Source organism: Mesocricetus auratus, unplaced genomic scaffold, assembly GCF_017639785.1.
Source record: "Mesocricetus auratus isolate SY011 unplaced genomic scaffold, BCM_Maur_2.0 Super-Scaffold_100043, whole genome shotgun sequence".
NCBI classification, from domain to species: Eukaryota; Metazoa; Chordata; class Mammalia; order Rodentia; family Cricetidae; genus Mesocricetus; species Mesocricetus auratus.
Genome location: NW_024429220.1, coordinates 5,380,958 through 5,510,102, shown reverse-complemented (window position 1 = coordinate 5,510,102; position 129,145 = coordinate 5,380,958). Strand labels below are relative to the sequence as shown.

Genomic DNA, 129,145 nt, shown 5'->3' with positions numbered 1-129,145 from the left:
TAAGAGATGTGTATACTGATTTTTGAAGAGCACGGAAGTAGAAGGAAGTAGTCTTGCATTTCAGGCATTTATCTTTCTAGCTCATCCCGAACGTCACACTCAGCTAAAGAATGTGAATGTGCTGAGAGAAATATAAATTAAAAGCGAAAGGTTTCAGTTTCTTCTCAGAATACTACAGCTTTATTTTAGGTGTATGGTCTTGGCCTGCCTGTGTTATCTATGCCATTCTGTGTGCAGTGACCATGGAGGCCAGAAGAGGGCTTTGCATTCCCTGGAAGAGTGGTTCTCAATCTTCCTAAGTGCTGTATGGCCCATTAATTCCTCATGTTGTGGTGACTCCATCCATAAAACTATTTTCATTGCTACTTGGTAAGTATTATTTTGCTACTGTTGTGAATCATAATATAAAATCTGTGTTTTCTGATGGTCTTAGATGACCCCTGTGAAAGGGTCATCTGATCCCCCCAAAGGAGTTTCAACCCACAAACCTAGGACTAGGGTTACAGCCAGTTGTATACTGTCATGTAGTTGCTGGGACTTGAACCCAGGTCCTCTGGAAGAGCAACCATTCCTCTTAAACACTGAGCCATCTCTGCAGCCCACTTGTGTGTTTCTTCACTGTGATTTGCCTGACATTATTATGAAAATACAAGAACTGTAATTCCAAAATTAATTTGGACAGTTTTGTCCATCCTCACAGATAATTTTTTTTTTTGAGACAGGGTTTCTCTGTGGCTTTGGAGGCTGTCCTGGAACTAGCTCTTGTAGACCAGGCTGGTCTCGAACTTGCAGAGATCTGCCTGCCTCTGCCTCTTGAGTGCCACATCTTATGAGAAACATCTTTGGTATCTTCAGAAACATCCTTTTTTTTTGAGTTAGGCTTTTGTTAATTCTTGGTCTCTTCAGTGAAATTCTTGGAAATCTGTGTCTTCATTTCCTCATTTCATTGTACATTTTTCTTTAATCTTCATTCTTAATCCCTCAGCAGGAATGGTGTTTCCAAAGGTTGCCATTTACTGCCAGATCCACTCATCCATGAGATTCTCGAGACTTTTGTTTAATCCTGCAGCACCTAGCTCTTCCTTCCTTCCTTCCTTCCTTCCTTCCTTCCTTCCTTCCTTCCTTCCTTCCTTCCTTCCTTCCTTCCTTCTTTTGGCCCTTTTAGGCGGAGTCTTGTTATGGATCCCAGGCTGACCTCAAACTCATCCTCCTCCTACATTTGTCCTCTAAGTGCCAGGATACAGGCATACAGGAGCCATGCCAAGCTTTAGGAGATGCAATTTTTTCCCCTCCAGACAGGGTTTCTCTGTGTAGTTTTGGAGCCTGTCCTGGAACTCACTCAGTAGACCAGGCTGGCCTTGAACTCAGAGATCCGCCTGCCTCTGCCTCCCGAGTGCTGGGATTACAGGCATGCGCCACCTCCACCTGTCTCTCTCTCTCTCTCTCTCTCTCTCTCTCTCTCTCTCTCTCTCTCTCTCTCTCTCTCTCCTCCCTCCCTCCCTCCCTCCCTCCCTCCCTCCCTCCCTCCCTCCCTCCCTCCCTCCCTCCCTCCCTCCCTCCCTCTCTCTCTCTCTCTCTCTCTCTCTCTCTCTCTCTCTCTCTCTCCTTTGTTGTGGTAGTGGTGATGGGTTTTCGGTGTTTGGAACGGTTCCTTTGCTTCCCTGCCTCTTTAAATAAGGTAGTCACCATGGTCTTTCCTTTAGTCTCCAAGCTCGATTCTTCAAGTTACCTTTCTGACTGCAGAATTTTCAGTTAGCCTGGTTTTTCACTAGTTTCCTTGTTATCCTCAAGCATTAGCTGCCCCTTGTTTGGTCATTGACATCTCTATCTGCATTGTCACCTCTCAGGAAATCAATTTTTCTTTTTCCCTGTGCTAATGAGATGCCTGCAGAAATGTTGTCAGTTCATACAGCGTGATAGTCATAGTGGATGTACACTTCACCTGGACTCTTCAAATAGTCGAAAGCGTTCCAGGGTGCCCAGTCCTCTTCATTTCTGCTTTGCCCCAGATTAACCTGAGATAGGATTTTTATTCTGTTTAGAAACATCCCATGGTGGTTCCTTTTCTAAAGGTAAAGACTGTACATTTAGCAAGAGCCTTTATGATACAGCTGTTTCTACCTAGCAGCATATATTACAGTATTTTCCATCTGATGTGGTCAGCTTTTGGCCTCACCAAATAAATGATGGTGTCCAGTCATCTCAAGCTACCCCTACGTGATTGGTTTTTAGACTGGTTTTCATACCCAGATCTTCAGATGTTATGTTATCCTATATAAATACTTGTATATAACTTGTGTATATAATTTATAAACAACTTCTAGGTTATAATAAATAGCTAATATAAATGCCATGTAAAATAGTTTTCAGGGATAATGTCTATATACATGTTTAGTGCAGACGAAGTATCTTTCCCATTTTTTTTTCAGTCAATAGTTGGTTGGACCTGTGGGCAAGGAACTCTTGTGGCTATGGAGAGCTAACCATGTCCTTTATGTTACACATTTTGCTGGGGAAGTGCTGGAACATAATAACATAGTGACATTTGTATTTCTGATGTCAGAGGCTTGGGTAAAGCTCACTGGTGCCCCTTTGATAGTGCAGGTTTGACATACTTAGTGATGGTTGTGTTGGACTCTTGCTGAACCACAAACAAAAAGTCATTAAGTTTCTTTGTCTTCTCAAACTTGCCACCTCAATAAATGTTTGAGGAAACAGAAGAATAAATGAAGGCTCCTGTAATTTAAAACCTCAGTTCCTGCATATAATATAATTGCAGGACGTCAACAGAAGAGTGGAGAGTTAGATAAGCAAGTGCTGTGGAGACACCAAGTTTGTGCTCTGTGCTGTTGTCTTGTGTAACGTTGAAACTAGCTGTGTAGGGCCCCAGTTGGAAGAGAGGAGTTAATGTGTTAGACGAACTTGTGAAAGTCATTTCCCCACTTTTAGCTAGTTTTTCTGAAGATACGAAAGTTCTTACGAATTGCAGCAACCCCCCCCCACACACACACACACAGGGTCTCATTATGTAGCCCTGGCTATCCTGGAATTCGCTTTGCTATGTGACCAGGTTGTCTTGAAAGCCAGAGTGTGGGAACACCAGACCTTGAGCAGAGACCCACTTCCCCTTCTGCCTGGGAGTAGGCAGCTGTAAGACAATGTTTACTAAAAACAATACAATGCCCGGGGCAATAAGTTCCTGGAAAAGGCCTGCCCACAGAGCCACCCTGACCTCGACCTTGTCCAAAGACTAACCACCTCTTCTGCCACGCCCAGATCAGTTTCTGGGGTCAGGGCTGAACCAGCCAGGGGAGAGGAGAGAGCAGAAGCTTCTCTGGTGGGAGCCTTTCTTAGGAAGTTTTCTTGAACCTTTTTGGGGCCTGCTTAAAGTTTTCTTTACACCGTTGAACAAGTCTCTGTGTTGTCAATCCCCGACACCCTCCGCACGTTCTCGGACACAGGCCGCACAGCAGACGCGACACCAGAGTTCCTTCTGCCTCTTCTTCCTAGATGCTGGGATTAGATCTGCTCATCACCCCAGGACAGACTTTCTCCGTGTAGCCCTGGCTGGTCTGGAACTCGCTCTGTAGACCAAGCTGGCCTTGAACTCGAGATCCATCTGCCTCTGCCTCCTGAGTGCTGGGATTAAAGGCGTGTGCCACCATGTGGCAGCATTAGATTCTTAACTGCCTCACATGATTAAAATGGCAGTCATATTAGCAGCATTTAAATATAATTGAGGCAGAATTAAACTAGCTTTAAGTCTTAATCATTCTGCTTATACTTTTGTAATTTTTCCTACTGATAGTTTTAGCAACAGAAAAATCGGTAATACGGAATCATGACAACTGCAGTTTTTCTTTCTTGCTGGTATCCATTCTGTTTTAGGAGTGGAGCAAGATTAAAAGTGAACATTTTCAGTCAGTCCTGTAAAGCTACCTTGTGGAGATATTAGTAACACACGTGTAGAACTATAGCTGTGGTTTGATACAGGTGTGTTAAAAGAACAGGTGTGTATAGCTTCGAGGAAATGGCTTCCCTTAAGTTTGTACTCTTACTGCACATGAGAGGTAACCCCTGTTATGTGGATTGGTGAAAGGCGAAACAGACCATGACAAATCTTAGCACACTGTCTGCCTTGTTTTAGTCGCATTGTTAGTGTTCTGGGCCACGCTAACCCTTTCACACTGTTTCCGTTACGTTTGCTTCTAGTTTGAGGCAGAGGGGAAGGCGGCAGTGAGTAAACATTTAGAACGTCATGTCACACATTACCCACTGACAACGGACATGATTACATATAGATGGTAGGCAGTGGCAGAAGACTGCCTACAGAGAGAAGGTATGTCTAACAAACTCAGGGCAAGCAAAACAGTAAACAGGGTAAGGCTCAGGAGAACATGTGCTCTTTGATGGAGAACGCTTTTCTATCCGTTTGTAATTCTTACCTTCTACACTGTTCCTGAGAACACAGCCAATGTTTACCTCACTGTTAGTTTTACCATCATGAGTCAGTGTTCCTCTCTGTCCTGTCCTCGCAGACACTGTAGTTTTGTGCTTATTCTGTGAACAGGAAATCGTTAAATTCCTTTGGGAGTTTGTAAATGCTACAAAGATTGACCATTTCATACTTTTCTGTGACTCAGGAGCTTGGGGATGTGCCTGCCCTTCTCTGGATGAAGGTGATTATGTCCTGTCCTTTCTCAGATGTTCACTAGTTAACTTTACGTCTACTTATTTGCTGAATTGTAAAAAATAGTGGAAAACAGGACCAAATTTGTAAGGCTAGTAAACTTAAAAGAACAGTAAACTTTTTCATGGTATCAACCTTCTGACCCCCTGACCTCGTCACCTATGTGTTAGGATATGTTCATAGCTGTCTTGGGACACGTGTGTGCTGCAGGTTGGACAGATCTCTCCTGGGTATTTGAGAACTCTCCATTGGTGAGCTCTTCTTGCTTCACAGAGCTAGCTGGGGGAAACATGTTCATAGATCATGACTTACATTCATGGAGATGTTTGCTCACAAATTGTTTTTACACAGAAATTATACCTTTTGCTCAGACTAAAATAGTGCCATCCCTAAGTTAGGCATCTATCATAACTTAGAAGATAATGGCCTCAGGAAGAACTTCTAATGTTTGGTACTTGAGGCAGTGTTTATGCATCTTATAAAAAGGAACCTAGAAAGACTTTTTTTCTGTAATATTATTTATTTTTCCCTTCTACAAGCATCCTTTTTTCTTTTTGGTTTTGGTTTTTCGAGACAAGGTTTCTCTGTATAACAGACCTGGCTGTCCTGAATTCTCTCTGTAGACCATGCTGGCCTCAAACTCCCAGAGATCTGCTTGCCTCTGCCTCCTGAGTGTTACGATTAAGAGCGTGTGCCACGGCTGCCCAGCTGCACTTTTTTAGTTTCTCATGACTTAACGTTGAGATGTACGGTTTGTCATTCGGGTACACACTCATTTACTGTGCCGTGTTAGGTGGCTGTGCAGGGAGAGCCTGTCCATTGAGAAGCTGCTGAAGTTTTAGCCTCGTGTGTAGTAGGTTGGTTATTGCATTACCTTCTGCAGATAATTCTTACTCATGTCTTTTCCTTCCTTGTTTAAGTTATTCTGGGAAGAAAGGCCATTACACATTTTCCCTAAGAGCTTATAGTTAAGACAGTTGCCCGAAGCCGGGTGGGGGTGGAGAGGAAGAGGCAGGCAGATCTCTGAGTTCAAGGCCAGCCTGGCCTACACAGTGAGCGCCAGTATACCCAGGGCTACATAAGTGAAACCCTGTCTAGAAAAGAGAAAGAGAAAAAGCAATTGCTCCAACAGTTTTATCTGACCCACGTGATCCTCTAGCTTGTTTATTACAATGAGAACTTCATTTGAGTTAATGATATATTCCAGAGACCAGTTTAGATTTGTTTGATCAAGCCTGGAATCTTCCCTTCCAAATACTGTTTTTATGCCTCCTATTTTTAGATTCTCAAAAGTAACACTATATGGCCAGTTAAACAAGAGGAAGATATTTGCAACTGGATTTTTTTTTAAAACTTGGTTAGCTCTTCAGTCTCAAAAGCCTAATGTAATTTAAGCTGTCTTTTTAGTATGTGGCTACTTTGTTATCTTTATTTACAAGGAAAAAAATGTATTAAAATAATCTTCAGGCATCTTGGAAGATGGCTCAGTGGAGTAAATGCTTGCTGCTGAAGTGTGAGCACCCAAGTTTGGAGACAAGTAGGTTCTGGAGCAGGAGACTTACTGCCAGTCTAGCCAACAGGCAATCTCCAAGTTTGGTGAAAGACCCTTCCTCAGAAACTGTGGTGGACAGCATTTCAGGAGGCAGCAGATGTTGACCTCTGACTTCCGTAAACATGCATGGATGCTTGCACATACCATCCACCCGCACAAAAACTCTGTATCAGCACTGAGAAAGTAAGGGTCTGTGCTTAAGACTTGAGACAGGGCCTCTGTAGCCAGGCTGGCCTCCCACTCAAGATTCTGCTCCTGCACCCAGTGTTGGGATTATAGGATGTACGCACCTTCGCACTGAGCCTAAGGTACATCAAAAATGGCCACTTTAGATTCATGACAGAGCTAAAAGTCAAAGCTACATAGGACAAATCAATCTCTTGAGGGCTGGGGAGAAGGCTCAGTGGCTGGCTCACACTGCTCTTGCAGAGGACAGAGTTGGACCTCAGTGCTCAAGTCAAGCATCTGTCACTGCAGCTCCAGACAGTTTTGACATCCCTGGCTTCTGCAAGCGCCTGCGCTTACCCGTACACACATGCACACAATTAAAACTTAACCCTAAAAGATCTTTAAAAGTACTTGGACGGTCAGCAATTCTGAGCACTAACAGAGAGGATCAGGTTTGATCCCTAGAACTGGGATGGCCTTAAGACCATCTGCAACTCCAGTTCTGGGGGACCTTGCGCTCGTTCTTTGGTCTCCCTGGGCTGCTGCATACACAAGGGCACATGGACTTATGCAAGCATTCACAGAGAGTAACACGAGTTTTATCTTCAGAGTTGAAATGCCTCACTTCTAAACTCTCCAGAAGTACTGCTACCTGGATTTCACTGGCATTGGTTAAGTATGCTGTTATGGTAGCCACACAGTTTCTCAAACCTGAACGCTTTCAGAGTGAGTAGGAAATATCATACTCATAGAGCACTATGTCTGAGACTCCAGGACAAATAGGCACTACTGGACCCTGACAGACCGGAAAGTAGACTCCCCTAACTTCAAGTGACAGGCAGCTCACTCATCCTAAGCCGTAGGAAGGGCTCACAGTGATCCTACCCCATTTAAAAATGCCACACTAGGATTCCTTCTCAGTCAGACATGAGGTTGCAGCCCTAAAATATTTTCATAACCAAGCTTTTTTCTTTGTAGCTTAGAGGATACATATTTACTTTGTGTATTCATAGCCACTGTCCACTGTCTATAACTCAGGGCTTTGCATGTACCTCAAGTCCTGACCACACACAGGGTAAGAGGCAAATGGAAAAATAAGGTCAGAAACAAGCTTTATTACACAGGGATAACAAAAGATATCAAGAACTCAAATATGGAATAATCCAGCTTTGGGTTGGCCACAAGTTCATGCCTCACCAGTCCTGCTTTACAGTGGTTTAAGACTACACTTGGACTGTCAGTCACATCTCTGGTGTTCTTGAACTTGCAAAGATCCAGAACACTGTATGAACACCGTTGAGCAGCAGCAGGAAAGACATGCACGCAGAGTCAGTCTCTCACAAAGAAGACGTTATATCCGAGCTCTGTTAAAGCTCCAGCCAGTAAGGCCCATAAAGGAATGAAGACATAGGACAGATGCATGGTAGTGAACTGCTCCAGCTTAGCACACAGTGCAAGGCAGAAGGCTAACTTAAGTAACATCGCAACGAGGTACCAGGCCTTCTTTTTAATGTTATGTGATCCATGTCGGGGGTCAAAGCTAGACTTACACCGTCCAGCCATTTTCACAATCAGCATGACGAGGAGGATAGTGTCAAATATCCAGACTGGAATAAATATGAGGAACCAGTTCCAAGGTGCCTTCTCGTCCAGTTTCAACACCAGCATGACCAGGAAGAGCAATGTGAAAAGCCAGGTGAGGAGTACTCTCTGGGCCAAGGACATTCTCATTTAAACAGTTTCAAGAGGCCGCTTCGGGGCTGAAATAAGGGAGACACACCCTAGAAAAGAAATATGGTCAGGACCTGGTAGCAGAAACCACTTCGATTCCTAATAAAGCTGGCGGCTTCCCACTTCTCAGACTTTCTAATTTAGAAAACATTCTAGCATTCAAAACCTCTTGTAGCAATCCCAACAACCATTTCTTTACACAAGCAAGTGTGAATATATGCATACTATTCTATTGTGAACTACATGTGTATAAAATCTATTTTGAATTGTGTGTGTGTGTGTGTGTCTGTGTGTCTGTGTGTGTGTACATGCAAGTGTGAGTGTCCTCGGGCTGGAGGTAGCGGGCTCACGCCACTGGAGCTGCAGTCCCATGCAGGGGAGAGCCTCCTGCAGCCGCAGTGTGTGCCGGGAATGGCCTCCAGACCTCCGTGGGGCCAGTCTGTGTTCTTAGCTGTGGGGCCATCTTCCCAGCCACTGCCGCCATTCCTTACAGCCCATCACCAGAGCACTAAGATTTTAGCAAGGACACCGAGTATGAACTTCATTCTACAGCAACGGTTTCCTTCTCAGTGCTGTCACTCAACCCAAGTCGTGACATTTACCTGCACTTCCCCGATGTCTTACCCTCTGTGCACACTATAGGTTTTCATTTAATCAAGAGATGCTAAAACAAAGCACCCGAGACCAAAGCAGTGAAAAAGGAACGGAGGTTCGTAAGGACAGAAGGGCTAATGTAAACGGTGACAACACCAAGACTGCAAAGCCGCCGCTGGCTAAGTAACACAAAGGCTCTGATAACCACATGTCCATATAATCCTTGTCTCTTACACTTTGCAGTATTTCATTGCTAACGCGGTCCACTTAAAAAACTAGGTATTTTGTCATCAATGTTTAATCAATCTATGACAAGGGGCTTTTATATCTCCATTCTCTCCAAATCTATTCTAAAATACTCACTTTAGAAACTTGCATGTGTGTGTTTGTCTGCACTGTGCAAGGGCCCACGAAGCAGAGAAAACTGTCAACTCTAAGATCCCTTCTGAATGTGAACATAAGCTGCCATCCCTGGCCACAGTCCACTGCTGCCAGTTACAGGTCTCCTGAGCCACCTGCTGGGAACTGAACTTTCCTCCTCTGGAAGAGCAGCGAGCATTTGAAATTACTGAGCCATCTCTCCATTCTCCACTTTGGTTCACAATGTAAGACTTACTGTTACGCTAGTATGTATCCTTAAATCTGGAAGGCCTAGTGCCCACTCACTGCCAGAATATTTTCAACCTCTCTTCATTTTCTCCAATGCTAACATCATTAAACAAATTCTTAAAAACTTCCATTTTCAGCCGGGACTGCATTAACTTATATCTTAGTCTAAGGTATAAATAACGCATTATATCTAAATTTCATACATGCATTTACAGACCCTTAAGACTAAGGGTAGATACAAGGGGAAATCAGAGGCTAAACTACATCCAGCCGAGTAAGGGTTAGTGGAAAGGAGGAAAAGGAAACAGCTGAGAAACACTTCCTGCAGCTATGTGGAGAAGAGAATGAAACACAAGACATGAGATTGTAGTTCTCTCCTTCCACTTACAGGTCCTGGAGATTGAACTTGGTCACCAGCCTTGGTGGCAAATACATTTACCTGCTTGCCAGCCCAAGAAGAAATATTTAGGAAAGCAGACTTCATGATAAAGTCCAGGGGAAAATGACACTTTGAAGATGAACACAGACTAGCTGTAGACGCAAACATAAGGAATGGCGCTAGAGAGGATGCAGGGGGAAACAGGAGCTGAGACCTGGAGAGATGGGGCCTGGCCCAGCCTGCTAGAGAGGATGCAGGGGGAAACAGGAGGAGCTGAGACCTGGAGAGATGGGGCCTGGCCCAGCCTGCTACCCGCACACCTCTAGGCAGCACTCTTGGGAAAGTGCACACCAGGAGTAGTTCAGTAGTTACACAGGGATGTCCTAGTGACTTTCTTCTCAGACCCATCGACTTGCAAGTGTTTAGTTTGCGATTGCTTTGGACTGCAGTATTTTGGCTCTCAGGGAGGCTTTCTTTTTTGAGACAGAATCTCAGTAGGTAACTTTGGCTTGGCTAGAACTTTGCTGATACAGACCAGGCTGGCCTTGAACTAAAAGAGCTACCCAACTTTGACTCTGCTAGAATTAACAGCACGGGGTATAAAGAACCACTCAGTCCTGGAAAGCAATTTTCTTTACTCATCTTTCCATGATGGGAGCCTTATATAGTGGAATGAGATTATTTGAAGCCGAGGTTGAGATGTGTTCAGGCTGCTTAATTAACTATATATGTTTTTAATGTTTGCTCAGTCCCAACCTCGATTTGGTCCATTTTAAGAACCTTTATGAAGACTTGTGATTGTAAGTCCCTTAAACATAACTTTTCTCTATGCCACAGGGTATGAACTTCATTTTTTTTCTCCTCCTTCAGAACAAGTACCAAGTTGTCTGCAATGATCACAGGCATTTTAGACAGGAGGTGACAGGATGCGAGAGCCTAAGTTTAGTGAGATCATACATTTCTAATTGTGGATCGAAACAAAACTCCATTGCAGGAAAATACCCCCAACAAGGGAACAGCCTAACTGATATCTGACTGACACTTAAAGGGCTGAACTACGATGGCGATACAAGATTCCAATGTTACGAAAACATCTTAATCGGGTAATAGGATTTATTTGGTTTTTACCATCGCTTTCTAAGGGGATGGTCAACGGCGCACTCCAAGGCTACCATTTGCTCAACAGATGTTTCCCACCTAAGGTGGTTATTTCTAGTACAAGGGTAGGTGAGGTTTTTGTGGTTGTTGTTCATATGCTTCCGGATCCACTGTCGAGCCTTCAGAGTTGTTTTCCTACACGGGAATCCACAGGCCTCTTACCCTGCCATCTGCAGCTAGTGGTCAGCCGTGTGCCGGGGGATTCGTCCAAGGCTCTCCCCACCCCACTCCGCGTCCCTCCTCCCGCTCCTGTCAATGGACTCTGCGCACCCAACAGGCTCACAATTCCCGCTACAAAAGCCAGGGGCCTCTCCGCTCGCAGGCTGGCCCAGGCTCGTCTGCCCTGGCACCCAAGGTGCTGCTCCACTACCCCGGGCTCGGCGTGCAGGTGCCCACGGTGTCCCGCCGGGCGAGGGTCGCCCGAGCACTGAGAGGGAGCGCCGGTGCCGGGTGGGCAAGGCCGCGCTCCTCACTCACCTGGCAGCGCGGCTGGCGGGGGACCGAGAGGACAGCGAAGGCGGGGGCTCCGCCAGCTTGGATCCTGGTTCTCGTGCACCCTCTGCCCCCCATGAAATTCGCAGCCCCTCACATGGTAATTGAGGAGAGGACGCAGTTCCGCCTCTCCAAGCCGCCGAGCAGGAGGCCTTGTCCCCCAGCTAGGGCCCCGCCCACATCCGGGTTGTTGCCGCCGCCCTCGGCCTATCCCGCAGAACGGAGCGGACGCCGGCCCGCGGGCTTAGGCCCCCTTCCCCGCGACTATTGGTCCCTGTGGCCGCCAGTAACTGACGACCTTCCCACTGCGCCCGCCTCTTACTCCCATAGGCCGGGAGAAGAGTCAGTCTAGGCTCAAGCCCGGCGTCGGCCCGCCCCCGCATCGCCTGGAGCCCCGCCCCGCTCGCTCGGCCCCCGCGACCTTCGGGCCGCGGCGCAGACTCCGTGGCGAGCCGAGGGGCGGGGCGGGGCGGCCGGGGGGGCGGTGCGCGGGCGGGGCGCGGGGGGCGGGGCGGGCGGGCAGCGCGAGGGCGGAGGCAGCGCGCCGCCGGCGGCAGGGCTGTCGCTCTTCGGGCTCCGGCGGCGGCGCTGGCCTCGGAGTCTCCGCGCGTCTCCTGGCCGCTTCCTTAGCGGCGCGGGCGGCTATGGTAAGCGCCAGGGCTCCACTCTCGGCGCCGTGCGGAGGGCGCCACGCGCCGACACCATCCCGGGGCCGTGCGGAGCGGGCGGCGGGCGGGCGGGCGGGACGGGGCGCGGGCTCCGGGGTCGGCGCGGTGCCCCCCGCCACGGGCACCCGCGCGGCGCGGCTGGATCGCGGCCCCCCCTCCCGCCGCCGGGGCGCGGAGGCTGCGGGCCGAAGCTCGGCGCGGTGTGGGCGCCCGCGCCTCCGCGCTCCGCCGGCCTGGGGTCGCGCTGTCCCCCGAGGCCGTGTGGGGGCGGCGGGTGGCCTGTCCGGGCCCACGCGAGGTCCGCTAGCGGCCGGAGGCGCGGGCTCGCGGAGCGGTCGCCCTGCGTGCTGCCGGCGCTGCCCGCGCGGAAGGGCGGCCGCCGCTCCCGCAGCCCCAGCACGCAGGAGTTGCGGGTCCCACGGCGACGGCGGAGGGGCGGCTGCCCGAGTGCTGGGCGCGGGCCTGCAGGCTTCAGGTCTGCACACACACAATGCTGTGATCTTAGGCGTGCTCACCTGGTTTCTGCCTGCCTCGCGCTGACAGCCGCCGTTCTGGTATTGTTCTGGTGTTGCGCTAACTCACCACTGTCCTGGCTAACTTCGGGGGTCATTTTGCTAAGCGTTTTATTTTTAATCCTGACAAAACCGAAGAACTGCATTAACACGTGCGACCGGGAAAGTAGAATCAGGAACAATTAATTGATCCCCCTGTGGGTTTTCCATACTTAGGTACTGCTGGATTTAGGTCTGCAATTCAGTTGTTTTGTCAGCCGTAGATGATGCTTGCTTTGATGTTTATGTGTAATACTTTTGTGATGTTTTAGTGCTTTCATCAAACATTTCTAAGGGTTCTTGCCCCTTTCCCCTTCTTCTGAGCCTTTGATTATAAACTCAGACTTGACTTTGCTAGGTAGTTTTGTAAATTCTTTTTTTCAAAACTGGACCTCCACAATCACTTTAGTTCAAGACCTAACTCCAGTTTGGCATACAGGCTGTAGATGAAAGAGAAAGAAACATGTATTCCTATGAGTTTTATGGCTCAGACTCCAGGGGAAAGGAATCCGGGAGGTCTAGGTAGACTGAGCCATGCCTGTGACCAGAAAACAAGGTGGCTCCAATACATTGTTTTCCCTTTGGAAGTGGTCAGCCTGCGGCACAGGGAAGCTGTCGAGGGCATTAATTAGTGCCAGTCTCTAGGTGTTAGGTGGGAAGGTTCTCATTTTTACCGTATTGTAGAGCATGAACATGTAAGCATTTCAGGAGCAGCTATTAATGTGGGCACTCCTGCATAGTCAGCCTGTAAATACTGTAAAGGCCAAGTTATCACCAGACAGTTTAAAAATAAAGATGACTTGAACAATTTTTTTTTTTTTTTTTTTTTTTTGGTTTTTCGAGACAGGGTTTCTCTGTATTGTTTTGGAGGCTGTCCTGGAACTCGCTCTGTAGACCAGGCTGGCCTCGAACTCACAGAGATCCTCCTGCCTCTGCCTCCCGAATGTGGGATTAAAGGCATGCGCCACCAATGCCCGGCATGCGCCACCAATGCCCGGCTTGACTTGAACAATTTTTAAGTGGAAACCTTTTGGCCAATCCATTTTATGTATAATTGTAAGTAATTTGTAATGCAAATAGCATCATTAAGAGAATTTGTGTTAATATGTTAAAAGACGAAGCTCAGAAAGTAGTTGGATTATTTATGTATTATCTCATTTAATGCAGTGACTAATTACTATTCTCCAAATCTTACAGATAAAATTTAGTTAACTAATGGCTTAAGATTTCAGTGGGTTAATTAGTTAATGGGTTCTCTTACAACCAATTTGATTACAAGGACTACATTTCAAGCCATTATGCTTAACCACTACAGTAAAGCTGGCTTAGACTTGGTATAAAGAGAGGACAGTGTTCCAAAGCGATAAACTGACTCCAAGTTCTCATTGTTGTAACGATTGCAGATCACTGTGTAATAGGCATTGTTTAATGTTGCCGAGGTCGGAGTTAGTCACTGTCACTCTTCTTAAGAGCTGGTCAAGAGGAGAGAGATTCAAACAAACGCTAACACCTCATTCTGTTGTGGGAGAATGTGTGGGATCCGGCTGACTTTATAGAGAGTTTAAAGGATAGACACCAGGGCCAGGTGTGGTAGCACATGCCTTTTTAATCCTGTTTAGCATTTGAGAGGCAGAGGCTGGGGGAAATGTCTGAATTCTAGGACAGCCAAGTCTATATAGTGACACTTTTTCTCAAACAACAACAATAAAAAATAAATAAAGTAAGGTCACCAGAGGTTGAATACCTGTTTACCGTGAATGTCAGTTTCCTTACTCGGTTAGTGGAGAGGATAGTACTTCCAAGTGGAATTAAGAGGATGGGTGGGAAGTCCTGGGAGGAGCTCTCTAAGAGCCTTAGTAACTGAAAAGTAGTTTTCGTTGTAGGTGGAGGTTTATTTTCCACCTGGTCCTGCAGTCGGTTAGCTCAAATAAACACACAAAGACTTATATTAATTAGAAACTGTTTGGCCGATGGCTCAGGCTTCTTATTGGCTAGCTCTTAATTATTGACCCATTTCTATTAAATTATGTATTGCCATGAGGATGTGGCTTACCTGTGTTGCTCTAGCATGTTACTCTTTCATGGGCTGCATGGCGTCTCCCCGTGGCTTCTCTCCCTCCTCTCCCCAGAGTTCTCCAAATCTGGAGCTCCACCTATACTGCCTGGCTACTGGCTGATCAGTGTTTTATTCATCAACCAGTAAGAGAAACATACATGTATACAGAAGAACATTCTCCATCATCTTGTCTTTTCTGTCTAAATAAAAAGAGGGGTTTTAACTTTAACATAGTAAAATTATATATAACAGTTATCAAAACAAGAACTATAGTTCACAATATTTAGTCTGTTAACATTTGACAACATTTAAAGAAAATATTTTGTCATCTGTCCTATTTTTGTGAGTCTAAAGTTTTGTGTAACTTATCTTTTATAACTAAGGAAAACCATAACTGTAACTATCTGTCTTCAACTGCATTGAAGATCTCAGAAGGATAATATATAAACTATAGATTTACAGAGACATCTCCCTGCCTGGGCAGTCACCCAAAGTTCTTCTGTATCGTTGGAGCATCCATCTTCAGCCCATAGGCCACAGTGTGTCTGGCAGACTTCTTATCGAAGCAGGAAATTTGAAACTGTCCACCTGTATTGAGAGTTTGCCAGTCATGTTTCTCTGCGTCCTGCAGAATGTCTGGCAGACTCCTCCATGAAGCAGGAGCCCTGCAGGACTCTCCCATCTTGTTTTGGCAAGTTCAGCAGTCACTTTTCTGTGGGTTCTTCAGTATACTGTCAAACAGTCCAGGCAAGAGCAGTTTCTTGCCCAAATGGCTATTTCTGTCATGTTTCTTCAATGCCCATCTTCCTCCCTGACATAATTGGTTTTGCCAGGAGCAGTTGTGTTTCCTTGTCATGAAAAACCCTAATAAACCGTTTTAAATACCATATTCTGTAGGTCTTTGAAAGGTTTGAAGAATATCTATCCAATTGAAATATGTCTCTGTATATCTAGAAAACCTAAGTTTTTACTATTATAGGTGACTATAATCTATATTTAATTATACATTACATTTTTTAAAAGAGCTGTATAAAAACAATATCTAAACAAGAATAGAAATATATATATAACAAAATTGACCTTAAATTTGTATCAATAAATCAAAATCCATACTAATACGAAGTATGCATTTCTATGTCATATTCCCCTTTTTTTCTTTAGAAGATTGACTGATCATTAACCATTTATAATCATTCTGTTTAAATGAAAATCAAACATTTATAAACAATATTTGGGAGTGCAGTTTGGGGGCACTGTGAATACCATGGGGATCCCTAGAAAACCCAGAACCCTGGGCAAGTTCTGGCTGTAGTGGTCTGAGGCTGCATGGTCTCAGCTGTCTTGGATGTTGGATCACCTGGGCCACGGCTTCAGGGGGTCTTGCTTGACCCAACCATATTAGTCTGGAAAGAATCCACAGCTTTACATTTTCTGTGGAAACAAAAGCAAAACCTCTTTTCCAAAGTAGCATGTTCTTAGACTTAAATTTTGAAGTCAAGACATTTTCAGAAAAATATATGTTGGATCAATCTAGAAGCATTTATGATCAAATGTCTTTTAGCCGCTGTTGTCTCTTCCTCAGCAGTCAAACAATTCAAAGAAAACCCAATTACACAGTATTCAAGACTCTTTGTGTATTGTCCATCTTTATGTGGCTTTTTTTTTCTTTAATTACTCTATTTTTTGTTTTTTTTGGGACAGGGTTTTTCTGTGCAACTTTGGCTGTTCTGGAATTCATTCTGTAAACCAGGATGGTCTTGAAATCACAGAGATCCACCTGCCTCTGCCTCCCAAGTGCTGGGACTAAAGGTGTGCACCACTACACTCTATTTCTTTCTTTTTTTAAAGGACTTTTCTTTATCCTTTTTCCTTTTCTCTCTCAAGCCTACACATATTTTTAAACACACTATATACCGTTTAGAGGCTTTGTTTCTCTGAATCCTTTTTTTTTTTTTTTTGGCTTTCCGAGACAGGGTTTCTCTGTATTGTTTTGGACTCTGTCCTGGAACTCGCTTGATAGACCAGGCTGTCCCCAAAATCACAGATATCCGCCTGCCTCTGCCTCCCGAGTGCTGGGATTAAAGGCGTGCGCCACCAATGCCGGCCTTTGAATCCATTTTTACTGTATATCTCTTTTTCTGATCACATGAGTCTTATCTGCTAAACAGCTTGGCTAAAATTAAAGCAGCAGCTGGCTTTGCCGTATTTTTTGGCTTTCTGAGAGTAGCTTTATGGCAGAGTACTGGTGGGAGCCATGATTATTGTCACAACTCTGTGAATTTTCTAGGTACATGTCACCACCAAGAAGCATGCTGCTGGCTGCTTGTAAACACCATTTAATTGTTTGGTAGCAGGGTCTCTTAAAAGAGCCTTGTGGCTTTTGCTGCTAACACTGAGTCAGGAAACTTCTCTTAAAGGAACTGGGAGCCTCTGCTTATCTCTTGTAAATAGAGCCCACCCGAGAAGATGCTGCTACCAAGAAGCCAGGCTTGCTCTGTTCTTTGTTTTTAGCATCCCTTTTTAAGTTTGGTCAGGTTTTCCGTGGAAATTCTTGCCCCATGTTGGGTGCCAAAATGTAAATAGAGTTCTTAATTGGCCTAGATAATAAAAAGCTGGAGTCGGATATAGAGGGAAATGCTGAGATCAGAGAGAAGAAGCAGGACACAGCACATTTTACCTCCTCAGCATCTCAGCAGACCAGAGAGCGATATGCTGTTTCTGCCCAGACCTCCAGACATCTGTGGTTAACTAGTGGCCAGCTCCATTCTCTGACCCCCAGACAGTCTTTATTTGTACAAGTACCACATATCATAAATAGGGAATGAAGGCATTCCATATGGGAGAAGGTAGTCTCAGAACACGAATATAGGTTGAGAGCATGGGAATTGTAGTTTATAGAGAAGTGCTTGTGAATATGAACGATAAATGCTAATTTGCATAGGGTGTGTCTGGGCAGTGTGAATATATCCGATTTTGATGGTTGGAAATCGAAAACTTAAATTCTAAACCGTCTTTGTTGCTTTTTTGTTGCTGACAGAACACCATTACCAAGGCAGCGTATCAGAGAATTTGGGTTTGTGGTTTTTATAGAGTCTCTGCATCTGGCAGACTGGCAGGCAGGAAGGCAGGCAGAGCCCCGTAAAAAGCTGAGAACTTACAGGGTTTTCTGTGTAGCCCTGACTGTCCTGGAATTCACTCTGTGGATCATGCTAATCTTGAACTCAGAGATGCTCCTGCCTCTGCCTCCTGAGCTCTGGGATTTACTACCACCATCACTACCAACACCAACACCCCCTCCCCCTCCCCCTCCTCCTTTCCCTCCCCCCTTCCCCCCTCCTCCCCCTCCTCCCCTTGCTCCTCCCCTCCTCCCCTTGCTCCTCCCCCTCCTCCCCTTGCTCCTCCCCCTCCATCACCACCTCCATCTCCGCAGCAGGCTGGGAACATAAATCTTGATCCACAAGCATGAAGCAGAAAGAGACAGACACAGAGAGAAACTGGAAATGGCTGGGCTTTTGAAACTCCAAACCACCCACGAAGTGACACAAGCCCTTCAACAAGGCCACAGTTCCTAGCTGGGGCTACACATTCAAATACATGAACCTATAGAGACCATTCCCACTGAAACCAGCACATACACTAATAGAAACAATTTGTCTGTTGTTACACTTATTTCCCAGTACCTATGCAATATACTTTTAAATGTGTCTGGTTACTCAGGCATTTCATCATTTCATTGGGATTTTCCATTCTAAGCAAAGAGTACACTCCTAGAGGTGTTTACGCTTACTTTATGGACTGTGTTTTGTCATTCTTTATACAGGAATTGTAATGTGACTTTTGTTCTCCCCTGGCTCTTTATGTGGAAACTCCTTTATTGGTAGACTCTCTTTCCTTTTTTTTTTTCCTTTGAAACAGGGTCTCCTTATGTAGCCTTGGCTGGCCTGGAATCCCCTACATAGACCAGGCTGAACTCAGGTTCTGCTTCCTCTGCCTGGAATTAAAGTGTGTGCCAGCAACTCCAGCCTACTGTCTTAGAGCTACTTGAGACAGGATAGTGGGGCAGGGAGTTTTGAATTGGGACTGCACTTGAAACTGAGAAAAAGGTTCTGTGCTTGCATTTCTCTGGTGAGTGTGGAACTACACATACATCGGGATTATAAAAGTGAACCTCCATTTGATTACCAGATGCATATGACTAAGATTAAAATATGTGCGACATTTAGGACAGCTGCTTTTTCAGTTCAGGTTGTTAGTGTCATGCACACGGATAAAATGTTTTTAAAAAACCACCACCAACAAAAACCTAGAGGCAGAAAAAAGAATCCAGAGGTTAGTTTGCAAATGGAAATGCTGACTGCCTCCTAGGACAGGTAGTTTTCATGAGCACTGGGTAGGGAAGAGTATGCTGCTTTCATTCTGAATCATGAACGTGAAGTCGGACAGGAAATGGCTGTGGCTGAGCTCCCTGATCGTCATAGCATGGTTGAATGTGACATTTAATGACAGGAAGTAGAAGGACAAGGGCTTGCCGGCTGTAGGAGCAGTAGAAGACTTAGTGAACCTGTAGGGATCTTGAAAGGAAGTGTCAGGTGCTGCTACCTGGTAAAACATGGGATCTGAAAAAAAGGAGAGAGCAAAAGTCTATGAAACATACTTGCAGCTTATGTACACAAGTTTCAGTGTTCTGTAGACTGAGGCTTGGGTCTGAATTCTGCCATTCTCCAATTTGGCAACTCTGGGTTCATGATTTAACCTTTTTGTAGTTTGGTTTTATTCATAAAATAGAGATGTCTGTGTTGTTTAACTTTAAAAAATGTGGGTGAGCTATTAGATGCCTTGAACATTGCTTCACCTCTAAGTCTTACTCAAAAGTTGACTGTTGTCATTATCTGACTATATATATTGAATTCTAGAAACCAAACAGCTAGATGTGATAGCCTATACTTTTAATCCCAGCACTCGGGAGGCAGAGGCTGACAGATCTCTCTTTAGTGAGTTTCAGGCCAGCCAGGGCCAGCCAGGGCTACATAGTGAGGCAACCCTGTTTAAAAAAAGTAAAACAAACAAATAGAAAACTTCATATAAAGATAGCAAAACCAAAAATGGCAAGCAAGAAAATAACTCAAGAAGAAGCAATACTTTGCTGAGTCATTTGTAGGCAGAGTCGAGTAAAGAGTTGCTACAGCAGCATGAGATCCATATATCTCTATCTACATCTACATCTATATCTGATCTTTCTACCTGTATATATGGAGTGAGTTTCATAGTTCAGTTTTTTCCTGAAGGAAGTTCTTCAGACTCATTTGAGTAGAGAGTAGATAGGATTTCTTACTCTTACTGTCAAAAACACAGAATCGTTGAAATCAGATCTCAGTGTGAATAATGTGTATAGATAAAGGCACTTGTTTTTCCTCTTATCCATTTTATTCCTAAACTACTTTTTCCTGTGTTTGTGTGTGGTGTGTATGTATGCATGTGGCGCATTTGTGTGAGGATAGCCAGGAGTTGCCACTGGGTGTTTTCCTTGTCGCTGTCTTATTGTTAGAGATGGTGTCAGTGGACTTGGAGCTCACTGGTTTTGCTAGCCCCAGGGCCCTCCTGTCTGCCACCCTCGCAATGTGACGGGACTACAGGTGCGCTGCACTGAGCTTTATTACTTGGGTCTGGGGACGGATCCTCACGCTTGCAGGGAAAGTAGCAATTGGGCCATCTCCTAGCTAGCCCTTGTTCCTGAATCTTCAGTAGATACAAGCCAGTCATTGTTTGGTTTTTAAAATGTTCATTGTGTGTCCGTATATGATGCATGAGCGTGGGTATGTCGCAACATGTGTATGCAGGTCTGAGGACACCTCTCCTTCCACCTTTCTATGGTTTCCAGGGATCAAACAGAAATTCAGGCTTGTGTGGCAAGTGCTTTACCTGGGAGCTATCTAGTTGGGCCTTTGCCTCACCTACTTTTCTGCTGCTGTGAAGGAAGAGTATTGGGGGCTTACAATTTCAGAGAGGGAGTCCGCGACCATCTTTGCAGGGTGCATGGGCTGCAGGCAGGCAGGCAGGCTGCAGGGTGCATGGACGGCAGGGTGTGTGGGCGGCAGGCAGTCAGGGTGCGTGGGCAGGCGGGCAGGCAGGGTGCGTGGGCAGGCGGGCAGGCAGGGTGCATGGGCGGCAGGCAGGCAGGGTGCATGGGCGGCAGGCAGGCAGGGTGCATGGGCGGCAGGCAGGCAGGGTGCATGGGCGGCAGGCAGGCAGGGTGCATGGGCAGGCAGGCAGGCAGGGTGCATGGGCGGCAGGCAGGCAGGGTGCATGGGCAGGCAGGCAGGCAGGGTGCATGGGCGGCAGGCTGGCAGGGTGCTGGAGCAGTAGCTGAGAACTTCCGTCTCCAGCGCCAGGCAGGGGCATGAGAGGGCAGGCTGTCTGGGAATGGTGTGGGTCCTTGACACTTCAGACTGGGGACCAAGCATTAAATATATGAGCCCGTGGGGACCATTGTCATTCAAACCACCCCACTCCACTCCCTGGTTCCCATGCATGTAGCCATATCATAGTGCGCATGCATTTCATCTCTCTTCAAAGGTTTATTGGGGTGTCAACAGTTGTTTCCAGAGGACTAGTCCATGACCGTGGTGGGAAGCATGGCAGCAGGTAGGCGCGGTGCTGATGCTGCATTTGAGAGCGCGCCTTTCAGCCTCAAGTACAAGGCAGAGAGGGAGTTAACTGGGAAGAGTGTGTACTTTTGAAAACTCAACCCATCCCCAGTGCCATACCTGCTCCCACAAGGCTGCACTTCCTAATCTTTCCAAACATTCAAATATGAGCCTGAGGGGGCAGTTCTCATTCAAGTCACCACAGCCGACTTTGATAGTGCTTCATTCTTTAACAACTTCATATGCCCCGACTGCCTCCTCCATTCACTCCGGGACCCATCATATTTGAGTCTGTTCCTTTCTGTTGTTGCTAACTTTCCCAGTCTACTTAGTGCTGCCGGTTGGAATGCTGACCCATATTGTTGGCCTCATCCTGTGTAGGTAGCCATAGCTGTAGAGAGTTTATGAGTGTAATAGCCACCCATGTCCAAAAGGCAACATTCCTCCCAGTCCCTGACTTCTGTGCTTCCTGAGCCTTGTGGGTAGAGTTTGATACAGATGTCCATTTAGGGCTGGTCACTCAACAGTCACCTATACTCTACTTTGACCAATACCTTAAATGCTTACCACCTCCCAGAGAAGCTTAGCGGGCCAAATTTGAGGACAATCCTAATCTATGTGTATAAAAAAATATTTAGATGGCAGTTTGACAGCATAAACATTGAGCAGAAACCCATAGGGCCTATACCTACCTAGCCATGGACTTTGGACCATGTTTACAATAGTGGGCACTGATTTCTTCTTGTGGAATAGGCCTCAGGTTCACTCTTTGCAAAACCTTGGTGCCAAGCCATTAATAATTGCAAGCAATCCTTGGGTGATAGAGGAGGCTAGTTAAATAAACTATATGCATTTCCTAAGTGTTTATGCCATACATCATTTTGCCTACTTTGGGGTGCTAAATATACAAATATAAAATTTGTTGGAAAGTAAATTTATCTTCTTTTCCAAATCTGTTTTCCTCTTGTATTCCCTGTCCTGCTGCATGGTTCTACTACTATGCCAGCCGAGAACTGTGGAGTATCTTTACTCTTCTATGTCTTCTGTGTCAAATTAATAGCTACATTTGGTCATTCTCTCTAATAACTATCTTTCAACCATGTCCTGTCTCAGTACCCACAACTGAAAAAAGAGACCAAACCAAACCCCTTTGCCTGATTTGGTTTAGGCCCCCATTATCTTTCAAGTTAACCTTGTTAATTTCTTTACTCTTAATTTAGCCTCATAGTAATCAATTTTTCATATATTGCCTTCCCCAATATTGTTTTTGAATTATTAATGTAATCATATCAAAATTATATAACATAAAATATGTGTGCCAGTTACATAAATACCAGATTTCTTCATGTACTTAAAGTCTCAACAGTTTTGCTTGATTATCTCTCTGGGTCTGGAGGTTTCCTTCAAGGAGATTTTTAACTATATGTTAATTTTTTTTAGTAGGCTAAGGTCTGATCATATTTCTTCTTCACTGGGCATTGATGTCTTGTTTCTTAGAAGGGATTTGCTAATTTAAATTGTTAAATTCATTGGTGTAATTACTGCTCATATTCTTTTTAATGTCTGTGAGATCTGTAGTGAGTTGGGCATGGTGGCATATGCCTTTGGTTTATGTAGTGATTCCAGGCCAGCCAGGGCTACCTAATGAAAGACTGTCTAAAAGTGTGTGTGTGGGGGGGGGGACAGACACTGAAGCAGTGTCCCTACTCTTATTTTTGACTCTGAGAATTTGTCGCACCCCCTGTGCCTCCAGTGGGATCTGGCCTAGGGTTTATCTTTTGTTGAATGTATCAATGAACCAGCCTTTGGTTTTTCTGTTAATTTTCTAAATACTCATTGTCACTGATTTATATTCTTTATTATTTCCCATCTGCTATTGATATATCTTTGAATTTTTTTTTTTGTTCTTGACTTAATTGATATCCTGGGCTGAAAACTTAGCTCATTTGAAATCTTTATTCTCCTGCAGAGAATACTGGGTAAAGGAATCCAATTCTATACATAAAATTGTTTTATAATTTTAATTCTATAAAATGATTTTTAAGATGGTGCTTTAAGTCTTTATTTTTAAAACATTCATGTGTGTATATATTATACACACTAGGCATATTTTTACCTCATGCCCTGATACTCTGCTGTTTTCTACCCTCCTTCCTGCTAGTACCTGTTGACTCCCTAGGCAGTTTTTCTTCTAATTTGATGGTGTGTGTGTGTGTGTGTGTGTGTGTGTGTGTGTGTGTGTGTTTGGGCATGCATGTGCGCCTGTGTGGAACACATCTATATAAAATCTAGGACCCACAAATAATAGCAAACATTTGTTTTGACTGAGATTGGCTTAATCTTAACATTAGTGTGATCATGTCTAGTTGCATCCTGTAAATGATAGAACTTTGTTCTTTAGGCTGAAAAAATTCCTTTATGTACATTTGTAGCCTTTTCTTATCCATTATTCTACTGGATAACTAAGGTGGTTCCGTAATTCAGCTATTGTGAATAACACTACAGTAAAGTGCAGGGCTCCGTGTGATGGGATCTGTGTGATGTGTTGGCGTGGAGTCCTGTGGGTATATACTCAGGAGTAATTTAGCTGACTCTACAGAAGATGCAGTGTGCTTTTTGTGAGACCTCCACACTGAGTTCCACAGTGACTACACATTTACATGTCCACTGTTGGGTACAGGTTCCCTTTTGTCTGCAGCTTACCAGTATTTGCTGTTGCTTTTTTCTTCACAACTAACATTCTGACGGGAACAAGGTGGGATCTCATTGTGGTTTTGATTTGCATTTGTAATTAAGATCTGATGGCTAGTAAAATAGAACATTTTTTTCATGTTTACTGGCCATTTATTCCATTTTTTAAGAACTGTTCATTCCATCAGCTTTTCTAAATACTGTTTTGGTTATTTGGCCCCACAGGTTTTAGAATCTTATATTTTTGGCCCCTCTCCCCTTTTTTAAATTAAAACTTTTAGCCATTTATTTTGTGTGTGGAGGTCAGAACAACTTGTAGGATTTAGTTGTCTCCTCTACCATATGAGTTCCTGGGGTTAACTTGTAGGATTTAGTTGTCTCCTCTACCATATGAGTTCCTGGGGTTAACTCAGGTTGTCAGGCTTAGTAAGGCAAGCATTTTTACCTGTTGAGTTATCTTGCTGGCCCATTTTAAATTTAGTAACACATTTTATTTATTTATTTTTGTTTCGAGACAGGCTTTGGAGGCTGTACTGGAACTAGCTCTGGTAGACCAGGCTGGTCTCAGAACTCACAGAAATCCACCTTCCTCTGCCTTCTGAGTGCTGGGATTAAAGGTGTGGCCACCAATGCCTGGCAGTAAGACATTTTATTAACCCTTAGTATGGTCTATTTATGGTGGGTTAATTTTGTTTTTGCAGTGGTCTCATTGTGTAGGCTTTTATGATCTATTATTTGATTTGTTACAAGTAATAATCATTTGCTAATGAAAAGAATATATATTGGGCTGCTGTTGGATGGCCAGTGTTTCTTAGAGCCATGGGTCTAGTTTTCAGTTTAACTTTGCTGTTTCTTCATTGACCTTCTGTCTGGATGATCTTTCCACTGGTGAAAACATGGTAAGGTCCTGTTTTTTGAAGTCTGTGTCTTCCTTGGGGGTCAGTCACTATTCAGTCACTGTTTGCTCTATGGATTAGAACCACAGTTGTTCTTGCTGAATGGATCCTCCCATCATGTAACGACCTCCTTTACAAATTTCCGCAGGCTAAAGGAAGCCTGGCTACCCTACCTTTTAGGAGTCCATTAGCATGGAACAGCATATTCCATCTCTTCCCTTTATTCTCTGTCCCCTTGAAGGTGAGGTGATGTCCTTGACACAGCATATGGTTGGGTCTTGTTTTTTTCGTTTTTTAAAAATCATTTAGTTACTCTATATATGTATGCATGAAGAATTTAATCCATTTTCACTCAGACAGTTACTAGTTATTTGGAGACTGCTATGTGACTTTTTCTAACTTTTCCTAGTTTTATTGGAGTACCTTCTTTTGCTTCTTACTGTTTCCTTTTTTGGCTACAGGTTTTAGTCTACAACAGTATTTCCATTCCTTTCTTGTTATTTTTTGTTTTTTTTTCCATTGTAGGTTTTTCTTTTGTGGTTGCTGAGGCTTATAAAAACAATCTTTTTATTATAACTATCTATTTTGGAATAATAGCATATTAGCATGGTCATAAAGAATAGAAATGAACTAAAGAACAAGAAAATACACTAATACGAAAAATCACATTTTTATTTTTCTTACCTCATTTTGAATTTTCAGTATCCCATTTTGCACCTTTCTGTGTTACCTTTAGCATGTTAATATGGTTATTTTCTTGATTTATGTACTCTGCATACTATATTGGAGCATTCCAAGTTTGTTTTGCAAGCAAGTCTTCTGTAGCCACAGTAAGGTGACCAGAATCTTTAGACTAACATTCGTACACACTATTTTCCAATGTACAGGTTCACTAATCACCATAGTCTGCCTTTGAGAGGTAAAGGAGACCCAGCATCATGTTCCCTTTGGTTGCCGTGTGTTTCTGGTTTCCTTGGGCCTGTATTTGTATCTTACAACTGACACATGTAAAGCTTTGAGGCCAGTTACTTTGTAGAACATTTTTCTCTATTGGTTTGGTTAACTTTTATTCATGTTTATAATCAGATTTCTTACTTGGGGCAGGAATGCCTCAGACGTGATGCTGTTTTCTCTCTTAGTATATGAGGAATCAAATGCTGCAATAATCATTTTGATAATTTAGTTAAGGGTACCTGTTGGCTTCAACGGACGCTGTAACTATACGCAACACACAATTACTGAAAGTAACGCTAAGTATTTTATGTAGAAAATTACTCACAAGATACCAAACCCAGAGAAGCCCAGCAGATCTCAGCTAGCGGCTGGACCGGAAGCCGAACTCCAGGAAAAGAGAGCGAGACTTCCTGTGCGCTGTCTTTTATGCCTTCCCCCGTAACGCCCCTAGCCATGCCCAAAAGTGGGCTTGGCTAGTGACGTAGTTCCGCCTACGTACATATACGTCTTTACGTCCAGCCGTATACGTCTTTAGTCCTGCCTAAAGTGGGTGTGGTTAGTGGTGTGGTAAACCGCCCTTTTATTACCTCATCTGTATGCGCCTCTAGTAAGTCACATGTTTAATGGCGGCATAGACTTAGTAAGTCACATGTTTAATGGCGGCATCAGACTTCCTCCTACAATTCCCCTTTTAGTCTAAAAAAGACAACTAACTTGTGTCCATGAACAAAATGTATCAAACATCTCTTCTATCTAAACCTAAACTCATCTGAAAGAAACACCCAAATATGAACACCTCCTTCCAATCCCAACTCTAAAATAATTGAAACCTAACACTAACAGGTGTAATCTTATAATATCAATAGTAGGGAGAGGGGGCGTGGAATTCTCAAAACTACTTCCTGCTGAGATGGGACGATGATAATCTCATGGGGACCTGTGAAAAGAAAATGTTAGTATAACAAAATCTCAGTAGATCAGACAGTCTCAGTATGGTAGGAGATGCTTGATTGAAGTTCCTGACTAGGGTTCTAGTGTTGATTGAAGCTCTTATCTTGAAGCTCTGGTCAGATTGTAGAAGATGTGCTGTTTCAGTTTCTTGGTCCGGAGATGTGTAGAGTGATGTAGTTTCAAGCCAGTTTCAGGATAGTGCTTGTCAGGTGGAGTCAACGATGTGGGGCAATTCAGATGCCTCCAGTCGAATCAGGTGAAGTCAAGGAAGTGGATCCTCATTCTCTTTCGGAAGCAGTTGAAGATTGCTGTCAGGAAATCCCTTGTTCTCTGGAAAACTCAAACATTACTGTTAACAAAGAAATATTTTAACTTTCATATGTATGCATACAGAAGAGGTGACAATAGGGAAGATGGAAAACCTGGAGGAAATTAGACTGTTCAGAAAAAGAAATCCATAGATAACAGTCCCTCATTTTTTATTTCTTCTGTCTTATATCAATGGCTCTTTGATATACTACAGAAATTCGGAATTGTATTTAAATAATATGCTTGGGTTTAGAGTAGGAGAGCCAATCCAACTCCAAAGCCAGCTTCAGTTAAATGAATGGGAACTGAGGTATGTGAAGAAATAAAGATAAAAGGATACTATGAAAAAACAATATAGAGAGATTTAGACTTTGATACCACACAGTGAGATACTGTTTGTTTGATGGTCCTCAGGGTAGCTATTCATTCTTCTACAGGAATCCATAAGTCCAGTATTCTTTGCTGAGTTTACCTGTGAATACAAAAAACAAAACACTTCTCTTTCCTTTTAGGAGGTCACTTTACACATGGTGGACTATGAATTTGTAGATGGGCTGTTATCTTCCTCCTCCTGAGATGTTTTCTGTTCTGATCGAATTTTAATTAATTTTGATGGAACCCAAACCTTTTCTTCTCCTGTGGAAACAAAAGCATAACCCCTTCTCCAACGTAACACATATCCTGGTTTCCAGACTGAGGTCATAACATCCTTAAAATACACCGGTTGGTTCAGTTCAGAAGTCTTTTCTGTAGTCCAGTGTCTTTCTGCTGCAGTTTGTCCTTTTTCATCAGCATTAAGAAAATTCAACGTTAGTAAAGCATTGTGTAACCTGTGTCTAGGTGTCTTTGTTTTCCCTGGCTGTTTATGAAGCATCTCTTTTAAGGTTCGGTTAGACCTTTCAATTATTGCTTGTCCTGTGGGATTGTAAGGTATACCAGTTACATGTTTTATATTATAATATTTGAAGAATTGTTCCAATTTACTGGAGACATATGCTGGACCATTGTCAGTTTTTATTGTTTTAGGTATACCCATAACAGCCATCACCTCTAAGAGGTGTGTAATAACAGAATCAGCTTTTTCAGAGCTGAGGGCAGTAGCCCATTGGAAACCTGAGAATGTGTCTATGGTATGGTGTACATATTACAAACTTCCAAATTTTGGGAAGTGAAACACATCCATTTGCAAAAGTTCATTTCTGTGAATACCTTCAGGATTATAACATGCTGGTAATGGAGTTTGATTGTAGAATGAGCAACTGGGACAATTTCTTACTATTTCTTTGGCTTGTTGCCAGGTGATACCAACTTGTTGGCTTCAACGGACGCTGTAACTATACGCAACACACAATTACTGAAAGTAACGCTAAGTATTTTATGTAGAAAATTACTCACAAGATACCAAACCCAGAGAAGCCCAGCAGATCTCAGCTAGCGGCTGGACCGGAAGCCGAACTCCAGGAAAAGAGAGCGAGACTTCCTGTGCGCTGTCTTTTATGCCTTCCCCCGTAACGCCCCTAGCCATGCCCAAAAGTGGGCTTGGCTAGTGACGTAGTTCCGCCTACGTACGTATACGTCTTTACGTCCAGCCGTATACGTCTTTAGTCCTGCCTAAAGTGGGTGTGGTTAGCGGTGTGGTAAACCGCCCTTTTATTTCCTCATCTGTATGCGCCTCTAGTAAGTCACATGTTTAATGGCGGCATCAGACTTCCTCCTACAGGTACCAGCTGGGTTTCTCCGTCATAGCATCACTTCTGTTTTATTTTGGTTTTCTGTTTATTTTCCAGGGGCAGGGTCTTAACTACTCTGTACCCAAGCTGGCCTGAATTCATTAGGTAACCCAGGTGGTGCTCTAACTAGAAATTCTCCCTCCTTCGCCTCTGGAGTACAGCCATGACAGGTGTGTGCTACCACATTCGGTACTCTTTTCTTAGAATAGCTTTCGTTTATTCTTTGACAACTTCATACGTGAATGCAGTGATCTTGGTCAACCCTCCTCCGTACCCCTCTCCTCTTCTCACTGGCCTTCCCAGCATGCTCCTCCTGCTCATGCTTCCCTCTTTATTTTATTCTTCCCAACCAGTGTCTCATTTGAGATCATACAGTTATCTTACTACTCTTGAAGATTCTTACTGATTTTTATAATGGTTACTCTTGTGTGAATACACTGTAAAAATGGTTGTCAGATATTCTTTCTAATTCTCTGATTTATGTTTATTAAAGTGTAATAATGGCTTAAATGTTTACATTGCACTTGTTTCTGTATCTTGTATGTCAGGAGAGGGGCGTGCACGCGGAGATCAGAGGGCAGCCCAAACTGAACTCCTCAGGCTTGGAGGCAAGCTTCTTTACCACAGACCCACTTGCCTGCGTCTGATTTCTTGTAATGAAGTAAATGTTGATACTTATTCCTTCATTCAATATTAGTGTGGACTCACTGATGGGTAGTTTATGTGCTAAAGTTCCTGTGACTCTTGGCACATTTTCTGATTTTCTAAGTCAGCAGGATATTCTAGGATCAGTTTGTACTGGTTGTCCCAGCCCTGAAGCTAAGTATTTCTCTGAGGCATGTGAAATGGATTTAGAGGGCTGCAGTCTGGAGATCTTATTGCTGCTAAGAAATCACTGCTTCTAGATCTTCTCAGGGAACACAGTTAGATGGGTATACATTTATTTCTCAGAAAGAATTACTGAGTTAACTGTTGTTACGACTATTAGAAATAAAGAGAATATGATCTTGTCTATATAATTTCATTATTTTGTTCTTAAAAAGGAATTGTAGAGCCATGTGTGGTAGTATGTATTCACAATACCAGCTATTTGGGAGACCCTTGGTACACTGCAAGTGTGAGGTTTATGAGATCTTGTTACAGGAAAATGAGGAGGGCTGGAGTTTGGTTCCCTGAGCCCTGGGTTCATTTCCCAGTTCCGAAGAAAGAAAGGACCACTATTCTTCAGATGACTAGGCATTCTTGAGACAAAAAGATTGTCTTCTTGATCAGCTCAATTCTAGGAATGGCATAGGTTTTATTGGCAGAGGAAGGTGGCCGACTGGGAAAGGCTGTGACTGTCCTCCCTGCAGGAGAGAGATGTGTGCTGACTTGAGTTGTTTGTAGCCCAGACATCTTTAGCATTGGGTGGGGAGGCAGAGGGAGAGCAGCTTTCAGCCAGGCTTCTTCAAGGTGGCACTCAGCACTGCTGTCACATGTCATGCTGAGCAGCCTCTGTAGGCTGCTCCTCCTTTCTGCCCTGCATCCTGCTTTCCTCAGCACGGGTTCAGTTCCTTACTCGTCACGTACCTTTCTTCAGAGTTCATCTTAGTGATCTTCTCTGTCCTTGTGTTTCATGGCTTTGACTTCAGCTACATTTTATAAGGGAGTACAGTGGAATGCCCATGTTTAGCCCATTTTTCTTCCGCTTTTAGGCACTGGAAAATTATTAGCTGTTTTAAAGAATGAAATCAAAACTTTTTTTAATATTGAAAATGAAGAAATAGCCATACGTGGTAGCACACACCTTTAACCAGCACTCAGGAGGCAGAGGCCAGCGGATCTCTGTGAGTTCGAGGCCGGCCTGGTCTACAAAGTGAGTCCCAGGACTGTTACACAGAGAAACCCTATCTTGAAAAACAGCAAAAAGAGAGAGAGAGAGAGAGAGAGAGAGAGAGAGAGAGAGAGAGAGAGAGAGAGAGAGAGAGAGAGAGAGAGAGAGAGAAGAAGTAATAAGACAGGAGTGTGAGTAGTCTGGAACCGGAACATGTGGGCATGCAGCAGCTCTGTGGCAGCGGGGCCAGAACGGTACAGGAATGACTGGGGTATGGTGAGTAGGTGCCAGCACTGCCTGGCTTCATGTCTGCTGACTGTTCCTGTGTGTCAGATGCAGAGGAGGAAGTGTGAAATGGGAGGGTAAGAAATACCCCAGGGCTTCTTGCTTAGAGAGTTGGGCACACAGTAAATGAGGAGTAGTAATGACAGTGAGAACTGTCTTTCACTTCCTTCTGTCAGAAAGAGCGGAAGTTAAAAGTGCAGCTGCTGCTCTTTAGAATTCTGTCTTAGGACGTTTACACTTTACTTTTAAGCTGTGTCTGTAACATAAAATATTGAGTATTTATTAGAAAAAATATTTCAAGAAGTAAAGATAGTTGGGCTGGAGAGATACCTCCCAGCCCCCTGGGGCTGGGGCTCAGCCTCATGCAGTGTGGTGGTGCAAACCTATAATCCCAGCTTCTGAAGCAAGAGGCCCAGCAGAAGTTCAAGGTCATCCTCTCCTGTATAGTACATTTGACAGCAGCCTGGAACATGAGTTCCTGCCCAACACAAATGACAAAACCCAAACAGTGAATGTAGGAATTTCTAGGTAAACTTAATAAGAACAGAGTTTTCTTTCAGTAAGGTCAAATGGAAAGGGGGGAAATGGATGTGGGTTGAGAAAGATTGGGTTGTGTGGGGAGAGACAGAGAGATATCAGAGAGACTACAACTCGTGGTTAAACATTTCAAAAGCAGGGAGCAAGAGAGTGAGGCCGATGGGAAGGCTAGCGGCCAGACTCGGGAAACGCAGAGTCAAAAAGACGCACTAAGGGTCCTCAGGCAGGGAGGCGGTGGCAGAATAGTCAAGGAGAGAGGCTGTGAGATGACCCTGCGTGGAGATCCGGCACCTCAGCAGAGTCCGAGCCCTGCTGTTTTGAACAGTAGTCTAAAAAAGGGTAGGAGCCAGAGCTGTTGGTGGTAGGCTAGACCCCTGACTGGATCCTGGTGCAGGACACTCAGGAATTGCCATGCTGCTCCTTAGCTCTGTCTGTTATGTCTGGGTGATAGAAAAGTGGACTAAAATCAGTGAGCAGTTCTCAGGATGAAGTTTGTGTTTGTGGTGTACGTATTACAGAAACGGTCTAAGCTAAGTGGTGGTGTACATGTTACAGAAAGGGTCTAAGCTAAGTGGTGTACATGTTACAGAAACGGTCTAAGCTAAGTGGTGTACATGTTACAGAAAGGGTCTAAGCTAAGTGGTGTACATGTTACAGAAACGGTCTAAGCTAAGTGGTGTACATGTTACAGGAACAGTCTAAGCTAAGTGGTGTACATGTTACAGAAACGGTCTAAGCTAAGCTGTCAAGTACTGTTTGAGAACCTATTGACTGACAGCAAATTCATCTCAGGAGAGGACCCTCCATTTTAAACATTTTAAAAATGGGGAGGCAACTGTACACACATGATGTTGGAAAATATTTTCTTTGGCAACCAAAGTATGCTGTGACTTCAGCAATAGGATCTTAGCGTCTTGTTATTGTGGGCAACGAAGAGTAAATAAATGCAATAGTGTTTGTTGTTTGGGGGGGGTGGAAGGGCTGTGGGGCTTCCCTTACTAATAAAGTTCATAGTCCGGTATCTCATGTCTGGCATTGAAATTTTAATTTAACAACTTGTGTCTTCTAGGGGGAAATGTTTTCTACCCATTTGGGGCACTTGTGTTCAAACTCCTTTAAAAAACACGATTTTAAATTAGCTTACAAAGTAGTGGGTTTTCATACATCTGTTGGGAAATATTATTTTCAGGTGTGTGACTTTTGTTTATGCTGTATTTGTTTAACTCTGTGAGGCTGTGTTACTGTGCCTGACTAAAACTCCTGGTGGTCTAAAAGAGCTGAACAGCCAATAGCAAAGCCGGAGCAAGAGTAGGCGGGGCTGGCAGACAGTATAAATAGGAGAAAGGGGGAGGAGCAAGAGTAGGCGGAGCTGGCAGACAGGATAAATAGGAGAAAGGGGGAGGAGCAAGAGTAGGCGGAGCTGGCAGACAGGATAAATAGGGGAAAGGGGAGGAGCAAGAGTAGGCGGGGCTGGCAGACAGGATAAATAGGAGAAAAGGGGAGGAGCAAGAGTAGGCGGGGCTGGCAGACAGGATAAATAGAAGGGGAAAGGGGGAGGAGCAGGGAGAGAACAAGGGAGGAGGGCTTCAGGGACCAGCCATCCAGGTAGCCAAGTAGGAAGACTGAAAGTAAGGTTTACAAAAGAAAGGAAAAAAGCCCAGAGGCAAAAGATAGGATAATTTAAGTTAAAAGCTGACAAGAAACAAGCCAAGCTAAGGCCAGGCATTCATAACTAATAAGCCTCCGAGTGTGTAAGCGTTTCAGGATGGGTCGGGACAGGATGGAACAGGAGTGGTTCAGGTATTCTGGCACTCGGGAGTCACAGAATACTGAGTGTTACACAGCTCAGGTAGAAAGGTATCCTGGAGCTCGGGAGCCAAGGATACTGAGTGTTATACAGCTCAGGTGGAAAGGTATCCTGGAGCTCGGGAGCCAAGGACCACCACAGGTTGCAGTAAGCTTGGCAGCTTACAGCCTTGCCTCAGAGAAAGGCTTCTCCGGTGTATCAGCTCCACTCCGGCAGGACAGGGTCTTCCAGCTGGGGATGTTCGCCTAGTGTAGCAGTTTTGCTAGGCAGGAGGTTTCTCAGGCCGAAGAGAGCGGAGAGCAGGGAGCCGGGAGCAGAGTATAACAACTCTGCTCTGCCAAGGAAGGTTTCCCCAGGCAAGTGTTACAGCGCTGCTCGCTCTGCTCTGCTCTGCTCTGTCGCCGCCGCAAAAGATCTTCACCCGAAGCTCATCCAAAGGTGTTTATTGGAAGGCAGCTGGACCAGCCAAGCTGAACATACACAGGGTTTATATAGGGGTTCTTGGGGTTGGGGAAGTTTTTCCAGAGTAGGGATTGGTCCGATTTCAGTGCTGAGCTCAGATTGGCTAGAGCTCTGCTCCGGGATTGGTTACTTTTTTACACAGGATTGGGGTCAGATTTGGCTCTGGTTTCAGGGCCAAAGTGTGTTTCTTTCTCTGGTCCTTTTTAGCCTTTTGGCTCCAATTTTAGGGCCAGGGTACATTTCTTTCACTGACTCTGATTCCAGGGACAAAGTGTGTTCCTTTGGCACTGGTTTTAGGGTCAGGGTACATTTCTTTGGTTCTGGTTGCAGGGCCAAAGTGTGTTTCTTTGGCTCTGCTCAGGGTGTGTTTCTTTGACTCTGTGTTTTCCCTACAGAGTGTGGTTTGGAAGCTGGGTGGTGGGCCCTTCACAAAGAGAAAAAACATTTCACACTACAAAATGGCCTTCCATGTAGGGCCTGAGAAAGCTGGATAAAAGAAACGGCTCCTTTAAGAGCCGGCAGTGTTACACAGAAGCTAGAAACAGCAAGCTAAGAAGAAACTCCCTGGCAGCTACTGAAAGTTTAATGCACTTCTCAGTCACGAACCTTCATTCCAGCTGTGAGCTCTAGGCTTGGCTTTCACGACCTGACCTAAGTGTGGGCAGAACCAGTCTCTAGAGCATGGGCAAGGATCCAGGTGTAGCTTAACAGTTTAAAAGTTGGCTCATGCAGTCAAAAAACAGCTAGAGATACACAGTAAAAGAGCTCCCGACAGAAAAACCTCTAAACAGGTTCCAGTGTGCTTTACAATGTGTGTAGGCTTAAGAAAGAAAGACAGTCTCTTGTAATTTTTAAAACGCTGTGTGTGTGAGAAAGACACCATGCCAGAGTTTAAGAGGTTTTTTAACTGGGAAAAGGGTTGTAAAGGGGAGGGGAGAGACCAGCCTCTGGGGAAGAGCAGTGGGAGAGAGGGAAGAGTCAGAGAAGGCGGGCGGGAAGAAAGAGACGGGAGGGAGGTGGGCAGGGCCCCTTTAAAAGGGGTGTAGTGAACATGCATAGGTGGTGCTCTTAGTGGCCAGCTGAGGGTGTATTCTGTCAGAACCCCAGGGGCAAGCCAGTACAGATGCCAGAGTACTAACACAGTCATAGAAAGAAAGAAAGAGTTTAAAAATAATAAAATAAAAAGGAATGGGCCACATGGAGATGGGAAACACACAGGAGTCCGGATCGTGGGTGCTATTGTGTTGATTGTGACGTTTTTGATTGCTGAGAAGCCCAGGACAGATGCTAAGAGACCTGGAGTGAAAGAGTCTGTTGAAATAAACCAGTCTATATACCTTAGGAATGCCTTCACTTTAAAAAAGTAAAAAAATGTATTTGTTAAATGGAAATCAAAAGTGCTTGGGAGAAGTGATTTTGCTTTTGTTTCCACAAGAAACAAAAAGCAAGAGGCTGTGAATTGGTTCTAGGTTGATTCTGATCTGATCATGGCAGACTGCCTGAACCTTGACAGGTGATATCTATCAACAAAGATTATGTCTGGTCTTCCCAGGACTTGACCATTATCTCAGCTTTCTACCTGGGACCCTAAAGAGCCTTCGCCCACATCCAGCAGGAAGCAGTGTAAAGAAAACATCCGCATTCATTTCCAATAGTGGGTTGTGGGAGGCAGCTTTTGGTTATTTTTGTGGGTCATGGATGTTTGTTATCATTTAGGGGAATACAGGAACATAGGATTAAAAAATAACTATTAATCTCAGATATTTTACCTTGGCATGGATTTTGGTATATGGATACAAATGTCTTTACTCTTGCTTAAAGGACTTCTGTATATTGAAACAAATTAAAGGCATTTTTTGTTACAACACACTGTATATGTCTTTACTCTTGTTTAAAGGATTTTTGTATATTGATAAGAATTTAAGGTTATTTTTATTAAAACATATTGTATATACGTTTTCATCTTGTTTAAGATATTGTACCTAGGCAGTAGAGTTAAAAATGTAAGGTAAAATTCTAGTTTTGAGAGTATTATTATGAACTATTTAGGAAAATTAAGAAACTCTAATCAGTAGTTAGTCATCTATAACAATCAAATTTGTAGATATATTAGGTATGCTTTCCAGATCATATAGAGATATATTTTACATAGATAGATGGTCTTCAGACTTTTCAAAGACCTACAGATACTGCATTTAAAATGTCTTAATTTAGGGCTGTTCGTGTCAATGAGACACATCTGCTGCTGACATCACCAGTTTATTTCAGAGATGTAAAGAAACTCCTTATGGAGTTGTGCTTTCATTGTGGCAAGGCTAGCCGTTTGGTAAGAAGGTGCTCTCGCCTGGACTACTTGACAGTATGTTGTATAAACTGGACATGCAGGACCCACAGGAAATGACCTGTGAACTTTGCTAAAACAAGGTGGGGTGGTCCTTCTGTATTTCTGTTTCAAAGAATAGTCTACCAGACATTCTGCAGGCCACAGGGGAAGGTGATTGACAAACTCCCAGTACAGGTGGGCAGTCTTTCAAATTCCTGCTTCAGTGAACAGTCTGCCAGATACTACAGGCCTGTTTCTAGAATTGTTGGAAGATGTTTGCAACATACTTTTTGTTCACTTAAATAATATTATATCCTTCTGGTGCCTTTGGTGGAGTTGAAGACTGGATATATTAGTTGCAGTTCTTAGATATAGTAGAAAGTAAGTTAGGTATAAAATTTTGCATTTACTAAGATACGATAGTATTTTCTTTTAATTTGCCAGACACAAATGAACTGGAATTTATTACATTGTGAATGTACTCTTTACCTGATAATTGTACAGTCTTATTAAAATTAAAACCTTTTTTTTTGTTTAGACAGAAAGGGGGAAATTAAAATATCATTTTAAGGGGCGTGACTTTTGTTTATGCTGCATTTGGTTAACTTGGTGAATCTGTGTTTCTGTGCCTGACTAAAAACACCTGATGGTTTAATAAAGAGCTGAACGGCCAATAGTGAGGCTGGAGCAAGAGTAGGCGGGGCTGGCAGAAGGAGAAAGGAGGAGGAGCCGGGAGAGAACTAGGGAGGAGGACACCCAGTCAGCTACATGCAGTAGAAACAGTGAGATGAGCAGAAGGAAGAAAGGTAAACCCCAGAGGGAAAAGGTAGACTGCTTGGTTTAAGAAAAGCTGGCCAGAAACAAGCCAGCTCAAGCCAGCATTCATCACTAAGGCTAAGACTCCATGTGAGATTTGTTTGGGAGCTGGGTTGTGCCCCCCCCCCCAAAAAAAACCAAGGGAGTAAAATACTGCACTACATACATCCTTAATTTTTCAGTTGTCATTGGTGTGTAGGAAGGCTGAGGAGTTTTCTGTGTTAAATTTGCATTTTGCCATGTTGCAGAAGTTGCCCTAACTGTTTCCTCATGGAGTCTTCAGGGTCTCTTATCTATAGAATCACGTCATCTACAAACAGAAGTGCTTTTACTTCTCTTCCTGTTTGTATCTCTTTATTGGCATGAGTGGTATTTTTGTTCTAGCTAAGATTTCCAATACTACACCGAGTGAAAGTGGAGAGCCTGGACACCCTTGTTTCATTCCTGATGCTGGAACGTCAACACCCGCTTGTTTTCTCGGTTATTTGTTTGAAATAACTTCTTCCTTTACCCTAAGATAGTGTATTGTTGTTGGTGTGTGTGTGTGTGTGTGTGTGTGTGTGTGTGTGTGTGTGTGTGTGTGTGTGTGTGTGTGTGTGTGTGTGTGTTTTCTGGTGAGGAGTGTTTCTTGGAGGCTGCAAACAGATTGTTCCTTTTTGATCCAGTCCTCTATGTCTTTTGATTGGGAAATTTGAGACCACCAGATTTAGAGTCACTGTTGAAAGATGTGTTGGTTTCTGCCATTTTGTTAATTTTGTAGCATTTTTTTTCTTGTCCTGCTTAACTATTAATCTCATGTGGTTTATTCTTTAGTTTCATGGATGGATTTGTTTTCTGTTTGAAGGATTCCTTCAAGTATGTTCTGTAGAGCTGGCTTAGTGGTCATAAATTCCTTTAGTCTATTTTTGTCATGGAAAGCTTTTATTTTTCCTTTAGTCATGACAGATAGCTTTGCTGGAGCAGCTCTGTCCTGGCGTTGATTTCTGTTGTCACATGGTGCCTCTCTCTTGCTGCCTGCAGAATACTTTTTGCTTTGTGTATTAATGTGTTAGTGATAATATGGTGAGGGAGATTCTTTTCTGGTCTTGTCTGTTGGTGAACTAAATGTTTCCTGTGTGTGGATTAACATCTCTTCCTAACTCTGGAAAGTTTTCTGTTATAATTCTTTTTTTAATGCTTTCTTTGCCTTTAGAAATAGATTCTCCTATGCCTATCCATAGATTCACTTTTTTTTCAGAGTGTCAGAAATGTCTTGGACTGATACTGTTTAATTTTGTGTCTGGTTCCTCTACCTTGTCTTCAAGCATAGATATTTTGTCCTTTCCTTGATCTATCCTATAAGTGAGACTTGTCTGTTTTTTCTTCTATTTTTCATTTCCTGCAAAGATTCTTTTCAGTATTTATGTCTTTATTAAATTCTCTTTTTTTTTTCCCTTCGTGACAGGGTTTTTCTGTGGCTTTGGAGGCTGTCCTAGAACTCTCTTTGAGGACCAGGCTGGCCTTGAACTCACAGAGATCTGCTTGCCTCTGCCTCCTGAGTGCTGGGATTAAAGGCGTGCGCCACCACCACTTGGCTATTAAATTCTTTAGTATCTTGCAACACCTTTGTTTTTTGTATTCCCTTGATTTTTTTTTTACAAGATGTGAAAGAAACTCAGTCAAGACTTATTTTCTTCTTGAACTTCTTTGAATGTACTTTAATTATTTCAAATTTCTTGTCGAGGACTATACTTAACTTACCCTCACTAGATATCATCATGATTTAAAAATTAATAATTTCTTGGGGGGATTTAGAGACAGGATTTCTCTGTATAGCCATGGCTGCTCTGGAATTCACTTTGTAGACCAGGCTGTTCTCAAACTCAGAGTTCTGTCTGCCCCTGCCTCTTGAGTGCTGGGACTAAAGGTGTGCACCACCACCACCTGGCAGTAATTTTTAAGGTGTAATATTTTTTGGCTTTTCCTGTTTTCTGTGTTAGAATTACATATTTAATTTTTCTTTCCTTGGCTCCCCACCCCCATCAGGTTTATTCTTTCAGTTGAAGTAGTTGCAAAGTTCATGTGTGACTGGGGTGTGGTAGAGTTGGGTATGTAGTTCAGAAAATAGCTCTTCAGTCCACGAGCTGTGGGGACCTGGTGTAATCTCCGAAGGCTTCCCCGAGGAGGCATTAAATGTGAAGGCCACTACAGCTGCTTGATGTTAGCAGGGGACAGACAACAGAGGTGCCTTTGAGTCAGTCACTGCTGGAGGTGAACAGGGGGCACCCTCAGGCTTCAGTGGAGAAAATGGGGTGGGAGAGACAAAATGCAGGCCAGGGGAGGATGAAGTGTACGAGATCAGGTGAGGATTGAGTAGACGAGATGCGCCTGTAGTGCCAGCTTCTTTGGAAGCTGGTGGTGAAGGACCCAGGAGTCCAGTTTCGGGGGGAACTGCATTCCAAAATTAAATTTTAGAGAGGTTCAAGGCATGTACAAGAAACAACTCAGAAGTCCAAAAATAGTGAGGCTGTAGACTCTCGCAAGCCTCTCTGCCCATAGCACCACATAGAGCCAGCTAGAGCTGCAGGAATCTGAGAACTTCACCCTCAATTCAGCACAGTTGTGCAAGAGTTTACTCCATAAGGTTCCTCCCCTCCCCCCTCCCTCCCCGCTTCTCCCCTCCCCCTCCCTCCCCCATCTCCATTCTTGCACGTGTGTGTCATGGTGGCTTGGCTTTTGTGCACATTCTCTGGTTTCAGGACGGTTTCCATCTTTAAGGGACGCCTCGCTGCTTCTCATGCTCTTACCTTACTGCACATCTTTCTCACATTCTTAATCTTGTTTCACTTCTTAATTACAACCTTCCTTGACTAGCAGTCTCTAAAATCTGGGCGCCCTAACAGTATCCTTTCCTAGCTACTTTATGTGCCTAGAGTTCTTCTTTTCAAAGTTATTGAATACTTAACTCCTACATCCCCCCACTTTTAATCTGATCTGATTATCTAAAATCAGAGTATATTATGTACTACTCTAGATTGTTTATCCAGGCATTTTGATGATGATGCATAATTAGTAATTAAATAAGAGATTGATTGTATGGATCAGTCGCATGGAATCTGGTTTTTCTTCTTTTCTCTCTCTTGGTTTTTGAGACAGTGTTTCTCTGTAACCCTGGATGTCTTATAACTCACTCTGTACATCACTCTCTGACTCCCAGAGATCCTCCTGTCTCTGCCTCCCAAATGCTGGGGCTAAAGGTGTGTGCCACCACTGCCCAGCCTAGGTAATGTTTCTGTTGGTGACATGTATATTTGGGTCAAGCTTGGTTGGTTGATAGTAAAACTTTGTTGTGGGTAAATAAGGTAGTTAAGCCATTTATATTGGATCATACTTTATACTGTGAGTTCTCCAAGTACCACATCAACCAAAACACAACATACTTAATCACATATACTGTAATTGGGTATTTGAAGGACTTTCAAGGCCTTTAAAACAAAACACAACAAAGAATACTAAGAAACTAGTAGTTTTGTTTTTTGAGAACATGCTGGACTTAAAGGAACCCTGAAATAGAAAAAGTTAACCTTGAAAGATACACAAAGTGGTTTATTGTGCCCATCTGGAAGTTCTACATAGTAATAATAAGATTGCAGCTGTTGGGTTGGAGAGATGGGTCAACAGTTAAGAGCAGTTATAAGAGAGTCTGAGTGCAGTTCCCAGCGCTACATGACATCTTATAGCTGTCTGTAACTCCAGTTCCAGGGATTCCAGCGCCCTCTTCTGGCACTGCACACACATGGTACATGCCCTAGCCAGGGATTTTATGCTGTGAAGACACCATGACCACAGCAATACTTAGAAGCAAAAAAAAAGGCAAACATTTAATTGGGATGGTTCCTTACAGTTTCAGGGGCTCATTGTGGCAGGGAACATTTAGGCAGGTAGGCAGGCATGGTGCTGGAGGGGTAGCTGAGAGTCCTACATCAACTGAGACACTGGGTGGTTTCCTGAGCATAGGAAACCTCAAAGCCTGCCCTCTCAGTTTAGATGCTTCTTCCAGCAAGGCCACACCCACTCCAACAAAGCAACACCTCCTAATAGTGCCACTCGCTCTGAGGTTATGGGGGCCAATTACAATTCAAACTAGCACAGTGCACGTGCAGACAAAATACTCATATACATTGAATGGATAAATAAACAGCTTAAAACTCTTGAATGTTTTATTTTTTGTTTTTTGCTTTTTTCCTTTAAGATAGGGTTTTGGCTTTCTTGGAACTTGCTTTTTAGACCAGGCTGGCCTCAACTCACAGAAATCCACCTGCCTTACTAGTAATGGGATTTCAGGAGTGTGTCACAATGCTGTCTCAGATTTCTTTATAGGGCAAGTGATTTTTTTTCTTACAGTGGTTATTATCCTCTACTTTGAAATGTACTGACTATGCATTGGTTCCATTTAGGAGATTAAAAATTAAACATTAATTGTGTGACCGGCAAAAATAGAGAATGGATAGCTGTTTTGATCACATTTTTTAAAATTTCATTTTCTGTGCTAAAACTGAAGCAATTCTTAGCATACAGTGCAGTACTTATTTTCTACATTTCTATGTAATATCTTTATCCCAGATGAAACATAGAAACTAATGAAATTGTAACAGCTTACAGACCACGTGTTCCTCTGCCAGAGTGTATTTCATTATTTTCCCCTAGCCTCAGTATCAATATGAAGAAATGTATTTGACCCTTGCATTTATTCGCCTCTTGGGAATACGCGTTTAGCATGTGGGGTGGAGTTAGACTGGGCGTGGGAGGTAAGGTCATTTTTATTGGACCTTGTAGGTCTGCAGACTATTCTGTATTGTTTGGTTGAGTGATGTCAGTAGACCAGCCATATTTATTATGTTTTTGTATCTTTTGATGTTAAAGGTGTGCTTTTGTGTTTGTGTGTACCTTGGAGAGGTGTAGGAGTTAGTCAGTTTCGATTCTTACCCTTAAATTCATTTGTGATGGAGTTTTGGTTGGTAACATCTAAATTTCTTTATAAGCCTTAGTGTTTAATATAGTCAAAAAGCTGATACAGCAGTGGCCCTAAACCTGTCCCTGTCAGAGGGGTCACATATCAGATATCCTGCATAGCAGATATTTACATTACCATACGATTCTTAGCAGTAACAAAATTATGAAGTAGCAACAAAGTAATTTTATGGTGCGGAGCTGAATTAAAGGGCTGCAGCTTTAGGAAGGTTGAGGACTACGGAGCCTTAGGATGGCTGCTTAAAGGCTTTGGACTTTTCTCAGCAAATTTAGGGCTGGGGATGGCGGTCGTATGTAGATTAGTACAGGTAAAGCAAAGTATTCATGTAACAGGCGCAGAACAAAGGTGATTTAAGAATGAAGGAATGAGTGAGGACGAGATTTGTGGAGAAAGAATGAGGAAGCCCTCTTGTAGAGTTCTTGTGGGAAGAGGAAATGGTAAATTTGGTGCTGAGGCAGAGGAGTATAGACAGCATGAAGTAGTTGATGGGAGATGAGAGGCCTGTGCGGTATTGTTGGTTAATAGGTCAGAGTTGGAGATGCACACTGAAATACAGTTAGTTCTAAGGAGGTTAGGGATTTTTGTTCTGTAACCAGACAGGAGTGTAAAGGTTATTAGAACATGTAGTAACAATTAGACCACAGGACCTGAGCAGGTTTACATGAAACTGCCTTTAAAACACACCTCATCTAATAGTTTGTGTCATGTTAAATTCGAGTATTTAAAGTAGATTGATGTAGTGTGTTTAGATGTGTTAGTGAAATATTCACAGGAGCTCATACATGGTTGGTGCTGTTTGTTTAGCTGAAGGAAACTCATTGTAATAGAAAGTGTTTATAGAGATTTGAAGCATAGAGTAGTTAAACTCTAAGTGTAGATCTGTACCAGGATATTTCTCCTGGCCATTACTACAGTGATGGTAAAAGCACTCTTCATCCTGTACTCTTCTGTAGTCACATCTCTCTGCAAGCCGACTTTTGGCACCGTAAATGTGGAGATTTAACCAATAAAGAAAAATTTCAGATACTTTGAATTAACTTATACTGTCTTTAGTAAAGTTGAAATGTCCTATCTACAGTTAACCCTATAGCTTTCAAGTCAGATTTATGCTTATTGGCAGACAGAGAAATGGCACAGGTGGCACTGTACTTATACTTAGCAAGCAAGCATGGGGAGCTGAGACCAGGTCCCCAACACCCATGATAATGCTGGCTGTGGAGGAGCACTCCTGTAACACCAGTGCTTGGGGCCCGGAGACATGGGGAGTCCTGGAACTGCTCGGGCAGCCTTGCCAGTTGCTGAGCCCCGGGTTCGAGGAGAGACTTTCAAAAACAAAGTGGAGAGGCTGAGGAGATGGCTCCGTGATTAGGAGCACTTGTCCTGGGATTGGCTCTCAGCATGCACGTGGTGGCTTACAACTGTATTTAACTCCTAATTCCACAGGTATCATGGTACACGCCTTTAATCCCAACACTCAGGAGGCAGAGGCAGGTGGGTCTTTGTGAGTTTGATATCGGTCTGCTCTACCTATTGAGTAGTTCCAGGGCAGCCAAGGCTATATAGAGAGCTGCTGTCTCTGAAGAAAAACAAAAACCCCAAAAAACTAAAATTTTTTTAAAAAGTGCAGTTCCTTAGGATCTGACACCTTCTTCTGGTCTCATTGGGCATCAGGTAATCACACAGTGTGCACATACATATATACCTACATACAAGCAAAAAACACTCATACACATAAAATAAAGATAAACCAATGTTTAAAAAATAAGTGGTGAAAAGATCAAGGAGAGCATGATGTTGACCTCTGGGATGCATGTGAACACACATGGTACAAACATGTACACATAGCCCGTCCACACAAAAGTTCCGACTCTGTATTCAGGGTACCCAGTAAGTCTTTCAATGATCCCCGTGTGTCTCTCTTTACCCCCATGTATGTTCACTTGAATATCCTTTGTCATTAGCAAGGTTGTTTATCATGAACAGTTACAGTAGAGATGATAAGCTGTATGCTTGCTCTGATATGGAATCAAAGCTGGAATGGCTTCCGTTGCCCACAAAATCATCTGTTGTGTATTAATTACTTTTGCTTACCAACTTGTTGTCTGAAATTCATTTGTCCTGAGTGTGCTTTGTCTGATTGAGAAGTCTGTCTCAGTGAGTTGTAAATCTGTGTTCAGGTCATCTTTACCCCTCAGTGTCACTGTAAGGTTGTCCGTACTGGAAAACTCTTAATGAGTTTGTAGAGCATGTGCCTTACCAAAGGGGACTCTTGTCTTAAAAAGAAAATTAAGGTTTATTCTGTAGATCTATCTTTATAACTAATACTTGTTGGACATTTGACATTTATTTCTAAGTCAGTTTCCATGTTGGGGCTGCTGAGGTGGTAGAGCAGCCACTTGCTGTACAAACCTGACAACCCAAGTTCTAGAACATAACACGTGAAAAGGTCCATGAGCACGGCAGCATGCGGACACACAGTAAGAGGAAATAAAAATGGAAAATACTTTATCAAAAACAAGAATTGACTCTTTAGATCATATTATTTTATGTTGAGGGTTTTCACTTTGTTTTGCTTAAGTATTTTATCATTTATGCTTATTTATTGTGTGTGTGTGTGTTGTGTGGGCATGTGTGTGCCATGGTGCACATGGTCAACATCAGAGGACAACTTGCTGGAGTCCATCCTTTCCTTCCATCATGTGGTTCCTAGGATGCCAACTCAGCCTGGGGCTGAGCCCTCTTGATGATCCTCAGTGTTGTCATTTATCTGAGAGAAATAGGTGGTGAGAGAAATGAATCTCAGGGGGGAACTCTGGCATCTCGGAATATTGTGTATGTAGTTGAGAACTGACATTGTGATCGTGTGATAACATTTCTGTTGTCAACAAAGCCTCATTACTAAATTGTTTTCCACGTTAAAAGAAGCTGTATTTTCTTATTGGATTGAAGGATTTTTAAGTAGAAAAGTAAATTAAAATTGATATGTACTATTAGTTGTGTTTTGTGATAGGTATTTTATTTGTATTATTTGTTGATCACAAAAACTCTAGTGGCTAAGTAGTCACATGCATTCCTTCTCGTTTTATATGTGAAGGAAACCAAACTTTAAATATGGTAAATGACTTCTCCAGTATTAAATAGTGGATATGGGAGCCAATATTTGAATCCAGAGCTCTTGGTTTTGTGAGCAACCTCCTTTCCATGTGTTTGGTGATTTGCCAATAATTTCAGAATATATTTTGCCTGGGTTTGGCCAGTTAAAAGGTAGTCATTGATTCATTAGGAAGAGTAAAAAAATAATTTTGTTTGTAACTGTCAAGAATTAAGTAAATTCTGCTTTAAATTCTAGAGGTTATCACTTCACATTTGAATCCTGACATGTTCAAGAAGCCTGCATGCTCCCAGGAATGGCATGTAATATTTGTGATGTTTAGTTTACCTTGGCAAACTAGCATTTCCTCAGCTGCAGACCTGTATGTGTTATGGTGGGCTTTGTAGAGTTCTTTTCTTCCTTGAGTTCCCTGGGTGGTCTTTGGGAATGCTGGTTTGCAATGAATGTGCTGCCCAGAATCTGTCAGTTTTCCTTAATACAAAATCAGAGGTGGTGTCTTTAATGATGTTGTCTTATGACCAGCCAAGTATCTTGGTGTTAACTGCTGCCAGTCTGAAAATCATTGTGGGGCTATCTTCCATGAATATAACAAAGAAAGATGGGTTAAAAAAAAAAAAAAGAGCCAAGTGGTGGTGGCATTTGCTTCTAATCCCAGCACTTGGGAAGCAAAGGCAGGTGAATCTCTGTGAGTTCGAGGCCAGCCTGGTCTACAGATTGAGTTCCAGTACAGCCAAGGCTACACAGAGAAACCCCATCTTGAAAAAACAAAAACACAAAATGAAAAAAAACAAAAAAGTAAATTTCTCAGTATCTACAAATTGTGATATCTGACATGTTCTTAATATGTATTTATTTCTGTGTAATTAACCCAAATACTGTCTTAACATTTAATGTGCTTGTCTTCTTGATGTAAGTTTGATTTTGTTCATTATAAAAATATGTGATTCAGAATTCTGTCATTTCTCTCAAGCCATGTGTTAGCAACAGTAATTGACACCAGCTCTTTGATAGGAGCTAGAGAAAAACTGACCTGTTACTTTGTGAGTGAGTTGGTTCCTATTATATTAGTTATAAGGCTTAAATTTCCAGTATATAGTTGACAATATTCTGAAATTTATTTGAAAGATTCATTTTTCTTAGGCAACAGTCCATTTTCTAAGAATATTTAATTACTATATTCATCCCACAGTAACTTCTTTATTATGACAACTGGTTTTGTTTACTTGAGAGAACTTGCTGGTAAACTCGAAGTGAGGAAGGGTGTAATCTAAGTCAGTCACTAGCCAGAATGCTACGTGTGCACGTGGTTGGACTCCTGGAGAGTGGAAATAAAGTCATTTGATGTTTTTCTCTCTGTACAGCTTAAAATGACGAGTGTGTGACCTCAGTGGAATAAATGGCGTCCAAAGTCACAGATGCTATAGTCTGGTATCAAAAGAAGGTGAGTTGATAGTCACAGCTTTTCATCTTCTTAAGCATTTGAACCCCACAAATTGATGTGCATTTTATGCTGTCAGTTTAAGCCAGACACTGCCTGAAGTAAAGACTAAGTAGGTTTTGGGAATTTTAAGTGAAAAGAGGAAGATTGTGTTACTGTGATTTTTCATTTTCCTTGTATTATCCTTAAGTAAATTAGAAAAATAGTGCCTAAAACATTGTCCTCTAATTTTTACTTTAAGTTATCAAAGTAGCTAGATTAATCGCTAACAGTTAGGGTCTATGTCAATTCTCTGGATTATATGTTTAAGTAGAATTATACAAAAATACTCCAAGTTATGTTGTTGTTTTATACTAAAAGCTTGATCGTCAGAACTTAGCTTTTGCAAAAAGTCTCACAGCCTTTTTTTTTTTAGCGTTCATGGTAAATTATATTTGTTGTTACACATTCAGACATTGCTTTTGATTCTTGGGAATACCCGTCATTGAGCCCATGACTTTGTACTTAAAAGGCAAATATTCACTCATCTAGCCACATTTGCAGTCCTTACAAACAGTGATGATGGTTTAGTCTTTAATTTTTTGTTAAGCACGTAATTGTGTTTAAGTTTTTCTATGTGAAGGAAATCAGGCAAGCTTATCTTTTGAATTAATGATGTGATAATTGAACCCTTTTTAAAAGAGACAAATCTGAGAATATAGTTTGTTTTCGGTTTATTTGATTCTTGGTAAAATATATCACAGACATACAGATGTATAATATCATGTTTTCTATACAGTGTTCTTAATTGGAAGTATTAATGTTGACATGTAAATTGGTTCACTCCTATGGATCTGTTTTAGTTTCACCTTTTAAAATTCTAATAATTTTAAATGTAAAATTCTCAAAGAAACTAGAAACAAAAAATTAAATCCACATATGCACACACACACAGCACACAAGACAGGGGTACTTTGAGAGGCACTAAATATTTTGAGTCAGGCAAGGTGGCAGCATTCATGAGGCAGAGGCAGGCCGATCTCTGAGTTCACTGCCAGCCTGGTCTACAGAGCAACTTCCAGGTCTGCCGTGGCGACAGAGCAAACACAAATATTTATAGTTTTTTTTTTTAAGTTTTTTAAGTTGCACTTATTGAAGTAATATTTTCTAGACATTTTCTCTAGCTGGATGTTTATGTGGAGCCCTTCAAATTTCACTGAAGTTTATTTATGGAACATATTTGGCCAAATGAACTTTTGGGATTCTCCCATACATTTAGCAGAATGACACTGCTCTTGTCTGAGGATAATTCATTTAGATGTTTAGACATGTACAACTTAAACATTCTCTAGCACATTTGTCACAAGTGTCACAAATTATACAAGAAAATTTAATTACATGTTTTCCAAGTGGGAATGCCGGAACAAATTGACTTTTAAATTTAGTTTCTTAAAGAAACACACATTTTCAGAGATTATTGCTTTAAGTCTTATTATAAAAAATAAAAAATAAATGAGCAAACCAAAGCCCTGAGCTGTTTTGAACTTAAACTCTAATATCAGATGTGAAATTTCCAGAAGGAAATTAAACAAGACATTTTAAACTATTGTAAGTGTTTATAGAAACCCATGCATGGTTTACTCTGGTATTTTAAAATTCTTTACAATCTGGTTTTATCCTTCATTTAATGCCATATAGTCATTACAATCCTGAACAATTTGGAATATAGTTTTTAGTTATCTTGTGGGAGCAGCTTGAGCAACACAATGACAACAGGAGAGAAGTTCCTGGTTAATAATATGCAGTTGAATGTTATACAATATTCTTTCGTATTTGTACTTCTGCTTCTGAAGTGAGACACCTATCTTTGGGAAGCAATCTTAACTATCAAGCCAACGTTAACTGACACCCTGAGTATTACTTTTAAAAGACCCACTGGTAATAAGTGGTGGTTTGAAAGAAAATGCCCCTTATAGGCTTAGAGGGAGTGCTCTCCTGGTGCTGTGACCTTGTTGGAGTAGGTGTGGCTTGTTGGAGGAAGTGTGTTACTGGGAGTAGACTTTGATGTCTCAGAAACTGAAGCCTGTCTTGTGGCTCACTGTCTCTCCAAACTCTCAGCTCCTTCTCCAGCACTGTGTCTGCCTGCACGCCACCATGTCCCCCCATGATGCTAATGGGCCGAACCTCTGAACTGTAAGCCAGCCCAATAAATGGTTTCCTTTATAAGAGTTGTAGTCGTGGTGACTCTTCACAGCAATAGAAACCCTAACTAAGACAAAAGTTCTATGAATATATAGGTCAAGTTAGAGAAAATGAAATTGATTTCAGAAGATAAGTGTATGAAAGAAGGTTGATGTACAGACACCCCTAAATTAATAGCAAAGAAAAGCACGACTAACTAGCATTATAAACAGGTAATAGTGGGGAACTGAAGACTCGAGGAAGATCAGTGGCCAACTATAAAACATGCTTGAAATCTTGTGGTTTTTTCTTAAAGATTTATTTTTATGTGTTCGTATATGCCTGTGTTTTTATACGTGAATGCTCTTGTCCGTGTAAGTGTCCCACATGTTCTGTCCATGAAGGCCAGAAGAGTCAGTCATTGGACCCCATGTATGTCATTTAGAGTTACTTGATGTGGGTGCTGGGAACCCCGCTTGGGTTCTTCTCCAAGCTCAGTATACACTTTTAACCGCTAAGTTATCTCTCGAGTCCCACAGATGAATGATCTGTGGCTTTTTAATGTTAGTCAAGAGTGGGATTCATTTATTAACAAATAAACTGTCCTAAGTTACATGCACCTGATTGGTAACTGGTGTTAATTATAAATACTTGGGAGCTTTAAATCTTCTGCTTTGTTAGTTAAGTCAAGATGTGCAGTTGTGCCTTGCCTGTGGACGGGTGCACAGGCAGCTGTGAGTTCTTTCATGTAAGTCGAAGTAGAGGGCATTTAGGAAGGGTAGCTTGCGCATGTCATACATACGGATGACTAAGTACTAAGTCTCTCTTGTCAAGTCCCCAAACCATTACTGTTATTTATCTTTTATATGATCTTTCTTGTGTCAGTTAAGATTCTTTTTGTAGCCGGGCATTGGTGGCGCACGCCTTTAATCCCAGCACTCGGGAGGCAGAGGCAGGCGGATCTTTGTGAGTTCGAGACCAGCCTGGACTACCAAGCGAGTTCCAGGACAGCCTCCAAAGCCACAGAGAAACCCTGTCTCGAAACCTCCCCCCAAAATTCTTTTTGTAAAATGAACACAGCACAAGCAATTTTAAGAGGGGGAAATCGTATTGGCTTAAAAGCTAAAACATGCAGAATGGTTAGGTTTACCTCAGTGTTGACTGAATCCCAACCCCAGAGCACCACAGCTGTGTGTGCCTGCTTCCTTTTCCTGTCAGCTTCTCTGGAGTTAGCGTTTCTTTGCCACACAGATCGTGGGTGTTACAGGAGCCAACTCTGGGAAGAAAGGATATATGTAGGGCTGGGATACATAGGGCTTTCTTTTCTTTTCTTTTCTTTTCTTTTCTTTTCTTTTCTTTTCTTTTCTTTTCTTTTCTTTGTTTTTTCAAAACAAGGTTTCTCCATATTGCTTTGGAGGCTGTCCTGGAACTCATTCTGAAGACCAGACTGATCTCGAACTCACAGAGATCTGCCTGCCTCTGCCTTCCAAGTGCTGGGATTAAAGGCGTGTGCCACCAACGCCCAGCTACATTGAGTTTTCAACTCAAGATTTTTCTCACTGTTGGTAGAGCTTCAGCTGGCTAGATAATTTCATGGCCATAGTCCATTGACAAACAAAAGGAACTAAAGTCTGGGAGGAGGCAAACCTCAGTTACTTTAAACTGATTGGTGGCATTCAATTTCCCTGGCATGCGTGTTCACACTGTGAACTCCAAGTTTGCATTCCCATTAAGTAAATAAAATTAACTTTGGATCAGGAGGTTACTTTAGCAGCTACTTGACACAAAGTAATCAAAGAGCATCAGAGGGCATCTGGAAGAGACAGACACACAGGAAGTAGGGAGGGAGGGATTTGGAGTGGCAGAAATTTTAATTAGGTGGGAGAGGAAGGATGCTCTCTCTGGGAGATACCAGCAAGGAGAGGTCTAGCTATCAGGTTCTCACCCCAGCCTTTGAATCTCCAGTTTTAGTTATAAATAGAATGATGTTTAATTAAAGCTACCTTTAGTGGCTGTGGCAGAGCCATTGCCTATGGGTATAGAATTCCCACCAGGTTGCAGCCTGAGTGACCAGACCACCGCCAGAGAAACAGGTCAGGAGCTGCTGGCTGAAATAGCAGTAGATTAAAGAGCAGCCGCTGAGTCAAAGTTAAAACAACAATGTGTATCAGTTCTGTCTAATAAAACATAAGGGAAGCCTGTAACATGAAAAAATAAATGGCCCAGAGACAGATATTGGGGTTCAAGATTAGGGAAGCAAAGCAGCCAGTCACAAGCTCTTCACCGAGTCTCAAGCTGCTGCTTCTCCTCAGTGTGGCTGGAGAATGAATGCCTCTTTGATACCTTGCCTCAGTCTTTCAAACTTCCCTAATGGGACTAAAGGTGTGACTATAATTCTCTTTTAGACTGATTCACTCTTGTGTAGATCTGAGTAGCCTTGAACTCAGAGAGATCCATCTACCTCTTAGTCCTGAGTCCTAAGATTAAAGGTGTGCACCACTACCTCCTAGCTTCTGGCTGCTGGCATTAAAGGTGTGTGCCTGATTTCTATGGCTTGTTCCTATGACTTTGCTTTCTGAATTCTCAGGCAAGCTTTAATCATAAATGATATATCATCACAATTCCCCTCTTTTGTTTAATACAAAAAGGCTACAACTAACATAAGAAAAAACTATATACAATAAGTACAATGAGTGTATACAGTATATACAGCAATAAGATCATCAACATGTCTAGTTCATTTTCATTTGATAATTCAGAGAAAATACTTTGTTATCGCTCCTAAATTGGTGAGTCCAAAGTCGTGTACCTAATTTACTTTCTATTCTAATTTCATTATCAAAATATCTTTTAATGTCTCTCAAACCATTTATAGTTTACACATCTTCAGTGAGTTTCTTTTCTCAGTCTGGTAAACAATGAAAACTATAACTATACTAACTAGTCTTCAACTCCCTCAGAGATTTGAGAAGGAAATAATATTAATTGAGTAAACAGGAAGTGCGATTTCCAAACAAAATGTGAGAAATGACAAAGACAGTTGGCTGCCTGCACAGTCTCCCATTGTTCTTCTGTTGGCAATGTTGGGGCATCCGTCTTCATCCTGCAGACCTAGCATCTCAGACTTTTCTGTGAAGCAGAATTTTAAAGGATTGTCATACCCCGTCTTGGCAAGTTTTGCAGTCACTCTTTTTGGTGTCCTGTTTGTCCAATTTGGGCAACATACTGTCAACAGTCAAGGCAAGGTAACTTTCAGTGTGAGTTTCTTCAATGCCCATCATTTTCTCTTAAGTAGATTGGCGCTGCCAGGAGCAGACATGTCTCATTGTCATACAAATGTATCTATGTTATTAAAACATTTTAAATGCCATATACTGAAGATCTCTGAAGCATTTGAAGACAACCTGTCCTAAAATATATCTGTTTGTCTTTCAAAACTTACTTAATGTGATTGCAAGTTCAGTTGTAATATGTGACTAATTACTCACCTACATTTTCTTATTATCTTATATTGTTGGTAATAATAACTTTCAAGAACTAGAAATTTGCGTTACATTGACAAATGAGCTGTATAGGTACAATACCTTGAACAATATTAGAAACATATATGTACAGTATATTTTAACAAATTGATCTCAAATTTGTACCAATATATAGTATTTGTATACAATATACAGAAGTCCAAGCCAATGTAAATTATTTAAAATTAGTTGTTGCTTTTAAAAAGTAGATTCAATAATCTATCTTTTTTATCTTATCGTATTTATACTTTGGTAGTAAATTCAATAATCTACCTTTTAATCTATGTCCTCTTTTTTCTTTTCAAGAGTAGATTTAATAATCTACCCTTTTATCCTATCGTATCTGTATTCCCCAAAACAAAAACCTTGAATCTAATCCCCTTTGTTCAACTTTCTTCTTGACCATAATCAACATTTTATAACCAGTCCCCTAAACAAAGACAGATATCAGTAGCCCAAAAAAAAAAAAAAAAAAACCCACTTACCCCACCTCTTGGGCATGTGGGTGTCATGTTCTTAAAGTTAATTCCTGCTGTCTGGGGGGCAACAGCATCTTTAGGGGATCCTGAAGAGAAATTTTTTGTTTAATTATCAAGCTGTATCATAATGAGAAAGTGCAAGGCTTGTCTCAAGTCCTGGCTAGAGTAGTCTCTGAAACTGGATCATCCCAGTTGACTTCCTGGAAATCATCCTGAGCAGTTTGTAATCCAAACTGATCTTTTTAGTTGTTAACTTTCAGCTTAATGGTGTTGTCATAGTCCTAGTGAAATTGTTGTAGGGTTCCATCTTCTTTTGTTTGTTTTGTTTTTGAGACAGAGCTTCTCTATGTTAACAGTCCTGGCTGTCTTGAAACCCATTTTTTTAGGTCATGCTGCCTGAAATCACTGAGATCTGCCTGAGTCTGCCTCCCAAGTGGTGGTGTTAAACGAGTGAGTAACCTCTGCCCAGCTTGGATTCAGTCCTCTTTTTTGGAGACTTCAGATTGTATTAGGTCATATTATTTCTTTTCTTGGTAATTTTTTTCCAGGTAGTTCTCACTTCTTTTTGGGATGCTTATTTGTCCAACGGTCTTAAATTCTTCAAGATAGTTGTTTTTAGTAGTTGTCTTTCTAGAAAGACAAAAACAAAATTCTTCCCCAACCCTAACTTTGGGGAGGCTCCTAATCTAATCCTTACCAATTTTGATCCGTGGTTTCTTCTGAATTTTTATTTTGAGCTTCTAAAGGTCTTCTTTCATCCAGAACAATATGTTTTCTTTTAATAGGCATTAGGGTATTTAATCGGTCTAGGAAGGAGTTTTATCCACGGTGGCAGGAAATGATTGAACTGGTTTTGTCATAGGGGTTTTCGAGTGGGTCCCTTAAGGCATATCCGGAAGGCAAAGGATTACCTTGATAATCCCTGTTGACCTACTTTCCTTTGTTCAATGCCTGCCTTTGCCATACCTTTTATATAATCCAGAAGTAAGGGGAGTTCTGTTTGATACATTTATAAAAATAATTGTTTCTAGAAACACTGTCTACAATCCCTTCTCAGGTGACCTTTTGAAATCACCTCTCTTGTCCATGTACCATCACTATAACGATGAGCTTCAATATTAATTGTATCTCAGATCCAATCCTCTAAAAGTGCTGATTTTGTATTTAAAGGCCTAATTATCCTTTTGCATTAGGAATTAGCATTTTCAGAAGCCATTTTTTCAATTATTATTTTTCAAGCTTCTAAGTCTGATTTGTTCTATTGACTGCTAGTGACAGTCTTTGGAAGAAGTCTGTGAATGCTTTCTTTGGGCCCTGTATGACTTTTGTAAACGAGTCAATTTTCTTTCCTGCTTTTCCAGTTCTGTCCCCAGCATTCAAAGTTGCTGCACAGATTAAACCCACGAGATAATCATCATATCGACATTGCCTTTCTAAAGTAACATAATGCCCTTTTCCAAGAGTTTAGTCTTGAAAGGTATCTATACCCCTAGCTTTAGACTTTTGTTCAATATTCTTAGCCTCCTCTCTGAACCAGGAAATCCATAATAATTGTCATCCAAGCTCTAGAACAGCTTTAATAAAATCTATCCAATATACAGACCATGTGCTTATCATCTGCTTCACAACTGGTGAATAGATGCCATATGAGACTACAGCTTCCTTGAATTTCCCTGAATCTAACATTGTCACAGGCTTCAGGTGTGTCTTACAGAATCTCCTTCATTTGACACTTCCTGTAAGGTTACTGGATATATTAAAGATGGTTCTCTTAAGGCTTTAGAGTGTTCCTTTAACCTTAAGATGCAGTGCTGAATTTGTTTCTCTGTGTAAACTCTCAGTCTGAGTTTGAATATCTCTATAATCTGTTTTAGTAAGTTTTTCTAAGGCCTGCATCTTAGCAAACATATCAACCAACTTTTCAAGAGATAAACCAAGAATTATCAAAACAACAACAGAGATTATCAAAATGAAAATTAATAATATATCAACCATGGTTAAGTTCATTATTCCTTCATGTTCCATTTTAAAACCATTTAGTATGTAATCATATGCAAATCTAACTTTCTCCATTTTAATAGTGTTTTCCATTTTTTAGTGTAGGGGAGACTTTAAGCTAACCCCTTCCTTTCCTTTAAGAATTCTCAATTAGCTTACCAACTCTGCCGGCAGTGTCAGTGAGGTGAGGTGTAGAATGTCTGAGTGGAGAGCTAGTCTGTGACCATGAGCTGAGAGTGTCAGCCCCAGGAGGAGGGGCTCTAGTGAAAGCCCAAGCCTCCCGAGTTTGGGGGGCAGCTGAAGACCTCAGAAAAGCTCTCCCTCAGGCTGCCTGGGCTGGTCCTGCACCAGCTCTCACCAGGCCTCAGACTAACCTCGCCTCAGCGTGGCTGGAGAATGACGCCTCTCTGAGACCTTGCTTCTGTCTTTTATACTTCCCTAATGCTGGGATTAAAGGTGTGAGCTATAACTCTCTTTTAGACTGATCCACTCTGTGTAGATCTGGGTGGCCTTGGACTCACAGAGATCCGTCTATTTCTTAGTCCTGAGTCCTAGGATTAAAGGTGTGCACCACCACCTCCTAGCTTCTGGCTGCTGGGATTAAAGCTGTGTGCCTGGCTTCTATGGCTTGTGGCTGACTTTGCTTTCTGAATCCTCTGACAAGCTTTAATAAATCATGAATGGTATATCACTACGGAAGCTTTCTAAGGAAAGGCTTCCATTTCTCATAAGGAAAACCAGCAGCAGTAATAATAGTAAAACATACATGTACCAAGTGCTTTAGAGTGATTTACACATGTTAACTAAGTAAATGAAATGGAAGGTGTCTCATCTTTGGACTTTTTTGTATAAGATTCTGCTGTCACAAGCTTTTTTTTTCAGGTTTTCATCACATTACTTTATATTTTGAATTGACTAAAGCATTTACTCATAGACAGGTTATAGTTAGCAATTTTAGCAGGTTTCAGAAAAAAGTTAAAATACTAAACCCAATAATAATCTAGAAATAAACATTAAAAACTCAATTTACAAAGAATCTCAAAAAATGAAATACTTCAGAATAAATTAAGTTTTTAAAAAAGTAGATTATTAGAAAGCTAAGAAAATGTCAAAGTAACTTCAAGAGGTCATAGTAAGTGGGAAAAAATCTGGTATATATCTCACAATCAGTACTAATGGAAAGATTACTGGTGTTTCTAAACAGAAAACTTACCATCATTTGAATGGCAACTTGATTTAGAAAATCAGAACAGTTTCTGTTAAAATTCTCTTCAACTTTTGGGCAGAAATTGCCATGTTGCTCCTAACACACATACGCAAATGCAGACAATTATGACAAAACCAAAACATACTTGAAAAGACTTAGAAAGTGGACATTTTAAAGAATAATAACTATACAATCAAATTCTCATCAGTTTGCTCTGTTTTTGTGTTCTTGCTCTGTTTCTTTTCTTTTTTTTTAGTTTAAATTACAAACAAGCCTGCTTCACGTGTCAATCCCAGCCCTCTCTCCCTCCCCTCCTCCCCCACACCCCATTAGTCCCCCACCTCATCCCCCCCTCCACGGGGGATCCCCAAAGTCTGTCATATCATCCGGGGCAGGACCTAGGCCCTCCCCCATGTGTCCAGGCTGAGAGAGCATCCCTCCATTGTCACAAGCTTTTATAGTAACTTTGCTCCCATAGGAATTTGCCAGCAAATTAAGAGTAGCTGATTTGAATGATGAAGAGAAATGGTGGTTTCAGGCCTTTAGTCTGTAACTCTGAAAGTGTCCTGCTTTTGATCTCCTGGTTGTGTAAAAGAATAAGTTAATTTTAAATTTTATATTACTCTTTATTAAGATACCTTACTGTGCGCTCCCCTGACTGGCATGGAACTTGCTGTGTAGATCAGGCTGACTTACAAATCCGCATGCCTCTGCCTCTTGAGTGCTGGGATTAAAAGCGTGCACCACCACCCTGCTGAACTATCAGTCTTAAAACTAATTGTCAACTTCTGGTTGGACGTGAAAATGAAATTGAAATACCTTCCAGTACTCAACAGTTTCTCTAATGACCAGCCTTGTCTGTTACACACGATCCTTCCATTGGCAGAGAGTTGGGTGTGTGGCTAAGGCAAGGCTCCACACGACAAGTGTTTTATCTGGCAACAGTTACCAGTCCAGATGCTCAGCAACCCAAGCTAGTATACAGAGAGTCTTTTGCTTCTTTTGTCAAGGAGGTAGTAGACTAAGGTCAGAACAGCCTCTGAGATGTCTGCATAGCTTTGGTTAGCTTGTTGACTTGTCTGAAATTTGCTCTGTTTGCATGTAAAGGGTGGCAGTGCCATCTGTGTATCTGTTTGCATGTAAAGGGTGCAGGATCACCTGTGTATCTGTTTGCATGTAAAGGGTGCAGGATCATCTGTGTATCTGTTTGCATGTAAAGGGTGCAGGATCACCTGTGTATCTGTTTGCATGTAAAGGGTGCAGGATCACCTGTGTATCTGTTTGCATGTAAAGGGTGCAGGATCATCTGTGTATCTGTTTGCATGTAAAGGGTGGCAGTGTCATCTGTGTATCTGTTTGCATGTAAAGGGTGGCAGGATCACCTGTGTATCTGTTTGCATGTAAAGGGTGCAGGATCATCTGTGTATCTGTTTGCATGTAAAGGGTGCAGGATCATCTGTGTATCTGTTTGCATGTAAAGGGTGGCAGTGTCATCTGTGTATCTGTTTGCATGTAAAGGGTGGCAGGATCATCTGTGTATCTAGATGAATTGAGGTGGATATGAATTGGTAGCATAGTGCCAAACAGGCTGCCTGGCCTACAAAGCTCATCTTCCTGCTGTCATGAGACTTCCTCATGTTGTCAGTATTGACAGGGGAATTGCTCGCCCAAAACTGCTGGTCTTGTTGGATGGCTTAAGATTCTCATGAAGCTAAAAATGGTCCTAACTTGAGAATGAGGATGCTAAAATATCAGGCTTCTGATACCCAATATTAGAAGAGTGGATCCTGAGTTGTTTGCTCCGTAACTGTTACACAGCAAAGTCATGATTAAATGTCATTTAAAAACCTTAACTTTGTCTGTTTCAGTTACTGGTCATGACTGTCCAAAAATATGACTTGTGCTATCAGAATTTGTGTCCAAGTACACAAATTTGGGTGTCTCTAGCCTAAACAGTTTGGGCTTTAGCTTTATTTATGAGGAAAACATAAGCTCAGTCAGTTGACTTTGAGACTTCTGGGCCGAACTGCTGAGCACAGTCACAACTGTGACCAACCCAAGTTCAAGTTCAGATCTGCTGTCTCATTCTGGAGAGCACTTTTAAAGACGGTGGGCGTGGTAGCGCACCCTGAAAACTCGCTCTGTTTATTTGTGTTTTTGTGGGGGGAGGCGTATACCATGGTGTCGAGGTCAGAGGACAATTTCTGGGAGTTTCTGGTTTCCTTCCATGGAGATGGAATCCAGGTCATGGACCTTAGGGCCACCTTGCTGGTCCCCGAAAATACTTCTTGTAATTGACAAATTTAATCTGAGAATTTTTAAAGGTAACTTCTATTGTGAGGGTCTTTGAGAGGCATCCACTTTTTTTAAAGCTCTGTGTGTGTGTGTGTGTGTGTGTGTGTGTGTGTGTGTGTGTGTGTGTGTTGTGTGCGTTGACTTTGACAGCAGTTTTGGTAGTGATGGTAATGATGAAGTTACCAACCACACTTTCATACAGCATTTTCTCCCAGAGACCTTCTTTCTCTCTGTTTTATAAGAAATATATATAAAATAATACTTAAACAGGTGGGCCTCCTGGCTGCTTGTAGAGGCGGCACTAGTGGGGTGGTACTCTGAGAAGGCCGAGGCAGAGCATCCCTGTAAAGCGTGACTGTGATTGCGCCACCGCCTCCTGTACTGTAGCTCTGTGGACCCCTTCCCTAGGGCCGATCCCTTAGGCAGCTCCTCGGCCTGCTCAGCTGCAGTGTTGACCAAAGTTTTCCCTTATTGAATGAATCTTTACTGCTGTTGTATTAATCTCAACCAAAATTGGTGTGTGTGTGTGTGTGTGTGTGTGTGTGTGTGTGTGTGTGTGTGTGTGTGTGTGTGTGTGTGTGTTTTGACAGGAACTTGCCAAGAAGCCTAGAAGGGCTGACTAGCCAGTCTTAGACAGCTTTTATTCATTTATTTAACATCTTTTTATTTATTTTGCATACCGACCACAGTTTTCCCTCCCTCCACTCCTCCCTTCTCCCTTCCCATCTTCACCCTCCCCACCCACCCCTCCTCCCATGGGCCTTAGACATCTTAAAGGGTGTGCTACCATGCCTGGTGTGGACTCTGCGGATCCAGTGCAGGTCCTCACTGTTTTCAAGCTATTCTCCCAGCCACTATTTAAATTTTCTTTTTTAAATGGAACTCAAGTCAGCAACTCAATGATTTTTAAAAGCAAACATTCTGACTCACTATAATACATGCTGAGAGATGATAGGAAAATGTCAGAAGTTTTTGTTTTCAGAAATTAGAACATCGTGTTTCCATAAAGAGCAGAAAACTGTGTAGTAAAAACACATACAAATAGTTGTGAACAGCAGGACAGCATACGTGATGCATGTTGCATGCGTGTGTTCAGAACCAAGGCTGCAGTGAAGTTGTGTGTGCAGCACTTGGAGCGATGCCAGGGACACCAGGCTACATTATTTCTTTGATTTTGAGTTGAGTCCTTCTTGTTGTGTATTCAGAAACTGTCGACTGTGCCACTGCTCTGTGACAAGTAGCTGGGCTCCGTGGATCGGTTTTGTTGGCAGGTCTCCACACTCTTGCTTTCCTTCCTCCTGCTGTGTGTCTGAGGTGAGCACACTCCTATTTGAGGGTACTTATGCTAGAATCTTTTTTCAGCAGAGATGCGCACTGGGACTTAGCCTTTCAAGCGCATCACAGTAGTGCAGGCCTGTAGTCTCAACACACTGAGACAAGAGGACCCCTCTGAGTTCCAGGCCATCCTCTGCTGTGAAGGTCCAGACTTGTGTGGGCTGCCCAGTGAGGCCTGGCCTTTAAAAACACAATGTCATCATCACTAACATCAATAGCAAAGCCAAACAACCCCCAAGCCCAAACAACAACCAAATGTTATTCCTGTTATTGTGTACTTTACAGACAAAAAAGCCAAGAGATTGGAGGATTAGGAAATTGACTCTCTTGCCTTCTATTCTGTTAGCTCTAACATGACTTGCGGACTTTCTTTTGGAGCTAGCAGTCCCTGTACTTGGTGCACGTGGCAACGCTCGTGGGTGAAGAAAGTGGAAAAACAGAGGCCTGAGCTACTCCCCAGCAGTAGTGTTGGGCTGTTACCCAAGAGCAGCCACAGAGCCAGACAGGCCTGTGCTTTACCCTCAGTCTGAAGGTCCTGGGTTAGGAGAGAATATTAATAGAAGATTAAAGCTTACTTTCTCAGGCCTCTAAGGCATCGTGTTCAGATTGACCTATGTTGTGAAGTATTAAAGATTTAAGGCAGTATTGTTTTTGAGACGCATCAGCCTGGTCTAGCCTGGAACCTTGGTTGTGGTCCAGGATGGCCTCACACTTGCAGACTTTTCACATCAGTCCCTACGTGCTAGGATGACAGACGTGAAGATGTGCCACCAGCCCTGGTTTCCTACTCGTCTTATGCCTCTAAGGAATTTATTTGATTATTTAGTAAACCTCTTAGAGTCTAAGAACTAGGAATTCCTTCCTTTGTAGTATGTAACTTTTTGATATGCTATAGTAATGTGCTCGTGATGTTTTAGGTGATAGTTACTTTATTAAAAAGAAGTACTCACAGGCCGGGCAGTGGTGGCACACGCCTTTAATCCCAGCACTCGGGAGGCAGAGGCAGGCGGATCTCTGTGAGTTTGAGGCCGGGCTGGACCGACAGCCTCCAAAACAATATAGAGAAACCCTGCCTCGTAAAACCAAAAAAAAAAAAAAAAGTACTTACTCTATTTGTCTTTCTGGTTTTGGGTTACCTCACTCAGCATGTGTTTTTCTACTTCTGTCCATTTGCCTGCAAATTTTAGGATGTCATTGTTTCTTACTGCTGAGTAGTGCTCCATTGTGTAAATATACCACATTTTATTTATTCATTCTTCAGTTGATGGGCATCTCACTCATATGTGAATATCAGACATAAAGCAAAAGATACCCAGCCTACAATCCATAACCCCAGAGAAGCTAGAACCCTTGTCCAGTAACAGATGGAAGCAGATGCAGAACTAACCATTGGGCCAAGTTCCAGGAGTACAGTTGAAGTGAGGGAGGAGCGATAATGTGAACATTCAAATCAAGACCCTGATGGGGAAACCCACAGCAACAGCTGGCCTGAGCTAGTGAGAGATTCCTGACTCAGGTCTGACAAATGGGGAACCTGCATAAGACCAAACTAGACTCACTTAATCTAGGTGACAATGGTGTGGCTGGGACAATATATGAGGCCACTGGCAGTGGGTCCAAGATCTAACACTAATGCACAAACTGACTTAGTGGAGCCCATTCTATATGGAGAGATACCGTGCTCAGCCTAGACACAGGGCTGTAGGGGATGGAAAGGTGCCTTGGTCCTGACTCAACAAGATGATGGGACGGACTTAGTAGACTTCCTAGGGGGGAGACCTTACCCTCTGAGGAGCAGATGGGAGGTGGGGGAACAGGAGGAGAGAAGGGAGGGAGAACTAGAATTGGAATATAAAAATAAATTAATTAAAAAAGCAAGAGAGAGAGAGGGGATGGGGGTACTCTCCGGGCAGTGGTGTTGTGCACCTTTAATCCTAGCACTGGGAGGCAGAGGCAAGTGGATTTCTGAATTCGAGGCCAGCCTGGTCTACAGAACAGGTTCCAGCACAGCCAGGGCTACACAGAGAAACTCTGTCTTGGGGGAGAAAAGAACCCCCCCCAAAAAAACGTACTCTTTGGACCACAGTCATTGCCTAACAAGGTCGTTGTTTTCACTGGAGTGAGAATATCCAAGAAATGGTATAACTTGAACAAAGTGTATTTAATAAATACAGACTCAAATAAAGAAAACAGAATTGAGCTTATGAATACAGACCACCCCAAAAAGAGAAGAACAATTTAAAACAGAGATTTCAGTCAAGGAGAATTTGCCAGCTAAATCCCAGATATCTTGCAGTCAGCTTATCTTTAACCACGAAAACAGACAAAATGGTGAAGTAATTTGGTAAACTACCAATTGACAGCCTAAAATTAGGCCAGTGTGTCAGCTTTGAAAAGGGCTGGAAAGGGACCAAAGTACTGACTGTTATAGTCCTAGGGGGAAAAATGACATTTATAAGTGTTATTTAACAAGGTGACTTAGATGTTAAATTGCTTCCTGGATCGCCCATGGTATTTATACAAATAAAAGCTGTTGATTCACTAACTGAGGATCTAATCACAGAGAATAAAACACTCATAGTGGACACTAAAAGTTTCCGGTTTGAGCCTTTGCCCAGAATGCAGGATTTACCTTGCCAATGAAAAGTCTTGCTTTAGTTTACTTCTTTTAGTTCTCTGTTCCCCTGTGAAGAGGTAGAATTATAGATGAAGAGGCCAGATATTATGCTAGGTGTGGTAGCACACATTTTTAATCCCAGCACTCAGGAGGCAGAGACAGGTGGATCTCTGAAGTCAAGGCCAGATAGGTCTACACAGAGAAACCCTGTAGATATGTACAGGGGAGGGGAGGAGAAGAAGGGAGGGAGTGGGAGAGAGAGAGAGAGAATGTGTCCTGTATATAAAATGGAATGTTATGCAGCCAGAAAGAAAAATGAACTCATGACATTTTCAGGAAAATGAGTATAATTGGAAACCATAATGCTAAATGAAATCATTCAGATTAAAGAATGTGTATGCTTGTGTGCATCTTTATATGTGACTATGCGTTCATATATAAAATATGTCTTTATACAGTTTATGAAGCTATTAATAGGCAGAGCTCTCAGGAGGGTTGGGCAAGGGAGGGCAGTGGAGTACAGGCAATAGGAAACACGGGTTGGGACTCACAGGGAGAAAGGGGACCACCTAGAAGAATGCAGAGTGTAGGAGAAGGGACCACGCATGCCGCGATGGGGTTTATTTTATGCCAACCCCCAAATCAAAAGATAAAATTAGACTCACTTTGAAGAGAAACAGCAAAGCGGTGTTTTAGGAACTATTCTAGAATTCTAAAAAGCCAGATTTTGTCTTATTTTTCCAATTTTCAAAGTAATAGGTAGCAGGCTGTAATTTTAATTACTATTTTTTTTATGTCTGCTTTGACTTTTTATAAGGCTTTTTTTTGTTTGTTTGTTTGTTTACTGGTAGAAAACTGAGGGAGAAATTACCAGGGAGCCTCATATAGTTTTATCAGTAGGCTTTAATTTTAGTATTTTGTTGCCAAGACCCAGTGTCACAGTAATAATTCTGCTGCAGGATTTATGTTAGTCCGTATCGAATGTCACTTATGATGGGCATGTGTGTCAGAAAGCTCCGAAGCATGGAGGAATTGGATGTAGGTATGTTATCCTCTGCGGTAAGCATGAAGTCATACAGGTCTACTCAAAATGTGTCCTGCTGGTCACTGTTGTGTCATCCCGCTAATGAGCTGATGTATCTCAATCTTCTGTGGCCGCTTTCATATTCCTTCATGCTTGCAGAAGCTGTTTCTCTTACCCCTGCTCCTGGAGGGTTTATTGCAAGAACTTGGCCTTGTCTGCTTAATAGTCTTGGGAGGTGTCCTCTTACATACAGTGTAAACCCTGTTTCTTCACAAGGCTTTGAGACTCTTTCTCTGATGTGTGTGTGCATGTATGCCTTTTATTAACTCGTCCACAATTACTTGTTCCTGGGTTTGCTGGAGTAAGATGACATTTACCACAACAGTTGTCAGGGTGACTGCCTGTAAATGCTCCAGCATCGTTTTCATCATTTGGACACTCTGTTCACTGCTGTACCATAACTGAGGAAGCACAAACCCCCTTTCTCTTGAGCTTACTCTTAGGAGTGGTATAGAACTTGTCTCCAGGCAGTTGCACGAAGAGTCGGCCCTTAGACAAAACCCCGTCAAGGTGCTGACCCGAAGCGGCTCCTGTTTGCTGACCAGGAGCGGCTCCTGTTTGTCCTGAACTGCAGCCTATACATTGTCTCCAGGGTCCCAGGGTGCCTCCTCCAGTGTGGTCACCCTTCCCACAGGACTTTTTGAGAGTCTTTGCCCGCTCTCTGACTGGATAAGAAAGCGTCTGCCACGTAGCCTCATTAAACACGGTGGCTGGAGTCCAGCTTTTCTAGCATTTTGGTTCCATCTCTCAGTACAGCTAACTGAAGTCCGCCATGTGGTTTATCATTGGTGTTTGAACTGGCCACTCTGCTTTTTATTTTCCTCTTTTAAAATTTGAATTAGAAACAAGCTTGCTTGCCATGTCAATCCCAGTTCCCTCTCCCTCCCCTCCTCCCCTGCCCCTCACAACTCCCATCCCATCCCCTTTCTGCTCCCCAGGGAGGGTGAGGCCTTCTACAGGGAATCTTCAAAGTCTGTCATATCATTTGGAGCAGGGCCTAGACTCTCCCCCATGTTTCTAGGCTGAGAGAGTATCCCTCTATGTGGAGTGGGCTCCCAAAGTCCATTCGTGTACTAGAGTGGGCTCCCAAAGTCCATTCCTATACTAGGGACAAATACTGATCCACTACCAGAGGCCCCATAGTTTAACCAGACCTCCAAACTAACATCCTTGTTCAGGGGGTCTGGAACAGTCCCATGCTGGTTTCCCAGCTATCAGTCTGGAGTCCGTGAGCTCCCCCTTGTTCAGGTCAGCTGTTTCTGTGGGTTTCTCCAGCTTGGTCTTGACCCCTTTGCTCATCACTCCTCCCTCTCAGCAAGTGGGTTCCAGGAGTTCAGTCTAGTGTTTAGCTGTGGGTGTCTGTTTCTGCTTCCATCAGCCACAGGGATGGCATACAAGGTAGTCATCAATCTCATTGTTGGAGAAGGGCATTTAAGGTAAAAACAAAACAAAACAAAAAAACACACACAATGGAATCTTTTTATTTTTTTAAAGTAACTAATTCAACTTAGTCTTTAAAATGTAAAGCCCATGTTCTCCTAAAGGATGTCTTTCATAACCCCTGGGTACTAGGCATCCACTCCTGTTGTGCCTAGAAAAAGGTGTGAATATGTGTGCTCTTTTCATGGCAGTAGAATGCATTTCGTTTCATGAATCTTTTTCTTTTTTAAGAAAGACTTTACAAAGTAGTGTAGTTATTAACTGTTAGGGAGTTTGTGACCCCTGGGAAAAGACCATAGACTCAGTCCAGTTAAAGACTTTGGCTGCTAGCTGGCCGAGCAGTCTCTGCGATCTCTGTGAAGGAGAGGTATGGGGAAGGACTTTTAAAGGGAAACCACATGAAGGCCTTCAGTATGTATGAATGCAAGCAAAACAGTTCTGTTCTGCCAAGTTAAATTGTTAAGGCAACTCAAAACAATCTCTGGGTATCTGGGTAAGCAATTTAAAAAGCAGTTGTCATACCATAACAAGTAGATGGTCACAGCTGTAGTCTTTTGGGTGGGGGTCACCGAGTCAAAGTTACCGGGAACTTCTTCTAGGGACTGGAGTCAGAGACAAACGGCTGGGGGGTATCAAGATGGACGCCCAGCATGAAGTGGAACTTCTTCACCTAGCTTGCTTACAAAAACAGTGTCGACTTTTCTTAAAGACGTCAGCTCTTGACCTCTAACCCGCTGTGTCATCCTCTTGGCTTCACTGTCCTTGATGGTGGTTGTATCCTGCCATAGGGAACTTGTTTACGTTGGCTTCTGGGTGTCTTTTGTTTGACCCTGATAGTGTTAGACTATCTTCCTGATGAAACTGTTTGAAGTGAGAAATACCCTACAGCTTCAGAGAGAGCTTTATTTTGGCTGCTTTTTCCATTAGGTATAAAATCTTGGTGCTCATAGTATGAATGGAGCTGAACATACCTCTGTCTCACAGTTTCCTGAGAGTGTTTTGCAGTATCAATTACTCTCCGGCTTCTGTGTTATGGTGACATTTGGTTTGTCGTAGCACTCACCACAGCAGTATAATTAATCTCTCCTGCTAATGCATTAAGTATTAAACATTGTAACATTTCCCAAAGTGTGTTCTGTCTGATCTTGGAAAGCATTATACTAAAAGGAATTTGAGGCCAGATTAGTTTGGGAAGTTCACAGTGATTTGAGGGTAGGTAAGTTCTGAAGAAATCCTTGGTAAAAATTGCAGACTGTTTTGGCTGATGAAGAAAGCGGTCTGGGCTACTTAGACTCCTGTTTTTGATGGTCTGAATGGAAGCTTCCACAGCAGTTTATCTGAGCCTTTTCATCAGTTTAGTTTTACCCCGTGTAAGTAATTAGAAGGAAGCCAAACAGGTTGTGATTAGTCAAATGTTTCATGGACTCATCTTTATTTTTTTAATTGCTGAAGAATGAGTAGCAATAATATGTTAGATGTTTAAAAAAACACAAGGCTCTTTAAATAACCAAGACATGTTAATAGCTTTCCTTGCTACTTCTCTCTCTCTCTCTCTCTCTCTCTCTCTCTCTCTCTCTCTCTCTCTCTCTCTCTCTCTCTCTCTCTCTCTCTCTCTCTCTGTGTGTGTGTGTAAATGTGGGAAGTGTTTCATAATTATATGATTTAGTCAAGGTCTTGTTTTAGAATAACAAGTCCGTATATCCTGTTGTTAATAGTAAATGCATGCAAATACACATTTATAATTGCTTATCCTACAATAACAAGGAAAAGGAACATGGGTAAGTCATTAGGATGACATCATGTCTAAACATCTATTGAGCTTTTATGTGTTTGTTACTATTGTCAACTATGTATTAGCCCATTTAATCCTTATAATTACCCTCTAATTATACTATTTCATATTTTTAGGGCTAAGTTCAATTTTCTTAAGGGTTTTGTATATTACCAGCTTTACCAGACTATGACAATTTCCCTCTTGGCGGGGAAATGAGCTTCCTGAAGTCCATGAAGGGTCAGTAGAGGCAGAGGTATCAGAAAATGAGTAGCATTTAATGCCACCAATCCATCCACCTGTCAGTGATCAGAGCCAAACAAAAGAACAGTGAGTGGTTTGTGTGTGTTTAAGGGTGTCAGAATCACTGATAAGGTTCACCTGTAAGTTAACTCATCTGAATTTGAATTTCTGTGTTTTATCATTTGCGATTTACTCTCCTATAATCTGTTTTTGTACCTATAAAGAGAATAATTTGTTGTCTACTTTATAGTGTTGTGAAGATTGGCTTAGTATGTTCAGAGTGTGCCTGGCATCTGCTGCTAACTCCCATTGTTATTGCTGTTTTACCATTCTTACTAACATTAGGTATTTTAGCTAGCAAAGAACTGGAAACCAGATCCCTGATATCCGATAGCCAGGTTTGGGGCGTCATCCAGGTCCAGCTGGCCCAGCTTGCAGTGGTCAGATGGTGGTGGACATTAGACTTCTTGTGGTGGTCTGACCTTGGGTGCCTCATAAATCAGGTTTTGTTTAAATAACTTTTACTTAATGTCAACCCTTTAACCTACAGTTGTGTTGCACACGATGTCTGAGTAGGAAGATAGTGGAGAGAACCCTAAAGAGGGAAATGCTTTTAGGATGCTTTGTTATAATAAGACTTGCAGAGTTTTCGGTGGTGGGGACCCGTATTAAGCAGGGACCTGAAGGTCTTTGACTTTAGTGGTGCGGAGTTCTTTTCCTTAAAGTATATTGGAGGCAGAATAAAGCAAATGCTGTGTTGTGAGTATAGTCTATTCAATTTTTAAATCATACTATATCAAAATAGAATAGATGTGTAGATGTAGGTTTTACGTAAGCATTTACAGTTAGCATTTAGATTGTCTCCTGCAGTTACGAACCAGGTTGATTTAATAATTTAATTTAATTTAATACTATATCAAAATAGAATAGATGTGTAGATGCAGGTTTTACGTAGGCATTTACAGTTAGCATTTAGATTGTCTCTTGCAGTTATGAACCAGGTTGATTTAATAATTTAATTTAATTTAATACTATATCAAAATAGAATAGATGTGTAGATGTAGGTTTTACGTAAGCATTTACAGTTAGCATTTAGATTGTCTCTTGCAGTTACGAACCAGGTTGATTTAATAATTTAATTTAATTTAATACTACTATATCAAAATAGAATAGATGTGTAGATGTAGGTTTTATGTAGGCATTTACAGTTAGCATTTAGATTGTCTCCTGCAGTTATGAACCAGGTTGATTTAATAATTTAATTTAATTTAATACTATATCAAAATAGAATAGATGTGTAGATGTAGGTTTTATGTAGGCATTTACAGTTAGCATTTAGATTGTCTCCTGCAGTTATGAACCAGATTGATTTAATAATTTAATTTAATTTAATACTATATCAAAATAGAATAGATGTGTAGATGTAGGTTTTACGTGAGCATTTACAGTTAGCATTTAGATTGTCTCCTGCAGTTATGAACCAGGTTGATTTAATAATTTAATTTAATTTAATACTATATCAAAATAGAATAGATGTGTAGATGTAGGTTTTACGTAAGCATTTACAGTTAGCATTTAGATTGTCTCCTGCAGTTATGAACCAGGTTGATTTAATAATTTAATTTAATTTAATACTATATCAAAATAGAATAGATGTGTAGATGTAGGTTTTACGTAAGCATTTACAGTTAGCATTTAGATTGTCTCTTGCAGTTACGAACCAGGTTGATTTAATAATCTGTGCACAAACCTTTGTATAGTCATATGTTTTCATTTCTCTTGGGTAGATTACCAGAAATGAAATTACTGGTTAATAATTGCAAACTTTTTCTATCCTTTTTTTTTTTTTGAGACAAAATATTACTGTGTAGCTCTGACTAACATAGAACTCACATTGTAGACCAGGCTGGCTTGAACTCAGAGATCTATCTTTCCCTGCTTCCCAAGTGCTGGGATAAATGTGAGAACCACTGTGATCAGCTGCTGTACATCCTTAACTACATTTCTTGTCTGTCTTTTCAAGTAGATGACATAATTACTTAATTTTTTATCTAAGCAACTATTTCAAATGTTTTCTGCTATAAATTACTATTGTTAATTTCAGAGGCAACAACTCCTAGGAAAGTAGCATTATGCGATGGCAATATAAAAGAATAAAGTACTCAACATGTTGCAACATGAATGACTCTGAAAATACCACACTAGGACCTGTGCTGTAATTTCATATCTAATATGAGTTGCAAATGAGAGGCCAATTTGTAAATGTATAGACCAGTAATTAGTACTCTGTGCTGGAGGCGGAAGTGAGTAGTGGCCACAAGTGAGCTGTGAGATTCTTTTCATGGTAATGAGCATGTTCTGAGTTTGAATGTGGAGATGGTTGGGAACTGTACAAACTTGCTAAGAACTCTTGAATCGTATACTCCAATTTATAAACAAACGTTTTATGGCATCTGTCTTAGCCCATTTTTTAAAATTTCTACAACATTCCTAAGACTGAGCAATGTGTAATGCAAAGGAGCTTATTCAGTTTACAGTTCTAGAAGACGAGAGTACAACACCAGCATCAACTTGTGTCCAGTAAGGGTATATGGCTACCTACATCATAGCCTGACTGATGGTGGGAGGGTCCAGGAGGAGCAGAGGTGAGGTAGCTGGACAGGAAGCCAGAGGGTTAGGAGCCAGCATTGCTCTTTGTAATAATGTGCTCTCCTGGGGACAGTCCATGGTCCAGTGGAACTAGGTTAGTCCCTTTGGAAGGCATTGTCCCTACTGGTCTGATCACCTTCTGCAAGACCTTGCTCGTCGAAGGTTCTAGTACTTGGTTGCCACACTAGGGACTAAAGCTTCCAGCACATGGAGATTTGAGGTACACATTCAAACCACAGCATGCAAGTTTTATTCCATTTAAACAGCTTCATAAAAAGCAGTCATATTTCAAATAAATTTCTTTAAATAAAATAACATGGCAAGTACTTAACTGAAATATCTAAATACAAAAGGCCACATATTCTGGGTATTCTAGGGAAACGAGTAAAATATTTTCTCAAAACGTTTTGACTCTTATTAGGCTTTCCCCTCTGTATCCACAAAACTGCTTCTGATACCCGCCCCCTTCAATACATAAAAGGACAATATTAGTAATTTTCATACTGGCCTAGTAACTTAGGTATTTATAGGTTATACTTTACAAATGACATGAATAATTAAACATTATGTAATAACAACGGTCGATTACTGCAGTTGAGAAAATAAACATTACCATACAGAAATTGGCTGTGCTATATAAATATGTTATTGATATTTGCTTAAAACTACATGGATGAAAGTTGTTACCAACTAGACTTGAATGCTTGCATATAGCAGACACTGCGGTTTAGTCTTTTGGCAGTGTTATGTCTAGCCTTGTGTGACATATCAGCATGTCAAACTGCAGAGACTCTGGGTAACTGGACTCCATCAAAGTAATACTTCTTGAGCTTTTGGATCCATAAAATTATGTGTTTTTCCATTACAAATATAATAGAGATAATGGTAAGTTATGGCTAGTCTGAGCACGCCCTCACAGTAGACTTTGCACAAATACTAGTAAGCACAGGAACACACTTGGGACTCAGCAGGCATTGAGAGCTGTCTGCCCACAGTCGTATGTGCTGTTCTTTACATGGCAGGCTTGTGTGGGTCACTGTCACCACAAACAGGAGCGATGGGTGCCTTGCTCTAAGATGGCTCTAAGGCCACTAGGTGATTGGGGATCTTTCAGTCTCACTGTAATCTTAGGGATCACGTATGACATGTGTGCTCATAACGCAGTACTTTGTTGACCAAATATCAGTGGTGCATGGCTGTTTTGTTGAATCTGTTGGAAGTGTTGTTACTTACTGATAGGTTGCTTGGGCTAATGTTTAATTATGTACACAGCTTAAAGAATTTTCACTAATGTTTATGAATGCTTTTTCTTATAGTAGGTGGGGTAATGCAATTCATGGGTTTTGGAGATTTCCCCCATACATTTGTTATAAAAAAATGGACAGCAATATTTGGTGATAAGATAAAGTAAAGTTTGTATTTGATCTTATACTATAGTTCACTTACTTAGAGCTAAAGAAAGTCATCTTTAGTTTTTAAGACCAAACTTTATTTATTTTGAAAGCTATTTTAAAGAATTTAAACAATTTCTGTGTGATAATTGAAATAGCATTTATCAAACATCTAAATGATCAGCAATTGTAGTATTACTTTGGCTTTAAAAACTTTATTACCAGAATTAAAATGGTAGGTTTGTTAGAATTTATTGTTGTATTTTGACCCTATGTTTGATGAAGATTTATTTGAACTACTTTTTATTAATACTGAACCTTTTCTGTTCTCACTAGTAGGGACTTCACAAGGTTAGTTTCAGTAGAAATGTAAAGGTTAAATTATCTTTGCTCAGATGACTTCTTAGGAAAGGTTGTTAAGCTGACAGTTTCTTAATAAACCCACAGAGAACACACTCCATGTACCAGCAACCTGGAAAGTAGCAGCCCTGGTAAATTATGCAGGATGGTGTGGGGTTTCCATTAACAGCAATGTTCTCTTTAAAGTTGGGCCAGGAAAAAACACTCCTTTCACAACACGTGTGAACTGCCAACCACCCACAGCCTGGACCTCAGAAGGAAAGGTTAGCTCTAGTTAGCCAGAAGAGCTCTCTTTACAGCAGTGCAAACCTTTCTTTTGACCTTGTAATGCTAATTTTGCTTCTTTCTGTTAGTCAGTTTTCTTTGACAAGCTGCCTGGCTCAGCTGGAGTTGGATGTCTGGCTTGGGTCTTTGGCGGGAGGAGGGGAGTATGCTTGGTGTGTGGCAGTCTTTGTCAGAATATGCAGGGCTGCATGCAGTCTGTGCTTAGTGATTTGCTGAAACGGGAAAACTCAGTACAGAATCAGGTGCATGGCTTCAGATTTAGGATTGGATTCATTGTGTCCTTATATACTAGAGTTACCTATCAGAGTTAATATGGGGCTTCAAATGAACGACACAGTGTAACTTGCCACTCCCTGGAGAGTGGACTGAAGGGAAGGCCGCATGGCTACTTTCCCTCTCAGGTGGTAACCATAGCTACAGAGGCAGGAAGGCTCTCAGGCACCTCAGCCTGTGGTGCTCTCAGCCCATCAGGCCTCCTTCCCCCGCCCCTTCTGTTGCTGTGCGAGCCAGTTCTTGCCTTCATTGCCTGGTGGAATCTAAGCAGCCTCTCTGCCAAGAATCCTACCTGAAGTCCTGCTGTTTTCTTGTGCAAAGACCTGTATTTTGGTTCTTCACATTTTTTAAAAAAATGTTGTATGTGTCCTTTTGTGGTATTCTTGACAGTTTTCTTAAATTTCTTAGCTAAAGGTTTCTCCTATGTATCTTATAAAAGCAAAAGACCAAGGAACGTATTTTCAAACAGGCTTCACTAAATGAGCATCTGTAGCTGCTTTCTCCACTGCTTGGTTCCTTCTGCTCTGAGTTTTTATACGAAACGTGTCAGAAACCCCTTTCCAGCATGACACTTAATTGGTTCTTGAATATTAACGATTATTTTCCAAAATGTTTTATCACAATCATAAAAGTAATACATGTCTGTCATAATAAAAAGGGAAAATGCAGGAATTAGAAAGAATTTAAATCAATTTCTGCTGGGCATGGTAGTGAATTTCTTTAGTCCCAGAACTGGGGAGACAGAGGCAGGTGAATCTCTATGAGTTCAAGACTAGCCTGGTCTACATAGTGAGTTCCAGGCTATCCAAAGAGACTCTGTCTCAAAAAACAAACAAAACAAAAGCAAGCAAGTAAACAAAAAACTTAAAAAACCAAAATCATGCAATTGCCCTACTGTTAGCACCATGACCTTTTCCAGACAAATTTAGGATTTTATTATTTTTCCTATTTTAATGTAATATACCAAATACTCTCACTTTACTAAATGACCTTTAAAAACGAGCATGCATGTGAGTGTGTGTGCGTGCCTGCATGTGTGTGTGTGTGTGTGTGTGTGTGTGTGTGTGTGTGTGTGTGTGTGTGTGTGTGTGTGTGTATGTGTTTTACTGGGGATTGAACCAAGGCCTTGTACATACCAAGCATGTACTCTCCTGCTGAGCTGTGTCTCCAGGCCTCTAAAAGTATGGTTATCACTTGACTAATTGTCTGGTAGATCTCTGACTTTAAATTTCTGCAGTAATTAATTTGTTACGATATAACCCTGGTAACGATTGGCTATAAAAATAAAACAATGCTAAATCATAGAAGCTTATAGGATGTAGAATTAGTATTTATTTCATAATTTAGAATTGTTTCCATATTTGGAGTGTATTTGAATACTTACCTGACTTCATTACATCCCATGTACTACTAGGGGAATATTTTTAAAATGTATAATTGATTTGTTTATTTACAGGGGGAACATATATGCACTGCCACATGTTTGTGTAGGTCAGAAGACAGTTTGTGGGTGTCAATTCTCTCCAGCATGTGGGTTCAGCGACCTGGGACCTCAAGCTTGGCAGCGAACACCTTTACAAACTAAGCCCAAGGGAATATTTCTAAATTTGATGTTGAAAACTTAATGATTCTGCCGTGTGTGTGTGTGTGTGTGTGTGTGTGTGTGTGTGTGTGTGTGTGTATGCGTGCATGTATGTATGTATTTTTATATATTTATTTTTAAAGAGAGATTGAATCAACAGAGTTAGGGATTTGGTTAAAAACAAACATGGAAAAGATGAGTACTCGTTCACAAGTTAGAAGCTGCAAGGGTGTGGTTCCTCTGACCACACCCTCCGGTCTGACATCATCATCCACAGAGCATCATGCATGACTCACCTTCACTCAAGTGCCTGGCATACACACTGTCTCCTCTGGGAAAGGGAGGCGTAACTCACATTTTCCTAGATTTGTCTAAGAGGCAACATTTACACACTGCTCAATTTTTTTTTCAGAGCTTTGGGACTTTTACTTAGGAGGTAAACATTTTTTAAAAGCCAGGATAACTAGATCCTGTTAATTCTGGGTAGAGATTTATCTGAAGGGCCTCAATTCTAGTGACTCTGTGTGTCCATTAACTGTTTCCTATGTGTGCTTTACAAACATGAATGGAAGTACTTGTAATAACTTTAAAATGTCTACCAGGACAACATAATTTGGGGCATTATAGCTTTCATTGATTTCGTTAGCGTTTTAATGTTTTATGTGACATCTATTGTTTTGGGTTGTAACTCCTTGAGTCTCTTTTTCATTAAACTTACAGGTAGATCATGACAGCAGCAAGGCCCGGTTTTAAGGACCTGGGGATTGAAATGGGTTGTGAAGCCTGGCAATATGCCATCTCAACAGCCCCCTCAAGACAGTCTTGAGTTTCTCACTTGTCTTTGGGATGCTCTTGTCATGAATTTAACAAATGAAAACAATTATTTGATATTTGTGAAGGGAGTCAAGCTAGGGAGGGATTTGAGCTCTCTCTATATTATCTTTTTGTATAATAGTTGATATTTATGAGAACTAAAAGCTTGCTTTTCAGAGTTTCTTAAATGACATTGAGAAAAATATGAGCATAGTAGTATGGGGGGAAGGTTTTTAGTACATGATCGTTTAGTATGTGTTTATTAAAGAAATTAGGCGATTAAAAGTTACAAATCTGGGCTTCTTTCCATTTTTCTGAAGTGCATTTATGAGCTTTTAGTCTTCTATCTGGACACCCAATATTCACAGAGCAGACGGCTTGTAAGCTCACTGCTGTCTAGTCCTTTGGATACCCAGCTGCTCATCTGAATGTGCTGACCTAAGGAGCAATCCAACCCCTGAAAGTAGCTTCTCAGTTTGCTTTCAGAGGCGCTTCCCTAACTCTATAGGTGTGCCTGTTCCCCATTTCATCCCCGAATCAGTGCCACATTTGTATGTCTGACGCCGTCATTTGTTTCAGATTGTTCTGTAAGACACAGCTGACCTTGGCAGAAATAGAGGCAACCTTTCTGCCTGGTGTCTTCTCCTTTACCCTGCCTTCTCCGTCTTTCCTCCTCCCCCTCAGTCTTCTTCACATTCCTTCTGTACTGTTTCTGTTGTGTGTAGAAAGATAGGAAATGAGAACGGCAGTGAAGGGATGGATTCATGAAGCACTGTCCTGCTTTGAAGCAAACCTGGTTGAGAACTGACTTACTGTGTGGAGTGTGAGCAGAGCCGCAGTGTTGTTATGAAGCTGCGAGGAAAAGTGTCTTCTTTCCATACGTGTTCAGGGTGTTGGGGACTGTGGTATCTGCTGCACAGACCTGCAGTGCCATAGCTACAAACCGGAGTAGCTCAGGAAGCTTCAAAAGTATTCGTTTCAGTCCGAACCTTTTTGTCACTATAAATTCTTCGTCTCAGTTTCTTTTTATTTCTGTATTGATTTAAGGATGTGGCTGTACCCTTGTTTTTGTTGATTTTCACCAATGGCTAGTTCAACACTTGTTCATAGAGATAAGAGGAAAGGGAAGATAAATTAGATGAAAACATACTGGAGACGGAGAACAGACACCAAAGAGGAATTTTCATATCTTATGGGTTCAGTATTCTCAAAGTGGAAGTTGTGTATACTTCAGGAGTGGTGATGTTCACAGAGTTAGGATGTGAGACCTGCAGGATGGGAATATTGCTTTATCTCTGCTGCTACTCTGGGGTATTACAAGAGAGAGGATTGCTAGGCCTGCTGTTGAAAGCTGTGATCAGCTCTGGTTAGAAAACCCAGCCCAGCATGCTTCATCTAGATATCTAGATGTTGATAAAATTGCTACAGTATTAGACACAAGACAAAGTTATCGGTCACAAGAGTGAATTAGGATTCCAGAAGCTTTTTGTAGTGGGATCTTTTTGTCGGGACCACTGGCTCCCCAATAACAACACAGAGACTTATTATTAATTATGAAAGCTCAGTCGATAGTTTAGGCTTATTTTTTAACTAGCTCTTATAACTTAACCCATTTTTATTTCTTAATTTACGTTCTGCCTTGTGGCTTTATTACCTCATCTCTGAAGTGCTCATCCTGCTTACTGTGTCTCGTGGCGTCTCCACATTCTTCCCAGCATTCTCTCTGCCCCCCAAATCTTGCCTAGCTACTGGCTGTTTAGCTTTTTATTAAACCAATCTGAGTAACACATCTTCATAGCATACAAAGAGATTATTCCACAACAGCGTTTATAATGGAGAAGTAATGTGTTCCCTCCATGAAGAGTTATCGATTGTTTATTTTTTATTTTTTTATTTTTGAGACAGGAAGCAGAGCACACCTTTAATCCCAGCACTCAGGAGGCAGAGGAAGGTGGATTTCTGTGAGTTTGAGGCCAACCTGGTCTACAGAACAAGTTCCAGGACAGGCTCCGAAGCATCATGACTTATAACACGTGGTGGAGCACCTCTGGAACCGTTTACTAGTTCTTACTGATGCTTGAGAAACAAAGCCTTATTTTGATTTATACTTGTCTGCTCCAAATCCCAGCACTGGAAGCATTGAGGGGAAGCACGGGGGAACAGTGAAGAAGGAGATGAGAATATAAAGTCAGAGTACTAAGTTTTTTCTTATTTGACAGATGCTTCCTGAGTAAGATTCCTGCTTTACCACATAAATGTTGCAGTTGAGTTGTTTTTAGGTTTTATATGACATTCAAACAGTGATGTAGCTAATATCTCACTGATCTTTGATGGAGAACTGTAGTTGAAGCTGACCTTGTCATTTAGTTTTTACATAGCAGAAATACAAAAAGGAAATAGCTGTCAAGTTTGTTGACTAAGTTGATCCTTTCAGGTCTTTCTGTGTCATTGTAAACAAAAACCAAGAAACCTGTTTGCTTTTTATGGTGGCTGTTGAGCTCTGCAAGTTGTTCCTCATCTGTGATCTAAGACTGTAAGGCTTTGTCTTATAGTGTAAGCTGCTGTTTCTCCCTCCCATCAGTCTGTGAGTAGAAATTTCTCCAGTCAAATAACTCAGTTCATCCTAGCAACCCTAGGAAAACCTCCCACCCATCTTTTCTTAGGGTTTCCTATTGCTTTTACAAGAATGTCTCAATACACAGTATCTCAAGAGGCCACCCACTGTTATACACTGCTTTATATAAAGTTTTGTTCATTTCTTTGTGTCAGAACCTGTGGCTACTGGTGGTGTTGTCTTAAGTTATGCTGATAGTAAATATATTCACATAGGCATTGGCTTTGTTTTCTGTCAGTTTAGGGTTGTGTAAAAGTTATTTCCATGTCTGTGTACTTGAACCACTTTGAAATAAAACAATGTTCTCTAAAAGAGAACTTACACATTCTTTTGCATATTAAAACAGCTTTATAAAGCAATAATTTAGACATATTACTATGTAGCTCCACAGTAGTTTAGGTTATTGTTTTACCAAAATATTTGATGCATTGGAATGGTTATACTACTGTCTTATGTGAATGGGTGTTTTGTCTGCATATGTGACTATCCTAGTTAGGGTTTCTATTGCTGTGAAGAGACATCATGACCATGGCATCTTATTTATTTTTATGTATGAGCGAACCTTGGCACTCTTATAAGGAAAACATTGAATTAAGGTGGCAGCTTACCATTTCAGAGGCTTAGTCTATTATCACCGTGGAAGGGAGAATGGAGGCCGGGAGAATGGAGGCCGGGAGAATGGAGGCCGGGAGAATGGAGGCCGGGAGAATGGAGGCCGGGAGAATGGAGGCCGGGAGAATGGAGCCATGCTGGCAGACATGGTGCTAGAGCATGCCACAGCTTGATCCAAAGACAACAGGAAGTGAACTGTCTCACTGGGAGTGGGTTGAGCGTGTATGAGACCTCCACAGTGACACCCTTCTTCCAACAAGGCCACAGTTCCTAAGAGTGCCACTCCCTTCGGGGGCCGTTTTCTTTCAAAGCACCACAGTGACCAATTTAGGGTTTTGATTGATTGCTTTTAGATACAGGAAGTTAGGTGGGAACTAAAGACAAGATTTAAGCAAATAACTTGAGTAAGAACACCAAAGAATGGCCGGTCATTATTGTATTGTTAGGAATGAAGCAGGTTGGGACCACATGAGGCAGGTGATGACCTTGGGAGGCTGGGAAACAGACCTGTAGACGTGACTCATTGTAAGTTTTATTGAGGGGGAGGAAGGAAATAAGGGAAGGAAGGAGAAAAGAGGTAAAGAGACACAGGAAAGAGGACAGCAGGTGGGAGGAGGAAGGGAGACAGAGAAGTCCTGCCTGCCCCTTCTGAGGGACATCAGAAAAGAGCATGCAGTGAGTGGCGTTTTTCTCATCCAGAGCCAGAGTACATAGACCTGCCATGCTCAGGTGGATGAGGGGCGGGCCAGCTTTGCCTAGGTTACCACAGTGTGCCCTGGTCAGAGTGGAGTTCATAGAACTTTCCAGTCTAATAGTAACCGAGAAGGAGTTGTATGTTCACCTATGTCACCAATTGCTTTCCTGATTGAAACTTTAAACTGTATGCGGTGACTCACAGCTGTAGCCTCACAGCTCAGGGTGCCGAGGTAGGAGGGTTGCTGTGAGTTTGAGGCCAGTTAGGCGCAGTGCAAGACCCTGTCTCAAAAAGAAACAACTCTGATCTACACGTTTACCATTTGTCATTTGGGAGATGCTTTTTCTTGTGTGTTCTTGCATTGTGGTAGTTTCACTTATTTAAACCGCAAGGTTCCTTAGGGAGTGTTTTTCAAATTTCAGTGTTATCTTAGATGGGTTTTCTACCGCACAGTAATTGTACTGTGAACCTAGAAGTTCCACTGTCTGGCAGATAGATGCTGCTGATACTGGTCACTGAGGGTCACTGCAGCACACACTTCTCATGACCCAGCCCGTCTGTGTGTGACTCCAAGAGCGGCGCCTCCATGCCCGTTAACACTCTGCTGTTTGTCTTCACAGATCGGAGCCTATGATCAACAAATATGGGAAAAATCTGTTGAACAAAGAGAAATCAAGGTAACAACTTTGTTTCAGTCTATTTATTCTGCAACAGTTTCATAAACTGCAGTCACTTTGCCATTCCATTTATTTTTACCATATTAGTTATGTCTATCTGAGCTTTGAGAAGCCTATGATTTTACAGGGTTACCTTTTGATTTTTGTCATATCAGTAATGTCTATCTGAGCTTTGAGAAGCCTATGATTCCTAGGCTTACCTTTTAAGTTTTACCATATCAGTTATGTCTGTCTGAGCTTTGAGAAGCCTACAATTTCTACACTTGCCTTTTAAGTTTTGCTTTACTTTTCAGCATCTCCGTTCTTTTTAAATTTAATTTCTAATGGTTATTTTTGCCGGCTTCCCCTTCACTTGTCACCTTATATTTCTAGTTTGCTTTTCCTCCCCTCTGACGCTGTCATTGCTCTGTACAGTTTATTAGACTGGTAAGTGTCCAGGCTGTTTACCACCTGAGTGACTCTGTAGACGCCGCTTTGCTTAAGAGAGATCACTCTTCGGTGCTACTAACAGTGGCTGGGATGCAGAGTTGCTGAGTTTTAAAAGGATTTTAGGAGATAGAATAGTAGTTCAAATGCTTTGATTGCAGGCATTTTCTTCTTGGACATGTGACTACTTGTCTTATTCTGATTGGATATTCTCATAGACTGTCTCACTAGCATGAAAGAAAAAAAAGTTTTAAAACTAAATTTGTTGTTTCTTTGCACTCTTTGATAATAAAATTTATGTATTTTTCATATGCTTAGCTACTAATCAGTATGTTCTTGCACGAGTTAAATTTAATTTGGGCCTATAGACTGTTACTGTAATCACTTGCCATTTTCTGTTTAATATAGAAATACTTATGTTAAAAACTAATATCTATAGTTACTTAAAAATCTTTTCAAAAGATTTGTTGCTGTTCAGACCATATCGTCTGTGAAACATGAGATCATTCTTTGATGCCTAGTAATTTTAATCTTTTAAGTTTTTTTTGGTAAAGAATTTGTACATTCATTTGTCAAAGTCCTGGCATATTTTAGTATATGTGCTGCTGAGTTGAGCACATTTTATTTATTTATTTATTTATTTATTTATTTATTTATTTATTGGTTTTTACGAGACAGGGTTTCTCTGTATTGTTTCGGAGGCTATCGGTCCAGCCCGGCCTCGAACTCACAGAGATCCGCCTGCCTCTGCCTCCCGATTGCTGGGATTAAAGGCGTGCGCCACCACCGCCCGGCGAGCACATTTTAAAATGGGACTAAAGGTTACCAGGACAGAAAGATAAAGAAGCTATAGTTTTCTAGGTCAGCATTTTATTATGAATGAGAGAAAATCACTGAAGAGATAGGCACATGTGTTTACTCTCTACAGAGTAATGTAAAAGGAAGATGTGTGAGGTTAGGAAAATTTCATAGACAAAACATCTTATGAAAGGAATCTGATACATTCTTCACAGTCAAAGGGAAGATGTTCCAGACCGATGAATAGCATTAGGAAAATAGTCAGGAAGGGAGGAGTGAAGAAGACTGGGTAAGGAGCCCTCGAGAATTTGATTTGGCGGTTGGGTTGGGGAAGGTGATGGGGATGGTTAACAGTAAACCCAGAAAGAAATAAAAATGTCAACGTCTGGTTTGGTTTGAAACCAACCCCAAGGACTTAGCCAGGACTTTGTAACTGTTGGGAGGGTACTGAAGGATTTGAAGCAGAAAATTAAAATTGCATTTTTATAAATTCCTTAAGGCATGATGAATAGTATAGGAAGAGAGATTTAAAATTGCTTTAGAAATAGCCAGGGAGTCCTTGGTATGCAACCCTTGTATATGTGTAGGCATATTGTATATTGTGTATATTAAGTATTATGTATACATAAATTGAGTGTTTTACATCATATGTAGAGTCTATAAGTAAAAAGAATTTTATTGGATGAGGGAAGAAAATGACCAAGAAGAGAACATTGAGAAATGAGTATGAGAAGAAGGAAGGAAAAATGGGAACTCCTTTAGCAGGCAGTCTGGTGAGGTGTTAGAAGAACTCAAGGCAAAGGCCATGGAGATGGAGATGGGCGGTTAAGAGATCTGGCTGCTCTTCCAGAGAGGGCTTCGGTTTGCTTTTTAACACACTCCAGTGCCCGGGGGCTTGACACCCTCTTCTGGCTCCCGTGGGCACTGAACGCACAAGAGACATGCCTGCAGGAGAAATACCACATACACAAGATTCAAGTCAGTATTAGGCAAAGGAGAAGATGAAGAGGAGGAAGAGGGAGGAGAGGAGCCGGAACAGGCAGGCTAAGTCGTTACAGAGCTGCCGTTTCCCAGTCGGGTTAGGGATTTTAAAAAAGTGCAGGGAAGGCTGCAAAGCAAATTAGAGCTCTGTTGCACTCCGTCATGGTGATGTAAATTAGTATGGCCGGTGCAGAAAATTAACAAAACTAAATCCAGAGGAAATGAAGTCTGTGTCAAGGAAATCTACATTCTTAGGACTGCCATGCGACAGGAGGTCAAAAGCGTAGAGAATATATGTTTGAGAGTATAAACAGCAGTGAATGAACTTGCAATTGCAGAATTTGAGAACACGAGGATCACCTGTATAAAAATGCCGTTATTCTGTTGTTAACGCAGAGTCCATCTTTGTCTGGTTTTATCTCTGGGTAGCTTACAGCCTGGGATGGCCAGAACATGTGAAGGGGTCAAAGGCTGACTGCATCTTGACTCAGGGTGTACTTTTGGTTTAGACATGCCAGCTAACTGACTAACCCTGTCCTCTTGCTTGCTTTATATGCAAATAGTTCTTGACCTTGAGGGGCCATTGTCACCTGGTGGGACCAAAGGTCTACTGCACAATTGCTAATTGAACAAATAATTGACAGTGCTTTAAACCCAAGTCATCTGTAGCTCTTGGCTCCTGAGGACTTTAGTCTAAGTTTATCCGGGTCTCAACTCAGTGTCATTATTGTTTTCACCACTGATTTTTACATCCAACCCCACTCTGCAGTGATGATTTTAAATTATTCCAAATTTATGCAGCTGTTTCCCCTGCCCCCTGTTCCTGGTCATAGTGTTTGGTTCTGAGGTGTGAGGTGACGTTACGGTCTTTGCGGTGGCCGGCAGTCTTGAGATGCACATCATCCAGTTGGGTTCTTCTGGTTCAGCCTGCATGCTAGCATGTGCTGAGAAACATGCAGTCCTGTCCTGTCCTCAGCAATGCCACCAGCATCACATTTTGAGTGTCTTTGGGGCCACTACTCCTCACTCAGCCCCACTACTTTCTTAATGGCCAACAGTCCCCTGGGATGTCTAGGGCCTAAGCTATGCGCTCATACTTGCTTGTTGTATGACAGTCTTTGATTTGGAAGTTTACTCTCCATAATAAACAGGCTTTGCATGTTACATATATATACCTCTAAACATTCCTTTTGGAAAATAATGATTATTGGAATGCTATAATTGTGTTCCATTTGTAACACGACAATATTAATCTTTTTACTTGATATGTTACTTCAAGATTTTGCTTTAAATAAAGACTGTTATAAGTTGGTTCCTTTTTTGCTGTTTTGCATTTTAACAAAATATATGTAGAATTCCAATACTGCTTTTAATATATTACAGGGATTAAGGAATAAACCAAAGAAAACAGCACATGTGAAACCGGACCTCATAGATGTTGATCTTGTGAGAGGTAAGTCCTAGAGAAGTAAGTGTGTGATGTCAGTACACACTGATCCTGAAGAGACATCAGTAAGTGTGTGATGTCAGTACACACTCATCCTGAGGAGACATCCGTAAGTGTGTGATGTCAGTACACACTCATCCTGAAGAGACAATTCAGCATGGGTTACAGAGGCACTTTTGTAGAAGTAAAAGCATTCAAGCCTACCCAAGGACAGAATAGCATACTTAAGAGAAATTCGAAACACCAACTTATCTTTCCTACCTTGAAATAACAGCTCCTGTTTGCACAGAAAACTGTAAGGATTTAATATTAAATTTAAATTATAGCTGGGTGTTGTGGCAGATGGCTGTAACCCTAGCACTCAAAACAAACGAACAAATAAACGAACGAGTGCATGAATGAATGAAAACAGGGTTAAATTGGTGGCCCTGTCTGGTTGTGTAGATCATGCTATACCTCTGCGTCTTGGGTGCCGGGAGATACACGTGTGATACATGTGTGATACACGTGTGATACACGTGTGCGTACGGAGGCTGGAGGGTGACAGCTTGTGACTTCCTGGACTGTCTCCCACTTTACTTACTGAGCCAGTGTCTCTCTTAGCCCAAGCCTCCCCAATGCTGTGACCCTTTAATGTAGTTCCTCATGCTGTGGTGACCCCCAACCATAAGATTCCTTTGGCGCTGTTTCGTAGCTGTAGCTTTGCTGACATCCGACCCCTGTGAAGACAGCCTGCAAGCTGAGAGCCACTGCCGTGGAACTTGCTGACTCGGCTCATTTGCCCGGGCATCCCCTCCCTGTGTGTGGTTCAGAGTGCTGGGTGATGGGTTGGTCACTCACCGCCTGAACTCAGTGAGCTGTTTCCACCACCTTATTATTTATAATTCCTAATGAATTAAACTAAGTCCTACTTTTATGACCTATGTGAAGGAAATCCTGTTATCTCAGCTGATAATTTTCTTCAAGCTATCTTTGGATATGATAATGAATAACATTCCTTTTGAAAATAACTGCTGGCCCATATTAGTTACTTCTTAGTCATAGAATGGAATAAAATTACACAGCATTTGTTGTTTTTCAAAAATTGAGTTTATCTCTGTAGTGAAATTAAAGAAGAGTAGGTAGGTCTGCCATTTATTTTACTTTTTTCCTCAGGGTCTGCGTTTGCTAAGGCAAAGCCTGAAAGTCCTTGGACTTCTCTGACTAGAAAAGGAATTGTTCGAGTTGTATTTTTTCCCTTCTTCTTCCGGTGGTGGTTACAAGTAACATCGAAGGTCATCTTTTCCTGGCTTCTTGTCCTCTATCTTCTTCAAGGTACAATTAACAGAAATGTATGTGCTTTAACTTTCAGGGTGTTGTATTTTTACGATTATTAAAGCTCTGCTCTCGACATGGACCAACTGTTCCTGTGTATGAAGTGACTATTGCTGTTACATACAAACTACTTAGATAAAAACGTTTGAGGGCTGGGGAAACGGCCCAGAAGACTGTGTGGGCCTTGTTGCCAACTCTGGCATGTCGGAGGGAGAGAACCAATGACCAAAAGTTGTCCTCTTGACCCCATATACTCTCTGTGTAAGGAGCAGGAGAGAGAGACAGAGTCAGAGAGAGATGTTAATTAGATGAAAACTTTTGCACCCACACATAGATATGTAATTGTCTTTGTGTAGCTGATGCTGACCTTGAACTATGGCTTTAGCTCCAAGTTAAGATTGTCGGTGGAGGGCATCGTGCCTGCACATCCCTGTATTTATTTATTTTTGATACTACTGCAAATTAATTTTTATTGCATAATGCATGATTTTATTTTTCTGTGCCTCTTACCACTGTGTTCTGGCCTATCCTTATTTTTATATCAGAACTTTATGGTTTTTGCCATAAAGTCTTTTAAGTCTTTCTCAGATTCTTATTTAATGTCTGCAATAACCCAGTAGTGTGGAAAGACTGCTATGATATCTAACTATGTAGACTTGGCACCCCTGAGGCTCTCAGACCTCACTTCTCTCGTGAATAGTGTCACAGAACATGTAGTCGCCAAGAGCTCAGATCTAAGTACTCGGACTCCATGGCCAGCAACCTGTTGTGTTGCCTCGCACCATTCTATTCTGTGACAATGCATTGTATGACATCTCTAAAATTTCACTAAGTCTTATCTAGGTGTTCTGGATTTTAAATGACTTGGTTTATGTATATGAGTGTTTTGCTTGCATGTATGTGCACCACGTGCATACCTGCTGTTGCAGAGGCCAGGGAGGCGTTGGCTCCCTACAACTGGAGTTGTAGATGGTTGTAGGTGTCCGTGTGGGCGCTGGGAATCAAATGTGGTCCTCTGCATGATGTAGTAAGTACTGTTAACTGCGGACCATCTCTCTAGCCCCAAGTCTTAGGCTTTTGCTTAAGGAAAATATTTCTGTTGAAAGAAATATTCACTTTATTATGATAAATTATACACATCATGACATTTGCTCAAGAATGTAATATCTTAAAAAAAGTGAACTCTTAGGCCCAGAGTTATTAACATTGTGACAACAAACAATTATATTTGTGCTTGAAGTAGAAGAAATAAACCTGCTTCAGGACATAAGCCTGCAAAGGTTTTATGTCAGGAAGTATAAGGAATGTAGGAAGGGAAAAACAAACTTTGTTCTGTATGTTGTAGTGCTTAACATTGATGAGGGGTAGTGACTTTCCTGGGAAATATGTACAAGTGGATTAGTGTTTAAAATTGTAAGTACTATGGCAGGACATGTAGGTTGGGTGATAGAAGTCAGCGTATGCAAAGCCCTGGGTTAGATCTCAGCACTACATAGACTGTGAGCGATCCCACTTCTCAGAGCAGAGGCAGGAGACTTGGAAGGTCAAGGTCATCGTTGTCTGCTTGGTTTCTGGCTTGCCCTGTCTCAGGGGCAAAAGCTTCAGTGCTAACAAGCCTTTTATGGCCGTATTAGATAGACACTTACTAAAAGACTTCTTATTATGTGTAACAGAATAAATGTACTTGAAATTAATGCTTTTTTTTTAAATATTGTGATCTAACCAAAAGGTGACCTTACAGTCTTCATTACAAAGTTGAGTGTGTGTGTTTTAGTGTTAAGTATTATCTTGTTCCAGGAGTGTGTCACTGAATGCTGTGGTTGGATGGTGGCAAACACTAATAGTCTGAAGAGCTTGTATGGAGTAATGGTGTGGGTGGTGTGTCTGTGAGGCAGCACCTTACTGCTGGCCTGAAATTCACCATGTAGACAGCCTGTTAGACTCACAGAGATCAGCCTGCCTCTGGCTCCTGTGTGCTGGGTTTAAAGGTGTGCACCACCACCCCTGCAACATGGAGTAGCATTTTAAATTTTAGGAAAAGAAGTTAGAAGTATTATAAGAACAATTTTAAAGTTTTGGAAAAGTGACTATAGATCTGTAATTAAATGTATTTTCTCTCTCCATTTGTAGTTGCTGCAATAGTATTATTCTATTCCACTCCTAGCCCACATAACATACCTTTAACTGAAGTGATTGGGCCAGTATGGCTGATGCTGCTCTTGGGGACTGTGCATTGCCAGATTGTTTCAACAAGAACACCCAAACCTCCTCTAAGCACAGGCGGTAAAAGAAGAAGGTACTGCTTATCAAAGTTGATCTTTGTAGATTACCTGTTATTCAGCGGTGGGATTTTATTTGTGTATGTGCATGCATGTGTGTGTGTCTGTATGTCTGTGTGCCTGCCCATGTATGCAGGTGCCCACAGAGACTAGAAAGGCATCAAATCCCCCGGAGGTGGAATTGCAGGTGGCTGGGAACTGCTGGATCTGGGTGCTGGGAACCAAACCTAGGTCCTTTTCAGGAGCAGCAAGCTCTTTAACCAGTGAGCCCCTCCCTCTCCAGCCCCTGGGATTGATCTTAAGTGCTCTTAACTTTGTGGAATACAGTGGTACTTTGCAAAGTTGCTCTTTCAGATGAAACCCAGCCTCCAGGGCCAGTTACCAGATGACCAGTGTCTTTATGCAGTGTCACATGTCTGTGGGTTTGCTCTTGTGTAGACATCTTTGTTAGTTTGTTTATTTCTAGTTAGCAGTACCAATATAGGAAGTAGGTGTTAGGTGGAATAAGTTAAATTCTACTACTTAGAAAGATCTTGTGTTTCTAAGATTCTTTGGCAAAAATAGAGCCAAGGGGAAAAAAAGCTATTTATTATATGTTATTTGAATTCGTTTGATAGAGGCTACTGATGAATAAATATAACAAGTCTTACCATTGGCTCCTGAGCCCAGTGCAGCTTTGTTTTAGATAGACTTTGGGACGACATTTCTTTTGAATGTTATTGCTGAGACATTGTGATATTTGGAGTTTAGGGGTGTTGAGACTTAAGTCCATCTCCTTTTTGAAAGATAAAATCTATATTAGGTAAATGACTTTGCTTATTAATTCGGTTATAATTCTCTCCAATCTCAAGTTTTCTTTATCTCCAGAGAAGTGACATTCTCATAGGGAAGCAATGCTTTTGTAAGTATCTTTCCAGTACGATACATGTAATAGTGTGTACATTGACTGCCAGTGTGAGTATGAGCAAGGAAAGGGTCCTTGTCTTTATGGAAATACTTGGAATATGCGCCATGATACATGGTCTAAGTTCTATCCAGCACATTTGAATTTCATTGTATATTAATAAGCTCCCTGTGTACGTTCTGTAAATTTTGGAATGTGTTACAGAGAAAGTGATTGTTAAAGTCTTAAACTGCCTTCCACTCTCCATCTTTTCTGATGAAGGAAATTAAGGAAAGCAGCTCATTTGGAAGTGCATAGGGAAGGAGACGGGTCCAGCACCACGGACAACACCCAGGAGGGCGCGGTCCAGAACCATGGGGCAGGCCCCTCCTACAGTGTTGGCACAGTCTTCAGAGATCTCTGGCATGCTGCTTTCTTCTTATCAGGGTTTGTATTTATCCAAAACTCGATCTGACATAAAGATGCTTGATTTTCAATAGTGAATGTTAATGACTCATCACGCATTTTATTTTGACAAATCAGAGCGCTACAGTTTAAGGAGAAATAGGATAAAGTTTATTTGGGGTTATATGTAAATACATTTATCTCCATGGAAGTGAGTATATACTAGCAAAGTGTAGAGATTTCTTTCTTTTTTTCCCAAGAAACAGGGTCTCTCTGTGACATTCTGACTGTCGTAGAACTTGTTCTGTAGACCAGACTGTCCCCAAAATAACAGAGATCCGCCTGCCTCTGCCTCCCAAGTGCTGGGATTAAAGGTGTGTGCCACCAATGCCTGGCTAAGATTTGACTTTTTAAAAACTTTGTTCTCAAATAATTATATTATTCTGTTAATTAGTTCATTGTTTATCAGTGTTATAGGTCAGGATTTGCTTTAATACACCATGTAACTTGCATTACTTTTTGTCTTCCATCTACCCCAATTGTCTAAGATTATTTGAAATAAGTACTGTAGGGAATAAGCTATGTACTACAATCTAAAGTTCATTTGTTTACTGGGTTTTTGTATCCTTTGTGCCATCAATGAGTATTGACCAAATAGACAAAAATATATGTAGCACACCTCAAAAATAAATTAAACCTAGCTCAATATTATTAATACTTTCAATACTTACTTCAGACAGTTAAGAGTTAAGATATTGGCATAGCATAAATTAGAAAACTAGCTAAAAAACTGGATGTACTTGAAAGTATTAGATTACTAAATCAAGAAAAGAGATACTACAAATGACTTTCCTTTTTTTAAGACAATAACTTTGCTGACTAATTCACAAATTTTTCATCAGTTTGTATTTGTGCTTTTATGATAAAGGTTATCCTGTATTAAGCAAATGTACCCTATGCTTATTTTTGTTGTTCATAATTTTTTTTAGGAATGATTTCCTAGATCATTTTGATAGTCAGCAGTAACATGACACTTGTTCCCTAAGAGAAGGGTTTGTTTTTGTTTTAAATTTGGACTCTATTCTCATCTCTCTCATTTTGTTTTTCTGTTCGAACAGATTTTCATTCACGAGATGCAAAAGCTTAATCACTACAAAGTTGGTTTCTTAAGCATTTCTCAAGACTTTCAGATGAGCAATTTAGATTATTTAGTTCTCAGGGAATCTGTTAGTTGTTTTGATCTCTACAATTGATATTGCTAGGTTGTAGACAGCATTTAGGTTGGTTGCTTTTGCACTCCAGTGACCCTAGACTTCAGTCTTCCTTCTGTTGGCCCGTAGCATGAAAATGAGTAGTCATTGATAGCAGTGTCCAGCTCCCCTGGGATTGACTCTGTTAGTTGTTACAACTGTACTTTAAACATGAAGCACTTTCCGCTGCCTCCCTTATGCCAGCATATGACAAACAGGTCCTGGGAGAAATGTTAATTTTAGAAGTCCTGTGCTGAATTCTGAAATCCTAGTTTCTAGAAGAAGGTTCTGTCCTCTCTGGGGTTGTGGAGTGAAGGCTGGGCATCTTTTGCTTTATGTCTGGTATCCACTCCTGAGTGAGTACATATTTGTCTTTCTGTGTCTGGGTTACCTGACTCAGGATGCTTTTTTCTAGTTCCGTCCTTTTGCCTGCGAATGTCAGGTTGTCATGGTTTCTCATCGCTGAGTAGTTCTCCATTGTCTAAATGTACCACACTTTCTTTATCTGTTCTTCAGCTGAGGGACCTCTAGGTTGTTTCCAAGATCTGGCTATTACAAATAATGTTGCTGTGAATATAGTTGAGTAAATGTCCTTGTGTTGTGAATGTGCGTCCTTTGGGTATATTATATGCCCAAAAGTGGTAATGCAGGGCCTTGAGGTAGGGTTGATCCCTAATTTTCTAAGAAATTACCATACTGATTTCCACAGTGACTATACAAGTTTGTATTCCCACCAGTAATGGAGGAGTGTTCCCCTTTCTCCACATCCTCTCCAGCATAGCTGTCGTTGGTATTTTTGATCTTAGCCATTCTGATTGGTGTAAGATGGTATCTCAGTTTTTTGAGTTGCATTTCCCTGATGACTAAGGATGTTGGGCATTTCCTTAATTGTCTTTCCACCATTTGAGATTATTCTGTTAAGAATACTGTTTACGTCTGTACCCCATTTTTTAATAGTATTTTTTTGGTAATTTGATGTCTGGTTTCATGAATTCTTTGTATGTTTTGGAGATCAGCCCTCTGTCAGATGTGGGGTTGGTGAAGATCCTTTCCCATGCTGTAGGGAGCCATTTTGTCTTGTTAGCCATGTTCTTTGCTTTACAAAAACTTCTCAGTTTCAGGAGGCCCCATTTATTCATTGTTGCTCTCAGTGTCTGTGCTACTGGAAGCAGTCTCCTGTACCAAACCATTCAAGGTACTGCCTACTTTCTCTTCTATGAGGTTCAGTGTGGCTGGATTTATGTTCAGGTCTTTGATACATTTGGACTTGAGTTTTGTACATGGTGATAGACATGGATCTATTTGCATTATTGTATATGTTTACAACCAGTTAAACCAGCACCATTTGTTGAAGATGCTTTATTTTTTCCCTTTTATATTTTTAGCTTCTTTGTCAAAAATTAGGTGTTCATAGGTATGTGGGTTGATATCAGAGTCTTCGATTTAGTTTGATTCCATTGGTCTACCTGTCTGTTTTTATGCCAATATCAAGCTGTTTTCATTACTGTAGCTCTATAAGAGAGCTTGAAGTCAGGGATGGTGATGCCCCCAGACGATCCTTTATTGTACAGGACTGTTTTGGCTATCCTGGGTCTTTTGTTTTTCCATATGAAGTTAAGAATTGTTCTTTCAAGATCTGTAAAAAAATTGTGCTGGGATTTTGATGGGAATTGCCTTGAAGGTAGATTGCTTTTGATAAGATTGACATTTTTACTATGTTGATCCTACCTATCCAAGAGCATGGGCGATCTGTTTTCTGATATCTTCTTTAATTTCTTTTTTTAAAGACTTGAGGTTCTTGTCATACAGGTCTTTCACTTGTTTGGTTAGCATTACCCCAAGATATTTTATGTTGTTTGTGCTATTTTAAAGGGTGATGTTTCTCTGATTTCTTTCTCTGCTGGTTTCATCTGTATATAGGAGGGCTACAGAACTATTTATTTATTTATTTATTGTTAATCTTGTTTCCTGCTACATTTCATAAACTATCATCAGCAAAATGGAGTTTAACTTCTTTTCTAATTTGTATCTCTTTGATCTCCTTTTGTTCTCTTATTGTTCTAGCATTAACTTCAAGTACAATATTGAATAGATATGAAGAGAGTGGACAGCCTTGGCTTGTTCCTCATTTCATTTAGATTGACGCTGGCTATTGGGTTACAGTATATTGCCTTTATTGTGTTTTTTTAGCATCAAATGAGTTGAAGTTTGATCTACTTTTAGGCTTCTGTCTAGGGCTGGTAGTGTTGCTTGGTGGTAAAACACTTAGAATGTGGGCAGGGAGCTGGCTTGGATAGCTAGCACTGCAGGGCCGAATGTGTATGTGGAGATTTGCAGCTGTATTTATTGTTTATTACACTAAAGTGAAAGATTTAATGCATTGATTTTATTTACGGAATTAAACATACTGCGTAATATAATTTAGTTCCACCAGAAAATTTCAGTACAAGTCTTGGGCAGTAGATCAGTACTCATCCCGAGTATACACACGAACTTTGGACTCCCATCCAACAATGAGAGATGCACTCTCACCCTGAACTCTTTGGGAAGGGTCTAGGCCCTGCCCTGTATGAAATGACAGACTATGGACACCCCTATGGAGGGCCTCACCCTCCCTGGGGAAATGAGGGGATAATGGGGGGCTTGGGGGGGAGGGCACGGAAGGAGGGGAGGGAAAGGGAGAGGGACCTGGAACTGACTTGTGAAGCAACCTTGTTTCTAATCTAAATTTAAACTGAAAAAAAAAAAGCTATAAGAAAAAAAAGAACAATATTAGCACATTAATATAAATAACTTCCAATAAATATAACATTCTGAATAAAAAAAAATCTGACCGTTTCTGAATATGGTTGTAGTTGTAGTAGAGCTGGTACTCGGCTGTCTTCTACAGATAAGAACAGAAGAGTTTGCTTGTCTGTATATCCTAGAGTGTTAAGACTGTTGGCGGCATAGCTAGATAGCACACTAGATTTTACTCTAGGGTGATCTTTTGAGCAAGTTCTTTAAAAGTTGTACCAACTTGTGGGCTAAAGTTTTCAATATGAAAAATGTAATAGTTTTATGATTTACTTGTAGTATAGTCATTTATTTCCCAAGGAAGTAAGGATATTAAAGTAGTGTATTTTTAAGGTTCTTTTCCCTGCAAGTAGCTTTGACACAGGACTTCGTCATCTTAAGTACCAAACATAATGCATTGTAGAAAATTCTACAGTTGTCTCACCACCCAGAAATTAAAGAGGTAGGACTGTGAACCTTGGCTATAACAGTGACCGTATGCATTCTGAGGCAGAGGCATAGATTTTTTTTTCTATTTAGAAATCCAGTTCATAAAATGGCTAATTTTATTTCTTAATAACAACTATATTTATTAAGTACTAGTTAGACTAGGCATTATCCTGCTTGCTGGCAACAGAGCACTGAAGCTGGTGGCCTCATAGAAGTGAGTTGGACATAATCCACGTAAACAGAGTACTGTCAGTATAAAGAGTGTCCTAGGATGGAGGTGGATGCTACCAGCACCTGGGTGGAGGAGTGACTTCATCTGTATTGTGAGTTTTAACAAGTAGTTGGATACAATTAGTCCTTGGAAAATAGATAAGGTCATTTCTTTACATTGTTCCATACTCAATATATGGAACCATGAAATGAAAGTTTCTGGGTAGCAAGGGAAACTGTTAGAGCAAACGACAGCCCATAGACTTGGAGAAACCTTTTCCAGTCAATCCTCCTGCGGGGTTTTATGTTTAGAGTGTATAAAGATCTATACAAATAACCCCCCCCCAAAAGCTGCTAGTCAGTAAGTCCCATGAAATGACCAGTCAGTTCTGAAAAGAAGAAACTAATAACCAGATTTTTGTTTTGTTTTGTTTTGGTTTTTTAATTCAGCATCATTAGCTCCTAGGGAAAGGCAAATGAAAACAACTGGAGTTTCCCTCTCACCCAGTCAGAATGGCATCATCAAGAAAACCAATGCTTCCAAGTCTGTTGGGAATGAGGGGTCCTTCTCTGCTGTTGGTGACAGCGTTAGCTGTAGACGCAGGTTCTGTCCTGCCTGGACCCACAGCCGTTTAGTCCCAAATAAACACACAGAGGCTTATATTAATTATAAACTGTTTGACCTGTGGCTCAGGCTTCCTATTGGCCAGCTCTCTCTCTAATTATTAACCCATTTCTATTAAACTATGTATTGGCATGAGGCTGTGGCTTTTCCATAGTGCTCCGGTTATGTTACTCCTTTGGTGGCTATAGGGTGTATCTCTGGTGGCTCCTCTCTTTATTCCTCTTCCCAACTTTTTCCTAGTCTGGTAACCCCACCTATACTTCCTGTATGGCTACATCCTGCCTGTCCATTGGCTGAAATAGCTTTATTCATCAGCCAATAAGAGAAGCATATATTCACAGCAGGTAAAAGGATATCCCCCATCATCTCCTCTTTTCTGTCTAAGTAGAAAGGAAGGTATTAACTTTAACATAGTAAAATAATAATAATAAAACAGTTATCAAGTAAGAATTATAGTTAACAATATTTAGTACATTAACATTTGGCAAAATTTAAAGAAAATATTCTATTATCTATCCTACCTTTGTGGAAAACCAAAACCATAACTGTCTTCAGCTAACTCCATCAGTTAGCTAGTGCAGCCACTATGAAAATCAGTGTTGAGAATCCTTCAAAACTAAAAATAGAACTACTGTGATCTAGCTGGACCACTCCTAGGCATATTCCCAAAGAACGCAACCTCATCATATAAAGGTACTCGCACACATCCATGTTTATAGCTGCATTATTCTCAGTAAAAGAAATGGAACCAGCCACATGTCCATTAACAGAAGAATTATTAGTGAAATTGTGCCATGGAATTTTGGCTGTTAAGAAAAAACAAAATTTGCCAGGTGGTGGTGGCGCACGCCTTTTAATCCCAGCACTTGGGAGGCAGAGGCAGGCGGATCTCTGTGAGTTCGAGGCCGGGCTGGACTGACAGCCTCCAAAACAATACAGAGAAACCCTGTCTCGTAAAACCAAAAAGAAAAAAGAAAGAAAGAAAAAACAAAATTTGGAGGAAAATGGATGGAAATACAAAGGATTATAGTAAGTGAGGTGACCCAGTCTCAGAAGATAAAAAGTGCATATTCTGTCTCATATGTGGATTCTAACTTTTAAAATGTGTATGAATGTAAGTAAGGGATCATAAAATGAGGTAGGACAGGAGGAAGGCATCATTGAGAAATGGTGGGTGAAGGACAAAAGGTTACATATGACATGACCGTAGCCTATATTATTGTACAACTTTCACATTTTTGGCTTAGTAGCCTTTGATTTTTGCCTGAATTATGGTAGTTCTCCACGGTTATTTTCCTGACTCAATGACTGTTCCTGCATTTCCCAGTTGGCATTTGCTTAAGGCGACGTCTTCCCTTATTTACTCAGGCATCTGTTTTGTCAGTTTCTCATCTTTTATTTCAGTGGCTCATTGACCTCAATTTGATCAGTGCAGGACCTTTGAGCCGTGTGTTTGGCTTTAGCAAGTCCATACTGTCTTCTGAGCTCACACATCTGGAATGTTCCTGGTTCAGCTTATGCATCAGCTCCAGCCCTGATAGACACCTCTTCAAGGAGACTGCTGTTTAGGAACCAAAATCTGGGTGCAAGATGCTAATGGGGAGTTCAGAATGGATAAAAATATGTTAGGGTGTGCTGTTCAATCCTGTGCCCTCTACATAGAGCACGTCTATGTCATATGTGAAATAGCGCTGCTTCTGGACCTGCTTACACGCGTGTGCTAGCTCTGGATTTTTAGTAATAGCTCCAAGCCCCAATACCAGTCAGTGCATTCTTTTTTTCTTAATGTTTTTCTTTCATGTGTATGGGTGTTCTATCTGCATGCATGTCTGTGCACAGATGCTGGATGAAGGCATCTAATCCTCTGGAACTGCAGTTGGAGACAATTAGCTGTCCTTTGAGTGCTGGGGTCTAAACCCAGGTCCTCTGGAAGAGCAACAGATGCTCTTAAACCACTGAGCCATCTTTCCAGTTCCGTTCTTTTGTCTGTATCTTCTTCATCAGCAACGACCCTGATTGGCTGCCCGTTTGTGTGTTTAGCTGCAGGGGTGGTGTTTGCCTTTATTCTTTTCTTCTTTGCCTATTATAGCTAGTTTAGTGATTTGTGTGTATTTGCTTAATAAGAACCGACAAACCGCTCCGCAAGCGCAGTGACTTCCATCTCCTCAGTGTCACAGTGTTTGAGGAAGCCTCTCAAAGACTGGAGAAGCATAAAGGAAAGGGAGGGCAGTGTTAATGAGTGCTGGAAGGCGCCATGTGGGGTGTGGGCTGCTGCTGCTGCTTCACCGCGTGCTTCTTAGGAAGAGCATCACCAGGCTCAGCAGGCTCCCGTGCATTCCTGCCTCACTCTGCATGTTTGCAGCCACGTTTCTTCTTTGCCTGCTGCTTCCCAGACCTGTGTGTTGCTGCTCTTAGGATTTTCTGTCTCCTTATTTACACTTACCTTGTTTTTCTGTCTGACTTATGGATCTACTCTCTAGATGTCTTTTACTTCCTTATTTTCTCTTTCCCTTCTCAATTCATTTGCTTCCCATCAGCCTCAACAACATACTGTGAATGTATTTGGATTTCAGGGCCCTTCCTTTTTAAATAACATCTGCATATTCATAGGGTTAAAGAGGAGTGAAGGGAGCATTGATAACATACTACTCTTCCCTAGGCTGAGAAGGTACAAGGCCCTTATGTGCCCCCTCTTGACCCCCGTGTCCCCACCCCGTTCCACCAGAGCCTCCTTTCTTGATCATCTGCAATCTGAGGCTTATTTTCTCTTAGATTTTCATGTCACTGGGGACCACACAGGGCATGTTAGGCTGGGCTTCCGAGTCTGGCAACTCTCTGGGTATGTATGTGAATATTGGAACCGTATAGAACGTATGGAAATGTTCCTGAGATCAGTTCTGCAGAAGAACATGGAAAGAGGGGCTCCGCTGAAGACAAAAGCTTTCTGTGTTTTGACAAAATTGCTAGAAGAAATGCTAATAGCATTTCCAAAAGGAGTATTGGAAGTGCTGGGAAGAACATAAATCATCTTATATTTAGGGACTATTTTTGTATTGTACTTGGCTGCAAACTGATTGCATTATTTCACCTGTAACATCTTTGTGTTCCTCCTTGATTCCAAAATCAGCATTTAGAGTAGGTGAGTTCTAAGGCTCTATCTAGTTCTCAGAATTTTAACTCCCCTCCTCTCCTGTAGCCCCTCCCACCGAGTCTCGTCCCCTTTCCTGCCCTGCGTGTCCTCTTGCCCAGTCTGCTCAGGGTTTAAGCAGGTCTCCATTAAGCTAGTCACTGGGGTTTAGAGTAGAGTGCATTGAAATGCTGTCTCTGTTTTTCCTTTCTTATAAAATACACTCTGGAAAAATTCAAGGGGGATTATTTAAGTATAATTCCCTTTAAATTGTATTTTATGATAGAGTTAATCTACATGGAACACACTTTATTTTCTGTGGGACTTATATTTCTACTAAAGGTTTCTGTTGTAGCTATTTTTACCTATTGTAATCTTTCAAGACTCCTAAAACATTTGCTTGTTAAAAATTATTATTTCTTGGTCGGGCATTGGTGGTGCACAACTTTAATCCCAGTACTCGGGAGGCAGAGGCAGGAGGATCTCTGTGAGTTCAAGGCCAGCCTGGTCTATCGAGTGAGTTCCAGGACAGCCTCCAAAGCAATACAGAGAAATCCTGTCTCAAAAAAAAAAAAAAACAACAACAAAAAAACAAAAACAAAATTATCATTTCTTACATTGTAGTTTATAAGTATTTTATTCCTACAAATCAATATACTTAATTCTGGCCCTGTAGCCTCCCTAAACCCCCAGAGATCCTGTTAGTGGGTGAAAGAGGTTACTTCTTCATTTTATGGTCTCCATTTTTACTTCTGCCAGATTTTTAATCTTATTGATTCAGTTTCCCTTTTCCATATATTTTTCTGCTACAAAAGGTCTGTGTTTGTGTTGTACATTAAAAGGAATTTACATATGTTACAGGTAAAATATTTGGGATAGTATTAAGTCACTAATTATAACTTATCTGATGAGTTTACAAAGATAATCTTTTAAAAATAAAAGTTAAAATACATTAACACTAACAAATTGGGAAGAATTTTCTTTCTAGACATTGTCCAAAGAACAGGCTAAGAATTATTTGGTAGATTAGGAGTTTTCTTTGTGAACAGCTATTTCTAAGACCTCAAATCCTACCATAAGCTGAACGAGGATTTTTAAGTTGAATGGTTATTTTATTTGCTATTATTTATTATTTACTATTAAAAAATAAGGGTAGTCATTAAAATTCTGAAAAATACTGCCTTATGTAATTGGTAGCAGATTTTAATTTCTGTCAACCCATCCAGAATAAGCTGCTAAGCACACATATCATTTCTATATATTTTGTTTTTAGGTCAAAGAAAGCAAAGAATTCAATTGATAAGTCAACGGAGACTGACAATGGCTATGTGTCCCTCGATGGGAAAAAGACTGTAAAAAGCAGTGAGGACGGAGCACAGGACCGGGAACCCCGGTGTGAAACTATTGGACCGGAAGACACAGCCTGGGCCACTCCAGCCCCAAGGAATGCCCCTGCCAAAGTCAGTGTCACGTCTAGTGTTTGTCTCATTTCATGTCCACTAACATGAAGTGATTCCAATAGGGGTGTTGCTCTCAAGTCAGATGTTTTCTCTGCAATTAATTCTGTGAACTTTATAAATACTAGTGATGGCATTAGGAATCAAGTAGATGTGGTTAAACGTGATTGGAAGTAGAACCTGGCACGCTCTGAGTTGATGGGCTTGATTTTCCGGAATGTTGAGGCAACTTGGAGTTTATGGTCAGTGTTTGTTAACCTCCTCTTCTCTTCCCCATTTTCATGTGTGTAAAAGGATGTATACTACGCTGAAGCCCTCAGCTGTTCTAAAAGCTGAACTAGGCACGAAGAAAGATACCTGTAAGGAAATACTTTCTCTACACTAATGAATGGCTTTCGGTTTTATACATCTGTTTAGTTTATATATGATCTCAAAACATCTCTTTAAAATGTTTTAGTTGATTCCGTAGTTTGTTTCTTTTGTTTTGTTTTGTTTTTGTTTTGCTTTGTTACTCTGTATCACTTTGGAGCCTGCCCTGGCACTCACTCTGTAGACCAAGGTCACAAACTCAGAAAGATCTGCCTGCCTCTACCTCCCCAATGCTGGGATTAAAGGCATGCGCCAGCAACCCCCAGCGATTCAGCAGGTTTTTATAGGGTACAGTGTACATATAACTATATCAATCAGAGCAAGGTAGTTGGTCTATTAACTACAAATGTTTATCATGTTGGGAACATTGAAAAATCCTTGTCACTTTGTGTTTTCAGTTGAACAGTAGTTTGTTAGGCATAATTATAGAAAATAAGTTATTCCTCCTATCCATTTGTACCTCTGTCTTCCTCAACCACGGTCTGTTCTTCCCTCTGTTTGTGGTAACTACTGTTTCAGTATATTCCCACCTAGCATCTGTCTGTCTGTCTGTCTGTCTGTCTGTGTGTGTGTGTCATACTGTGTAATGATGTACAAAATGAGTCTTCCTGTGTCTGACTTATTTCCAGTTGTTTCTTTGTCTTCCAATGACAAATTCTATTGTGTTATGGACTGGATAGGATCCACTTGTCTGTCAGTAATATGTTGAGGTTGTGGTGGGTCTCGTGTATGTTATTGGTGCTCTTGTGAAAAGTCTCTGCTCTTTTTGTCTGGGATGATTATTCAGTGTCTCTCGTTCTGCTTGGATTTTTAGGTGTTCTAGTTTTTTGAAGCATGTTACTGGAATGAGACAAGGCTCCCTACTCCACTCTTGTTCATTGTAGTGCTTCATGTCTTAGCTACAGTAATAGGACAAGAGAAAACTATAAAAGGGATTAGAATTGGAAAGGAAAAGGTCAATTTAGCCCTGTTTGCAGATGACATGAGTTCATATTTAAAAGACACCATGGACTCCAGCCAATAAACCTGGAGATCTGATATAAACAATTGAGTTTCAGTATACAAAATTAACATACAGAACTCAATAGCTTTTATATAAGTAGCAACAAACTTGCTGAGAAAGAATATTCCATTGAAGATAGTTTCTACAGTGAAAACTTAAGGAACCATAAAAAGAAACTGAAGAATGTTGTGCCCAAGTTGCAAAGATCCCCCGAGACCACAAGGAAGACAGACCCACGAAACTGTAAAAGCAAGGTTTTAATTATTCATTCAACCATGACAGGGACCCCGTCTAGCAAGCTGACGCAGCAGCCTCCATAGGGAGTGGAGTTCCCTGTCTACTGCTAGGTTTTAAAGACAAAAGTTACAGGATTACATCAGTAGGTACGGGTTGGTTTCTGATTGGTTGACATTTGGGAATAATCAGGAGAATTTCTCAAAGTCATATTTTGGCATGAAAAACCTGTGTACAATTATTTTCATTGGTCAGTGCTGAGAGGGAACATTCTGTGGTTTCTATGGCATTGTCTTGTTACTTGCAGACGGTCTGTTGTACATAGATACCAATAATTTTCAGAACTATATTCTACAGGGCAGGTTTTGGTTTCCCTGGAGTTTCTTTTGTGGCCAAACAGTTCCCAGGAACCAAGCATCTTGGGGTGGGGGACAGTGTCTAGAGTTTCTTTGTGTTCAGTTTTGGCCCTAGGCTCTGGGAGGCCAGAGGATCTGGAGTTTCCTTGTGTCAGAGGCCTACGTGTCTTTGCTGTAGCTTGTCGTGACTACTAAAGCAGGGGACTGAGTGAGGGTCTGGTCCCTTTATTTCTAAATTATTAGAAGTGAAGTCCTTGAGTTTAGTTTACCTCTTTCAAAGAAGACACTTTGCAGTGGAAAGACCTTCTATGCTTCCGAATTTACAGAATTAAATATTGTGAAAATGGCTAGACCACCAAAATAATCTATATGTAATGCAGTCCTCATTAAAATTCTGGGAAATTCTTCATAGAACTGGATGGAGGGCATCCTAAAATTTGTAGGGAAATACACAAGACCGTGGATAGCTAAAGCAATCCTAAGCAAAAGAATACTGCCAGAGGCATCGTGGTCCCTACCTGGCTCAAACTGTAGCACACAACCATAGTGAAAAAGCAGCATGCTGCTTCCACAAAAACAGACATGTATCCAAGGGAACGTAAAAGAAGACCTAGAAGTAAGCCCACACAGCTGTAGACACCTCATTAAACCTTTTAGAGATTTTACTATATGTGTGAAATTTACTTCTGTGTATAATTTATGTTTTACTTTATGCATATAATTTGCATGTATGTATGTATGCATGCATGTGCATGTATGTATGTATGCGTGTGCATCATTTGCGCACCCCATGCCCTCAGAGGTCAGATCCTCTGGAATTAACTAGTTACAGATGTTGTGCATCACCGTGAGGGTGCTGGAGGATGAACTTGACTCTTCTGCGAGAGCAGTAAGTGCTCTTGACTATAGAACCTTCTCACCAGCCCCGGATGCCTCATGGCTGACACAGCTGTCGGACACGTGCGTTGGAAAACAGCCTTTTCAGCAATCACTTCTGGCAGAACTGGATATCCACCTTCAGAAGAATGAAATTTGATTTGTAGCTTTCACCCTCCTCTGAAGTCAGTCCAGCTGGACAGTGGTCGTGAGCCAGGTAGATCTCCAAGTTTGAGGCCAGCCTGGTCTCCAAGGCAAGTTCCAGGGTAGGTAGGCTACGTAGAGAAACCCTGTCTCAGAACCCCTTCCCCCCGCCCCCCCCCTCCCAAAAGTTCAAAATGGATCAAAGAATTTAAAACATGAAAAACTGAAACTATCAGGGGAAAATACTTCAGGACATAGGTATAGGCAAGAACTTTTGGACTATAACCCAAGAAGCTCAGGAAATAGCTCAAAGAATTGACAAATGAGAATGCATGTCATTAAAAAGCTTATGCTCAGTAAAAGCAGAGAACAGAGAGAGTTTCTTGAGTAGGGGAAATCTTGGCCAGGTAGACTTCAGATTATAGGTTACTATCTGGAGTATATAAAGGGTTGTAAAAATCTGCTGCCACCCCATAAAAAAAAAAACAAAAACAAAAAACAAAAAAAACCTACCAGTCAGTCTGTGGGCCAAGGAAATGAGTAGAAAGTTCTCAAAAGAAGACAAACAAATAGCAATAAATATACTAAAATTATACATTATCCATAGCTGCTATGGGTACTTTAAAAACAGCTGAACATTAAGTTGAGCTCCAGGAACCCTGAAGAGAGGGAGAAGGGATTGTAGAAGCCATAGGGGTCAAGAATACCACAAGAAGACCCACAGAAACAACTAACCTGACTCATGGGAGCTCACAGAGACTGAACTGACAGCCGGGGAGTTTGCGTGGGACCAACCTAAGCCCTCTGCATATGTGACAGTTAGTTTGGTCTTCTCGTGGGGACAGGAGCTGTCTCTAATGCTTTGGCTGACTTTTGGGAACCTATCCCTCATACTAGGGTGCCTTGCCCAGCCTAAGGAGAGGTGCTTAGTCCTACAGCAACTTGATATGCCATGTTTTGTTGGTGTCTATGGGAGGCCGGCCCCTTTCTGAACAGAAATGGAGGAGGCGGCAGGGAGACAAGGAATGGGAGGGGAGGAGGAAGGGAAAACTGTGCTTCCAATGTAAAAGAAATTAATGAATTAAAAGCTTACTTAGTGCCATTCAGCAATGGGTAAGAGTGTATACTGGGCAACCGTTATGAAAATCAGTGTGGAAGTTTCTCAGATATACTACTGCTGAGCGTGGGCTGGAAGGACTCGTCCTGCCTGTCCGTCCCTGTGTAATTGCGTCTGTTTATAATAACAAGGAAATGGGTTTACTCCTGGTACGCATCAACAGACGAGTGAATAATGAGAATGCGGTACATATACACTGTGGAATTTTATTCCTCTGTGAGGAAAAATGAAATCTGCAGGAAAATGGGTAGAAATGGAAATGTATTAAATGGGGTAACCTAGGCTCAAAAAGATAAACGCTGCATTTACCCTCCTGTGGATCCTAGTGTCTAATTTGTGTATCTGTATGCTTGTGTAGGAGTAACTCTAGCTAGGAAGTGCTGTAGGAGAGGAGAAACACAAGACTTATGGGGGAAGGGAGGGGTAGGATAAGTAATGTGCTGTGAAAGTGGAGAGGAGTATTGCGTGTGGAAAGGTACGAGCAGAGTAGAACAGAGCTAACGGGAGCGATGAATAGGGCATCACCCAAACTGAGGTTTACGAAACCTGGGTCCTAAGTTTTTAAAATCGTCAAATTAAAAGAAGTTGCGTTGCCGGGCGTTGGTGGCGCACGCCTTTAATCCCAGCACTCGGAGGCAGGTGGATCTCTGTGAGTTCGAGGCCAGCCTGGACTACCAAGTGAGTTCCAGGACAGGCTCCAAAGCCACAAAGAAACCCTGTCTCGAAAAACCAAAAAAAAAAAAAAAAAGTTGCATTTAGGAATGTGAGCATGGGCATCTTTTGTTGACAGAGATGAAAAGATTTTCTGAGTTTTTTTTTTTTTAGGTGAATGCACTTATGTTTTGTAATATCAATTGTGAGTCATTATGAGTCTGTGGTTGAGTTTGGCTGTAATTTCTGATGACTAAAGTGTTAGCTGTGTGATAATATGGATGTAATGTGTGTCGTATCACTCACAATTTCCAGGTGTATACTACCTGTGAAGTTATCTGGAAAGAACGTGTCAGTGGAGTGTACGCTGCTTGAGCCTTTCCGTTTCAGAGTATTGGAAGTGTGGATGCCTCTCACATGAGACACACTGTATCTACTCTGCACACTCATTCCCTGATGAGACACACTGTATCTGCACACTCATCCCCTGATGAGTCACACTGTATCTGCTCTGCACACTCATTCCCTGATGAGACACTGTATCTGCTCTGCACACTCATTCCCTGATGAGACACACTGTATCTGCTCTGCACACTCATTCCCTGATGAGACACACTGTATCTGCTCTGCACACTCATCCCCTGATGAGACACACTGTATCTGCTCTGCACACTCATTCACTGATGACACACTGTATCTGCTCTGCACACTCATTCACTGATGAGACACACTGTATCTGCACACTCATCCCCTGATGAGTCACACTGTATCTGCTCTGCACACTCATTCACTGATGAGACACACTGTATCTGCTCTGCACACTCATTCACTGATGAGACACACTGTATCTGCACACTCATCCCCTGATGAGTCACACTGTATCTGCTCTGCACACTCATTCACTGATGAGACACACTGTATCTGCACACTCATTCACTGATGACACACTGTATCTGCTCTGCACACTTATCCCCTGATGAGATACTGTATCTGCTCTGCACACTCATCCACTGATGAGACACACTGTATCTGCTCTGCACACTCATTCCCTGATGAGACACACTGTATCTGCTCTGCACACTCATTCCCTGATGAGACACACTGTATCTGCTCTGCACACTCATTCCCTGATGAGACACACTGTATCTGCACACTCATCCCCTGATGAGACACTGTATCTGCTCTGCACACTCATTCACTGATGACACACTGTATCTGCTCTGCACACTCATTCCCTGATGAGACACACTGTATCTGCACACTCATCCCCTGATGAGTCACACTGTATCTGCTCTGCACACTCATTCCCTGATGAGACACACTGTATCTGCACACTCATCCCCTGATGAGTCACACTGTATCTGCTCTGCACACTCATTCACTGATGAGACACACTGTATCTGCTCTGCACACTCATTCCCTGATGAGACACACTGTATCTGCTCTGCACACTCATTCCCTGATGAGACACACTGTATCTGCACACTCATCCCCTGATGAGTCACACTGTATCTGCTCTGCACACTCATTCACTGATGAGACACACTGTATCTGCTCTGCACACTCATTCCCTGATGAGACACACTGTATCTGCACACTCATCCCCTGATGAGTCACACTGTATCTGCTCTGCACACTCATTCCCTGATGAGACACACTGTATCTGCACACTCATCCCCTGATGAGTCACACTGTATCTGCTCTGCACACTCATTCACTGATGAGACACACTGTATCTGCTCTGCACACTCATTCACTGATGAGACACACTGTATCTGCTCTGCACACTCATTCACTGATGAGTCACAGTGTATCTGCTCTGCACACTCATTCACTAATGAGACACACTGTATCTGCACACTCATTCACTGATGACACACTGTATCTGCTCTGCACACTCATCCCCTGATGAGACACACTGTATCTGCTCTGCACACTCATTCACTGCTCTTTCCTTACTGCCCTGTGACTTGTATTAAGTCAGTGATGGTTGTTATAATCGATGGGCATTTAGCTTGATTAAATATTATAATTTTTCCCTCAGGTCTTTCAGCTTCTTTCAAATGGTCTTGGTTGTATATGTATATCATTTGCATTTGTTATTTCTGTAAGGTATTTCAGATCCTTTTCTGAACAAAATATAATAGAATAATATTTGATAAATTACTTGAATTACTTTTAAAAGGAAAATGTATATTGAAGAGTTTAATTGCTAACTTGACTTTTTTCAGGAAATTAGGTAGTCCTAATGATTTCTTAGTGTTTGAAGATATTTTGAAGGTATATATGTGCATGCATATTTGTATAATTTTTATGCCTTGCCCTCTTAAAGCTCAGCGCTCACTCAAAAGTGACTTACAGCTCTTTGTCTACTCCCGACTAGGATGCGCAAAGAAAGATAACAAATGTCTCTGATGAAGTGTCCAGTGAGGAAGGTCCTGAGACGGGGTACGCACTGCGTTGTCACGGGGACAGAGCTGCTGAAAGCAGTCTTCGAAATAGAAAGCCTCACCATTACAAAAAGCACTATGCAAATGAGGTATACAGTTTGACCTTCCATAAATGCACAGATACCTGTTTTGTTACTTCAGTAATTGAGTTGCTATTGAAATATTTCCCACCATTATAAATATGTACTGTTTTACAATCCTTTATTTTTGAGACAGGGTTTCACTATGTAACTCTGTTGACTGTCCTGGAGCTTGTTACATAGACAAGGCTAGCTCCAATTCGGATTCACCTGCCTCTGCCTCTTGCGTACTGGGATTAAAGGCGTGTGCCACACCCAGCTCTGTCTTACACTCATGTTGGATAGTGTATGATCAGCAGCCGTCCATGCACACTCATTTTGTGTGAAGCCCCATGTACTTCTGTGGTTGCTTACTGTTGTTACTTGTTTCCTGGTCTGGGGGAGGGCTGCCCTTGTTGTTCTTGTGGAGTTCAGAGAACAACCCGGAAGAGTTGATTGTCTGACCCAGGTTGTCAAGGTACGGTCAGGCTTGCTGCCAAGTACCCTGACCAACTGAGGCAGTTTGCTAACCCTGTAGCAGTGTCGTCACAGTTCCCTAGAGTGAAGTGATTTCTTTCATGTTGCTGTTGTCAGTTACTAATTCTCCCATACTACAATATCCTGTAATTTTCCAGATTCCATTTTTTTCTGTTTTTAAAAAATTACTTATTGGTTTTCTCAAAGCTTCCTCAACTTTCTGACGTCCCTAGAGCTTAACACTATTTATATAGAAAATAATTTCATTTCATTTAATGTTTACTTTCTATGGACAAGAAATTGTAGTCAAATGTTTCTCTCCCGCACGCCTGTTCCCAGATGTCCTGCAGCCACTTCCCAAATAATTGACTCAGAGGCTTAATATTACTTGTAAATGCTCAGCAAATAAAAAAAAATGCTCTACAAATACTTCATGTTTATTACTAACTAGCGCTTACATTTTACGTTAATCCATATTCCTTATTTATGCTCTGCCACCTGGCGATCCTTTTTCTTAGTACATCATGCCCATCTTGTTCTCTGTGTCTCCTAAGACTCTGCCCTTTTCCTTCCCATCATCCTTAGTTTGATTGCCCACGTATACTGCCTGCCTGGCTACTGGCCAGTCAGCATTTTATTAAACCAGTTCGAGTAACAGTTCTTTACAGTGTTCAAGAGGACTATTCCACAGCAAGAAATTTCATTGCCTGGCTCCAAAGATCTACCCCTGTGTTATGTCTTAGCCAGTATTACCTTGTAGTCTTTTCAAATTATACAAATTTTTTTCTGGACAATTTTGAGGTAAACTTATGAAGAAAAACATCAAGTGTTATGCTTGGGCAGAACACGAGTAGTTCCAGGCTGCTGGGAGAGTTCCTTTCACACAGCCCTCTCTCAGTGTGCTGGAAGGGAGGTAGAGGACTCTCCTGCATAATCAGTCCCGACTCGGGCACGATTCTTGTTCCTGTGATCTTACTATTGGAATTCTTGAGGAGCAGAGCATTTTTCTCCTTAGATTTTAAAATAAACATTGCTTTAAAACATTTTAGCCTATTTATCATTGACAGTAAACATTGATTAAACTGAAATCTTAGATTTAAAAATAAGTGATGATTAAACAGTTGTGTTCAGCTCCTCCAAATTTGACCGTAGAAAATGACATGTCTTGAGAGAACAAACCTTTAGAACAGATCTCGGCCTGTGGATCATGACCCCTTGGGGTCGCACATCCGATATCCTGTACTCTGTACTTACAATGTTTTCCTGCCCTTTCCACGGTCCTATGACAGTACATTTGTTGTTTTAGGACAGGTAGAAATGTATGGTTCTGAAAAAATCCTTTGAGTTGGAAAGGATACACAAATTGTATTAATGTCAAAGAATATCTTGATTTCAGGATGCCCCTAAATCGGGTACTAGTTGCAGCTCTCGATGTTCAAGTTCCAGACAGGATTCTGAGAGCACAAGGCCAGAATCCGAAACAGAAGATGTCTTATGGGAAGACTTGTTACATTGTGCAGAATGCCATTCATCTTGTACCAGTGAGACAGATGTGGGGAATCCTCAGATTAACCCCTGTGTGAAAAAAGAATATAGAGACGACCCCTTTCACCAGGTTAGTTTACAGCGGTGGATCATGTGGGGCTATCGGACAAGCTCCTGTGAATGTGTATACAAATCTTACAGAGGTGACAGGAGGCTTACTGTCAATGGAATGACTACTCATAAGGTGCTTTTGTGGTCTGGCTTCCTTAGAATGTAGTGTCTCGGTATATTGTGCTTGTTTCTCATCTTTCACACAGACGTTCCTGAAATAACAGGTGGAGTTTTGTGGGTCAGTCTGTTTTAGACGCACTAATTGTTTTCTCCTGTTTAGGTCTGTGTACACCTTGGCCTAAATTCTGCCTTTAATATTATGACTCAATATCTGTCTTTCATGAGTATCAAATTTGTATTACTAAGCACCCATAGTCACATTATCCAATAGAAATTCACTCATGTAAGTTTACACTTTCCATTAGCCTCAATAAAAACAGTTTAAAAAAGTAAGATTCCAATATGCATTACTTTGTCATATATATTCAACGTATTGTTCCTTTACTACATAAGTAATGTGAAAATAGAGATGATGGTGTAGATGACGTTTTTCTATTAAACCTATTATTCCTTTACTACATAAGTAATGTGAAAATAGAGATGGTGTAGATAATGTTTTTCTATTAAACCTATTATTCTGAACCCTTAGTGTACATATCGTTTTGGATTAGTCACACCTAAGATGCTGAAAAGTACTGTTGAGTCGGGGACTGTGCTGAATCCTTTTAATGCCCGTCAGTGCCCCATCTTCCTTTATAAGCTTTCTCACTGTACTCAGAATCTTGGTAAATGGCATCTTAACCTGTCACTCACCAGTCCTTACCCTGGGCAGTGCAGTGCAGTGGTTACCCCGGCAAGCATGGGGACCCGATTTCAAGCCTCAGCACCTGTATTTAAAAAGACAGAAGCAGCAGGGTGTGGCTCCTGCCTGCTGGGCAAGCTGAAGGCAAGCAAGAGAGCCATTTTCTTAAAGTAAGATGGGTAGGACCTGAGGTTGACGTCTGACCTCTGTGTAGACAATTGTGTGTGCGCTCACTCCTGTATACAGCTCCCCATTCACTTACACAAGCCCTTACCCTTCTATATACTTACTTTCTCTCAGCCAGCTTCTTATCAAATGTTGTCAACAAAAACAAGTACATCCATAAAAACTAGAGACAGAAGGTGGTTTTGTTCATCTGATTAAGAGTGGTACCAAGAACCATTAGCTGCGACATAGTTTACAGTCTGGATGGCTTACCCAGTACTCTTTGTACAGTTCTGGTAAAATCTCCCCTTCCTGTATCCTTGCACTGTAGATAGCAAGCTCTGAGCCTAATTTTAGGATCTTAAAAGCAGGTACCTTGTGAAAGTGTCCATTATCCTGCTTTTACTTTTATTGTTCATTTGTCGGCCAGGTTTTGGTTGGATTTGCACTGGCTAAAGAATGAAATGTTAAAAATAGCAAAAATTGTTGGGTGTCTTGGCACACGTCTTTAAACCCCGCCTTTGGGAGGCAGTTGGGTATCCAGTTTTCAGAGCAACCAGAGCTACATAGTGAGACTCTGCCTTTAACACAGAGTAGAAGCCAGGGCTGTTAGACAATTCCTGTCTTGGAAAAACAAATAAAACCATTTGAAATGATAATAGATGGATTTTCCTTACAGATATAAATGTTTAGTTTAAATTGAGAGTAGGATAGAAAAATCTAGACATGGATTTGTGCTCTTATGGATCCTAATGTATGGCATAAATAGCATTAATACTCAGTGAGGAAAAGATAACCCCATAAGATCGTTGAAATTTATTGTACATAGTTGCTAAGTGTAAAGGGGAAAGTCTAAAACATCTAGAAGGAAAATAGAATAGTCATCTTCATTATTTCAGTTCACCAGCGTTTTCATAAACAAGATGTCCAAAGCATATGCAAACCAAAATTGGGTACTTATGAATGTCTTTGTTTAAGAAACTTTGACTTGCAAATTAAGTCATAATTATTAAAAGACAGTCCTCAGAAGATGTTTGTAACATCTTAGCTGTCAAAGTATTGCTGTGCAGAGAGAAAGAACTACTGTAGAGGACTAGTTAAAAAAACAAATGATCCTGGCATATGGCTTGAACACTAGCGCTTACTCCAGTGGCATAGGCAAGTGCCTCCCTGGGTTGGATACCAGCCTGGTCTACAAAGACAGTTGCAGGCCAGGCAGTCATCTGGTGAGATACTGTCTCAAAAACGGGAGACAGAGAGAGAAGGGGAGGGAGGAAAGAGAAAGGAGGAGGGGAGAGGGAGAGGACTCGATAGAAAAATCAAAGGATCTGAAGAGGTAGCTTATGGGGACAAGGGCATGAGTGGAGATTTGTAGTATATGGCCAGTTTGGTTAGTGGTCAGGCAAATGACATTTAGAGCAACTAGACACTACTTCATGCTGATCAGATTTCAACTCATTTAAGAGGCCAGGCAGCACTCAGAGGCAGAGGCAGTTGGATCTCTGTGAGTTTCAGGCTAGCCTGGTCTACAGAGCAAGCCTGGGCTACACAGAGGAGCCCTGGGCATGAGGGAGAGAAGCTAACAAGGCTGTGATGATTATCAGCCTAGCTGGATTCAGAGTCCCCTTGAAGACTGGGTGTGTTGGGGCAGACACTGATCTATCTGCGCAGGGAAGAGCCACCCTAAGCATAGCAGACTGGAAGTAAAGAACGAAGCCGTCTCGGTGTCGGCGTTTCCCCTCTCCTGCTTCCTCAGGACTCCACAGCCCAGCACCCTCCCAGAGTCACATCCTGCCTGCTGTGGCAGACTGCAACCTTGCTCCCTGAGGTGCTTTTTCTAGGCATTTTGCTGCAATGATGGGCAGCACGACAAACAGGAATAAAGCTCATAGAGCAGACCTTGTTACAAAGCAGTTTATAGCAGGGAAGTTAAATCTGACCACATAGCAGCATGAGTAAGTTGTGTGAGTATAAATTTTCAGTCATAAATTGAAGTATACATTTGGATGTTTTTTGTAGTGAAAGCAATTTGAAAAACTATGTAGTACCGTTTTTATAAAAATTTAAAGCATTCAAAACAGTGTATTTATGAATTAAAGCATTCACTTGGGATATTAAAAACATGCAAGGGAATAATAAGCATGAAATGTAGACTTGTGGAACTTGACGATTAACTAGAGAAGTATACAGAATAATTTCCGAGTTTACCTGGAATGTTTCACTTAGCAAATTGAGAAGAAAGGTAAATTAGATAAAGTCAACTCCCTGGGTAGCTGAAGGAAAGTTTTGCTTTAAGAATATACCCGTTGATAGCCGGGCGTTGGTGGCTCACGCCTTTAATCCCAGCACTCGGGAGGCAGAGGCAGGCGGATCTCTGTGAGTTCGAGGCCAGCCTGGTCTACAGAGCGAGTTCCAGGACAGCCTCCAAGACAATACAGAGAAACCCTGTCTCGAAAAAACCAAAAAAAAAAAAAAAAAAGGAATATACCCATTGGTTTTGACTCCAGGCCTGCTGCAAAGTGACGGGGGCAGCGGCCTTCGCAGAGCCAGTTAGAGTCTGTTGAGCGCTGTGAGACGCAGCATGGACGCGTGCAGACGTGCAGTGGCTGAGCAGGAGGCTAAGAGGGGAAGCGTGCGTCTAAGATATGAGGCATGGAGCACATGTTAAGAGGGGAAGCGTGCGTCTAAGATGCGAGACATGGAGCACATGCTAAGAGGGAAGCGTGCGTCTAAGATGTGAGACATGGAGCACATGCTAAGAGGGGAAGCGTGCGTCCAAGATGTGAGACGTGAAGCACATGTTAAGAGGGAAGCGTGCGTCTAAGATGTGAGACATGGAGCACATGCTAAGAGGGAAGCGTGCGTCTAAGATGTGAGACATGGAGCACATGCTAAGAGGGAAGCGTGCGTCTAAGATGTGAGACATGGAGCACATGTTAAGAGGGGAAGCGTGCGTCTGAGATGTGAGACATGGAGCACATGCTAAGAGGGAAGCGTGCGTCTAAGATGTGAGACATGGAGCACATGCTAAGAGGGAAGCGTGCATCTAAGATGTGAGACATGGAGCACATGCTAAGAGGGAAGCGTGCGTCTAAGATGTGAGACATGGAGCACATGTTAAGAGGGAAAGCGTGCGTCTGAGATGTGAGACATGGAGCACATTTGTACGCAAGAGGAAGCTAGTGGGAATAAAGAAAGGAGTTATGAAAGAAGGCAATGCCCAGTTGTTGGCAGGGTAAACACGAGCTCTGGGGTAGCAGAAAGGGGGGTGCATAGAATGGGCAAGGCAGTGAAAATCTTGGTGGCTTCTGTTTTCTGAGACCCAGGATGCTTGGGGCTGCTAAGGAGGAAAAAGAACCAAGAAGGGATGCCTGGAATAATGTTTCAGTAGAAATCTAGATGGCAGCTGGGCCAAGAAAGGGGAGTTATGTTTAAGGGAACACATGCTTTAAAGTTGAAGGCTTCAGAGACCTCCCTGGTCAGGTCAGAGAGGCAGCATTGACTGGTGTGGCCATGGGAATAGTGAGGGTCCCTGGATCGGAACAGTCCCTGAGACTACATGATGCTGTGTGTAAGGAGGCAGGCCCATGTCCACCTGGGCCACTGAGTCCGATCCGTGGGCTGGAGGGGGTGAGAAATGCCTGTGAGTCCATAAGCAGTCAGACAGCACCCAGGGCTGTGTGATTCTGCCGTGTCGTCTCACTGGGTGCAGAGTAATCTTTAGTAAACACTAGCTGTGAATGCCTGAAAGAAGACACATCAAAAATAGCATATAGAACTTTTCAAAGCTGTCAATAAAATTGTTTAATAATTTGGCCCTGTTTGATTCATCCTTTTGTTTTTCAATGAGATTTAAGAAAAACCTCTGCATGTCTAGGTGGTGTCTTATACTAATTAGCATTGATTTTGGATTAAGGCTTTTTTTTCTATACAATTTTATACTCTCAGACTTCTAGAAGGCTCATAATTTTCAGTCTTAGTAGTTGTCAGGCAATAGAAATTAGCTTCCTTTGTGAAAAAGCTACCATATTGTTTGCTTGTCTGGCTGTAGGCCTGGTTTGGTTTGCAAGATCATTTTCTGTTTACCATCAAAATGGAAATCTCCTTGGGAAGAACAGTGAGCATTTGGATGGGCATGTTCTTGTCAGAATATCACCAATACATAGTTTTATTTGTAAATAGCAACAAACATTTTCTAGAAGAAAATTTTCCTCTGCTATTACGGCTGGGTGTATAGTGAAATAAAAAGCCATATTCATTATTTTCCAGTAGGTATAACTAGATATTAATGACTATGTTCCCTTACTTGAAACACCAGTAAAGCAGTTGTCAGTGAATTTGTTTGAAATAAAACATAACATCTTTGCAATTAAAGGTTTTTATTTTGAATGAAGATAAAAGCAAAGCACTGGAGATCTGGAATGAAGATAAAAATAATAATTGAAAAGAATTTCAAACTTCATGTGTCCAACCTACACAGGCTACATATGACCCATGATGGCTCCACATGCTACTCAGCACAACTTTTGAGGCAACGCCAGGTTGCAGTGCCAGATGACGAAGTTATAAACTGCAATTACTTGCTCTTAGTTTCTCCTGAGCCCTATGGGATAGGATCTCATATGACGATGCTCTCTACATGCTGTATATGTTTTTCAGACAGAAACACATCTATAATGAGAGATACAGGGTTCTTTTGATTAACTCTGAATCGACCATTTCTAATGACCGTCCTCTCTCTTGCCTGTTGGCCGTAAGAAAATGAAGTCAAATGTTTGCGAAAGTAACTGGGGAGAAATACTTTGAGAGCAGCAAAGAAGCTGATTTCTTCTTCTGTCTCTAGACTGACCTCCATTGTACTAATGCAGTCTTAGTATAGTGAGCAGACGTGTGATTTCTGTTACACAGGGAGACTTGAGAAGAAACCTGCTATGACCTGGCTAGAATCTGTTGGCCTTCCAGACTTCCCGACTTCCTTCCCATCCTGTGCTGGTTAGCTGTCAGTCTGACAGGGTCTGGGGTCACCTTGGCACACCCATGAGAAATGACTTGCTCAGCCAGGCCTCTGGACGCTCCTGTGTTCAGCTTGTCACTCGAGTTTCTATGTATCTCATGCCCCAGAGCCCCTCCCTGCTTCAGAGTGCCAGGGACTGAACTCCACACACTAGCCAGCGCTCTACCTGTAAGCAACGTCTCTAGTCCTTTCCTGGAGGCTTTTGATGCTAGTGTATTTCAGAGAAGATATGATGCATATTTTGACAGCAAAATTATTTCTATTCCAAACTGGCACATATTGTTTGTCAGCAAGTTATGAAACACCGCTTTAAGTAAATTGACAGCAGTACTATTTCAGTGCTTGTTAGCCCTTCAAATGGTGAAATGTATAAAGACCATGAAAGTATTTAGAGAAGATAAAAATTTCCTCTTCGTTTTTATATATTACTGATTTTTTTAAGACTTCAGTTGAAGTTTACCGGTGCACCTTTTATCCCCCTTGTATGAAAAATTGTATTTCGAAATTATGAAAATATTTTGGAATATTACAGTGTCATCAATATATTGATGATATTCCTCTGGTTACAGTCAATGCCAAATATATCATTTATATAAAATGTGGGAAATATATCAACCCTTGAGAGAATGTGAGTTAGAGATACTATAATGTAAGCAGGTTATCCCTACCCAGCTTGTGTCTTAGGTTATTCTCTGCTGCTGTCAGAGAGTTCGTAGAATGTAAGCAGGTAATCCATACCGAGCTTGTGTCTTAGGTTATTCTCGCTGCTGTCAGAGAGTTCGTAGAATGTAAGCAGGTTATCCCTACCCAGCTTGTGTCTTAGGTTATTCTCTGCTGCTGTCAAAGAGTTCGTTGCTTGTGTTGCTACCTGCAGCCAAGCTGTCATCTTCTCTAATTTCACTGCTTTAATGCATATCCAAAGCAAACACCAAACTTAGACATTTGGTGCTTCATACTAAAGTCTTATTATTTTTGAAACATTGAGAGATACTGTATTTCAAAGAATACTTGTAATTACTTATATTTCTCCTTTGAATGTTTGCCTTATCTGAGAAAAATAAAAAGGCTTAATTAATCCTCTCCAGAAATAAATGCTGTTTTCAAATACTGCAAACGTAACTAGACCACTTGATAAAGTAAATGAGGGAGAATCTCTTCTAGCATGAGATTAAATCATGCAGCTTTCCAAACATCTCAGCTGTCGTACTTAGTAACGAATGATCATAAGGTGGACAGCAGTCGGCATGCCATTTGCCATTCATGTTCTTTAGCCTTAGGTAGACTGGTGACAACTTTTGCTAACATACTCTGCTGTGTATCTAAATGATAGGGTATTTGTTAAAGTTTTGCATTTTAACAACTGCAATTTTATGTCATCTGTTTAATGTATAATTTTAAATTGAGGTTTTAATGTAGCTAAATTTATGTGCATAGATATGGCTAATGTAAAGGTAAATGTGTTCCATTTATAAAATGTGACAATGCTTTCTACTGTCCTTTTTTGTAGAGTCATTTGCCCTGGCTTCATAGTTCTCACCCAGGATTAGAAAAAATCAGTGCTATCGTATGGGAAGGCAACGACTGTAAGAAAGCAGACATGTCTGTACTTGAAATCAGTGGAATGATCATGAACAGAGTGAGTTCTTCATTTGTGTTCTTCTAGGTAAAGGGTAAATGTAGTGGCTGTTAGTATATAAATTGATTACCCAAATATTAATAACCTCCTCACGACCCCTTTCTTCACTCTGGAAAATAGCCATCTTTCTTCCTTTTGGCCCCGCCTTAAACAGTGATTTGAAGGGGAGGTAGGGTGTGTGTGCGTGAGTCACAACTTAGTTGTGGGGGACAGAGGGCAGCTTTGTGGGGGCTGTCCTGTTCTTCCGTCGGTGCATGCGTTCTGAGGGATCAAACCGAGAGCACCGGGCTTATGCAGCAAGTGTCTGTCCCCACTGTGTCATCTCATGGTCCCACTCTGGCCTTTAACACTTCTGTTGCCTTGGAATAGATGCCACAGTGTAAACTTGTTTTCTCCCCTTCCAATGGTGTGTGTGTGTGTGTGTGTGTGTGTGTGTGTGTGTGTGTGTGTGTGTGTGTGTGTGTATCAGCATCTAAAACTCAAGGAATCTGTACTGTGCTTGCCTGCTTAGACATAAGGAATAATGCAGCCAGTGGTCAAACTCTCCAATGGTTGGAGTTTGGTACAAATACTAGGGATTCCGTTTCCATTGAATTATTTCCTTTATTGCTGCCATACATTATTTTAATAGGACTCTAGTCATTACTTTGAGTAGGGCAGGAATTCACATAACTGCATCTAGAGATTAGCAGCTTTAAGATCACTGTTGTCACTGTGAATAAAACCAGTTACCAGGGATCTTGGGGATTTAACCCTAGACGTGCTCTAATCTGTGAGCTGTGAGGTAACTCAGTCTGACTACTGAGTGTGGGAGATTAAAGACTCTGTAACAATTCACTTTACCAGTCTAGCATATTAAAAATCATATTTCTGCACTTAATATTTTTCACTTTTATATTTCCTTACCTTTTCTCCTCCTGTTTTAATTTCTTTTATCTCGTTTTCTGTCTTATTAGATGCTATTAAGGAGGCATTTATTTACATACGGAATTCAGAAGAAAAATACAAGTTAAAGATTTATTGAATAGTAATTTTTTTTAATTTTCTTTGGCTGGGGACTGGTTTGAGATGGGGTTTCTATATATTCCTGGCTGTCCTAGAACTCACTCTGTAGACCAGACTGGCCTCCAACTCACAGAGATCCTCCTGCCTCTGCCTCTCCAGTGCTGGAACTCAAGGCGTGCGCCACCACTGGCAACTTATTTTTGTTTGAATTACATGTATTGTTTGGGGGTCTGGCATGCATGTGTCACAGTATGCTTGTGACACTTTGAGAATCAGCTCTCTCCTCCATCGTGTGGGTCCTAGGGGATTGTACTCAGGTCATTAGGCTTGATGACAGATGTCTATCTGCTACACCGTCCCACTAGCTCCTTATTTTGTTTTCCTTGAGCAAATTGGGTTTAATTTACTATTGATCTCAACTTAACTTAAAATAATAAGATGCATAGATTTTTTCAATATCTAAGACTGATCTTCCTCTCATATCTACTTATGAATTAGAGATCTTATAGTTAATGTAGAATAGGCTTATTTCAAAATGTAGTAAATTAAAACATTTTAAATTGTATTATAAAAAGTAAAATTCCATTGAAATTTGTTTTACTTTAAATTTGATTTATGTGTACTTTCTTCTCCCCTCCGCCCCTACTTTCTAAGGTGAACAACCATGTGCCAGGTATAGGATATCAGATATTTGGAAATGCCATCTCCCTGATCCTGGGCTTAACTCCATTTGTTTTTCGACTGTCCCAAGCAACAGACTTGGAGCAACTCACAGCCCATTCTGCCTCAGAACTTTATGTGATTGCATTTGGTTCTAACGAAGATGTCATGGTTCTTTCTATGGTCCTGATAAGTTTTGTGGTTCGAGTATCTCTTGTATGGATCTTCTTTTTTCTGCTGTGTGTAGCAGAGAGAACATATAAACAAGTGAGTATGACATGAAGAATAGTAATTTACCCTTTCCATAGCACTCCCAAGCATTCCTTAAGTATTTTGCTACTATTTCATGAAACACTGGTGTAATTATTTTTATTTTGCTTTTATGTTAAGTCATAACAATTTATATTTTGTATAAATTATATTTTAAAAAATCAAAGGGAGGAGCAGCATGGAGAGTGACTAAAAGAGAAGGAGGTCTCACTGGTTAGAGTCCTCAAGATTGGTTTTTAAGTATAGTATGTTTTGTACAATAATTGTTTAAATTATGCAATATTTTATATAATAATCTTTATCTTGATGCTTTTTAGCGATTGCTCTTTGCAAAACTCTTTGGACATTTGACATCTGCAAGGAGAGCTCGGAAGTCTGAGGTTCCTCATTTCCGGTTGAAGAAAGTACAGAATATAAAAATGTGGCTATCTCTCCGTTCCTATCTTAAGGTAGAAAGCTATTGATAAATGCACTTTTAACATTCTGTCCTTCCCAGTAGTTCCAGTTTCTTGTCTGCAGGTATGGGGGTTAGTATAGTCAACAGTGTCTCACTCGAAGGCTGCATTGAGGATTTTGTTTCTCCCTAGAATGGTTATCACAAGCCAGCAGAGGGAGCCCACTACTTAACAACCAATCTGGAGGAATCTAACCAGTGAGACCTCCTTCTCTTTTAGTCAGTCTCCATGCTGCTCCTTCCTTTGATCTTTTGAAGAATCCTGCCATCTGTGGAAGGGAAGTGTGGAAACTAGACCACTAGGAGAGGAAAACACCTGAGTTAATGTTAAGGATGGCTTTTCCCTTGGGGACTCTGGTTTACAGTAAATAGCAGTGGTTTTAGTATGTATGGAGAGCCCAGGCATGCTCAGGCCACTCAAGCAAACAGTGTATGAGAGAGAGTAATGCTCTTCCAAAACTAAGAGTCCAACCACCTGCATCTATAAAGCTTTTTATTTTGAAGTAACAATGAAAACAGTAGAAAATATTATTTGCTCTTACATTTTTAAATTTCATTGTTCTGTTTATCACTTTGACTTGTTAAATTTAACTCAGTGTATATTAGGAAATGCTGCAAATTGACATTTTTCCCCTCACTATTACGTTTATGTTTTATGGAGGGTGAGTATGATTTTCTTGCTTGGTTTAGTGATAGCCCATTTAAAATCTCCCTGTATTCCCAACCCTATGTAAGCATTATGTTCTTTTATGTTTATTCAGAAAACATTTAATGTTAACCGTGTTCCATTTATTCTTAGTTAGATCTAGAATTAACCTTGCAACTTCTCTCTTGGTTTCTGACATTCAGTCTGTCTCTGGTCCCCATCCTTTCTGCTCCCAGAATACATCTTAAATCTGTCCACCTCCCTTTATTTCCATGCCTACCACCCTAATTGAAGCCATTAGTCGTCTACACTGGCCTATGAAAGCCAGTTTGCAATTGGTTCTTCAGGGTTAGGATTCCTTCTCTCATTGTCTTTGGCCTGCCATGAGAGATCTTTTAAAAACAGATTTGATCATACGGTTCTTACACCTTTCTAGAAGGCCTCTCTTACCTTAATGTGCTTTGACTGCTGTTTGTGATCAAGGCCTTGCTCTCCTGTCTCTTGGCTCACGGGAAACCATTTCCTCTCAGCCTTCTCATTTCTTCTGTAACTACACGGTGACCCTCCCTGCTCTATGGGTTTGTTTGTTTGTTTGCCTAGGAGAGTGCAAGATGCCGTCTTGTTCTTGTTGTGTAGATGCTGTAAGTGCCAATTTCTTAGGAACAACCCCACAAATCTGAATCAGTGTCCCTGACGTTGACCTCAGAGCACCCAGTATATACCTGTTCTCGTGGCTCGGTGTTTCTCTCCGCTGCTGGCCCTGTGTGGGAGGGGCTTTGGTGAGCTATGCTCCCTGCTGTATCCGGAGCACCTAGCACAGTGCTCAGTGTTGAGCATAAACCCAACAAGCAGTTGTTGAATAAATGGTTAGAGTGTTGAGCAAAAAGAGTTATACTAATGAATATGTGCTATGCAGACATAGCATTTACAGTATTATCAAATTATGAGACTATTAAATAAACACTTTACAATTCATCTGGCAAGTTGTGAGTTATGACCAACCTGTAACACCTTAACTGGAAGCGTGGAAATTGTTGTTTAGCACATATATTTAAAAGTGTTTTTCTTTTCTTTCCCTAGCGTCGAGGTCCTCAGAGATCAGTTGATGTCATTGTTTCCTCTGCTTTCTTACTGACAATCTCAGTTGTATTTATCTGTTGTGCTCAGGTGAGTTCACTTGTTACATGTAGAAATCAACCACCACTAGATAAATGCTCAGTTTCTAAACATAACTTTTAAGTTTCTCAATTACCACACTTCTAATAGTAAAGCAATAATGTCAACAAACCACTAGACAAAATTTTTAAAGATTTATTTTTATTTTATGTATATGAGTGTTTTGCCTGCATGTATGTATATAGGTACACTATATCTGTGCCTGATGCCCATGGATCAGAGGAGGGCTCCAAGTATCAGGGACAGGTAAGATTAAAGTAATGAGTGCTCGGTTTACACCCACGAGGGTGGCATGTGTTAAAAAGTTGAATGAGGGTAAACAAAAGTAAGAGCAGGCATAATTTGAAACATGACTGAGTATGAAGTGGTATCACTATTTAGAAATGAACAAATATGCACTATCTTAGAGAGTCGAAAGAGACTATCCATGAACTGTAGATTTAGCCCTACATATTAATACCTAACAGAAGCCTTGTGTATGTGGACAAGGAGACACAAGACTGTTGCATTGTTGATGATAAATTGACAACAGCATGAATGTTAATTGTTGGAGCAGTCTAAAATAATTATGGTTGATCCTTTTACTGTAATTTATAGGAGTTAAAATGAACTAATTCAAAGCTGAATGTTTCAACATGGACAAATCTTAGAAACAAGGTTCAGTAGAATCAAAACCAAACTAGAGCTAGCAAGATGGCGGAGTGGGCAAAGGTCCTTGTTTCTGAGCATGATGATGTGAGTTCAGGCCCCAGAACCTACATGGTAGACAGAGAGGACTGATTCCTGAGGCTTGTCCTGACCATCACACAGGCGTGCATTATGACATGTGCATGTGTCTCCCTTACTCCTTCTGGGAGGGAGGGAGGAAGGCAGGATGGGTGGCTGCATGGATAGATGATGGATGGATGAAGGATGGATGATGATGGATGGATGATGATGGAGGAGGAAGGATGGATGATGGTGGATGATGATGATGATGGATGAAGGATGGATGATGGTGGATGATGGATGCATGGATGGATGGATGGATGATGATGATGGATGGATGGATGCATGGATGGATGGATGGATGATGATGGATGCATGGATGGATGGATGGATGATGATGATGGATGGATGGATGGATGGATGGATGGATGGATGGATGGGTGGGTGGGTGGGTGGGTGGGTGGGTGGGAGGAAGACAGTAAATTGAGTATGATGCCGGATAATGATGATGCCGGATAATGTGGAAATACTGATGTAAAAGTCAAGATATAAGTAAAATAACAGTTTAAAGGTGAGTGTTGAAGGTTATGATATGCCACCATGATAGATTGATAGAACACTTACCTAGCCTGTAAAGCCCTGGGTGCCCAGTACTAGGAGAGGAGAAATATAACCACAGGATGAATAGGTTTTTTTCTTAATTACTAAAAGCCTGCATGGAGAGGCTGGAGAGATGCTCAGAGGTTAACAACACTGGCTCTCCTTCTAGAGGTCCTGAGTTCAATTCCCAGCACCCACATGGTGGCTCACAACCATCTGTAATGAGATCTGGTGCCCTCTTCTGGCCTGCAGGGATACATGCAGACAGAACACTGTATATATAATATATAAATCTTTATTTAAAAAAACCTGCATGGAAGAGAGAAGCAAAATTTACCTTGGGGTAGAGTCAAGTGTTAGTTCAGACATACCAATAGGGACAAAGAAAATATAAAAGTTTCAACTGAATTTGAATAATTTTTTAAATCTGAAGTAAATACTGTAAAATATTAAGATTAAAAAGTAGCAGAACCCATAGCTATTGGATATTACACACACTGTACTTCTGGTATATGTAAATACCTCATGATAAATATGTTCTAAAAACATAATGCCACATTTATGAGCATATAAAGTGGCGTTTTGTTCTGAAATGAAGTAAGCTGCTCACACTGCTGCTGCCACGGTTTTCTCCCACGCTTCCAGCTGCTCCACATGCACGAGATCTTCCTCGACTGTCACTACAACTGGGAGCTGGTGATCTGGTGCATCTCCTTGACACTGTTCCTCTTGCGGTTTGTGCTCCTCGGATCGGAAACAAGTAAAAAATACAGCAATACCTCAATACTACTTACAGAGCAGGTGAGTTGATTCTTTTATAAATAAATTTTTGTAGTCTACAATCCAGGTGTGTGTGTGAGAGAGAGAGAGAGAGAGGGAGGGAGAGAGGACAGACAGACAGACACACAGAGAGACAGAGACCAGACAGACAGACAGTCAGTCACGGATGGGGGGCAACTTGCAAAATTCAGTTCTTTTTATCGTGTTTGTTCCAGGGGTCCAACTCAGATCAGCCCATGTACATATTAATTTAAAACATTTTTTTGCTTATTTCCTAATTTTCAGGAGCATATTTTTTTAATTGAGGTCATTCATACTGTGACATTATGTTTAAATTTTGATAGTACACAGCCTTTCTTCAGTGTTTCTGCCTTGATTCTAATTTATAATCTGCTGTTTTTATGTTCCATTTTCATTTGGGAGGAAGTAGTATTTATAAAAATGATAGATTTAAATCATTAGTGGGCTATGGTGGCTTTGCATTGTAACAGAACCACATTAGAGTAAATCTAAATTTTTATTTAGCAGAAAGAAGAAAGTATAATAATTTTGATAGTTGATTTTATGAGTCTGGTAAATAGTTCTCTTGCTATTTCATAGGAATTGTAGAAAAGAAATCTTTGCTTTGTTTGAATATTTTAGTTAGAAAGAACCTGTATTTTAAATATACAATAGTTCAATAGGCTAAATTAGGTGGAAGGAGAGAGTTATCACTAAAGGTAACCATCTCTAAGGCCACTGGGTCCACTTCCTTGAATTTATTGGGAAGCTGATGGCTTCTCGGTTCACCTCCTCCTGTGTCTCCTGTCCAGTTCCCCCGTAGACCACTGTCCTGTGCTGGCTTACACACGGTTTGGGTTTGCCTGTTATGACTTGTATCCTTAACATTACCAACTGTCCGGTTCATAGCACCTGGAACTTGGTTCTTGTTGGGGTTGTGGCTGCCTGGGTAGAGTGGGAAGATGGATCAGGCGGGTAAGCACAGTGTAATCAGAGCCTTTTCAGGGGAGGGACCACTGCGCAGGTACCCAGAGCATCTACTAGAGAGTAAATGACGAAGATATGCAAATATCCAATTACTTTCATAATTCAGAAAATCATGAGCCAATTTGCTGAGTTTATTCTGTTGCTATTTATTTTCTTAAGTTGATCTGGCCCTGAGAATACAATGTCTACCTTTTTAAGAGTTTTCTTATTATAAAGTTAGTTTATTATAAGATTTGGAATGTATAATAATGTATAAATATTAAAATTATTTGTAATGTTAATACCCAGAGATCCACTGTTAGTGTTGTGGTGACTGTCAGACCTGTTTAAGAATGCATTTGTGGGCGGGGTCTAACTCATTGGTACAATGATTCTGTAGTATGCATGAGATCCTGGGTTCAGTCCTCAGCACTGCGAAAGAAAAGCATATATGTCACAGTTTTAAATGACTTTGCCTACGGGGCTCTTTTATATAAAGATAAACCTCTACTTGAAAATGGAGAAGAAACCTAACAAAAAGGAGGAGCTGACACTTGTGAATAATGTTTTAAAGCTGGCTACAAAGCTGTTGAAGGTAAGAACAGAGTTGAAATGGATGAGGAATGTGCCGTTCTGACATTGTGTCTTAGTCTCTGTGGATCCTGCCTTGTATGTAGTTGACACCGTTACCTAAGTCGCTTCCAAGTCACATGAGGACACATTTTTGCAGCATTGTTTTGTTTTTCCATGCTCAAGTAATCCAAATAATTTCTTTGAAAAGTATGTTAAGGCATACTGCTGCTTTTTGCTGTGTATGTATATGTGTTTAATCAATTTCATCTAGAATACTAGGAAACATTTCACAAAAGATTAAAAGTTAACTCAGAAGTTGCTCATTTTGTATTTCATAGAGATTTCATAGAGCAGTCTCCTCTTGACCCACATTAGCTTAAAAAACAATGATATAGTCATTGTTATATATATACATATTGTCAGTAATTATTTAATTTGAAAATAAGTTTGAGTCATCAAAGACTGTAATAGTGTGTTTGGTGTCATAATATCCTTGAGAATTAAAAAAAAAGTCTTGTATTAATTTTGCATCAGGATCTTGCTATGTAACTCTGATTGGCTCAGTATTAACCGTGTTACCCAAGGTGACTTCAAACTTGTGGCAACGTCCTATCTCAGTTTCCCGAGTGCTGGGATTACAGGTGTCCACCATGCCTGGATCTCTGGGGATAATACAATAGGACATTTTAACCTTTGTGTCATGGCATTGCTTTCCTTTGTTAAAACTAAAATCTATTTAAGATTATTAATTTTTCTAACTTATCAAGCATAGTACTTAGAGTTTTAAGTTTTCAGAGAATGGTATGAAATGAGTTGTGACTCAGTGATAGAGTTAGTCCTCTGTCAACTAAAGTGTTAAGTGAATAAACACTATGACTCATGGGAAATTGGACATCAGAGAGATTCAGAGGAGGTACGACATAGAGGGATAATAAAATAGGCAATTATTGAACGCTTTCCTTTTACAGTTTTCTTGAAAAGGATCTTGAGGAAGATGGTAGGTTTTAAATAAGCAAATGAATGCAGACATATATCTTCTCCCACCTTTTTTCCCCTCAAAAGTGACCTTGGATTGACGGTTTTCTGCTTGCTTGCTGCTTTTGTATTGGGTATCTTTAGGGTGCCCTGTGGCCAACAGCAGGGACTTACCCTGTGAAGGGCAGAGAGAGAGGCTCAAGGCGCAGCCCTCACGTTGTGAGCTAACCCAGGACGTGGGCCTGAGTGTGAATTGTACCTTTTCTTTCACTGTCACTAGCCGGGAATCCTCCTTTGCTCTCAGTACCCTCTGAGCGAGACCTTTGTCTCTTACTCAAGAGTCTGACACACAGAACGTACAGCCCTCCTGCCTCTGATGTTAGCTGTGCTCCATCCTCCACACTTACCTCCCTCCAGTGTGGGTTTATGCAAGTCTGCCTAAGGAGACGCCCGGCCTGGGAGTCGGTGCCCTCCCTTTGTTGGGGCTCTCCCAGTGCTCAGTAGAATCTCTCCAGCCTAGCTTTTCCTCGAGCCCTGCCTTGTCTTCATAGGCTAGCCTGAATGTCGCTGGTGGAGGACCTCACTTTATTATTTGTGTGCTTACTAAACTTTAAAGTCCCTCAGTTTAAGGACTGAATTTTACCTTCCCAAAGCCCAGCAAAAGCTCTATAATAGACCTTTTAATATTTGAATCATCCAATGAATTAGTTCATTGTATATTTGAGGATGAGTTGACTCCAATGGAAGTGAGTAGTGTTCTCAGCTCTGTTCTGCCTCTTATTCCTAAACTAACCCTCTAACCTCCTGTAGCTGGAAGGCCAAGACTTTACTAGGCACTCGTTTGTATCAAGAAAAATTATTTTAAAAGAAGTCACTTTTCTTGAAAGAAATTAATACCACCATTAAAATTTACATATTTCAAATTTAGGTAACTTAGTATTTTCTAAACTACCCATAATTTGTAACTTCTTGGATAGTGATTTTTTTAAAATCTCTTTTGCATATTGGGGCTTTCGTTAAACTGAAAATTGTTACAGGACCTAAGACTAAGATCGTGTCTGCTCTGCTAGGAATTGGACAGTCCCTTTAGATTGTATGGACTCACAATGAACCCGCTGCTGTACAACATTACCCAGGTTGTCATCCTGTCAGCTGTCTCTGGTGTCATCAGTGACTTGCTTGGATTTAATTTAAAGGTAAAAGCCTGTGAGATTTGCTTGTCTTTTGACATTTCACATGCATGTGGGTTTGTTTTGGCAAGTCTGTGCAGTTAGTAACAGTGGCTACAATTTAACTTCAGGGACTTTACATATACTCATGGAGTTTCATATTTGATAGAACTTCTAATTTGGAACAGAAGAGTCATTTTCTTTTGTTAGCCAAAAATGTATGATTTATATACAGCGAGTACACCCTCGAATGCATGTACAAATGTTGGTAAGGGCTAGAAAGAGCATACTAAATGAGCATTCGATGTATATTGACGTCTCTCAGGTTTTCACCTGTTGGAGATGAGCCTTTGACAGAAGGTCGCAGGAGCTGAAACCGCATGTTCTGCGCCTGTGTGCAGTTTGGGCGCGTGTGCGCTTCAGCTCCCACGTTATTAGTGACGTGACTCGTCCCTTTCCTCTGTAGCTGTGGAAGATTAAATCATGACGGTTAGAGACGAAGGCGTGGCTCGGCTCCCAGAACACGAGTGCTGCTGAAGCTGTCTGCACCCAGTCGCTGGCTCTGCTCCCGAGTCTGCCGGGAACCAAGTGTTTACATCAGGCTGTACTGTGCAATTCTTATATTTATTTTGCCTATTGACTATTTTTGTTGTTGTGTGTGTATTTCTTTCATTCTTTTTTTTTTTTTTTTTTTTTTACATTTTAGTCTATTTGAAGCATTGAAGTTCTTAGTTGTTGAAAGGGTGACAAAACTGATCCAGATACTTGAGGTCCTGGTAATTGTTCATACATAATTGACAAATTGTGAAAATAGAAGCCATCTCTAAGCACTGTTTCTCCATTAATGCCGTGAACTTGCCTTACTTGATGAAGACTTCAGCTCTGAAATAGTGCGTTGCAATCAACTAAACACAGAGAGCTTGTTCCTTGGTAAACCAGGATCCACTCAGGATCGCTCTTGAAATACTTCAGAACAATGCTGGGATCTAAACTGACTAAGCTACAGTTGAAGCACCCTTCAGTATTAATATGTGGTATTATGTAACAGGTCAACAAGTGCTCTTTGATTAAAAAAAAAAACTCTTAATAGAGCAATAATTGTAAATGGTTACCATACTGTAAAATATTTTGATAAAAATTGATTAGTAATAAATGTATTTATTTGAAACACTGAGCTGTTTGCACAGCTCCAACTGTGCATGCTCAAAATGTGCACTTTTTAAAATTGTTACTTTTGGTGTGTGTCTTTATGTGGGATATGTTACAGTGTACTAGGGCATAATACAGTATCCTTTTGAGTGAGGTCCAACCTCATCTCACAAGTGAAGTGCCTCCTGCTGTCACTAAAGTATGTTACGTTTACTCAGAAGAATTTCCCGTGGTACACTATAGCGTATGCTGCTCCTCCCACACTTAAGTGAAGCTTGAGAAACAAGTTAAGAACCACAAAATATTTACTTGATTGCTAGTTATCAAATTTCCAAATTTCCTGAAAAGATGGCTTCATTCTACCACTCCTAGCCTCTGGTTTTAATCTGGTGCACCCCTCCTCCAGCTCCGTTATATAAGGGCTATTTTTAGACGCTTTTAACATGGAAAGCTAGCTTCTCTCCCTTCAATAACTTGTCAAGTGTCCAGAGGGAGCTTATCATGTTTCCTGTTCAGGAATTAGGGCAGATATGATAGTCCCTGCATCTGGCCTTGATTCTAAGATGTTACATTTGTACAATCAGTAGTGTTTTAAGAATTAATTACATGAAACAAAATGTTTTTGTGATTGTTTTGTTTAAGCCAAGCATTTGAAACAATCTAGAATTTTCTTGGTGCAAAGTCATATTGAATATATCCATATGTTTAGTCTATTTTAAGGAATTTAAATAATTAATTGTAAATAATGTGTCTGATTGGTGCAGTTTAATTGACAAATCACTCTTAGTATCAGGAATGTGCAGAGAACAGAGCCGTGCGGTGTTGCTCTCTGCCCGTTCACTCCTCAGCAGCCTCGGTGCAGCCTCATTGTAGAGTGCTCTGTGTAGGAAGCAGCAGACAGCATTGGTTCCGTTTGCCTGTGTTCTGACGCCCACTGATGACCAAAGTGCACTCTGAGGACTGTCAAGGAATGTATTACTGGAGCTTTAAGAACATACTTAGTCTCTCACGTGACGAGTTAGGCTTTGTCTGATATGTTTCTTCCTCTATTGTCTAATGTTGAGGTTGTTTTTAGGCGCTCTATTTTATAAACTTTTTCAAAATGAGGTACATACCTATACAGAACTTAACATTTTGCACAGATTATATCAGATATATTTTGAGAAAAAAAGTACAGCATGAGTTCTGTTAGAAATAAAAAGACAATTATTGTATCTTACAAAAGCTTATTTCAGAATGGAGATATTTTTGAGAAAAGTGGCAGAGTGTACTGATTTAGGAAAATGCTTGCTTTAGGTTGCAGTTGTGTTTGACGTGGAGTTGGGAGTTGATGTACAGTATACCTGTCAACAGCATGATGCATTGACCGTGCCATTGCTGTGGGTAGAGTACTAAAAGGAAAGGGTTTTCAGAGTCAATAATGTTAACAGAATCATGTCAAAGCAGTAAGATGGCACAGCTGCCTTTAAGAATGCCGTGACTGTAGGGAGCTGAGATTGTAACGTATCACGTCATAGAGAAAGAGTAGTTCCGGGGTAGAATTACAGCAGATGTTGTGTGCTGTTTCTTTGCCACGTGTTGTTTTTGAAAATTTGAACGGCAAGTTCAAAATAAAACATCCTATGACTGACAGTTGTGCGTCTGTGCATGTTGTTTTAAGTGACATGTCTGGGATGACATTGTGTTTGCTGTAGCTGTAGACAAGGGGCAGTAAAAATAAAGTTTTAACAATCTTTTGACCCCTGGATTTTGTTCAAGTCCTTATAACATGATAGGGAACAGTACACACACCGGACGCTCTTTCATGGGTAACACTTGCCCTTTGTACTGGAATGTAGAAAACCAACTGTGGCCCAAGATACTGAAGTTCAGTAGCAGGACAGTGATATTTTAAACAGTTTTCCCCATAAATCACGCTGAGAGATCATGGTCAACATATGTTACCTAATTAACACAAGTGTCCTTGGTGCTCAGGCTTCTGCAAGAATAGTCAAGTGTGCTTTCAAACCTACCTCAACAGAGTGCCTCCACACATTCTCTATGAAACACCAACCAAGACTGTCTATCACTCAGCCTGACGCTCTATCCAAATAGCAGGAGAGTCCACAAGTTGGAGCACTGCCCTGCAAGATTCCTGTCATTCTGAACCCAGCAGAGCTCAGTAGTGGGATGTCAGCTTCTGAGAAATGGCCTCCAGAAATGCTTTCCTTTGGTTTAGTTGGCTTAAGCAGTTCCTGGAATTCAGGTAAGTTTTCCAAAAAGGATATTAGAAAGAGTGAAGATGACGGGAGAGGTACCAAGGGCAAGGAGCAGTGGCCCCTTCTGGTGCACCCGTCTTTCAGGACCCTCCACTTCTTTGGAAACCCAGGAAGTCATCCAAAACTTGCAGTGAGAAACTTTATGGGAGCGTTATCACGTGATGGCTTGGTGTGCTCTGTCATTTCCTTCCTGGCATCTTATTTCTTTCTGTAGAACATGACATGGAATTGGGAACTCTAAGCATGTTGACATGGGCTTTCTAAGGAGCAGAAGAATGACTGGAATAGAGAAGACCCTTACATACTGCCTCATGCAAAGGTCCCAGTGGACAGATAACAGGCCACACAGGTGAAGCTTGTCCAAGGTTGCATAGGTAATGACGGAATGCACAGGTGTCGTCTGTGCTGGCGTCTGTCATGTTGCTTCCTTCGTAACTAATCAAAATATTTAACCATAAGAAAATACTCTGGGATGAACAAAGAAACTGAAAAGTTACCTGCCCGTGTTTCTCGTGAACTTGTGTATAAACTAGCCAGCCTCAGTAGGATAAGGGTGACAGTTTACCTTGCCATGGCCTCTCTGCTTCATTTGACTGTGCCCCCTCAAAGAACACCTTCTTCAACCTCTCATCTTGTGGTTTCTTTTTTAAATTTAAAGCAAGTAATGGATTTCATCATGGCATTTTTTTTTCTTCGTAGCCCTGGCTGTCCTGGTCACTACACCAGTACACCGGCCTGGCCTCAGACTTGCAGAGATTTGCTGTTATGTCATTTTTCATATAGACGTGTCATACTTCAGTTTACCCCTCCTTCACCCCACTCCCCAAGCTCTGGTTTTCTCAGCTGTAGACTGTGGGCACTAATACCGGTCTTTGGGGTTATGAAAAGAGTCTGTAAGGACACGAACTAAATGCTTGGCACAGGAGCTGAGAAAAGTTATGTAGAGACTCACTCTTCCCCTTTCTCAAGAACAAATAAGTAGTGGCCCAGGCCAATTAACAAGAATTGCAAGACAAACCATTTGTGTTAAAATATCCAATGCCCCCTCCTTATCTGAAGGACAGAGGCAAAGTCTTCTATAGGAAACTAGGACATGGTTACTTTTCTAAGGGTGGGACTCAGTTACGTTAAGCAAAATAACTCACATACTGCATGTTTTTTCTCAGGTGAATGCCGCGCCCGCTGCGCAGCCAGTATCTGAGAATGTGGCGAGGGTGTCGGGATTGATGACACAGAGACCAGTCAGTTGCTTAAAGAAAACTTTATGCTCCCCAAGAAGGCTCAAGAGAGCTTCCCAAGAAACGCTTCCCTCCAGAAAAGCTTCTGCCACACACACACATTTCCTCCTCCTGGCTGGTGGTTATATCCCTGACACCAGAATTGGCAGCAGCAGCAGGAGGCAGGAAGAGGTGGCTAGCCATTGGAAAGATCAAAGTCAGGGTGTTTCAGTGAGGGAACTTATAGCTCCTGTAAACATTTCTTAGGGCACTGGATTGTTTTCAGTAAACATGTTTTCAGTAAACATTGCCTCACAGCTGCCTGCTCCCAGGCTGATGGGGAAGTGGGTCTCCGGCCAAGGTCTGTTGTCCCCACATGTGAAATTTGGGTTTACATACATGTGTTTTTACATTTAGTATACATTATAGCACATGGAAGTAGAAAGGGCACCGTGAGACTGTATCAGGAAGTTGAAGGCAGGGAGATCGAGTGTAGCTCTGGAGAGCAGAAGAGACTACTGTGTGGGGGAGGGGGACAGCAAGAGGGGGCAGGTGGATGGCAGTGAGGAGGGCAGGGTAAGAACACGTTGATCACATGAAACCCATTTCTTTGCCAATCAAAAATTAATTTCGTTA

At 41.4% G+C, this 129,145-nt stretch overlaps 2 protein-coding genes across 8 annotated transcripts; one reads left to right on the top strand and one right to left on the bottom strand.

Moving 5' to 3' along the window:
• Positions 1-7,505: 7,505 nt before the first annotated feature.
• On the bottom strand, positions 7,506-11,586 carry Tmem60 (transmembrane protein 60). The gene is made up of 2 exons (XM_005080873.4): positions 11,359-11,586; positions 7,506-8,191 (listed from the first exon to the last, which is right to left on the bottom strand). The coding sequence occupies exon 2, from the start codon at positions 8,139-8,141 to the stop codon at positions 7,740-7,742; it is 402 nt and encodes a 133-aa protein (XP_005080930.1). The 5' UTR covers positions 8,142-8,191; positions 11,359-11,586; the 3' UTR covers positions 7,506-7,739.
• A 311-nt stretch (positions 11,587-11,897) lies between these two features.
• On the top strand, positions 11,898-126,666 carry Phtf2 (putative homeodomain transcription factor 2). Of its 7 annotated transcripts, none has more exons than XM_040735127.1 (18): positions 11,898-12,020; positions 46,351-46,430; positions 78,471-78,527; positions 82,116-82,185; positions 83,335-83,493; positions 85,624-85,789; positions 86,938-87,102; positions 96,771-96,957; positions 104,088-104,243; positions 106,087-106,305; positions 113,775-113,903; positions 115,563-115,835; positions 116,156-116,287; positions 118,019-118,105; positions 120,068-120,223; positions 121,668-121,763; positions 123,787-123,912; positions 124,352-126,666. In XM_040735127.1, the coding sequence occupies exons 2-18, from the start codon at positions 46,386-46,388 to the stop codon at positions 124,370-124,372; spliced, it is 2,244 nt and encodes a 747-aa protein (XP_040591061.1). In that variant the 5' UTR covers positions 11,898-12,020; positions 46,351-46,385; the 3' UTR covers positions 124,373-126,666. The 7 variants fall into 7 exon arrangements, with proteins under 7 accessions (XP_040591061.1, XP_040591062.1, XP_040591063.1 ...); XM_021233443.2 differs by lacking the exon at positions 11,898-12,020 and adding an exon at positions 28,841-28,993; XM_021233444.2 differs by lacking the exon at positions 11,898-12,020 and adding an exon at positions 36,047-36,151.
• Positions 126,667-129,145: the final 2,479 nt, after the last annotated feature.

What these genes read in the sequence shown, in the direction of transcription:
- Tmem60 (XM_005080873.4), bottom strand. Translation starts at nt 8,141, where the DNA reads ATGAGAATGTCCTTGGCCCAGAGAGTACTCCTCACCTGGCTTTTCACA.
- Phtf2 (XM_040735127.1), top strand. Translation starts at nt 46,386, where the DNA reads ATGGCGTCCAAAGTCACAGATGCTATAGTCTGGTATCAAAAGAAG. An exon ending in CAAGGAATGCCCCTGCCAAA is followed by an intron (nt 96,958 to 104,087) that starts GTCAGTGTCACG and finishes ACTCCCGACTAG; the next exon opens with GATGCGCAAAGAAAGATAAC. An exon ending in GAGACGACCCCTTTCACCAG is followed by an intron (nt 106,306 to 113,774) that starts GTTAGTTTACAG and finishes CCTTTTTTGTAG; the next exon opens with AGTCATTTGCCCTGGCTTCA.